Genomic DNA, 110004 nt, shown 5'->3' on the forward strand with positions numbered 1-110004 from the left:
TTGGGGTTGTTGTGTTGTAGAACTCATAAGCCCTAGCTTTTAATAATGCTTTTGGGCCTTTGCATATGATTGATGGAGTTAATACGCTTGTTTCCGAAGGTCTTACAATTGTTGAATACACAGAATCATCTGAGATTTTTTTTTCGTTCATTTGAGCGAGACTGCAAGATTTTACCCGATAGAATCAATGATTTGCAAAAGTCTTCTACCTCATAAGGATGATTCTTATGCTATTAGACCGTTTCAAGATGAGGAGATATCTTTTCTTCATAATAAAACCAACTATGATGTGTACTCTCTTGTAAAAGGAAAGAGACCTATAAACTTTGATCTTAGGGTTGAAACAGAACATTTCATCAAGGACATCCTTGAAAGTTTTAGCAAGTTGAGCAAGACATGATTTATGTATGCATTGACGGGCAAACGACAATTTCCCTTAGGTGAAAAAAAGTGTTTGAAGCTTCATATGAAATCGAAGAAGAGTTTGAGGTGCACTCTTGCTACTTTGTGCAACATCAATCTTGAAAAAGTGTTAGACGGATGGAAAATCAAGAGTGAACGTGGTACAATAGTCCGCGAAGTTTACAAGGAAATGGAAACAAAGGTTCGTAAGCTTCAGAAGGAAAAGAAAGTTCTTACTAAATATCAGGACCACGATAGATACACATGATTATTCTCTTTGCATGGAGTTATGTGCGAGATTAAGTAATATGTACTCTTAAATGTGTTGATTGCATAATGTGAATCAACCAATCGGTTGCATTTCATTGTCTTAAACTATATTTTGGTTGCATTGCTTTTCAAAAAAAAAAAATTGTTTCGTAGTTTAAACTTTTATGATCATGGTACCCTGAAGTTCCTTGTTAATGGTACATTTTCTATTTAAAAATAAATAAATAAATAAACAATAGCATATTTTTTTTTGTATTTTAAACAATAGCATTTTATTGTGTTTGTATGTATGTAGGTAGGTATGTATGTTATAAACAATGTTTAAAGGAAAAAGAGTGTAGAACATGATTATATCTTCCCCTTATAAGGACAATTATATCTAAGACGAAAAAGACCAATCAATGGTAATATAATAGAGAATAAATTAAATAAATATATTTAATATTAGGAAAATGATATATGTAGCAAATACAATTTTCATAACATCTTCATTTTTTATTGGTCGAATACGTCTTATTTTTAAATGATATTGTTGTATCTCTAAGATACAAATTATATACTTGACTTTGTTCAAATATTTTGAGTTTATTGATACCGTCACATACATAATTAGCAAAATGCAATAATGTTTTCAACGGAACTAAAATATGGTACTTCAAGACCAATTTAAGTAACTAATCATTTTCTCGAGACATTGAATTATCTTTGTTCAAACATAAATGACAAGAAAGACAAAAAGGAACGAAAATTCCCGGCTTTATGTTATGCGGACATGCCTCTCAATTTTAAGAAAAAGTTTTATATTAATGATAATTATGATAGCATGAAGAAATATATCTAGATAATTAGCTGGTTGAGATCAATAACATGTTTAGATGAGAGTGTATTTGAAGATATCTGTAATTTGAACGTAGCTAAAGGGGGTTATCCTTTGGTGGAGATTGAAGTTTTTACTCCACAACAAGTATCATCCAAATTCCTAATTTCTAGGGAATATCTGTATTTCGTAGCTTTTTATGCAGACGACAAATGGATGCAATATGACAAGTGTGATTTTTCGATTGATAATTGTCAAAGCCTAAAATCATATGATGGGTGGTACAAAAGTGAACCTTGGAAACGATGGGGCATTTGCATATGATTGATGCGGTTAATACGCTTGCTTCCGAAGGTCGTACGATTGTTGAATGAACGAAATCATCTGAGGTTTTTTTCGTTCATTTGAGCGAGGCTGCAAGACTTTACGAGATAGAATCAATGATTTGCAAAAGTCTTTTGCCTCATAAGGATGATTCTTATGCTATTAGACCGTTTCAAGATGAGGAGATGTCTTTTCTTCCTAACAAAAACAATTGTGATGTGCACATTCGTGTGAAAGGAAATGGGCCTATAAACTTCGATCTTAGGTTGAAATAGAACCTTTCATCGAGGACATCCTTAAAAGGTTTAGCAAGCTGAGCAAGACATGGTTTGTGTATGCATTGACGGCAAAAAACAATTTCCCTTGGGTGAAAAAGACCGTTATTTAGACTATATTTTGGTTGTATTGTTTTTTTTTAAAAAAATAAAAAATAAAAAAATTGTCGTGTAGTTTAAACTTGTATGATCACGTACGTTGAAGTTCCTTGTTAATAAACAATAGTATTTTTTTCTATTTTTTTTGTATTTTAAACAATAATATTTTATTGTGTTTGTATGTATGTTATAAACAATGTTTAACGTAAAAATAGTGCATAACATAATTATATCTTCCCCTCATAAGGACAATTATATCCGAGACGAAAAAGATTAATCAATCTTCTTTATAGTTGATCAAAAGTTTTACTTGATAATGACTCTGTAGAAATATCTAATTCTTCTCCTTTAATATATTTTTCTTTTCATTAGCCGTAGATGCGATACTATTTTCTTCAAATTTATTGTATGTATAGAATCACAAACCTCAACAAAACCACATTCTGAACTTTCTGGATTTAGTGCTAAAACTTTCACATAATTGGACGATATTGTTGTATCTCTAAGATACAAATTATATACTTGACTTTGTTCAAATATATTTAAATTTATTGATATCATCACATACATAATTAGTAAAATGCAATAGTGTTGTCAAAGGAACTAAAATATGGTACTTCAAGACCAATTCAAGTAACAGATCATTTTCTCGAGACATGAAATTATCTTTGTTCAGACATAAATGACAAAAAAGACAAAAAGGAACGAAAATCCTCGGCTTTATGTTATGCCGACATGCCTCTCAATTTTAAGAAAAAGTTTTATATTAATGATAATTATCATAGCATGAAGAAATATATCTAGATAATTAGCTAGTTGAGATCAATAACATGTTTGGATGAGAGTGTATTTTAAGATATCTGTAATTTGAACGTAGCTAAAGGGGTTATCCTTTGGTGGAGATTGAAGTTTTTACTCCACAACAAGTATCATCCACATTCCTAATTTATAGGGAAGATCTGTATTTCGTAGCTTTTTATGCAGACGACAAATGGATGCAATATGACAAGTGTGGTTTTTCGATTGATAATTGTCAAAGCCTAAAACCATACGATGGGTGGTACAAAAGTGAACCTTGGAAACGACGGGGCCTTTGCATATGATTGATGCGGTTAATACGCTTGCTTCCGAAGGTCGTACAATTGTTGAATGCACGAAATCATCTGAGGTTTTTTCGTTCATTTGAGCGAGGCTGCAAGACTTTACGAGATAGAATCAATGATTTGCAAAAGTCTTTTGCCTCATAAGGATGATTCTTATGCTATTAGACCGTTTCAAGATGAGGAGGTGTTTTTTCTTCCTAATAAAAACAAATATGATGTGCACACTCGTGTGAAATGAAATGGGCCTATAAACTTCGATCTTAGGGTTGAAACATAACCTTTCATCGAGGACATCCTTAAAAGGTTTAGCAAGCTGAGCAAGACATGGTTTGTGTATGCATTGACGGCAAACAACAATTTCCCTTGGGTGAAAAAGACCGTTTTTTAGACTATATTTTGGTTGTATTGTTTTTTTAAAAATAAAAAATAAAAAAAATGTCGTGTAGTTTAAACTTGTATGATCACGTACGTTGAAGTTCCTTGTTAATAAACAGTAGTATTTTTTTCTATTTTTTTTGTATTTTAAACAATAGCATTTTATTGTGTTTGTATATTTTCCCCTCATAAGGACAATTATATCCGAGACGAAAAAGATTAATCAATCTTCTTTATAGTTGATCAAAAGTTTTACTTGATAATGACTCTGTAGAAATATCTAATTCTTCTCCTTTAATATATTTTTCTTTTCATTAGCCGTAGATGCGATACTATTTTCTTCAAATTTATTGTATGTATAGAATCACAAACCTCAACAAAACCACATTCTGAACTTTCTGGATTTAGTGCTAAAACTTTCACATAATTGGACGATATTGTTGTATCTCTAAGATACAAATTATATACTTGACTTTGTTCAAATATATTTAAATTTATTGATATCATCACATACATAATTAGTAAAATGCAATAGTGTTGTCAAAGGAACTAAAATATGGTACTTCAAGACCAATTCAAGTAACAGATCATTTTCTCGAGACATGAAATTATCTTTGTTCAGACATAAATGACAAGAAAGACAAAAAGGAACGAAAATCCTCGGCTTTATGTTATGCCGACATGCCTCTCAATTTTAAGAAAAAGTTTTATATTAATGATAATTATCATATAGCATGAAGAAATATATCTAGATAATTAGCTAGTTGAGATTAATAACATGTTTGGATATTTGAAGATATCTGTAATTTGAACGTAGCTAAAGGGGTTATCCTTTGGTGGAGATTGAAGTTTTTATTCCACAACAAGTATTATCCAAATTCCTAATTTATAGGAAAGATCTGTATTTCGTAACTTTTTATGCAGACGACAAATGAATTCAATATGACAAGTGTGGTTTTTCGATTGATAATTGTCAAAGCCTAAAACCATATGATGGGTGGTACAAAAGTGAACCTTGGAAACGACGGGGCCTTTGCATATGATTGATGCGGTTAATAACGCTTGCTTCCGAAGGTCGTACAATTGTTGAATGCACGAAATCATCTGAGGTTTTTTTCGTTCATTTGAGCGAGGCTGCAAGACTTTACGAGATAGAATCAATGATTTGCAAAAATCTTTTGCCTCATAAGGATGATTCTTACGCTATTAGACCGTTTCAAGATGAGGAGGTGTCTTTTCTTCCTAATAAAAACAACTGTGACGTGCACACTCGTGTGAAATGAAATGGGCCTATAAACTTCGATCTTAGGGTTGAAACAGAACCTTTCATCGAGGACATCCTTAAAAGGTTTAGCAAGCTGAGCAAGACATGGTTTGTGTATGCATTGACGGCAAACAACAATTTCCCTTGGGTGAAAAAGACCGTTATTTAGACTATATTTTGGTTGTATTGTTTTTTTAAAAATAAAAAATAAAAAAATTGTCGTGTAGTTTAAACTTGTATGATCACGTATGTTGAAGTTCCTTGTTAATAAACAATAGTATTTTTTTTTATATTTTTTTTGTATTTTAAACAATAGCATTTTATTGTGTTTGTATGTATGTTATAAACAATGTTTAACGTAAAAATAGTGCAGAACATAATTATATTTTTCCCTCATAAGGACAATTATATCTGAGATGAAAAAGATTAATCAATCTTCTTTATAGTTGATCAAAAGTTTTACTTGATAATGACTCTGTAGAATCACAAACCTAGATGCGATACTATTTTCTTCAAATTATATTTGTTCATATCAAACTGATTTAGTACATTTTATATATAAGTTTCTTCAAGAACTATAACTTAAGAATAATGATCTTTTGTATAATCCTTTTATATATATATATATATATATATATATATATATATATATATATATATATATATATATATATATATATATATATATATATATATATATATATATATATATAGAGTTTTTTTTTTGGTTTACTATGTTAACAATGAGGATAATGAGTGATTTGAACTTTGCGTGGTGTTTGTCGATGCAGTGATGCTAGATGTTCAACCTACGGCGGTGACCGTCTTTGAAATCCAGATGCGATTATATCAATATTAATATTTTTTTAAATAATAAAGATGTTAAAAATGACTCAACTTATTGAGCTGGTAAACAAGTTACTGACTTTAAAAAAGAGTGACGTGGCTTAACACACAAGCGTGTGTTCCTTGGCGTGTGTGAGAGCATCGGTAGATAGTATTTCTCTCCAAATATATATCATAAATAAATAATCGATCAATATATTTACCGTGTAATATTGAATAATTAATATATTTGTTCTATATACATATCAATTTTTTTTTCTTCGTATTATTACCGTGCTATTGGTACAAAGTTTTCTACCACTATTAGCGATGATTAATCTCCATCGAAGAATCTTTAGAGCACATAAGGTGGCTTCTCCTCCTCTCAACTAAATTTTCTCGATAAGCAGCATAGTCAGGAATCAAACTTTTGATCACATACTTTAAGATGCTTTTTTTATTTTCATCTTAGATTCCCAGAAATAAGTTTTTAATCTCCGAATCAAACACTACCCTAATGGATTAAGACACTTATCGGTTGAACCAATTTGTTTGTAAGGGAGGGAGTATATGTTTCGGTTCGGGTACTTAAAATATAGGTACTTAAACCTTTGTTATTGTGTCCGCAAGGTTTGTGAGTTGAGTTGTGACTGTGTTTGTTCCGGCGTGAGTGAGAAAATGCAAGCTCTAATGAGGCACAAACTCAAACTCTGCAATTCAACCTTCAATTTTTTCTTCAAACTTTCTTCAACATCATCATCATCCTATTTTCATTCCTATTCCTCTCCGCTAAACTCATCACTACCTTCTTCCACTTCTGTTTCCGCTCATTCCTCCGCCATCAATTCGTTCACCACTCCATGGTCCACAATTCAACGACGTGGAAACAGAGTCCACGCTTCTGATGTACGATCTTCTAACTTTAACCGTTTTAAATCTAGATTAATTCTTACAGATTTTTCACTGTGTAGTTTTTCTTCTGGTGCAGATCAGAGTCGGAAATACTATCGGAAAACAAGGTTTCTTTGCTTTATTATGATTCAATTTGATATGCGTATTTAGTTGCATGAATGTTACTCACAAATTCGCTTTGTGTTCATATTGTGATGGATTGCTTCCAGGGCGAATATATGAGGTAATGATTAATTGCTTGAGCGATTTCAATTTGTTGTTAATTGTTGTGTATTCAATTCAATTTTGTTATTTAATGCTGTGTTTTTGTGCAATGTAATCTGCTTCAGGTTCTTAAAGTAGATCATTCTCATGAAGGAAGAGGAAAAGCCACAATCAAGGTTTTATTTTTCAAGATTACATGTTCATTATTATCATTATTTATCAGCCGATAGATGCTATTTAGTTTTACCTGGATTATTAATAGTTTTTGAAATGTAATGCTGTGATGTGTGTTTAGATGTACATTGGCTTTTATACAGAGTTGGCTTAGTGAATATTGAATAATAGTAACGTGCAATTTGTATTTTAAAAGAATTGTTGCGATTTTTTTTTTAGTTTAAGAAGGATTTTATTTGACTTATGGAGAGACCTTTTCGCCGTAACTTGAAGGAAAAATGTATTTGCTCATTTTCTGCATTATATTTTAGGTACCTACTTGCAGGGGAAGAGGGAGGGGGATTACTTTACCAAATTTTAAACTATTTCATTTTTCCATTGATATATTTGGTTATTGTGGGCAATTATTGTGTGTGTGGAATAACAATTTATTGACTTGGTATTTTGGCTATTGGCCCTCTAGTGAGTCTTTGACTTTGTGTTTTTGTTGATTGCTCCCACTAATGGTAAATCTATGCCTTCCACACAGACCAATTCCCTGTTGCAAAATATGGCTAGATTTTGTAATCCACATCTTCCTTTAGTAGGAAAGTTTTCATCACCCCCCACTCATCAGAAACGTGGTGAAGGAAGTGAGTTGAAAACAATTAGTTGTATATATATAAACGATAACAATGTACTTGTGTAGTCATAATTTTGCTCTCTCCATCTCTATCTCTTAGTATACATGCACACACTGACACATCTTGTTTTTGTTGTTATAAACCCTCAACAAATTATTGTTAATAATGAAACCATATGCGGAACCAGAGAGGTTTCTTTTAATTATCGTGTAGATTTGCTGGCTTGACCCAAATGTTAGAAATCAGAGATTATATCTGTGAACTTGTTTGCGAATAACACATAATTGATAAGAAAACAGTTTTCCATGAAGCAGTCTCATTGTTTGCTAATAACCGATGAATACACGATTTCTCGTACCTTTAACATGGATGTTAATACAGGATGTCAAAGGGTCATATTGTTTGATTTGATTAAGTAATGATGTTTGATTTAGGATTTATTTTAACCTACTATTCTTATTTTGTTTCGTTTAAAATGGTGTTATCCAAAAAGAAACCCTAGTTAAATGGCATTGCCGCATTCTGATATTTGGATGGTGGCATTTGTCAATCCATTTTAATTTGTCAACCGTGGAATGGGCAATGATTAAAGAAAATATCACTTTGCTTGGTTTGTTCAACTGCCTATTCTTATTTGCGCTATTGCAATAGGGTTATAGTTGTGTATTGTATGTTTTAACTTCTGGACTCTTACTTTTAACTCCATTCATAACTGACAATTGTAGCTGTTTCTGACAATAGGTGGAACTTCGTGACCTTATCCAGGGAACCAAGGTATCACAAAGATTGGGCCCTGATGAGGATGTTGAAAGTATGTCCCTGTACATGTAATATTTCATATGCAATTTTATGAGTAATATAATGATTATATATTTTGTTTATCTGTGTTGAGATTTTTTACTTAGTTGTGAATAATATGTCCAGGATTCTTTAATTTGTTTATGTTGACTTACTCCTCCAAGGGCAATAAAAAACAGAAGCATATATTATCGGGTCGCTAAGAGTAGTTATTAGTTAGAATTGTTATAAAGTGAAGTGGTTGGGCATTTAAGACTGCCAGGTTTAGAAAATTAGATTAAATAACAGGAGAGGGGTGTAAGAGAGGATGGTACATTTGTTAGTTTGTTAAACTGAGTATGGGATTGGTTGTAAATGGAAAACCTTTTGCTGACTGGGAAGCCCTCGAAAGTCCTTTATTCTTTGTTTTTGTGATTCAATCATTCAATACAATAGTGTTTTTTCTGTCTGTTTTATTTGGTATGCTCAAATCTTTTACAACAAAAAATTTGGACTTTGTTTTGGGGTTTGTAACAGCATGTCTCTGTTCCGTGGATCCAAATGAATTTGTATGAAGGGTATTCAGTTATACATATTCTACAATTACATCTTTTAAGTTGAATGATAAGATTTGGGACAATTTTTTGTCTTTCTGATTAATGATGTGCTAGACATTTCACACCTGCTGATAGTTGACTAGTATCCTTTTCCGTGCTTACAAATTCTCAAATTATTGCAGAGGCCTATCTTCATGAAAAGTCTTTCATGTACATGTGCACGGATCAAGATGGAACTGTAGTATTAATGGAGTGAGTTCCTACCTCTTTCATCCTGTTTCGCTGTCAGTATATCATTCTATGCTTTTGGTTGCAAGAAACTTTTGGGGAGCATAGTTATTTAATGTGGTTTCTCCATTTAATTTTGGTCAGCACTGATACGTTCGATCAAATTGAAGTTTCCAAAGACTTGTTTGGCAAGAATGGTTCATATATACGAGGTGGATTAAATTTTACCCATGATCACTGCTCTTTTATTATCAGCTATTATATATTATATATAAAACTTAGATGTTTTCAACCACGCTTAATGGTCATAATTAGCATCCTTGTCTCAATAAATTACTAGTGCACCACCAGTCATTTTCTGGTTTTGTCATCAATTCTGATATTGTTATTGCTACATGTTACCGTTAATTCCCCACATAATCAATGTCATGACTGGTGCCTGAGTGTTTCCCTGAATTTCCTTTTCTACTTAATCTTTCTCATTTGTGATTTACCCTAGCTGATTAAGTACTCAGTGTTATATCTCCTTCTCATATCTTCTTAAGTCTTAATTATCTCCTCTGTGGATCTCTTTATCTGATGCAACTTAGCTACTTAAGCCTCAAATATCTTCTCTGTGGGTTTCTTTATCTGATGCGTCCATGACTGATGATGCATAACATTTCAAGGTTTATTTTAGTCAGTATAGTGTTCTAAGTGATCACCATAATTACTTTTCTTTTTATTTCGCTCTTTATTGTTCTCTGCTGTATGTATACGGTGTCACTCTGCATTTGTAGCTTCTATCTGTTATTCTGCATTTATGGGATAAGTTTGTTTCCTGCCTTTTTTGTGTCTTCAAGGCTTGTCCTCCCTCCCCCTCTCCTTTATTCTCACTTAATGTTATTGTTTGAAGGAGCTTGTCTTACCTTCTCACTGTACTTTCTGCCATGTTCATAATTTTCTTTGCAAGGAAATTATTTTACCTTCTGATAATCAACTAGTAGCAAACTTTAGTTTCATGGATATAATTGGTAATAGAAGTATTAATAATTAATTATTATGTTGTTACCCGTTTGACAGATGAAATGAAAGTTAAGGTACAATTTTATGAAGACAAGCCTTTATCTGCATCAGTTCCAAAACGTGTAATATGTACTGTCAAGGAAGTGATTGCAGCCACTCCGAGGTACGTATTTTTCTCCTTATTGGATTTAGAAAAAGAACTTGATCTTGTACCGTTGCATTTTTTTTTTCTTTTCTTCCTCTTGTTCTGAGATGGAGTATTTCAGCTTCTCTATGATTTTCATTCAATTCAATTTTTTGTACTGATTTTCCCCCTCCTTGATTTAAGGAATAAAAAGGTAATACTGGACAATGGCCCTACGATTGAAGTAAGTCAAATGATTATTTCTTTTTCCTTCTTCGTTTATTTAGTAGCTTAAATAAGTGGTTAAAAATTATTCAGATGTGCAACTGACCATGGAAATCTAATTATCTTTTCATGCAAACGTTACGAGTGATATTTATTTGAGACCTTTTTTTAAAAAGTCGGAGGCTGTGTTTGTGTAGGAATTTCTTTCACAATACTTATTATACATGGGATCAGTTTGTTGTCCTCCTAATAGTGAGATGAATAATTTCAAGAGTTTGATATGAAAAGGCATAAAAATCCAATCCCTGAAATTTGACCCTCATTTCAGGGGGATACTAACTAAATCTTAGTGAAATATGATTAGTGTAAGATGTCTATATTTATTTCCTTTCAAACATATATATCGTGTCCATGATATAATTTTGGAAAAATTCAAAAATTTAGGCAATGAATAAGAATGTGCATTAGCTACTTATTAGCTACTTATAACTATATAATTATCCCCTCAATAATGCAATGAACAACATTGGACCATCATTGTTGAAGCCCAGGCGACTTCTGTATCCTACTACTACTAGTTACCTAACTATCTGATCCGAGGCCCAAAATGTCACCTGCCTAGACTTCAACGACATCATTATACTGATTAGACATGTTAGTTGGCGGTGTTGTTGACCAGATAATTGCCAAAGTGGCAGTGGCTAAAAAAATGCTAGATAGTGACCAGATAAGCTTCTCAAACTGTTGTAGGGAGAACACAACATTGGATCTAAGGGTTGGAGTAGAATTATGATTTTTGGGAAAAATATTCACCAAATGGTCGAGCCACCTGATATAGGCACAAAATATGGCTGGCTCACCTGGCTTTGATTGCTCATGTAAAGCGAAGTGAAAAAGGAGAGGCAGAACAAAATCCATGCCTCTGAGCTATATATATAGATCACTAGGAGTCTCTAATATACACATGAAATAATTATAAGAAACTCGAAATATCATAATCACTGTACTTACAAGATATTATTAACATATTTACAATATTCACACGTGTTTCAATATGACTAATGATTTGATTATTTGAAAAAACAATATGACGGTATCTCTTCTATAAATTCTTTCCATTTGAATTGAATTGATTCAATATCTGTTGCTGGTAATGCCAAGTGCTTATGTCTTAATTGTCCATATGATCAACACCTTCCAGGTTCCGCCTCACATTGTTGCCGGTGATGCCATTCTTGTTAATACAGAGGACGACTGTTACATTGAAAGGTTAGTTGGTCTGCTAAAAGTCCAAGCATTTGATGATAAAATATATGATACTTGCTATGTTGGTTTTGGTAAAATGATACTTGCTATTTTATTAAGCATCAGCCCCTCTTGTATTTATGAGATTGATTATTGTGCCCCTTCATTAAAGGGGATATTTGTCTCCCTCATCTGTTGTACTCTGTTTTTTTGTGGCTCTCTCTTTCTTGAAAAAAATAAAGGGTACCCTGCATATTGACTTTTTAATCTTTTTCTTGTGATTTGACATTGAATCATTATTGTCAATTTTACATAAGTTTGAAAGCAAATTATTAATTATAGCACTTGTGTAAGTTGTTTCCCGTGCTATTTCTTTCTCTTTAGGAATGTGGGAAGTTGTGAGGTGGAACACAATCTTTAACAGCCAATTGTTTTCTGGTGTTCAGTAACATCCCTATCAGTCATTAGTCATTACACACATTACAAACCATAAACCAAAGCCTATGAACTCTTCTCACTGGAACACCACTGTACATTTGCTTTTTATATTATGCAGATGGAAAATTTAACTATTGGAAATTGAAAGAAAATCTGTGAGGTTACTGAAAACATAATTAGCTACTGTATCGAATTCCCTGTTATAAAATTCTTTCCTTCTTCCTTTCTCATTTTGGTTCTGTATGTCGGGCACGGGCAAAGAATTGACCCTGTGGTCTCTGTTACCGTATCCTCTGGTGGCCATGTTGCTGGTTGATTTTTTAAAATTTATCAAATATATAAGTTAGTGTATTTTCATGTTAATACTTAATAGTATATGGTTGCCAATAAGCTGTTTTAATCTTTTTTTTGACAGTAAGCTGTTTTAACTTTTATCTCTTCATTCTCAGGGCTAAGGCATAGGGTGCGTTCAGCCAGAATATGAGCAAGACTGTATGACACAAACATCCATTTTATAACTCTCATAAATTTTAAATCAGATATAACCTATATTATCCTTTCCCCACCCCCCTATTTCTCTAGGTAATAAGCCCTTTCTTTATGTTTAGTTGATGACTTTAATTATCAGCGAGCAATGAATTTAGATGTATTTGTGATAGCCAAATTGTGGTGTGTATCTTAGTTCAGTTTATGTACGGTGTAGAGAAGCATTGGTAAATTATTTCAATTCTTGAATGAGTTTATTCATAATTGGGATCAGGCAAAAGATACTTAGATTTTTTGTTGTTGTTGTTGTTGACTGAAATGCTTAGATTTTTTTTTGTGGTTGACTGAAGATACTTTGATTCTTAACTGCAAGGGATAGTTTCAATTCAATCCGTCTCTTAAATTTTATTGAATTGGGAACTTCATTTTTTTATCAACTTATAGACTTTGTTTGGAGGTGATTGCAAGTTTTTTGTTTAAAATTTTCAAATGTTGGTATGAAAATAGATAATCATGCCTTACCACTTGCCAATAGTGCGCTAAAGCAGAGCAGTGAAGTGGTTTCACTAATAAGTGAGTCACTTTCACTATAGGCCAGAATAGTGGAACAATTTAGTGTAGCGGCCAGAATAGTGACTGCCTTTGGCAGCAGTGCCGTCCCTATTTCAATGGTGTTGGTGATGGATGGTGGTGGGATGATGCTGTAGGGTGTCATGCGGTGGGTTAGAGAGGTTGCTACGTGGTAATTGTTTTTAATAAGCAAAAACTATTCAAAAGAAGTACCTGAGGTATTCTAATCAGAGGACATGTATACCAACCACACAGTTTAGAGGACAAGTACACCTTAATAGGAAAGTTTGTACCCACCCTTCAACCTTCTTTACAAACAAACCATTCCACTTACATTAGCCTGCCAGACCACCCTTCAATATTTGTACTAGCATTACTAGACATAATAGAATAACAAGTCAAATTAGATGTCTCACCTTACAAATTCCTTTTCCTTCCAAAACTAATAAAATGCATCACATCATTATGGAATACGCCTTCACATCCTACACATGAATGTGATGAGTTCGTTGATTAATAGTAGTACTCCCTCTAGTCCTATATATAAGAAAATGTTGACTTTTTAGATATATTGTAAAATTGATGTATCTAGACTATAATATTGTCTACATACATTGATTTTACAATGAACCTAAAAAACAAACAGTTTCTTATATATAGACCGGAAGGAGTATTATAAGTACTTCTATATGTACATTTTTGTGGGTTGAGACTTTTCTTGACATTAGTGAGTTCCGGTGATTCAATTCTCCTAAAGTTCATGCGATGAAACCCACAAATTTAGAGCAATGAAATAATGTGTTTATTGAATAAAGCCGGAGGATGAAGGAAAATGACTATTATTGTAGTAAAGTGTATGGTGAGGTTATACGGTAAATAAAATGTGAGTTAAGATGCTTAGTTAGCAGACTTGGGACCTGAGAGTGTGCTTCTCTTGAGGTCTGAGGTTCGATTCTCTCTGGCGCCAATTTGGGTGGGCTAATTTAGTTTCTTAAAAAAAAAAAAAAATGCTTAGTTAGCAAGTTTATTATGCCTTAATAGTATATATACAGTGAGGTGATGAGGGAAGTGCGGAGATTATGGAAGATTTTAGTTGGAACCATTATGGTTAGGCAAAAAAAGAGTGCTCTCTTTCTTTGAGGACCCTAGCTCCAGGATAGATCATAAATCACTTTCTTCTACATTTTATCTTTCATTTTGCTATTGTAAGACTTTTACTCCATTTTCAGTCATAAACACAAGTATTTCATATATTTGCATTTTTGGGTTCCAACGGAAGTTGAGCAAAATAGAACACATATTTTTTAAAAAATCAACACATTTTTCAAGCAAGAAAATATAGAATGCAAAAGCATCACATACACCAAAGACATCCCATGATCCCAACTATGTTAATTGTTAACACCTAAAAATTATAATCTATCATTCGAATCACTCCAACACAATTCACCCACCTTACTTTTTAATTTTTATACTTCGTTCGCACAACAATCTTGCCAACTAACACCCAACCACTCTCTTTATTTTTGTACATACTATTTCAATTATAAAAAAATAAATGAAGGGTATGAATTACACAGAACACTCTCTAGAACTAGAGAGAATCCTTTCTTCATGTTTAGGTTCACTCTCTAATAATATTGAGAATCCTTTCTCTATGTTTAGGCTCACTAGCTCCCCTCTCAATAATACAGTGCCAAATTAATATGAACAACATCATGTCTACAAAATAATTCATACATTCAAGCAGTTCATATATGAACAACTTCATGTCTTGGAATGCTTCTTCTAGATGCTGGTAGAGCCAATGGTACGTCCGTATGTGCCACTTATTCTCTTCATTACGAGAAAAAAAGTTACCAGTATATATATTTTTTTAAAAATTCGGTATTCAGTCGAAACACCATCATGCGAGGAATTATTTAATTTTTGAGATATTATTTAAAAGTTAAAACACTACTCCGGTTGATTAGCTTTGCTCTAAATCCTGAAACCAAATCCAGCAAAATGCAGCGTGTAAGCCACCCAGATCTAACCACTCAATTTGCTTATTTATTAGTCAATGTTGGGTCATCACGAGGGGGCAGCCGGGGATCATCCACATTGGGCTTAAAAACAAGGGTTGTGTTAACTTGTGCCCTAAGGGCACATGTTAAGCTACCTAAAAATAGAAATATAGCATTTAATGATAGAAAACATTTAATGTTTAGATAATTGAATACACCACAAATTCAATAAATTTTTTCCACATTTATCTCCTTAACATGTGCCCTTAAGGGCACAAGTTAACATTCTCCTAAAAACAAACTCTACAAGTGAGTTGAACACCACACTCTTACCCAAAACCTTAAGGTGTTAGGTTTATGAGTTATCTCACTTATAAAGTGTTCAACCTCCACTTTTCTAAGCAATGTGGGACTTAACCACTCACACTTGCCACAACAGTCAAGCTAATTAAAAACTTTAAATCGTGTTGATACATTATTTTAAACAATCATATTGATCATACATAATGTACGTTGGAGTTTTTTCTAAGATACCCAATAGTATTTAATTTTTATTTCTTTTTTAAAAAAATTCACATTAAATTAAAAAAAGATTTCATATTTTATTAATTTTTTTATCAACATTTTAATCTAAATTTTTATAAGACTATTGATTCATATTTCATAAAATTTAAGGGTGACCTACCTTGGCCAAGATGTACTAAGTCAGTGTCAAGACTTTATAATAGGAATGGCAACGGGCGCCCACGGGTGCGGGTTTGAGTGATACCAAACCCACACCCGAAATCAACACCCAAACCCAAACCCAAACCCAAATCTGTTCGGGTGGCAAAACCACACCCACACCCATTGGGTTCGGGTTTTTTACACCCAAACCCACAACGCATTTTGTACTACTTTGCAAATTTAAGCAAAACAAGGTAAATTTAAGCAAAAACAATGGAATTTAAACATATTGTCAATCACTTAGCAAAAATATAGGTTTAAAATTACAAGGGAATTTAAAATTACAAAATAGTCTTTCAAAAAATTAAATTACAACTAAACCAAAATTAAGTTCTTCCAACTTTCAAGCAAAATTCAAACACAATTTTGGTTTGTGGTTTGTGAAAAACCTAATTTTACTTTTACACTTATATATATATGTGAGGGTATTTAGGTAATTTTAACATGTTTCGGGTGGGTGTATGGGTTTCGGGTGTGGGTTTGAGTGATACCAAACTCACACCCATATTTTCGGGTGTCACCCAAACCCAAACCCAAACCCAGTCAATTCGGGTTTCGCCCGTTGACTTGAGTTTGGGTTCGGGTGGGTCTCACAGGTTTGGGTTTTTCTGCCATCCCTACTTTATAACCTCCGATGTACTAAGTCAGTGATTGGATTGTTTGGCTGACACATGGTGCTTATACTATAGTACTATACTATGCAAGATAGAAGCTGACAAAACACATGCCTGTCATATTCTCCCTAAATAAGAACAAAAATGAAATCCTTGTGTATAATATTAAATTTAAATATTCATCCTTATAAAATTAACTTTATGTTAATATATTGTTGTTTTGAATTTAGAAAAAAATTGCACTATTTGAAATCAGTCACCAAAGAAATTACTGAATTAAGTCGTGGGTTGATACATTTTCTTTAAGACATTTCATAATATTGTTTAAAGTTGTGCAAGACAAACTATCAACTGCAATGTATCCAAAATAAAACAATACAGTTTATTGAATACCGATTTTCTACTACACTGTAGAAATCGGACAAAAAAACACCTTCTATGATTCGATGAAACCACTCTAATATTGATACGAAAATGAATTCAATATCGACACAAACTGAAACGGCCAACACACATTAAAAACATGTGCATTAATTAGTCATTAAACTGAACACATTAAATAATTAAAAATATTTAATTAATTTTGGTGTTAAAAAAATAATATATCACCAAAAACCAAGCACAACCCGAGCCAGAGGCAATGTACGCGTGTGTATGATAGTCAACATATTATGTATGGAGTTTCCATTTATAAAACACACCCGTAAAAATCACGCTCACATATATGAATGTTCCTTCCAATATTGTTCCTTCCAATATAAGATTAACTGAAAGTTTTTTGAATTCACACTATACACTTAATTCAACACATTGTTTATTTCTTTCCCAACTTCCCTCCAATTTTTTCCAATCACTTGTTCCAACATATAGCTTTATCTTTATCTTTATGTTTATAATTATAATTATAATTATTGAACTTGAGTTTTTTCAACAATTCATTCATAATTATATTTATAGACAATGACAAGAGTGAGAAGGAGAGATCTAATAAACAAATAATAACTGAGTTTTTTAAGAATCATGCACGAGAAGAAAAAGACTTGATAAAAAAAATAAAATATTATGTAAAAGAAAAAGACAAGAAAAAAAAAAACAAAGGAATAAAAAAGGTGCGGCTGACAGTAAGATACAATAGATAGATAGAGAGAGAGAGACGTGGATCTCAGGGTGGAGGGTTAGCGCGTGGATGTTAGATCATTTGTTTGTTGGCTGTGTTGTGTTGTGTTGTGTTGCATATAGAAATGAAAAAAGCAGAAGAGAGAGAGAGAGATTACACTACTAAGTTAGTTCTTCTTCTACTGATATTTTCGTAACTAACTATTAACCCTTCTTTCTTTGCGCTATCTAACTTTTTCTGTTTTTGCATTTTACACAAACCACTGCTACGTGTTCAGATCGATCCATCCATGAGGAATCCTAATTCATCATCAACAAATTCAAATAAGAAGAAGCAGAAAATCAACAACAATGGAAGCAGTAACAGCACAACAACTACACCTTGTTGCAGCAAGATTGGATTAAAGAGAGGACCATGGACATCTGAAGAAGACGAAGTGTTATCAGAATACATTAAGAAAGAAGGTGAAGGTCGTTGGAGAACTTTACCTAAACGAGCTGGTCTTCTTCGTTGTGGTAAAAGCTGTCGTCTCCGTTGGATGAATTATCTTCGTCCTTCTGTCAAACGTGGTCAGATCGCTCCTGATGAAGAAGATCTCATTCTCCGTCTTCACCGTCTTCTCGGCAACAGGTGATGATGATGCTATTTCAATTCTTGTTTCAAATTAGGGTTTCATTTCCTTCACTATTATTTATTTAGGGTTCATCAGTAAATTCAAATTCACAGATCTCAACAAAATTAATATCCAGGTGGTCATTGATAGCTGGGAGAATTCCAGGAAGAACTGATAATGAGATCAAGAATTATTGGAACACACATCTTAGTAAGAAACTCATTAATCAAGGGATTGATCCAAGAACACACAAGCCACTTAACAATATTAATCCATCTACTTCTTCAATAATCCCAAATATTAATCACCAAATCACTAATCATTTCACATCTTCACCCACTCCACACCATCATCCTATGCTTTACAATCAATCCAATCATCCTTCACATGATCATAATCATTATTATCCACAACAACAACAACAAGAAGCTAAGGAGGTTAATGATGATGATGCTAATTATGATTACTTAATTAATGATGTTTCTGCAATGGATAAAGCGGCAAACAATAACAGAGGGGATTGCGATAAAAGTAGTACCGATTATTGTTGCGATGATGGGTTTACTTCCTTCTTGGATTCATTGATCAATGATGATGCTTTTGCTGCACATCGATCGGAGAATGATCCGGCTGATCCTTTGATTTCATCTGCTGAACCATCAGCTTTTTGGGAATCACCACTTATGTCTACTAATTTCACCCAAAACAAAGACTCAACCAACACCGGCAAGCTTCATGATGCATGACAGCTTTTGATTTCATCTTTCTAATAATCTATATATATATATATATATATATATATATATATATATATATATATATATATATTATTGCATGCATCTTCAACATCTTGCTTCATAAAATCAGATTCTTTGTGTGTGTATTTTGTGTTCATGCATTGTAATACTTCAATCTCGGATATGTGTGTTCAATTGGGATTGTAATTTTATGCATCTGCAGCTTGCTGTAGTTAACTATAATTATTATATTTAGAAACCTATTAATAAGTATTTACTAATTATCATAATTTTCTTTGCACATTACACTTCATTTTATTTTTATTTATGCAAAGATTACTTGATTTAGATATTATAATATTGTCATGTATATGATTTTTTTTTTTTTTATAAGTAAAAATTGAATTATAAGAAATACAAGGAATAACCATTCCTTACAATTCAAGAACAAATATCTTAAGCTTACTGTGTATATGATGAAATATAATTAATTACTTAAAGTGCTACCTTAGTACGTAGTAAGAGCTTAGCCATGTAGCCTCAATGTAGGGGGTTTAAATTCTCTTGAGAACGATTGTAAAATGAATACTAGTGTCCTTTAATATATTATTATTAATAGATGATTATTTATTGGAAAAGAACAAATATATATTAGGGCTTCTAACATAGACCCAGTTCAAAGATGAATCTTACTAATTATAATTAATTTTAATAAGATATTATATACAATTTTTTTCAATTTTGATTGTTAAAAAAAAAAACTGTTTTTGTCAACAAAAAAAAACTGTTTTTACTTATAGATACAAACTTTTTTTTAACTAATTATACGATATTTGTCCGCTTTTGATTTTTAGAGGAAGGAGGTTTCGATAATTCACAGTTCGACAAAAAATTATTCCACCAAAAATTAAACTCGGATTCTCCCGAACATGTGTTATATTGAAATATATTTTTCCCAAGATATTTTAGATTGAGATAAATTTAAACAAATATCCACTCAAAGGATAAAGTTCCTTATAAATTTGCTGTTGAAAAATCTTATTTAGAGAAAGATATTATATGCATCATTCATCCTTTATAATATTGATTATAAAAAACGTGAATATTGATTATATTTGATAGAAGGTTAATGAAAATCATGTATATTTGAAAAAATTATTTATTGACGCACAATTGTTTTTTTTTTTATCCTAATTGTTTTTCTTCTTTATTATATGGATATCACTGTTTAACTATATAGTTAATTATATTTTGATTAATGAACTTAATAACAAAGTACTATTGTAATTTGTAACTCATTAACTTGCAATTCACAAGCGCATCATTAGATGCTTTGTAAACACTAACGGAGTATTGCACCAGTCAGAAAAAGCAAAAAAGGAGCTATTTCGGATAGTCCGATAAACCAAAACAAAAAAATATAAATTATATGATCCACAAATTAACCAAATCTCCTCATGATGTTGTTAAACATGTATATTTGAACTATATTATCAACCATATATAAAATGAATAAATAATGTTTGCTGTGTGTATTTTAATCGACGGCATCTCTTATATCGAAAAAAAATTAAGAAAATATCTTTGTTCAAAATTAAAACACATGGTGTATGGTTTGGATTTCTTTAATTATGGCCTATCCGGCCGGGTTGATCTTGTGTATGGATTCAAGTTTTTCTACTATATTTAGCCGTTATTGAATGTAATTATCCACTAACAGTATGTAATTAACCACTTAATTGCCTTAACCATATATGTAATAAATTAAGTTCATGTGCATATTTGTGAATAGTGGCATACATTATTTGTATGCTGCAAACCAATTTGTGTCAAAATAACACAAGTGTTTGTTTTTCCCCTCACAATTCAAACTTAAGATTTTTTTGGACAAACAGTATCATGGACACCACATGATACGACAGAATAGTGTGACATTTTTATAATAATGATGTGAGTATGTTTTAAGCTTACCTTAACCGAATCAGCAAACGTATATTATATTGTATTTGTGACAAAGTCTTAGTTACTCTCTCTTCAGTCTTTGTAGAGAATGATTGATTCCTCCTTGTCGCTTGTTTGGATCTCGCGCGTACATGAGACTCTTTTGTTTTGAAGCAGTCAATGGGAATTCTATAGCTGCACCTGCATGCACAAAATACAAAAATATTGTTGAAGAAGCACGTACAAAATAATTTTTTATTCATACATATACATATGATCGATAAATAATAGTTATAATCTAGTTGAGGAAAAATCATGTCATTAAGTGGGGTTACTAAAATAGTTAGAGAAAAGGGACATGAGTAGTCATATGAAGAATATTGATGAAAATTCTATTCCCCCTGTTAGAAGTCTCACATTGGCTAGAGATATGGCAAAGATAGCCTTTATAAGTGTAGTGCAAATCTCAACTCTCAAGCTAGCTTTTGTGGTTGAGTATAGGCCTCTCAAATTTTAATACCCCTTAGGTATATATATAATAGAGTGACCTCAAGTGCTTGTAACAAGTAAGCAACAATAATGGTCAGATGGGTATTGGGTTGGAGGTGGTGATAACAATCCCAAACGTGACACCTCCTTCAAGTATGAGGATTGTTAGGCATAGTGGAAATTCACAGGTTCCAGAGTCCTCTTTATCTGGACCGGAGGGGGACCGTGATAACGTGGTTGACAATAATGTTTTTTTGTTATAGTTTGTAGGGCTCTCAAGATTGTGATTGGGCCTTTCTTCCGTTAGAAGGGAGAAGTGGTGGTATCCTTTCTCTTCGGAGTAAGTTTAGCAACTCTCTCACCTTCTCGTTTAGAGGGGAAGGCTTGTTGGTGTATGTCTTGAATGGGGAGTCTTGAAATCTATTTGCATTGTGGTGAATGTGTACTCAAAATGTGAGTTGGCTTCAAAATGTTGGCTATGGAATAATTAGCTTTCGGCAAAAAGAGGTTTGGGTGAGGGGAGGTTTTGTGTGGTTGGATATTTTAACTCAGTTGGTAGGTAAGGCGAGAGAGAAAGGAGTTAATATGGAGGTTTGTCACTTTCAACAAAAATGGTGGAGTTTGGGGGAGTTTCTTGAGGATCTTGAGCTTGTGGATCTACCTCCGCTCGGTAGGTGTTTCACTTGGTATCATTCGAGTGGGCGATCAGTTAGTATAATTGACAGGATCCTTATTTCGGATGAGTGAGCACATTGTTGGGGAATTGACTCTATTTGGTCACCTAGAGATATTTCGGACCATTGTCAGTTGGTTCTTAAACACCTTGAGGCAGATTGGGAACCTAAACTGTTAGATTCAATAACTTTTGGCTTGAAAATAAGAGGTTCAAGAAACAAGTGGAAGTGGCATGGGGGAATCTTAGAGCGGAGGGGTGGATGGACTATGTGTTGAAAGAAAAATTGAAAGGGCTTAAAAATTCTCTCAAATCTTGGCATAAACAAGAATGTGGTGGTATGGAGTCCCATACTAAGGGGTTGGTTCCGGAAATAGAAGTTTTAGACTCTAGAGGTGAAGAATCTGACTTATCTAGTTCGAAAATTCAAAGTAGAAAAGGGAAGTTTGATTAATTGTTGAAGCTTTTGAAGAGTAAAGAGGCGCTTTTGTTTCAAAAGTCTAAATCTAAATCTAAATGTCTCAAGAAAGGAGATGCTAATTCAAAATTCTTCCATGGGTGTGTTGACAACGATACATATATATAGGCAGCTAATTGGATTCTCGAGGCATGTATGTTGTAGTAGACCTGTTATATCACTTAGTGTATATCACTTAGTGTTGGAATTGTAAGTAGATTTGTGGAATTCAAAGGCAATCATACATTGTGGCCGTGAAGAGGATTCTAAGATACTTCAACAGAACATCCAATTCTGGTGTGATATTTCCCAAACCATTGATTCAAGTGAAGTGGAGCTGGCACGATACACTGATTTGTGCGGAGCATCAATCTCCGAGTGTTCAAAGAAACAAACTGTTGTAGTCATCTCTTCATGTGAAGCCGAATACATTGCTGCTTGTTATGCAGCATGACAAACTCTACGGCTACAATTATCGTTGAATGAAATGAAGCCACAATCAAGATATGCAAAGTCTTTGAAGATAGAGAAATTCAAAGAGACGCGAACATTCTCAAGTGCATTTCAATTTATGTTAGAGCGACAGTTACAACACATTGTATAAATGTGTGATGCAAATAATAAAATTTAGTAGTGTGGTGAGAGCATTTTATTCTCACAACAGAACCTCTCGGAAATGTGTGTGTTCTAACATTGTCTCCATCCTATATTTATAAAAAAATTACATGTAATTTTAGAAATATACTTTCAACCGATATAATTTATCTGGATTCCAGATTGAATAAAATTTGTGGTTTTTATTCTGCATAAATTTGAAGTGGTAAAATTCCTCATTATAATGGTTTATATCTCAACACAGTTTATAATATAAATGTCATTTAAAGTAAATTCAAGATAATGTATTCTGTAAATGTCTAACTACTTCAATTAAGTACCTTTAACATTTCCTCAGAACAAAAGAATTTTTAACATTAATTCCCAAAAAAAAAACATTAAAATGGTATGTACCTTTGGTGCTTTTTGGCCTAACACATTCATTCTCAGGTCTCACACCAAACTCTGAAGTCCATAGTTTTTGAAAATTTCAAAAACAAAAAATATTTCACTCTCTCTAAGCAATTCCCAGGCAAAAGAAGTAGTTGTAACTCATAAGCAAATGCAACAACATACCATTGAAATGAAGAATAAAAAATGTATGCTTACCATAATTCTTAATCATGTAATTTTTTTCTTCAATTTCACCAATGTTTATGTTTTGGCTCCACCCTGTTACAAAATCAATGATTATTAGTTGTCTGTGGTATAGAACAAAATCTTTTTTATATTTTATACAATGATATAGAACAAAATTTAATTGCTTACACTTACACACGTTACATGTTTAATAAATAACCATATGTCAAAACATTAAACAATTTCTGTCAAGTAGTATCATAAGAAAAAAAAAAGATTATTCAATCACATATATATGTATATTTAGCATAAGGAAGAAATTGTACCTGTGATATATGTGTCTGGTTGAGAGCCATTTGTAGAGGCATGAAGCAAATGCCAAATCCTAATGTTCCAAGCAATAGTTTGAGTTGGTGTAGTATTAATCTCAAAAGCAAAGTGTGAGATTTGACCGTTAGATTTGATAGTGTCAAAGCAAACTAGGAATGTAAGATTGATTCATCACGGCAGTGACTATGACCAACCAAACGTTCTTGGACCAACTAACCCAACTTTCCTTGTGAGTCTATGGAATGAAATCAACAATAAAACCACACAAATACCAACATCCTTTCATACTAGTGAATTAGTCAAAAAAAAGTCCTTCATACTAGTAGTTATATCATATACAAGTCACATCATTTTATTGATTCTTAACTTTAATATTTAACTGTCTCGAAAGTACAACTCATCTGATAAAAGACTGTAGAAACATATGATATATTGTTCATATTTTAACACTTGGTGTGTGGAAATTTCGCGCTATTGAGAACCAAAACATTATTAACATTAATATTTGAAGCAATGCCAAACAACATGTCTCCACCAACTTTTCTAATATTTGACCTTTCTATGTAATGTGATCTTACCACTAACATTCTTACTGCTCCTAGGATGAGGTTGACCATGTGCTTTTAAAAAACTAAAATTACAGCAAGTGAATAAAAATTGGAAAAATGCATTTTACCCCTCTAATGGATAAGTTTAGTTTCATTTTTTACTCTCCAATTAATTATTTACATATTCAGGGCTCGCATTAAAACTTACAACCAAAATAAGTTTAAGTATATATATGCAACTTAGGGAAAAATAGATGTCCAATGAAATTTAGTTTAAGATGACATAACTCAAGGTATATTCACTTCAAACAATTAACTAGAGCCAATTTATTGAGAGTTTATTCTCACAGATTGTTGCTACACAGTATCAATGCTGTCAAATTCAAATAGAATGCAATGCAATTTTCACAACTTTTAGGAAGGCATCAGTGGAATAAGAAAAGAGGTCATGAGACCCAACACAGTTATTTTTGCTCCATAATAACGACAAAACAACAAACACACAACACAGGTTGAACAATTCCAGAAAATTCCATACAAATATTATCCTACTAAACTAGATGGAACATAGTATCAAATTTCAAATCAACATCCTGCTAGCACTAATACATCTTTTAATCCAACCAAAATACAACTCTGGTATATGAAACGATAAATTAAAATCCGAATACATTTTAACAGAGTGGAAAAAACAACAAAACAAGTGTTTGCTGAATATTCAAACAAAACCAAGCATCTAATTGTCTAATGATTCTCTTCCACTGTCACTGACTGGGGGACCTACTGCGGGGCGATTCCCTTACATCATGGTTCGGACTTGGACTTCTGCTCTGGACTGGGTCTTTCACTGGACTCTGACTACGGCTTCTCGCATCCACATTTTTGGGTGGAGAGCGTGAGTATGACCTCTCTCTGCTATGCTGTGATCTTTCTCGACTGTGTCTTCTATCTTCAGGTGATAGAGATCTACAAAAACAGGAAATGTATCAAAGGCCTTATAATTAAAGCTGTGAACACAGGCCCCAAAAACATCTATGGCAAGAAAAAACCCATCCTTAATCATATAGTTAAGTCACAAAGTAAAACATACTGCAAAACATATTGTATTGGCCTAAGCTACAACCAAATAACGGTATCTTCCAATCTAAAGCGCATTAAATATGAACCAAATTACAGAAATTACATTATTGCATTATTTGAAATAAATACAAATACATGCAATCAAAACTAATTTGCTATTAAGTGACAAAGGGACAATACCTCGAATATTCCCTTCGTTTAGGAGGGGAATAATAGTCACGACTTCCGCGAGAGCGGGATCTGTGACGAGGTGGTGGAGACCGGGAATAGCGGGGTGAACGAGAGTGGCGTGCGGGAGACCTTCTTCTATCAGAATACCTACCACTGTGAAATCATAAACATTAAAAATAAACGATCAGAATTTCACTGCACCTCTGAAGCTTAAAGCAGTATACTTCAGTATTGATAATAAAAAATATATTAAGGAATAAAAGAAATTATTTGAATATTGGAGAAAACAAGGAAATGTTAATGTTTCACCAAAACAATTTAGGACCCATAAATTGGCCTAGTATAATTTAGTTTCAGCCACTGATATTACTTGGGGGTGGAAAAGTCTCAATTACATAACATTTCAAACAACAAATTCAGGCTGAGCATTTCCCTTAAAAGTAGAAACAAAATAGGACCTTCACCGCTACATCACACAATTATCATTGAATTTCAAAGTGGAAACAATAGTATCTATAACTACTATACTAATCCTATAATGTGTATTTATGGAAAATGATCCTAAATGTAAGTTTCCCAAGATTTATGTTGTTAATCTCAGCTGTCGCAGCCGCAATAGTGGCAGGGAAAATTTATGGCATGGCGAAGCGGGGGTGATTTGGGTGAAGCGGCTGCCATTTGGTGTTGCTCAGTCGCAGGTTGGAGCAGCACACGGACTTATGCCCTTGAGGGTAATATTGGAATTTTGCCCTAAACCCTACTCCTTATTCCCGGTGTTCTTGATCCAGTTTCATGCGGCCTCTATTTCTCTTTATTCCATTCCATGGACCTCTCCATACGAATGGAATGGAACAGAGAGAAGAGAGGCGGCACGAAAATGGAACAAGGATCGGAAATAAAGATTAGAGTTTTAGAACAACTCACCACAACACCAAATCACGCCCGCTTCATGCAACCAACCCAAATAGATTTATTCAAATTCAAATCCAAATCGAGAAAGTACATGAAGAAGCAAATCGTACCTTCTCTCTCTGACCCTCATCTCAGTTGGCTTCTTTCTATTTTCTTCAGCAAAAACAACAGTCAGCTCCCTACCAAGAAGAACTTGACCATCCATATGATATTTAGCATCGGCAGCATCAGCAGGATCCACAAATTGGATAAAACCAAATCCACGCGGCTGTCTGTAAAAACACCAATAAAATCGAAAAATCCAACCAAAACAGCATCAACACATGATATAGACCAAATTCGGAACGAGAACCATGTACATCAGAGTAAAATCGGTGCTAAGAATTTTCCGAAACAGTCCGAACCATATGGACAGTATAAAAAACAAGCAAGCAAGCACTAGGCTGCTGACCTTTGTATGAATTTAAGATCAAATCTTCAAGACTTGGAAGATCTTCATAATGTAATCAAAGTCAAGTTGCTTGAAATCTTCATTACCAATAACATCTTCTACTTACTTCATACATGTCTTCAAAACTCTAAATCACTGATAAAACCTAAGAAACTTACTATTACATTATAGCAGTCTCAAAATTATAAAATTTAAAAAAAAAATAAAAAATTCCCAATAATATAACCCTAAATCAAATCAAATTTTATATATTTGAAATTAAAACCCTAAAAATCAAAAAGGAAAATTCACAACACCAAAAAACAATAATTTAATAAAAAAAAGATGATGTTTAGTAAATGCAATTACTCACCCAGTGTAATAATCTTTAGGGAGATAAATGTCCTTAAGAGGACCAAATTGACCGAAAGGTCTACGAAGATCTTCAGGTCTGAAAGATGAAAAAAACAATTGCGATTGTTAATTTTGAAGAAATTGAACGAAAAGATGAAAAGAGAATAGTTAATTGGTGGAAAAGGTGAAGAAACGTGCCTACAGTCATGGCGAAGGTTACGAACAAGAAGACTGGTAGGTAGATCGCTTTGACGGGGAGCGTAACGACGACGGGGACTTGGACTTCTTCCACCGCCTCTTCTGCTGTAACGTGGTGGTGGCGATGGAGTGTAGCTTCTTCCTCTCATCTTCGGTGACTCCGATAACGCCGGTGGCGGATAATGTAATGTAAGATCCTTTTGCTTCGAATTCTTTCTTTCTCCTAACTTAGGGTTGCCACCGATCAAGTAGTTGTATTATGGATCCGTTTTATGTTGCTCCGACCCGGCCCAATCATTCTCCATTTTGGCCCATTAACTTAGGTTATATATAAATGAAGTGTTTGAAGTTCGAATTTCGATCCTATGTATATAATAATGCAATGTTCTACGTAGAATATGACTTCTTTAGATTGAGTAATCTATTTTCAATAATCAATTGGAAATTGAGTCCTCTCTTAAACTTTAACATTTTCCTGACACTAATTTGATTCATTGAAGTCTCCATACAAGGTTGTCTAAATGCCATGTTATACATTGACTAAAGATTTATGTTTTAAAATTATTTACCATGTTATCCATAATAAGATAATGAATTTTTTCCTTTGTATAATATTACAAGAGCATAGACCTTAAAAATTGGTCTAATTTCATCTTGTACAATATATACATGAATGGAAAAATAAACAAAAAATTACCTACATGAATTAATGGAAAGATTGACAAAAATTCCTATACTTTTTCTATTTACACAAAAGAATAAAAGAACTTGACATCCTATACACTCATGACATAGGAATAAGTTGTATCAGTAAGTAAGCCATTTCTTGGAGACAGATTAACTTGTTCTAACTTTGTTCTCTTCCAAACTTCCAAAATTCTTGAATTTCCTTGTCTTAGGTGCAGACACACTCTCAATTTTAATCAAATTGGACTTCTTTGTAATTAAGTCTTCAACACTAGCCTCTTCTTCATCTTCCAAACCACTCATGTTCCCAGTTAAGTCCTCTTCAGATGAGTGGATTCCATCATTAACTGGAGCCATCTACATATATCCAATAGAATATGTTCTCACATCTTTTATGTTTTAAGCAAATACAAATTCTCAAACCACTAAAAGACAGGTACAATAAAGCTTTTGAATTTTATACCTTTACATTGGAAAGGTCCACATTGTTTTCCTCAAGAAATGAAACAAATTCTTTAAAATTCTCTTCGGTTGGACGATAATGACCACTGTGAGGCCAAACAGCCTGTCGAAGAAAAAAACCCGAAAAAATTAATTTTAACTAACCATAACATCAAATATTAGCCACCATAGTTTTAATCTGCGTTCGCAGCCACAATATAAAGTTTGCAGCATAACTGCGACGGTAATTAAAAACCATCTTAGCCACTAATGGCAAGAAAAGTAAAGCAAATGAGTAATAAATTTAGAAACCTACCTTTAAGACGCCATGTTCAACGACTAGTCTTCCAGCACAAGATGTGGCTCCTCCAGCTAAAAAGCTAGAATGTTGAAATGAACCTTTCTTCTTTTTACCAACATATAAATTCTTAGATGTGCTAAGAACAAAAATCCACTTGCCACGTGAACCTTCTTTTGTAGTGTTAAGTAGCTCTCTTGATTGCTTGTACAATAATCTTCCATCCTCCACAACAACTTCATAAGATTGTCTTTCCTTCTAAAAAAAGAAAATGAAAATAATGAGTACTATACTATAATTTTATTCAAAGATAGCCCAAAAGACGGAATTGGATTATGTGCAGTCACACTGCATGCAGTCAGGACATTTGAACCGTCCGAGATTTTAACCGTTTTAAATATAAAATTTAAGCTAAAAATCCGGACCGTCGGATCTTAATCAAACAATCCAGATATGACCGACTGCAGTGCAGTCACCTCTCTCTGACCGCACTGAATTCGGTTCCCAAAAGAAGAGAATGTTCACATAAATGGAGATGGAAACTTACAGGACCAAGATATTTGATACATTGTTGTTGAAGTTTAGTTCTAGGACACTTCTCAAGATTTATTTCCTTTCCTTCTCCTATATCTAGCCTACAATTTCAAAGAATAAGATTAATTTCATAACTTTGGCTATTTTAGAAGCATATTTTATATATGCATAATGAATAATATATTTTGCAAAGAGTATTACCAATAGAAAAAGGGTTCTCTGCTCTGAGACTTGAGCCATTTGTCATAATAGAAATGTAGATTATGTCCATATCGATGGCGCGGATCGATCTGTTTCACATAAAACAAAATCATTTCAGTAATTAATGATTGATGGATAACAAATAGTATATGATCAAAGATTAAGTGTTTGACTTACAGCTTCAAGCCAATGCAGCAAAGCAAGTTTCCTAGCTTTAACATTTTTTGATAAACCTTTACCAACTTTAGCAGCTCGAGTTCTAGCTCTAGACCAACGTGAAATCGCAGTTTCATGTTTCTCAATGTCAAAGAAAGATATCGAGCTGCGTTTTAATTCAGCAAAATCTAAAAGCTTCCACCTATATATGGTTAAAAAAGATCAAAATTAAAACACATGAAATTAAATTTGTGTACAATTAAGGACAAAAGTTCTAGTAAATATAATGTACCAGCTTTGTTCAATGAGAGTTGCATAATCTGCTAGCTTTCTTCGTGTGCGAAAACTCTTGTATACTTTCTGCAATTTAATTGCAGCCATGTGTTCAGGATCGTTCTCCTGAATCAACACTGTTGATTTACGGGACTGATCCTCCATGTCTTTGTTAACCACCGGCATTGTTTCTGTTATATCTTTTGTTTTGAAGCTCATACACCTTTGTATTGTCATCTTTGCAGAACCTACAGATTTTAGTATTTTTGGTTCTAAATCTTCTTCACCACAAGCAATGCTCAAAGATTTTGCAATAATTGAATCAAAATTATCTTCCACATGATTACATGTAGAAAATGGACATGACAAAGAAATCCCCATTTGATAACAAAATCAATGTATAGAAACTTGTGTATAGTCCAATGTCCTGAAAATTGCAAAAAGCATATCAGATTATGTATTTTTCATGTGTCTAATTCAATATAATTGATTTTGTTAAATTTTTTTACCTCTATAATTAAACACTAAATAGATAGATCATAGATGGAATGTCATCAAAATAATCTATTACTAGTATGGTTATTGAATTAAAATGAATAAATGAATGATCATAGAAACAAAGAGTAAAGTACCTGAAAGTTGAAGAAGACAGAAATGAGGTTGAAAATAAGTTATAAGAATGTTTATGTGATTTGAGGAAATTAAACTCAAGTAGTTGTGATTACATGATGAGATTACTCTGTCACTTAATTTATATTGGATGAAAGTGAAGAGAGAGAGAGTTGACAGAGAAAGACAACAATGTTCCTTCCTTTTTTCTCAACCATGAGGTGTTGACTTTTTGACTATAACAACATAACACCAAGTATTTAGGAGTAGGATTATTCTTTGTCTTTTTCTATTTTATTTTTGTAAAACACACAAATTCCACATACACACACCTTTTGTACGTATGTGATGACATAACCAACAAATTACAAATATTTTAAGTCGCGATTTTTCTTCTTATTTTTATAACTTAAATTTCTTCAAGTAATTCTATTTGAAGAAACACTCTTATATTTATTGGATATTAAATACGAATATTTCTTTCTGCATAATTTAAACTTTGATTTTCACTCCGTTGTAAAAGTCTAACCTCAGTTGATTTTAAGTTATATTTAGTTGAGGTTTTGGAACAAGATTAAGTATGATTATTGATGAACTATTTTGTCATTGCTTATGTCATGTCATCTAAGAAAATTATACTGTAGTAGTAAGCTCGTACCTCCGCGTAAGTAGTTACGTAGCTTAAGCTCCAAGCTTATTTATTACTTGGTCCAAGTTTAACAGTGACACACTTGATTGACTAAGATTAACCCCTCCAAATATAGTATACTGTTATATATGTTGTTAAGTTTCGTTAAGCGTATGCACCAAGACATATACCTGTGACTTTTTAAGCAGACTAATTTATAATTTTTTGCCACAATCAATATGTTTGCTATAGTGACTATTACAATTGTTGGTATTTCAAGGAGGAGTCGAGGTTTTGACATGTTATAAGTAAGAAGATTTTGAGTTAAGATGTCATGTTTAAAGTTGATAAATATTGCATAATAAATTGTCCATCCTAACATCCAAGTCTATTTTCGTCAGACTCCACAAATATAAAAATTAATCTTTTAAAATAATTTAAATTCACTTAAAAGATTAATCTCTCCTAATATTGGGACAAAAATTATTTCTCTTATATGCATGAGCTAAAGAAAATTGGGACAAAATCCCTGCACCCTTCCCGTTCTAATGCACTGGAAGACATTCTTGGAATCTATATATAGTATACTGACTTCCACCTTTGAGAAACTAACCCATTCGAATACTCCTCAAATTTTAGCAATAAATTAAGGCATCACAATCGCCAACACTTCTTGGCAAATCCTCCAATCCATAAATAAGGAAAGTAGAAACATGAATGTCAAAATGTGAAACTACACATCAGTTTGCTTAAAAGCATTAAGCGAAAGGTGTGACGAAAAATATTTAGGACCAAAAGTTGCTGAAAATACTTCTACGGTGCTTAAAAAAATGATTAATCATGCGATCAACTTAAAAAAATGGAATTGGAATCCTCTCCATTATCTCTCTATTAGATTATTACTATAGTTTTGAATAATTTTCAAATATATGTTAAATAATTGGACAAAAAAATGTCACGTTACTGCATTTAATTATATTTCCAAAACTTTAATAATAATAAAAAATGGGGAGTATATATAGTGACCAAAAAATGAATTTTGTTTAGGAGGGCACATGTTAAGGAAGCAAAAATAGAAATTATTAAATATTAATTTGTGCATTTTAACTTTTGAAGCATTTAATTTCTTGTATTATTAAATATTGAGTTTCTATATTAGGATATCTTAACATGTACTTTAGGGAACAAGACCCTTTTGTTTATACTTGTAGCATTAAAGAAAATCAAGATGACAAGATCCTCTCCATTTTATCTCACTGTTTATAAGTAGTAATACTAATAGTATTAAATAAAGAATAGTAGTGAACGACAAAATAAAATAAAATAAAGAGTAGTAGTACCACTACGGTAGTGGCACTACCACTCTACCGGTAGATAGCATCACTCAACTTAGACCATGTACAATGGTCATGTTGAAGATATGTTTCAACTGCACAAACCAGTTCAATGGAAGTAGTGTTGAAAATGACATGGAAGGGAGAGATGAAAAAACTCAACAGAGTTGAAACTGATAAAGGGGGACACGCGGCAGGCGTTTTGTGGTCTGTAGGAGGCGCGTGTACCACACGCGCTAAGGGTGAGAGTGAGGCAGTGCAAAACGCGGAGAGAGAGAGAGAGAGTGTGTGTTATTCAGCCATGTGGCTGGCTGTGATTGGTTGGTTGGATTTTTATCCATTTAATACTTTGAACTCAATTATTTCGTTGCAAATTAATTTTTTATTTTTTTATTTTTTCACCAAAATTCATGATTTTTTTTTGTCTATAAATAGAGACTTGGTTCATTTGATTTGGACACTGGAAAAAAATCGATTTTTTCACTATATTAATATTATTATTATCTTTCTATTAGTGTTAATCTTGAAGTATTAGTCTTTTTTTTTGTGAAATGGATCCCAATAATCATTTCAACGGCCAAAATTCTTCTAATTATCCCAACAATTATCAAAATTCCAACAATTTTCAAAATCCAAATCAATTTTCCAACCAACATCCTCAAAACATACCTAATTTTGGTTTTGCACCAAATTTCAATCAGTCACCCTCTGTTCCAAACTTTCATAAATTTTATTTTAATTTAATTTTAATCGATAATTGTAATTTTATGTAATCATAAAAACAAAAATCTACTATATAAGAAAAGAAGATACTAATGAAATTCCCAATTTGCCCCTTATTCATTTTTGACGTATAAATTAATTTTTTATAATTTTACGGGTTATAATAGATCATATATTAATACAGGGACCTAATTATTTTGTTGATTTTTACGAGACCTATGTTTTTTATTAATATATTAATAAGGTTGTCAATTCTTTCATAATTTCTACATGACATATATTTATACTCATATGTTAATACAATGACCTAATGTTTTGTGTAATGTTTGTGGGACCTATGTTTTTTACTCATATTAATAAGCTTGCATGTTCTTTTATAATATATGCGGAACCTATATTTATAATTAGTCTCAAATTCTGATTTACGGATCTATTTATACTAGGTAAAAAAAAAAAAATCATTTCTAGGCGACCAAGCTTTTTTGGGGTGTCTAGTATTTAGCTAGCATCTTCTACTATAAATATAAGAAAATAAGATGATACCAAAAACCTGATGTTGCCCTCTAGGTACTTTTTTTGTTTTTGTTTTTTTTACTTCTTCAAATAAGGGCAATCTTGGTATTAATTGATGAAAGTTCTCTTATCCATTCTGGCCCCACCTTTTGGCACATTGACCTCATTGCCCTTCACTTATTAAACTAAGGCATTTTTGTTTCAAAGGTAAGACATTGGCCTTGAATGGTATTTCACAATTTTGCTTCACATTGCCCAACCAAATTTTGAACTACTCTCTATGTTGTCACTTCCTTGACATCTATCACTCAACTTCCAACATCTCCTTTCATCTCCTTTCATCTCCCTCCAAAACGAAGAATTTGTGAAAAGAGAGTGTGAGAGATCAAAGTTGAACATCATCTTTCAACCGAAGATTTGTTGAACATTTGTTGCTATGGATCAGATAAAAAAGGTTATGTTGTCTTCATATCACTTCAAATTTTACTTTGTTTGATGAATGATGCTAAAAAATGTTTGTTTTCGTGTATTTTTTTTTTCTTTTTCTTTTTAGAAATCAAAGCTTGGATCTACTACATTGGAGGTTGAAAAAAAGGTAGAAAAAATCCACACTTACATGAACATACAGATTCTTCAAAATTTTTTTATTTTTTCACTTTTTGGTTGTGTATTGGAAGTATGGAAGATGGTCCTAGGATTTTGGTTATAAACATTAATCATACATGTGTGTAAGAACTTCAAGTTTTAGTTTATATGGTTTTTTTTTTCACTTTTGGTTGTGTATTTGAAGTATCAAATATGATGATACAATTTTGGTTTTATACATGAACAATACATGTGGGAATGAACACAAAGTTTATGTTTTTATGGTGTTTTTTTCAGTTATGGTGTTTTTTGTTATTGATGGATAATTTTCGCAAGTGAACGAATTATCACGTAGTAATAAAAATATCGATCCACAGGGATTGTGTGATTAAACTAGTCGAATAGTGCTCATAAACATTATGCAAGAAATACACATAAATTGGGGGTATGTTGAGTGATGAATTGTTAGAAAACGTGCTTTGATATAATGGAAAAGCGAGGTAGAATCATCGGAATCGCCTAGTCTATAGCTAAACCACATGCAATCTACTATATCATAGGAATCTACTCAAGTGTTCACAACTAGATCGACAAATTAGTGAATCGCAATCTCTTGTCAAAATCCACTCTATTCGTTGTCGATACTCCCCCGATCTCTCGGGTGGAAGCTACCTACAACGAATGATATTAACGCGCGTCAATCGTTCGCTACACTCTATGTCTCAATCTCTCGACCGGAAACACTCGAGCGCTCAATGCAATTCAGTTCAGAAATTAAATCAATACTCTCGCACGTGACTTAACTCGAAATCATTACAACACTAATGAAGGATTATAAAGCATTAGGCATCGAATTGCATTAAATCAACACTATGAACAGAGTAGATCCTTACACATATAGCAGATTACAACTGATCCATCTACATCCTAGACTATCCTAGATCCTACCTCCAAAGAAGCTTAGCTCCTCATCTCCCTTCGTTCGCGTCCTAGCTCCAATGTCATGGCTTGTGAATCCATGCTATCGATGTGCTTGGAGCTCTCCTCTGGAGTCTTGAATCCCAATCTTGAAGTTTCCAAACCCAGAATGTAGATCAAATTTGCAGAATTTTCCAACCCGAAAACAGAATTATGCAGAAACCATATATACTGAACGCAACCACGCCGCGCGCCAGATCTATCACGCCGCGCGTGGTTGCAGATCCATCAACTACGCCGCGCGTGATAACGGTATCACGCGGCGCGTGATCAAGTCAGAGAGCAATCTTCTTTTTGAACAAGGCTTCACGCCGCGCGTGGTCAGGTATCACGCCGCGCGTGATCAGAGTGAAAATCTTGGCTCCCTGTGAGCTCCATCACGCGGCGCGTGATGGGCTACGCCCCCAGCGTAGTGAAAAACATCCATTTCCTGCAATTTTTCCTGTTTTCTTGCAAAACAAGTAATCAAGCTTATGGTTAGATTTCTCTTATATTTATTGCTAAAAACCTACTAAAATGCATCCAATGTTGCTAAAATAGGCCTGGATTAGAGAGTGTGACGATTCGTCATCACAACCCCAAACTTAAACCTTTTGCTTGTCCTCAAGGAAACAACTTTTACCTCAAGCTTTTGTGTCAAGACCTTGGCATTTTCCTTAAATTCACTCGAATCATACATACGTGAGAATCACCTGATGATCAATGATCCACCTGCAAACAATGCTCAATTGCACAATCGTTCTCGCAAGACATTTTCAAGTAGTTCACACTTTTCGACCAAGGCTCTATGATTTCATCACACTACTCACATGCACTCTTCAGTTTTGGTAATTCACTCAAATCAACACATCAATGCAAGTCAACAATAATTTTGCAAGTAGTCTAAGAATTCATTCGGTTCACTTTGTGCACACACATTAGAGGTCTTTTAGGGTTATAACGTGGCTTGGCTAGGGTGGATGGTGACATTTTGGATAAGTAGTAGAAAAACTTGGAGTTAGATCCCCCTATTAGTCAAAGAACATTTTCATAAACCAACCCTTATTCTTTTGAAATATAGTGGACTAGAGAACTTTTTCAACTCATCAAACAAAGTTTTGCAATTCTTTTGAATTCAAGGCTATCACTTCTTTTCCATATTTTTTTGTTTTTGTTTCATATTCATTCATCGTGTTTGTTTTGTTTTTTTTTTTTTTCATTCTCTTCTTTTCTTTCTCTTCTTCTTTGCCTTGCAATTTTTGAAATTTTTCAATCAAAACTTTTATAAGTTCTCTAGTACCCTCACCCCAAACTTTATTTGTTGCTAATTCCAAAGAGCAACCCCAAACTTAGTGGTGAGCAATGCGCATCAAACACTAATTAGGTGCCTAACCTCCAAGAAAGTCATTCCTTTTTTTCTTTAAAATGTTCTTAAGGTTGTGCAAAATAACATATTATTTTTCAGCTCAAATTGGTTAAGCAAAGGATAATTATATGTAAGGGTGGATAGAAAGGCTCAAAGGTACCAAGGAACATGCCTCGTGTGTGCTACAAAAGTACCAATCAAATAAAAAGACGACAAGCAAAATCGAGAGACAATACATGAGTGGATATCACACATAGAAGAAAAAGGAGTGTTTGGCTCAATACCTCACGGTTGGGTCGAATCAAAGAACCGGTCAAAAAGTGTGCGTTCCCTTCCTTTGCCTCTTGATCACATGAGTGCAACAAGCTATTGCACTGCAGGTTTCACATATCACACACGGAGAAAATCAAGCAATTGATACTCAAGTAACAAGAAGGAACATGCCAAAGTATTGAATCAAACTCTAAAAGTAAAAACCATTCCACAATCAAACATGACAAAGTTCAAATTCACGGTTAAAATAGTACAATCCAGCCAAATCCAAGCAACATCAAATTATTATTACAAACCAACAAAAGTAAAGTAGTAGAAGGTAAAAGTAAAGATAGAGTAGTAGAGTAGTAGCAGCAGCAGAGATCATAACCAAAGACGTCAAACGGTGTCATCCGGCTGGCCAGTGAAATAGTTTGTGAACGGGCTATTCAAGTTCAGATTCAGCCCATCCACATCCAGCATCTCCCTCTCCATAGCGGCTGCCTCATCCTGCTCAACCCGGCGTCGCCTCTCGATCTCAGCCAACTCAGAAGTTCTCAAACCAGAATTGTAAGCTTGCCTGGCCTGGAATGATGTCAGCTCCCTCGCCTGATGTGCCCCCCAATCGGCATCATCCGGATACAAAGTCCCAAAAGTAGGAGGAGGGAAAGTAGACCGGTAAGTCATCGCCTCGGTGTACATGGAAGAGGCGGTATCAAAGTAGAGATTCGGCAGCCCGGAGTATTGAGAAATCTCCATCTGATGCAACATAGAAGCAAGCTGATTCATATCATGAGAGTAACGAGGAGGGTCCTGAGCTGGTATATCGTGATTCTCATGTACCGGATCCCCCTGTTGATCCGGATGATTACCCTCTTCAAACCGATTAATCTCTTCTTCTTCCCTCAAAGCTTCCTCCCTTGCAGCATTCCCCTCACCTCGGGGCACAATAGGACCTCTCTCAAATCTCTTCTCAAAGTATGATAAAGATAGTGGACGGACGGGATGTAAGTCACCTTCTTGCACATTCATTGGGACATTGCTTGCTCTACACAAAGCAGCAATTAAGTTGCAATGCCCCAAAGTAAAAGTCGGATTATTATTATTTGCCATTTCATATAAATCCTGTTGTAACCAAAGACCAAGGTCGACATAACGACCATCAGCTAATAATCGAACAGCAGCAACATTATCAATCTGGATTTCAGAGTTATTACCAACCACTCTAACATTCTTAAGCCAAAATTCACCCCAAGCACGGTGAATAGGGTTAAAACTCGTCAAACTCAACCTAGTAGGAAGGGAAGAGGCTGAGTGTGACAGCCATCTAGCTCCAGGCCTACAAACAATCGCCTTTAACTCTTCTCTCACCGCAAGGCCACCATTAGAAATTCGTTCCTTCTCGGATACCAACTCACAAGCACCTCTCACACGACAACCCAATAATGTATTAATGTGAGCTGCGGAATAGTACACTCTTATTCCCCTAACTGTCGAATAGAACTCCGGAACCGACGACTGGTCAGGCAAATAAGCGTTTGCGAGAAACTCCCTTACCCACATCTGATTACCCGGATTAGCTTCATCTTTAATCATCAACTTATTAAACTTCCCCCATTTTCTAGACTTAATCTCATTTCCTAACTCAGCAACACCCTTCAACAAGTCCTCTCCAAAACCTTTTTCTTGATTAATAGTAAAGGTTTGGATTTTTGTGTACCTTTTTTCATGAACTGTACTGATGAAGTGGGGGTGGACCTGTGGTTGAGTCACATTGCTCCGGCGAGGAGGAGATGCTTCCGCGGACCGAGAAGATTGGCCCTTGCTTGCACTCATCTTTGTTCTTGCTTTCTTTGGTGGCTCTTGTGTTGGATTAGCATCACTCTTCTTCTTTCCCTTTCCGGTTAGCCGTGTCAACATGGTGATAGTAGGGAGGTTGAAATGGGTCAATTTGGGAAAGTGGTGCAATGAGGAATTTGGAGTGAATTTGAAATGATTGAAATGGGTTGTATGTGAATGTGAAGGAATGAGATGATTGGAAGTGATTAGAGATGAAATTGGAGAGGTTTGGGAGATGAAAATGGGTTAACAATGGAGTTTTCCGTGTGAGAGGGCGTGTGGATTGATGATGGGATTGATGGATTGGTTGGGAAGATGAAGAAATTCAAATTTTACACGCTTTCCTGTGTAACCACGCCGCGCGTGACCCCTGCTACGCCGCGCGTAGTACCAATTGTAACGGTCAAGAACTTCTTTCAAACAGGCCACGCCGCGCGTAATCACCATCACGCGGCGCGTAAGCACTAGTCAGAGAGTCCATAATTCTCAAGGTTTCACGCAGCGCGTGATGCATCCCCACGCCGCGCGTAGTAGATTCTGAAAAACCCCTTCCTCTGTGTTGAAGGATCACGCCGCGCGTGATTGTACTGCGCCCCTGGCTTAGTAGAGCTCTGTTCTGCCCTGTTTTGCTTCCGTCCTTGCTTCTGCTGCATACCTACCTACATACTTCAAAAACAAAACAAACTAAATCATTAGAACCCGTTGGGTTGCCTCCCAACCAGCGCTTGTTTAACGTCCCGACGCTTGACGTTCCATGCCCCTAGGGGCTAAGGAAAGGTAGTGCCATCATATGGCAAGTAGTGTGCATTCCAAGGTAACTTAAGAGCATCTTTAACAATATGATCATAAACCTGGATTTTAAAACATTGTGGGTCTCCATCATCACACTCCATCTTATCAAAGACATTGAATGTGACCTGCTGATCATCGGTCCTTAGCATGAGCTCACCCATTTCCACATCGATCAACGCTCGGCTAGTTGCTAGAAAGGGTCTACCAAGGAGCAAGGGCTCCCAATCCCGAGTTTCTTCTATGTCTAAAACCACAAAATCTGCGGGAAAAACAAACCCAGCAACCTTAACCAGTACATCATGGAGAATCCCTTCCGGATGCACAATCGATCTATCCGCCAAAGAGAGACTCATCTTTGTCGGCTTTGCTACCGCTCCCGGTATTTTCTTCATCATTGATAACGACATCAAATTTATGCTAGCACCCAAATCACATAAAGCCTTTCCAATAGTGAGATTTCCAATAGAGCATGGAATTGTAAAGCTCCCCGGATCTTTCTTTTTCTGAGGTAACTTCCGTTGAATGAGGGCGCTGCATTCTTCCGTCATACTTACCATTTCATCATCTAACGGTTTTCTTTTCTTTGTGAGCAGTTCCTTCAAAAACTTTGCATAACTCGGCATTTGCTCCAATGCCTCAACCAATGGTATAGCCATCTCAAGCTTGTTCAACACCTTCATGAACTTCTTGAACTCCTTCTCTTGCTCTTGATTCTTAACTTTCTTTCTCCTAGGAAAAGGCATCCTAGCATATGGCGATTCATCAACTCCCTTACCTTTCTCAACCTTCTTACTCTCTTTTTCTTTTATCTCCCTCTGTTTTTCAACTCCTTCTTCCTCATCCTCACTAATCTCAACTTCCTTAGACATAATTTCATTTTCCACTTCTCCCTCATGTCTCTCATTTTCAACTACAACCTCTTGCTTATTTTCAATCTCTTCCTCAATGACCTTCTTTTTCAAAGGCTTCTCCACAGCTGGCCTTTCCGGTATCTCTCTACTCCTCAACGTGATTCCATTGCAAGTTTCATTTTTCAGATTATCATGAGTGTTTCCACCGAAACCTCCTTGATTTTGCAACATAGAAAACTGTCTTGACAGCTGACCCATTTGCACCTCAAGATTCTTTATAGAAGCTTCATGATTCTTGTTAGAGGTTGCTTGACTCGATTTCATCGCTTCAAAGTTGCTTTGGGTCATGAGCATGAACTGATTTAGAGTCTCTTCCATCCTTGATGGAGGCCTTTGCTGCTGTTGCGGTGCACCTTGACCTTGCATATCGTTCCCCCACCCGGAACCGTTGTTATTGTTGTTGTACGGCTTCCGGAAATTGGCTAAGTAGCGAGCCTCCTCTGAACCCTCCGGGAAGCATCCGCCATTTGGGTGGTCCTGCAAACAAAAATCACAGCGCACATTGTCAATTTTACCTATTGGAGAAGATTGAACTTGTGGATTGGACAGCAGCTTCATCATTGCTTCCATTTGGCTAGTCATGAGCTTTTGTTGTGCCAATAGTGCTGTTTGAGTATCCAATTCCAACACTCCGCCTTTCTTCTTGGCTCCTCTATCATTAGTAGCTCTATACTCGTTTTGAGCCATGCTTTCCACCAATTCTCTTGCTTCAGTTTCGTCACGGTTCTTCAACGAACCACCGGCTGATGCGTCAAGTATCATTCGCGTTTGAGCCCTCAAACCTTGGGTAAACATTTGCATCTGATTGTGGCCATCGAAACCGTGATTCGGACACCTCTTAAGACAAACTTTGAACCGCTCCCAAGCATCATACAACGTTTCCCCATCCGCTTGCTCGAAGTTGCTAATTTCAGCCCTTCTTTCTAGAAACTTGTGAATGGGAAAGTAACGATCTAAGAACTTCCGCTCCAGCTGTCTCCAAGTCTCAATCGTTCCGGCGGGTATCGTGTCCAACCAATCTTTAGCACGGCCGGTGAGAGAATGCTTGAATAACCTCAGTCTTTTGTCTGATTCGCTCACCCCCGGTGGATCGGTATAGTCGCAGGCTTCATAGAAGTGAGACAAGTGTAAGTTCGGGCATTGAGCTTCCGATCCTGAATAAGGATTCTCTTTTAGGGCGGAGAGGACCGTGTTCTTGATGTCAAATGAGACAGGATTCGCCGGCTGAAAGCCTTGATTTACCAACGCGTCATTGTCTCTTCTCCCATAATCACCGAGCGTACGCCTTTGTGGTTGAGGAACCGGTGGAACCTGCTCTTCTTCCATTGTGGCTGAAATCTGTCCTTGACAGTCCGGTGTACCACCTAGCAAAGCTGTTCCTCTTGAAGCTTGAGCTTCCCTTGTTGCCTTCCGAATTGCGCGAGCTGTCTTTTCAATTTCTGGATCGAATTGCAGCGCAATGGGACCTGTTCTCCGCATGCACAAGGAACACACAAGTAGAACGCTCCGGGAGAAAAAATATCAAACAGAAAAATAAAGAAAACACAGAAAATATGAACACTATCGCCTTGTCGAATCAATCACAATCCCCGGCAACGGCGCCAAAAACTTGATGGATAATTTTCGCAAGTGAACGAATTATCACGTAGTAATAAAAATGTCGATCCACAGGGATTGTGTGATTAAACTAGTCGAATAGTGCTCATAAACATTATGCAAGAAATACACATAAATTGGGGGTATGTTGAGTGATGAATTGTTAGAAAACGTGCTTTGATATAATGGAAAAGCGAGGTAGAATCATCGGAATCGCCTAGTCTATAGCTAAACCACATGCAATCTACTATATCATAGGAATCTACTCAAGTGTTCACAACTAGATCGACAAATTAGTGAATCGCAATCTCTTGTCAAAATCCACTCTATTCGTTGTCGATACTCCCCCGATCTCTCGGGTGGAAGCTACCTACAACGAATGATATTAACGCGCGTCAATCGTTCGCTACACTCTATGTCTCAATCTCTCGACCGGAAACACTCGAGCGCTCAATGCAATTCAGTTCAGAAATTAAATCAATACTCTCGCACGTGACTTAACTCGAAATCATTACAACACTAATGAAGGATTATAAAGCATTAGGCATCGAATTGCATTAAATCAACACTATGAACAGAGTAGATCCTTACACATATAGCAGATTACAACTGATCCATCTACATCCTAGACTATCCTAGATCCTACCTCCAAAGAAGCTTAGCTCCTCATCTCCCTTCGTTCGCGTCCTAGCTCCAATGTCATGGCTTGTGAATCCATGCTATCGATGTGCTTGGAGCTCTCCTCTGGAGTCTTGAATCCCAATCTTGAAGTTTCCAAACCCAGAATGTAGATCAAATTTGCAGAATTTTCCAACCCGAAAACAGAATTATGCAGAAACCATATATACTGAACGCAACCACGCCGCGCGCCAGATCTATCACGCCGCGCGTGGTTGCAGATCCATCAACTACGCCGCGCGTGATAACGGTATCACGCGGCGCGTGATCAAGTCAGAGAGCAATCTTCTTTTTGAACAAGGCTTCACGCCGCGCGTGGTCAGGTATCACGCCGCGCGTGATCAGAGTGAAAATCTTGGCTCCCTGTGAGCTCCATCACGCGGCGCGTGATGGGCTACGCCCCCAGCGTAGTGAAAAACATCCATTTCCTGCAATTTTTCCTGTTTTCTTGCAAAACAAGTAATCAAGCTTATGGTTAGATTTCTCTTATATTTATTGCTAAAAACCTACTAAAATGCATCCAATGTTGCTAAAATAGGCCTGGATTAGAGAGTGTGACGATTCGTCATCAGTTATAGACATAAACAATAAATGTGTGTATGAACATAAAGTTTAAGTTTTTATCTTTTTTTTCTTCAACTATTCGAAGATGATTTGAAGTATGAAAGATGATTCTACAATTTTGGGCATATACATGAACAATACAAGTTTGTATGAAAGGAAGTTTAAGTTTTTATGGTTTTATATGAGATTTTGGGTGAGTATTATTAACAATCTATGTCTCCATGAACTTCAACTTTTAGTTTTGATGGTTTTTCTTTGGACTTATTAGAAATTAAAACTTGGATCAACTACAATGGAGGTTGAAAAAAAGGTGAACATATTTAAAAATTTTGTTGTTTGGTTGTAAATTATTAACGCGCACGTTGTTGAAAATAAACATTGTTTGTTCTTAATTTTGTAATGTTGTGTTCGATTTGTTTAGAATTTTGTAATGTTGTGTTCGTTTGTTCGATTTGGAAGCTCTGTGTTTCAATAATCAAACCCTAACAAGCTTCCACCATTAATTACAGATCCAACAACAACAAACGCCGTTTTGAATTCGAATTCGCCGGAAATGGACCACGCAGAATTGAACGGCGGTGAATTAGGTTCTGTAATCGATCTCCATTTCTACCGAGTTTCCAGATCAGAATGTCTTCTCCATGCAGGTTGAGTGGTATTATTGTTATTTCTAATGCATCTCTTTATCTCTTGAATTAAACAACCGATGGAATTGAATTCTTACAGAAAACGCTGCAAAATCTTCTTGTTGATTTTTGTTTGTTTCATTAATTTTTAGAAAAATAACAGGTGGCATACTATGGGTCATTCGATTGATCAAAAGGACAGAATTTGTCCAAAGTTACATGACTTTCCCGGGTCAAAGTCATGTAATCCTTGTCCGTTTACCAAACAAACAATTTTGTCCCTTTGTTACTCGTCTCTCTCCCACGTGAAATTACTTCTACTTTGTAGAGAGAACACTGAAAATTTCTCAAAATGTATTTCTCACTTATTACTCTATGCCTTCATCACTATTTTTATTTTTCAGTATTTCTTTAAGTTCTTTAGGTTCTCTCTTTAAGTTATTGAGGATGAATAAGTGATGAATAAGTTCTTTAAGTTCTTTAGGTTCTCTCTTTAAGTTCTTTAGGTTTCAGTTTGTGAGATTTTTAATTTGAATCTGTAACTGTGTGTGAAATTGATGTGTAAAGGTGTAATGGATTGTTCAATTATTATGAATCATTGTTGGATTGTTGGATTTTGTATTTTAGTGTATGAAATTATTGATGTGTTTATGTTGAAAATAAACATTGTTTATGTTTACCTATGATTTTGTATACGGGAGTACGGGATCGCCGCCGTCTGCTATATATGATGAGTGTGTGGCTCCGCTTGTTGATGCGCTGTTTCATGGATACAATGCAACTGTTCTTACTTATGGCCAGGTATAGTTTTAAATTATGATATAGTTTTCACTTGTGTTGACTATGATTATTGTGAAAATTTTATTTTAGATGTTTTGTTTTGTAATGTTGGAGAAGCTTCCATTGGACTGTGAAGCTCTCACATGTCATAATTATACTCTAATAATATTTTTGTCGCGTTATATAGCAAGGCTCGTAAACAAAACTTAAGTTGTGCACCATAAACACACTCTATTTAATTATATAGTATGATTTGGTATCATGTCTCTATTCTCTAATAATATTTCACATTAACGTTTATCGTATTGGTTTTTATCCTCCTAAGCTCAGTTTAAAAATTAATTTATAACATGATAATGACTACGTGGTTCTTATGCTTTGTCTAGTCGTTCACATGCAATATTCACCATCACAATGGAGCAAAAGAATGGTGACGATGTCTTATGTGCGAAGCTACACCTAGTAGATCTTGCTGGTTCTGAACGAGCAAAAAGAACAGGTGCCGATGGAATGCGTTTGAAAGAAGGTATGCCGATTGTTTGTTATGCCCTACATGCATCTAATTTGTAATAGAACTATTAGAGGAATTGTTCTATAGTTGATCACACTTGTTACAATATACATTGATGAACATAGAATGTTTTATGTTGTTTTTTCAAAGTTGTTTGATGATAATTTGGTTTTTCATGGTTTAGGAATTCATATCAACAAGGGATTACTGACTCTTGGAAATGTAATAAGTGCATTGGGAGATGAAAGAAAGCGAAAAGAAGGAGAATGTAATAAGTGCATTTAGAGAGGTATTATGTTCTTTTATTTTACGCATGCATGTAAAAAGATCAAAAGAAAAAGAAGAATTTGTCAAAAAATAAAAATAAAAGAATAGATAAAAATAATGAGAAATAAAAAAAATTAACTTTAAATAATATCAAATTTCTATAATTTTTTTCGTAGGTCCCGAAATTCCAACTTTCCTATACATAGACACACACATATAAAATTGTATTCGAATATTTAAAAACAAATCTATTATTTGATAGATAATAGATACATAATACATAAATATAATAAGGGTTTGAATTTATAATTTTTTTTTCCTATTTCTATTATATAATACTATATATCATAAAATATGATTAGGCCTAATCATATGTTAATTAGTGTCGGCCTAATCATATGTTAATTAGTGTCGGCCTAATCATATGTTAAATTAAGAATACTAAAAGTAGAATAACAATCTTGGAACTTATGCGGTCAAAATGTTTAAAATATAAACAATGTTGTTTTCAATGCAAAATTTACCTTTTCATTAAGTCTATATCACCTTATATACATTCTCAAATTGTGAGACTCAATATTTCAAATTTCCAACTTCCTTTGGGAATTAATAACACAAATTATTGGATTGAAGAATCTTCTGGCTCTTCAATACATATCCAATAATATAATAATTATTTTTCGCATCATAAAAGATCCGGGATAACTCAACCGGTCTTGCCAAAGATAAATTTAATATGACTTGTAAACTTCTGGTTTACCATAATTTGTGCTTCAATTGCACTAATAAATTAAATTTTAAAGTTCTTCAAGAACTTTATGATGTACAAATAATTATTTGTGCAATCCTTCAGGGATGTGTAGACTATTGAATTCTTTTAGAATTAATAGAGAATAAAAAAAAAAACAAAAGCTTATCATCAACCATTGAGTTCTTCAAGAACTAGATAATAAATCATTATCAATTTACAATCCTTCAAGGATGTAGGAATATTGAATTCATTTGGAATTCGTTGAAGAGAACAAGAATAAATTTTATTAGTTCTTCAAAAACTATACAATAAATAAAATCATATCTATGTGCAATCCATCGGGGATGCATGATTATTGAAATTCTTTCGGAATTCATAATATGGTGACACTTCATAAGTTCTTCAGGAACTAGATTAGTAAATTCTTTCGGAATTCACGAGGGAAAAAATTGAGTTTTCTAAGTTCTTGAGGAACTAGATTAGTGAATTCTGCCGGAATTCATAGATTAAATTTATAAGTTTTTGAATTCTTCTAGAATTCATAATAAAATTGAGATTTTGTAAACTAAGAGTATTGAATTCTCCGAGAATTCATAGATTATATTTCTAAGTTCTTCAGGAACTAAAATTATTGAATTCTTCATAAATTCATGGATTAAATTTGAAGTTCTTCAGGAACTAATTTTGTTGAATTCTTCTGGAATTCATAGATTAATTTTCTTAATTCTTCAAGAACTATATAATAACAATATCTTTTGTGATCCTTCAAGGGTGCATAAATATATTCTTCTAGAATATATATAAGGAATAAATAAATTACAAAAATAAAAACGTAATTTAAAAGATCGCAAGTAAATAGATCCTTGTTATGATTAAGGGATCTTTCTCATTGATTACTAATGATCACCACACATACTTTATATAGGCAATGTGCCATATACAAGCATTGGGCTTAAAGTACAAACACTTGATATTGGGCTTGCATAATTCTAGGCCCAATATACAATATCCAACATATCCTCCCCTAATTGTATAACCCTACAATTACAAAACAAACAGCAAACTATACAAAAACTAGAAGAGATTGCTAGGCCAAGCTAAGGCAAACACACTAGCAAGCCAAAACAAGAAAACTGCGCGCGCGCCTAGGCCAACAGGCAGGCCTGCAAGCTGGTTAGGCCAGTCAAGCACACAGCTAACTGCTGCAGGCTACACAGACAACCTGACCAATCCACAAGCATACTTCACACTATCATTTCACTGCATTCTTCATCCCTAAACCAGCCTTCAATTTGTAGAATGCATCAATCTTTAATGGTTTTGTCATTATATCTGCAAGCTGCTCCTGAGATGGACAGTGCTTGAGCTCAATTGTGCCTTCCTTTGCAAGATTCCTCAAGAAGTGAAATCTAACATCAATATGTTTGCATCTACCATGCATAATTGGATTCTTGGACAACTTAATGGATGAACTATTATCACAGTAGACAACAGTTACCTCTCTTTGTTCAACCTTCAAATGACTCATGACATTTCTTAACCATAATCCTTGGCAAGCACATAGTGAAGCTGCAACATACTCAGCTTCAGTGGTGGACAAAGTTACAATGGGCTGCTTCTTTGAAGACCAAGAGACTGCACCAGTTCCAATCATGAACACATATCCAGAAGTACTCTTCCTATCATCTAAATCTCCAGCATAATCAGAGTCAGACCATCCAACCAATTTGGCTTCATCTGAGTTATGACTGTACATTATTCCATCAGCAAGAGTACCCTTCAAATACCTCATTATTCTTTTAACAGCTGTGACATGAAGCTCAGTAGGTCTATCCATAAATCTAGCAACCAAGCACACAGAGAAAGCTAAGTCAGGCCTGGTAGCTAGCAGATACATCAAGCTGCCCACCATCTGCTTGTATTCTCTAGCATCTGCAGCACTTTCATTTTCATTTTTGACAAGTTTGGATCCAGGCACTATAGGACTGCAAACCTCATTACAATGTTCCATGCCAAACCTCTTCAATATCTCAACTGCATATTTGTGCTGATTTATGAATATTCCTTCCTTAGATTGAATAACTTCCACTCCAAGAAAGTACTTCATCTTTCCTAAGTCAGTCATTGCAAACCTCTTTTTCATAGATTCTTTGAATGCTTGTATCATGTGCAAGTCATTTCCAGTGCATATCAAATCATCAACATATAAGCTAACAATAAGAATCTTACTAGTTCTATCATATTTCACAAATAAAGTATGTTCATGAGGACATTTTTCAAACTTCTCATCATTGAAGTACCCTTCAATTTTGTTGTACCATGCTCTTGGAGCCTGTTTCAAACCATAGAGGGCCTTCTTCAATTTATACACACTATTCTTATTTCCCATCTGATATCCAAGAGGTTGCTCAACATAGATGTCTTCAGCTAAATCACCATGTAAAAAAGCACTTTTTACATCCAATTGAAACACATTTCAGCTCTCTTTTGCAGCAAGAGCAAGAATTGTTCTTATAGTATCCCATCTAGCTACAGGAGCAAAAACCTCATTGTAATCTATTCCATGTTTCTGAGTATATCCCTTAGCAACCAGTCTAGCTTTATGCTTCTCAATTTCACCCTTTTCATTGTACTTAGTCTTGAAAATCCATTTGACTCCAATTGCATTGGATCCTGCAGGTAGGGTTGTCAATTCCCAAGTGTTATTACTTTTAATGGACTCCATCTCCTGATCCATTGCAGTTCTCCACACATCTTGTTTCTCAGCTTCTGCATATGTCTTTGGATCTTCAGCTTGTGTATAAGTAGCCAAGTTGTGCAGATCATCATTATCTAACTCACTACCAGATACATAGTCATTGTGACTAACTGGTGGTCTTCTATTTCTTGGACCCAATGAAGTTGAGGCTTGCACATCAAGATCATCATCTTCAGAGTCATTTGGAGTTTGAATAGGGTTTGAAGGGAGACTTGCATCTGAATCACTTCCACCATCTTCTACATTGTTGTCTAAATCATTGACTGATTCACTATTCTCTTCTTCAGGCTCATCAACAAAATCACTATGTCTCTTGTCTTCTAATTTGTTCCAATCCCACCCTTTCTTTTCTTCAAAAATTACATCTCTGCTGACTAGAATTTTCTTTTTCTCTGGATCATACAGTTTGTAGGCTTTGGATTCATCACTTATTCCAAGATGTATGCATTTAACACTCTTGTTATCCAACTTAATCCTCTGACTGTCTGGTACATGAACAAATGCCAAGCACCCAAAAACCCTAAAGTGCTGCACATTAGGCTTCTTCCCACTCCAAGCTTCCTGAGGAGTCATGTTTTTAACAGATAGGGTAGGGCTTCTATTCATGACATAAGTAGCCCATTTCACAGCTTCAGGCCAAAAAACTTTAGGTACTTTCTTACCAGCTAGCATGCTTCTAACCATATTCATCAATGTTCTATTTTTTCTTTCAGAAACTCCATTTTGCTGTGGAGTGTAAGCAGCAGTTAATTGTCTTTTGATGCCTTGATTGCTACAAAAATCATTGAAAGCAGTGGAGACATATTCACCACCTCTATCAGTTCTCAGACATTGGATAGCACAACCTGATTCTTTTTCAACTAGCACTTTAAATGTTTTGAAAGTATCTAATGCACTAGACTTTTCTTTCAAAAAATAAATCCAAGTCTTCCTTGAGAAATCATCTGTGAAAGTAATGAAGTACCTGTTGCCTCCATTGCTTGTAGGGTTTATGGGACCACATATGTCAGAGTGTACCAGCTCCAACCTCTCATTTGCCCTCCACACAGCTTGCTTAGGAATGACTTCTCTGTGTTGCTTGCCAGTCAAGCAATCTTCACACTTGTACTCAATTTCTTTCAATACTGGTAATCCATCTACCATATTCTTTTTAGCTAGCACATTTAGGCCTTTAACACTCAAATGTGCATATCTATCATGCCATAACTGTGACCAATCCTCTTTTGAAACTGTTAAGCATTTGGGTGAGATAACTGTAGCAGTCAAAGTGTACATCCTGTTACCTGACATCTGTGAGGTGAACAGCAGACCCTTGTCATCATGAAAGATCTTGCAGGTATCATTCTTGAAGATGATTGTGACATTCTTCTGTTGAATTTGACCAATGCTTAGAAGGTTGGTCTTTAGGCCTGGAATATAGTATACTTCAGTTATAACATGTACCCTACCATTGATTCTTAGCTTGATATTTCCCTTGCCTACAACATTCATCTTTGAATCATCTCCAAGTTTCACAGTGTCTCTATAATTTTCATCAAATTCATAGAGCCAATTCTTGTTGCCAACCATATGGTTGCTGCAACCTGAATCAAGATACCATCTTTCAGTCTCAAATTCCTCACAATCTTTGCCTGTCATAAGAAGAAACTCTTCTTCATAGTCTGCTTCAGCATATTTTGCTTCCTCCCAAGTAGGACATTCATTCTTGTAGTGGCCTAACTGATGACACTTGTAACATTCAACAGTTTCTTTGCTTATTCTTCCTCTGCCACGTCCTCTTGATGAACCATTCCTTCCTCTCCCTCTCCCTGCACCAGAGACTGTGAGAGCTTGTTCATCATGGTTCACCACTTTCTTGCTCTTCATCTTTTGCTCATGCACTATCAGGCTGGATTGAAGTGCATCTAGAGACATTGTAGTCACATCATTGGACTCTTCTATTGAACAAGTGACATAGTTGAACTTCTCTGGCATAGACCTCAAGATTTTATCAACAATGGTTGCTTGCTCCATTCTTTCACCTTGAGAAGTCATCTTGTTTGCAATTGCCATGATTCTTGCAAAATACTCAGTCACAGTTTCACTTTCACCCATCTCAATTACCTCAAATTCTCTGCGAGAAACTTGAAGCTGAGCTCTCTTCACCTTTGTTGATCCCTTATACTTCAATCTCATTGACTCCCAAATATCCTTTGCAGTATCTTTGGCAAGAATTGTTTCTAAAATGGCACGATCAATAGATTGAAACAGGTAATTCTTTACCTTCATATCAGTAATCTTGCTTGCAGCTGCAGCTTTGACTTGCTCTTCTGTTGCATTTGCAGGCGCAATTGTAACTCCATTCTCTATCAATGACCAATACTCCTTTGATCTCAGCAGGTTTTCCATCAACATTGCCCAGTGATCGTAAAATCCATCAAACCTAGGGATTGAAGGTTTCAGAAATTCTGAATTCTCTGTCATGCTTGATGCGCAAGAAAGATAAAGAACTGATGAATTTGCAAAAAAGATGCAGATTGAGGCTGCAAGAACGGTAAAAAACTGAAGAAGAAAGAAGTTTGTTGAAGAAGAAACACTTTGAAAACGGTTGTAACAAACTTTTTGATGGTGGTTTTGCAAAACCACCACTAGGTCCTTGGATCTTTGGTGATGATACCACTTGTTATGATTAAGGGATCTTTCTCATTGATTACTAATGATCACCACACATACTTTATATAGGCAATGTGCCATATACAAGCATTGGGCTTAAAGTACAAACACTTGATATTGGGCTTGCATAATTCTAGGCCCAATATACAATATCCAACAATCGTGAACATTGTCTTGCATTCACACAAGCAAGAAAAATGGGTTAGGTTCATATTGGATACCGGCCATATATTAAACCTTAGGCAACCAAATATCGATTTGCAGTGTAGTTCATAAAATTTTATCAGAAGAGGCTAAACCACATCAGAAAATAATTATAGTAAAATTGATTATATACTACATCAAAAGCCATAAAACATAATTGTATCACATGATGAACCAAAAAAAACTTGTGCATATTATGCAGAGAAGCCGAAAATATTACCACAATGAATAAATAAGTCTTTGTTATACGATAGGTATTATCTCATATGACAATAAAGCATGAAAACTAATCGTTGCTCGATGATATAATATAAATAGTGGCTATGATGCAACAAAACTGAAATGCAAAGATGTTTCGGTTTACATACCTTGGCAATAATAATTCAGTTTACAAAAATATAAGGCATAATTAAAAGGAAATGCTTTTCAGTTTTCACGGCACTTGTTTTAATCGAAATCAAGCTATTAAATGTTTACACCATGTATTTCAAAATTGCATCTCAACTTTTTAATTTATTTTAACAAAGTTCTTCTGAACTTGTAGATAAATAGAGAATGAATCTTCAGGATTTATAGAAAACTTTAGTATTTCAAAGGCTAAAATCATGGTAAAAGATAAATATTAACAATTAAGCCACAAATATAACCGATAAGTAGTGAGTGAGTGACTCAAAATAATTTAATATATCTTTCAAAATTCAATAGAATCCCAAAAAAAAAATAAAAAAATCTTAACTAAATGCATAAGTGATATCAATCCAATATATTTAAAATGAATATTTTTCATAAGACATGATTGATATAAAATAAAATTAGATCTATTATTTTACTACAAATTTGATATATCACACGTATAATCAATTAACGAATCGTATAAGGAATGAAATCTTTTTTTTTTTTTTTTAACAATATAAGGAATGAAATCATAAATATAAGAATAAATCTTAATCATGGCCATAAAAAATAAATATGATCAAACTATATTTGCCAAGTATTTGTTATATCCAATCCAATAAATAATAACAAACCACAACAAAATTAAATTGACCGTAATATTAGGTTGTTTATTTGTATAATACCACAATATTAGGTTATTTGGTTTGATTAGATAACAAACTTACATGATTCAAATAGGGATTTGCCTTAAAGAAAATCACAACAACAATTAAACTTTTCGTTAATTCTACTGTTCAGAATTAAAAATAAGAGTTCTAAATTATAGCCAAAAAATGTTTATGTTCTTTTGGATGATCGAAGTGTCGATGTTTCACCATACAGGTGTCGGTCACGAAACTCAAACAATATCAAACATCCAAGATACATATTATAAATAAATAAATAATTGATCAACATTTTATATAATATTAATGATCAAAGTGTTATGCTTCACCATACAAATGTCGGATATCACGAAGCGTAAACAACATTGAATCAATTAAATACATAAAGGAATGATGCTTATTTATTTATTTAATTTTAATTTTAATTATTATTATTATTTGATTTTTATAAGTATATGAGGTTCGAATGATTCATAATTATATAATAATCAAAAATAAAAACTACTTGTGATTTCATAAAAATAGAATAACAATTGCGTACCTCAGTTGGTAAGCTCGTGCTGATAACGTGTTATAAACTAATGTAAATATGGGCAATTATATAGATTGAGAAGAGAGAAAAGAGAGAAAGAATAGTGTATGTTATTCACCACTAGGATTAGGGTTACAATATAGTGATACATAGTATCTATATATAGGTAAACATAATGGACCAATTACATGGGCCAGGACATCCACTAATAATATTCATAACAATACTCATATATTAACATGGAAACTTATTTTTTATGTTGTCTATTTTTTTTTACAATTTTACGGGTTATACTCATATTTAATATTTAATACGGTGACCTAATTATTTTGATGATTTTTGTGAGACCTATATTTTCACTAACATATTAATAAGGTTGCCTATTTTCTAATAATTTTTACGAGACTATATTTATACTCATATATTGAATACACAGACATAAGTTTTTGGTTATTTTTACAAGACGATGTTTTTACTAATATATTAATAAGGTAGCCTATTTTTTCATGAGTTCTCTATTATCTATATTTATATATTTTTTTTGAACAAAATTCATATTATACTACTCCCTCCGGTCCTTTTTATAAGGAACACTTTGAAAAAATCACACAGACCAATGAAGCACATTTAACATAGTTATTTTCATTTAATACTCTTATAAATTTAAATTTATTCCATGTATACCCTTATTTAATTATTCTTTATTCAACTAACTTACTTATTTTTAAATTATCTCTCATAATAAATAAGGGTATAAGTGAAATTAAACATTTAAAACATTTGAAAATTGGTCAAAGTTTCTTATAAAAAGGACCAAATTTTTTACCCTAACTGTTCCTTATAAAAAGGACCGGAGGGAGTAATACGGATATCTGAGGTTTTTTTGTGATGGTTTTACCATTGTTCTTTTTCTATTTTTTTTACCAAATATTATATCCTTTCTTATTTATTTTTTTATCTTTTGAATTACAGTACTTTCCAGTAAATTATTATTTCATGTTAGCAAGTGAGGAGCGGCAACGCCGCGACTCCCGTGCGGACGCCCGCACGGGTGTCCAGCTAGTATAAATTTAAATAAGAATATGAAATAAAAAGTGGTGGGGTAGAGAAAGTGGTGAGGTAGATTGTTGAATGAAAAAACTATTGGAGAGGGTAAAAGTTGAAGGAGTGTTGAATGAGTAGGTTGAAAAATGTGGTATTAGAGTTATTTTACCATTGTAAATGGTCTTATATGTATTCAGGATTCACTGAACTTGGAGTTGGAGGCAATGTTTTAAGAACCGGACCGGAGGTCGAACCGTTATGACAACTGGTTCAAGGGTCAACCGGTCGGATCGGTTCAACCGTTATTGAACCGTTTATATTGAACCGTTCATATAATTTTTTCACGTGTTTGAGTCTATGGTTGGAAAGGAAAGATTTTTGATTTTTTAACCTTTCAATTTCAATCCATCGTTTTTTTTAATTAAAAAATCAGTTTTTTTTTTTTTTTTAAGTGAGAGAAAAACCGGCCGGTTTTTCCGGTTCACCGGTTCACCGGTTCACACCGGTTCACACCGGTTCATACCGGTTCACACCGGTTTTTGACCGGTTCCACTGACTAGCGGTTCTTGCTAGTCGTCTGGACCGCCGAGGGCACCGGTTCGCGGTCGGACCGGCCGGTCCGGTTTTTAAAACATTGGTTGGAGGCACCCCAAAAGAAATAGCAGAAAACGAGGAACAGTAGTACATATAATAATGGTATTGTAACGCGTGTTTGACCTTTTGGCTCCGTTTTCACTTTTGGTTTTGAGCACTGTGATATGTAATGACAGAAAGTAATAAAAAAGAAAACAAAATGAATGACTTTTTGGTTTCATTTTAGGATTGGAGGGAAAATCATAGGAACAGGGTTCAGGAATGACACAAAAGTCTCCATTCTCGAAGACAAAACAACCCACAATTAAACTCAACTCAAGCTGCCATTGCTGCTATTCTTGGGATTGGATGCTATGAAGATTCAAAACTGCCACACAAGTGTTTTGTTGCTCACTTTTGCTACTTTCAACATTGTATTAGGTAAGTCATGTCAATCACCATTTCTCAACTTATTAGGTTATTTATGCATTCAGCTGAAAATACTCTTACTAGTACTAATGTCATTCTCAGCTTTATATTGATATGTTTTTTCATTTGTAAAGATTTTATTGCTGGTTAATTTTTTTTCTTTTCTTTACAATTACAATCTATGAAATGAATCACATACACATTAGAAAATAATTAATTGACTGTAATTACATGTGTTGATGTCAGACTCGAACACGTCTTTCATAAGAAGTGTTTGTGCTATAGAGATTAGAGTAACTAGTTCTAAATCATTTTGTAGTTAATATAAGTTTTTTCAAAGTCTAGGCATGTATTCTTGTTATCGTTTCCTTCATATAATCATATGCTGCCTAATTGTTTTAACCGTTTTTTTAAACGACCAAAGTTAGTACTAGTATTGTTAGTTCTGCTGAGGGTGAAAATCAAACCTGGCCTCTTTGTCACTCCACTTCCTTCCTGAGTCTAGTCATGTACTCTTCATAGTTAGAATCAAGAATTTTAAGTCAAATCCAAAAGTTTGCTTCTCCTACATAAGTTTTTTTGTTTTTGTTTTTGATATTACATGTTTTTCTAGTTGATATTGGACCACATTCTTGATAATGTACTATGATGTAGGTGCATTTGTGGGGGTAAACATTGGCACTGATGTCACTGATCTACCATCAGCTTCAAATATTGTTGCTACACTAAAATCTCATCAAATTACTCATGTGCGTCTCTACGACGCCAATGCTCACATGCTACAAGCCCTTTCAAACACCAGCATTGAAGTACTCGTTGGTGTCACTGACAAAGAGATACTAAGAATCGGAGAATCTCCATCAGTTGCAGCATCATGGATTAGCAAAAATGTAGCAGCTTACATGCCTCACACAAATATCACAACAATAGCAGTCGGTAGTGAAGTTATTACCTCAATCCCAAATATTGCTCCTGTTCTTGTTCCTGCCATGAATCATCTTCACAGTGCTTTGGTTGCTTCAAACCTTCATTTTCGCGTCAAAGTTTCAACTCCTCAGTCCATGGATTTAATTCCTAAGTCTTTTCCTCCTTCTACAGCCACCTTTAACTCATCATGGAACTCAACAATTCACCAAATCCTTCAGTTTTTGAAGAACACAAACTCTTCTTACATGTTAAATGCTTACCCTTATTATGGTTATACTAAAGGAGACGGCATTTTCCCTATCGAATATGCTCTACTTCGTTCCCTTCCTGCAGTGAAGAAAATTGTTGATCCGAACACGCTGTTTCATTATGATAGTATGTTTGATGCTATGGTTGATGCTACTTATTATTCTATAAAAGCTTTAAATTTCAATGATATACCAATTGTTGTCACAGAAACTGGTTGGCCGCGTTTAGGTGGATCGCACGAACCGGATGCTAATTTAGAAAATGCCGAGACTTACAATAATAATTTGATTAGGAGAGTACTTAATGATTCAGGCCCCCCTAGTCAACCTAAGGTAGCAATTAATACTTACATATATGAATTGTTTGATGAAGACAAGAGAATAGGACCTATATCTGAAAAGCATTGGGGACTTTTTTATACTACTAATGGAAGTAATCTTTACCCTTTGAGTTTTAGTGGTTCTAATCAGATATTTGGAAATTCTTCGGCGTCTTTTTGTGTGGCTAAAGATGGTGCGGACGCTGATAAGATGGAAGCTGGTTTGGATTGGGCTTGCGGACAAGGCCGGGCAAACTGTGGTTCTATTCAAGCAGGAAAACCTTGCTATTTCCCTAATGATGTGAAAAGCCATGCTTCTTATGCTTATAACGATTATTATCAAAAAATGCGTAGTGTTGGAGGAACGTGTGACTTCGATGATACGGCTATAATAACTACCCAGGATCCAAGTAAGTTAATGTTGTTAGAATTAGTTGCAGTTGGTTACAAGTTAGTTTACTATTAATTGCAAGTTAGTTAAAATTTGATAGCTTGTTTAGGATCATTATATAAAGTTTATCATTGAAATGTTTAATATAAATGTGTCATAGTATATTTCAAGGTACTAATAAACAAGTTCAGTATTTTGTGTTTTTATCACTAAAATGTTTGTTTTTGAATAATGACATGGTTGAATTAAGCAACTAATAATGAGTACTTTGTTATACAGGTTATGGATCATGTATATATGCAGGAAGGTGAGAATGTGACTCTATCTTACATTCATTTTATGAGATAGAATTTACAAGTAAATTTTAGGCTAAATTGTTCTTTTGGTACCGTAACTTTCACAAACTTGTGATTTTGGTCCATAAATTTTCATAATAGCATTTTTTGCCCCTTAACTTTAGCATATTTTGCAAAAGGCTGGTCCCTCACTAATTTTGGCCAAGTCAATGCCTACATGTACAATGACTCACACATGCCACATCAGCAAGGTAACACACATGTAGGCAGTGACTCACATGACAAGCTAACGTGACTTGGTCAAAACCAGTGGAAGGTCAGCCTTTTGCAAAAGGGCTAAGGGGGACAAATATGTTATTATGAAAGTTAGAGAGCCAAAATCACAAGTTTGTGAAAGATAGGGGTCAAAAGTCCAATTTAGTATAAATTTTATATTGTTATAAAACTAATATTGGCATTGAATATTTTGATATCAGTTCTAACATGAGCATTGGTGGTGATGGGAGCTTTTCTTCTATGGCACTTGGACCTGTAGGACCTGTTGGTGCTGGATTAAAGCTGCAAGTGTTGAGTCTTCACTATGTATTCTCTTGTACTAGTTTACTTTTGCCTCTGATGTTGTTATGACCAGAGAGTTTATTTCCTTTTAGCTTGTAATTCAATGGTTATTGTGTTCCATCTTTTATTGTATGGTGTAAGAAGATAACAAACGGGGTATAGCAATTTTTATTTTTGCTACTTATTTTGAGGTAATGGGGAATTTATTGTGCAATTTTTTATTTTGCTACGTATTGTGCAATATTTTATCAAACTGCATCCTCAATATTTTAATAAACGGGGTATAACAATATAAAAAATAATATGCGCCGACAATCAATTACAACCATGTTTTCCGCCATTACACTCCAACTTAACACTCCACCTTCTTGATATGACATGAAAGATTAAATCATTCTAATTAATTATCCGTGTAAAATTAAACTACACTAACGGCGCATATTTATTAAACTCGTATAACAATATGTTTGCACTTGTTCTCTAGTTTCAAGAGTGGTTCAAGAGACATATAAGACCATCTCCAATGGTGGTACTTATATTTTTAAGTACTAATACCTAATAGGTACTCCCATTGGAGCAAAAACAAAATTGTACCTAATAGGTACTAGATCTACAATAAGACATAATACCTAAATAATTTTTGCGGGACCCATTTAAAATGATGTTGAGTTATTGGATAGATGTGCTACTAGTGGGACCAATTTAGAACTTTTGAAGAAGTTTTGGGTTGGAGGGATTGAGTACTTATTATGTACCATTATTAAAAAAATTATAAATGAATTATGTGTACATGTGAAACCCACTTAAGTACTCAAAAATGAGTAACTCCATTGTGGATGCTCTAATGGACTTCATATATATGGATGACGTTGGTCGAATGAAATTGATTTTGTCTTTGCAATTTTATTTTTTTTAAAATTTTGAGTTAGTTGTAATTTTTTATTTATTTCAAACGCAATTATTTTACTTATTGTGACCGCTAAGTTTGCTAAGCTCTTTCTAATCAAAAAGGTCGGGTCAACATTAGTCTTGTATCAGTCTCGATTGATTGGTCAACTTTCTTTTGCATGAATGTATCAAACATAAATCATCTTACATTAGATCCCGTGAGTTTAACTTAATTGGTACGGACATCACATTTTATATGTAGGGGTCGGTATTCGAACCTCAAACACTCCATTTATTCATCTTAAGGATGAAATTACTAGTCACTAACTACCCGACAAAAAAAATTGAAAATAAATCATCTACTTTTAATTTTTTTTTAACTAAAATCAATTTATTCAAAATTAATTTTTAAAGGGGAAAAACAAAACACAATTAATTGCATTGAAGCTCAATCAATAATTTATTTCATCTATATATCAACAAATTTTTCGAACTTTTTTTTCTTCTTATATTTGCCCTCTGATTTTCAAGAAAATGGAGTCGAAAGCGCCTAACCACTTGTGTCAACTTGAATTATTCTCAAATCTATATTCATCTATCTTTTATTTTATAAGCTAATGCAAATTAACTTTCTATTTCTAAATTAAACTAATTACTTTGACATGATTCTTGTGGCGACGAACTTATTATAAGTATTATTACTTGGCGACAAAATTTATGCACTTGCCAAAGGGTCAATCGTGGCACCGTGACTGGAAATTGTGTTCAACAAGACAATTAGTGTAATTTATGAATTTTTATCAAAAATCACAAGAAAAATAAAATAAAATTAGAAATCCAAAAAGATATATATTTTTTTTAATTATTTTTTATTATACTGATGAGGGCAAATAGCCCTAAAAAGATCTTTTTTTTCCATTGAGTGGGAATCCAACCCATGACCTATAACATACTGCCCAAATTTCTCACCACTAGACCAAACCTAGTGGCTTGATCTTATGGTACTTTTTTTTACGGTAAAATTTTGTTATTATTAGTGCCAGAAGATTTTGTTTTATTTTATTGTGACTTTATTTTTATTGTTAAGATTTTATTTAGGTTTTATTTTTATTTTATTCCTTCATCCATTATTACAAGAAAAAGAAAAGTATATTTACAAATTTTATTTTTTTTATTACCATTATATTATTACAAAGTTTCTACCGTCATTAGCGATGATTAATCTCCATTGTAGAATATGTGGGAGACAGAAATCGAACTCTGACCACAAGCTTAAGAGATCGTACCAATTCATTGTTCGTAATTTATTTTATTTTATCCTGTTTAGATTTTATTACTACTACCATTAGTAGTAATTTTCTAATAAAGTTCTGTATTATTAAGTAGATGTAGTATGTACCAAAAAAATAAAAGGGTCTTGTTAACATGTGTCCTTAGGGCACATGTTAAGATATGCAAAAATAGAAATTTAACATTTAATGATACAAGAAATTTAATGCTTCAAAAATCAAAATACACAAATTAGCATTTAATAATTTCTATTTTTGCTTCCTTAACATGTGCCTTAAGGGCACAAGTTAACATTCTCCAAAATAAAATTAGATGTAGTGATTATTGTGAAGAGAGAGAGAGAGAGACAGAGAGAGAAGGTAATTACTAATTAGGGTATAATAAGAGTGGAAAGAAGGGGGTGGATCGGGCAGTGACCCGACTGGACTGGTAAACAAACCTTGCACGTCTCTCTCTTTCTCTCCCACCGGTGGGAGAGACACAGACACACAGATACAGAAACCGCCTTTCATCCACCGCCCACTCCTCCTCACACAGGTACTTATCACTCACTTTATTCATCAATTGTCGATCTGATTCTGATGCTATCAATATCAACTTCAAATCTCTACATTATTCACTCACCGCTTATCGCTTTGCTTTATTAGTTATTTATTAACAAATTAAGTTAGGGAAACACACGCTTCAATATATTTCAATTCATATTTGTTTCTTTCTATCTTAAACAGATTGCCAATTTACATATCATCAGCAAAACTTATTTGTCTTTGCTTCCACATTTCCAAACCAAAGCATTTGCATTACATTATTTAGTTTGATAGGTTAAGAGTCGATGAAATATGTCTTACATGTGTTTATAAGTGGGCGAAAGTCCTCACCTTTCGACCTGGTAGTTGTTTTGTAAGGATGAGTTAGACCCGATATAAAACCCTAATATGCTATGCTATCTATTTAATGTAAGAGAAACTTAATATCTGATTTCCTTGCTGTTGTATACTGGCATAGTTCATTCATTTGTTTTCGATTATTAGGAACAATGGCGAAGAAAGTAAAAAAGAAGAGTCGAAGTTTTGTTAAGGAGAAGGAGGTTGCTGCTACTGTTACTGAATTGGACAACCCAACTATTGAGTCTGTTGATGAAGGGGTTTCAGTTGCAAAAGAGACAAATCCTTGCCCTCATCTTGCTAAAGGTGTTAATTTAGAACAATTGTCTCGTAAGATTGAGTCTTCTAGGTCCACAAGTTGTGAAGATTGTAGGGAAGGGGCGGCTGATAGGAGGGGCAGTAAAGGAAAAGGTAAACATGGAAAGAAGAAAGGCGGTGCATCATCAGAATCCAAATCTGATTCGAAGTCTATATGGGTTTGTTTGGAATGTGCACACTATACCTGTGGAGGTGTGGGGCTACCAACAACCCCTAATTTTCATGCTGTTGGGCATGCAAGGAAAACACGACACCCATTAACTGTTAATATTGACAAACCTCAACTTTGTTGGTGTTTTCGTTGCGATATGCTTATTCAAGTTGATAAAATTGAAAAAACTGATGAAACAAGTCATCCTATATCTGATGTTGTGAAATTGCTCAAAGGACGATCTTCGGCAAAATCGTTAGTGGATACTGAAGATGTTTTCATTGGGGGTGGCAGTGTTACTGCAGAAATTAAGTCAGGATCTCTGTCTGTAAGTGGTTCATACGGACAGCGTGGTTACGTAGTTCGAGGCATGGTTAATCTTGGGAATACTTGTTTCTTTAATTCAATCATGCAAAATCTGCTTGCTATGAATAAATTGCGGGACAATTTTCTGAAGACCGATGCTCCTGTCGGGCCACTGATTAGTTCGTTGAAGAAGCTGTTCACTGAAACAAACCCAGAATCAGGATTGAAAAATAGTATAAATCCGAGATCCTTTTTTGGCAATGTATGTTCTAAGTCTCCCCAATTTCGAGGATATCAGCAACATGACAGTCATGAATTGCTCCGTTGTTTACTGGATGGGTTGAGTACTGAAGAGCTGGCTGGAAGGAAGCAGAATGGTTCTCTTGAGACAGACGGAACCTCTTCCAATACTTTGGTCGATGCTTTATTTGGGGGTCAGATATCTAGTACTGTATGTTGCAACGAATGTAAGCATTCCTCAACAGTGTATGAGCCTTTTTTAGATCTTTCCCTCCCCGTTCCAACTAAGAAACCTCCGCCTCGGAAGGCTCCACAAGTGTCCAGAACCAAAAAGACAAAACTTCCACCCAAAAAAGGAGGAAAGACTCAGACTCGAGTCAAAGTTAACAGGGATGCTGACCCCTTACCCGTTCAAAATGTACCAGGCCAATCATTCAGCCATGAATCATCCTGCCCTGACCAGTCTGTCATATCAGTTTCTGGAGAAAGGGCTGCTTCTTCTGGTGATTCTACGGTATTAGATTCTGAAGAAATAAGCAGCGTGGCCAATAAAGAGGATATCTCTCCACCTAATTTGGTTACTGTTGAAGAGTCTCAACAAATGCAAGTGGTTGACAGTGTTGCAAATAAAATATCAGAATCATCGGATGATTTTGCTTGGTTGGATTATGTGGGAGCTGAAACCATGATAGACGAAGATGCTTCCGTATCCCAGAAGGAAGATGCACCGGAGGTACAAAATTCTGATCCCTTACCCGTTCAAAATGTACCAGGCCAATCATTCAGCCATGAATCATCCTGCCCTGACCAGTCTGTCATATCAGCTTCTGGAGAAAGGGCTGCTTCTTCTGGTGATTCTACGGTATTAGATTCTGAAGAAATAAGCAGCGTGGCCAATAAAGAGGATATCTCTCCACCTAATTTGGTTACTGTTGAAGAGTCTCAACAAATGCAAGTGGTTGACAGTGTTGCAAATAAAATATCAGATTCATCAGATGTGGGAGCTGAAACCATGATAGACGAAGATGCTTCTGTATCCCAGAAGGAAGATGCACCGGAGGTACAAAATTCTGAGATCAAGGATGAACGTTTGACTGTTTTCACTGAACAAGCTAGTTGTGAAACCAGCGGTCCTGATTCTTTCCTTCGGGAGGATCAAAACCTAAGACCTGATTTTTCTTCAGCAAATGGGTTGGAAGATGAGGTTCCTTTACAAGTTCAAAATTCAGAAGTGCTTTTACTTCCATACAAACAAGTTCAAAATTCAGAAGTGCTGTTACTTCCATACAAAGAAGAAAGTTCCTCGGCCGGGGTTATCATTGAAAGAGATAACGAGGCCTCCTCGTCTGTTTTGGGTGGTGGTCCAGAAGAATCGGAGTTTGATGGCTTTGGTGGCTTATTTAATGAGCCTGAAATTTTTGCTGGGCCTGCTCCCAGGCCTTCTTCATCTGGTGATGTGGATGCTGGCATTATCATAAGAAACAACAGTGAATCTGATCCAGATGAAGTAGATGATACAGATTCTCCGGTTTCTGTGGAGAGTTGCTTGGCTCATTTTATAAAACCTGAGCTTCTTTCAGATGACAATGCTTGGCATTGTGAGAACTGTTCAAAAATCCTCCGACGTCAAAAGAAGAAAGCAAAACAGCAGGCAAGAACTCTATCTGATGGAAATGCGAGTGGTAGTCATGATGAATCACAGAATACATCTAACTCGTGTTCTTTTGAAGTCAGTAGTACAGGAAATGGAGATATTAAAAATGACAAGAGTATAGAAAGTTCAGTTTCACATGTTCAACATGGCACAGAGCTTGAAAACAGTCAAACAGATGAGCTGCAGAATGATGAATTACAGTCTTCATGTTCACAACAAGCTTGCAATGAAGAAAGCCGCAATAATTCAGCTTCTTCTTGTATTACTGGAAATGTCCAACAAGATGCTCCAATGTTAGATAATGATGACAATGACTCGGAAGAATGCAGCGATAAAGAGACCGACTTAGAAAGCATGAGAGTGAATAGGGATGCAACTAAGAGGGTCCTCATTTATAAAGCTCCGCCTGTCTTGACCATTCATCTGAAGAGATTCAGCCAAGATGCTCGTGGCCGCTTAAGTAAATTAAACGGTCATGTCAACTTCAGAGAAACAATGGATTTTAGACCATATATGGATCCCAGGTACATTGTTAATTGCTAGATCCTGTTTGAAGTTTCATATATCCACCCAATTATATTCTCTAATTTGCTTTTGTTTTTTCTCAAGTGTTATTAAAAACTATCATTTTAGTTTAATCATAGGGAAATATTTTGGAAATAATTGAAAATCACTGCGTACAATTTAGATTTCTGAATTCAATTTTTACCCTTTTACTTTGTACATTTGTTTTGGTCAACTGGCATTTGATTCACTTACTATTCTGTTCAAAAAGGTGTATAAATGAAGAGAAGTATGAATACCAGTTGGTTGGTGTAGTGGAGCATTCGGGAACCATGCGAGGTGGTCACTATGTTGCCTATGTGAGAGGGGGCCAGAGGAACAGAGAGAAGGTTGCTAATAAAGAAAACGAGAGTTCCACATGGTATCATGCGAGTGATGCATATGTGCGTGAAGTTTCCCTTGATGAAGTTCTTCGCTGCGAGGCATACATTTTGTTTTACGAAAGAAAATGAGTAAACCATCTACTTTCTAGGCATTTATACTTGAGGTAGAGATAAAGGTTTACCAAATTTAGAAGAGTGAGAGATATACATCATTGCAGGTGAGTGTAAAAGCAATTGCTACATATTGTATACCATTTTTCCTACATGTAATGAGGTATTGAATGTACAATGCGGATACAATCAAATTTCATTTTTTCATCTTTACATTATTTTGGTGCCAACTTTAAGTCCAGTTCAGGTATTGTTCGTTTAAATTTGTGGGACATGATTGTCCATTTTTGCATTCATTCAATTTTTTTTGGTTATAAAAGTTGTTGTGAACTTTTAAAATGGCAATGTTTGTGTTATGGATTTCTTTTTTCATTATGTTTCTAAAAGTATTATGAGCTCCGTCCTAAAATATAAGCAAAAATGAGTCAAACAAATTTGATGTGTTTGGTTCAAAATTTGGACTAAATACATTCACTTTTATTGACCAATTTTTACTTATATTTTGGGACGGAGGGAGTATTTCTTCTTTTGTTGACCTAATTTGTGTACAGTGAGTGTTTTAGTGTTTTATATATATATATGCATTCAGATTCAATCAAATTTTTTTATTGGTTGAGTAACACTTCTCAAAGATGAATTAAAAAGAGTGTAAGAGATGACATAATATTTGGCACCGGAGTTGGACAAAAAGAGAAAGATTTCCATAAAAAATAAATAGGTGATTTTCATTTTGAATTAACTTTTTGAGTAAATTATAAATTACACTACACTCCCCCTCTTATGTTAAAAAGCTTGAAAGAAGCTTGAATTTCATTCCCCTCCTCTTAATATTAAAACCTACATTTCATTCTTTTAATAAAACTTCATTTTAATATAATCAAATTTCTAATACAAATATTTTTGTTATCATCTTTTACGCACATAAAATAATAAAAATTCTGAAACTATACAAAATAAAATAAAATATAAATCTCGGATAAATTACTAAACTCAATTAAACAATTATTATGTATTAAATTTATATTATAAAATAATAAAAATTTCAAAGAAAGAAAAATTAATTTCTTCAATGATAACTTAAATTTTTTTGACATAAAAAATAGTGGTTTAAAGTTAATTGTTATCACAAAAATATTTATTTATGTTAAAATTGATTAAAGTGTATATTTTAAGGAGTGGAGTGTAATTTAAGCTTCTTTTAAGGGATGGGAGCGTAATTTATTCTATTTTTTTTTTATGCTAATGAAGGGATTCAAAGGGATCACCTGTTATAGTGCTTGAATAATAATATATAAATGGAAAGAATAAAGTACAAAAAAGAGGGGGGACAAAAAACCAAAATCCTACAAAAAAATAAAGCGAAAATGATATGCAAAAATAAAAAGAACCACTTAAAAGCAAAAGGGACATCACTGAGGTGAACTGTTGGAAGCACATACCTTGAACCCTTTGCTAGCATCAATAAGTTGTTTCTTAAACTTGTTCTTCTTTTTTCTTGGTGACACAAACTGAGATTATTGATTAGTGTTTTCAACTAAATAAACAATCTATTCCTTTTGAGCCATGTTAGCCCAAAAAATACTCTAGAAATCCATAGTTTGTTGGACCACAGTAGGAGCAAGCCCCAAAACTTGCATGTCACGATTCTTAGCAATTTTTACTTGATCCGAGGAAGAAAAGTTATTTGCTTCATATCTCAACAATGAGAATGTGATCAACAACCTAAACATCTTTTGCAATTGTTACTAATGAGGGTAACGAGACCATAATGTCTTTAGGAACCTAAGCTATTTCATTTTTCTCACCCTGATTTGAAGCTTCAGGGAGACTAGAAGTTTGTTTTCTCCAATTCTTATTCAAAAATTTTTATTGTCAATGCCTCTTGAGTTTTAGGTTTATCTTGTTTATTGGATGAAACGTTTTACCCATGATTCCACTTGTTACAAAGAGATTATGATGGCCAATTGTCTAACAATTATTACAAAAAAATCAGGTAGTTTTGTTGGGAATAATGCCTAAATATCTTTTTTGGAAGATTTTATATTTAAATATAGTTTAGATTTATATTTGAAATAATATAATATTAGGGTTTATGATTTATATTTCTGTTTAGAATATTTAAGATTTGTTTAGAATTTATTATAGGATTAGTTTTGTTTTAAAAATATATGTGATTTGTTTTTTATGTAGCTCTATATATAGAGCCATAAGCATAATGAATAAAAGAAGAACTTTAGTATTCTTCATATAACCCTATATTTGAGGAGAGTTTTCTCCCTAAATTTATATCTCACCAAATTCCGCAATACAAAAACACAAAAAACCATATCAGTGGCATCAGAGCGCCGTCGTTCAAAAGGACCCGTGAAGATGGAAGAAGAAGATGATGAAGACGAAAAAAAAAAGAAGAAACCATGAAATCAACAACCCATAACCTTGATTGCATCTTTATTATGAAGATGTGAAAAAGAAGAGAAAAACAATCCATAGCCAAAAACCATAACATACACCTTTCATACGTTATATGCGAGATGGTTTCATGTATTATATAACCCATAACCATAACAAATACATGAAAAAAGCTCAAGTCTCATATGAAGTTGTAGAAAAACCATAACCATAACCTGCATCTTTCATATGTTATATGCGAGATAGTTTCATGTATTATATAACCCATAACCATAACAAATACATGAAAAAAGCTCAAGTCTCATATGAAGATGTAGAAAATAACAACATCCATGGGTAACATCTTATTGTTACAAGAAACATACTCATTCGGAAAGAATGTAGATGAATAAAAGAAGACAACAACAACAAAAACAAAAATCAACATGAATCTCGGACTGGATACAACACAAAGATATTCAGTCTGGGAGGAGTGTTAAACAAAAACAGCAACAAAGAATGTGGATGAACAACAACAACAACAACAACAAAAATCAACATGAATCTCACGCTGGATACAACACAAAGATATTCAGTCGAGGAGGAGTGTTCAAAAAGGTTTTTTCAACTCAAATCTCATGTCGGATACAACACAAAGATATTCGGTCAAAGAGGAGAGGCTTGAAAAACAAAAAATACAATAAAATTTCAGCGCAAATCTCAGATTGGATACAACAAAAAGATATTCAGTCAAGGAGGAGTGTTGGGAATAATGCCTAAATATCTTTTTTGGAAGATTTTATATTTAAATATAGTTTAGATTTATATTTGAAATAATATAATATTAGGGTTTATGATTTATATTTCTGTTTAGAATATTTAAGATTTGTTTAGAATTTATTATAGGATTAGTTTTGTTTTAAAAATATATGTGATTTGTTTTTTATGTAGCTCTATATATAGAGCCATAAGCATAATGAATAAAAGAAGAACTTTAGTATTCTTCATATAACCCTATATTTGAGGAGAGTTTTCTCCCTAAATTTATATCTCACCAAATTCCGCAATACAAAAACACAAAAAACCATATCAAGTTTTTCATACACAACTCCAACCCCTTCCCTCTCGACTAGGATATTGTCATGAATAGGTTTCGATAAATCAATGTCTACAAGGAGTCTTGCAAAATGACCAAACACTCTATTTCTAGTAGGTTCATCTAAAGAAATAGACATTCCAATAACACAAGCAATCTCAAATAAAGTTGTAGGATGCTAATATTTTTGAGGAAGATAGTTAAGCGAATCAAAACATGTGCGTTTTATTGTTTTTGATAATTTGGACAAAACAAACCCATTTAACATACGAAGAATTCCAAAGTTGAGATTCCATGAGTCGGCAGACCAAACGAGGTGCATATCATCGGGAGTTGAGAAAGCAAATTCAAAATAATCTTTTCCAAGATACCAATTTCCAATTTTTGTTGAATTTTTAAACATAGCTTAGAGTTTCATGAAACTCTCTAAAAGTGAGTGGCTTCTGATTAGAAATAAATAGGAATTTTTGTTGAGGCAAATGTAACTTATTGATTTCATTAGTAGTGTTATGCCAGGCCTTATATAGCCAAAGCACAAGTGTACAAAATAGTTACAACAAACTAATCACATAACCACGATAGCTTAGGCCTAAAGCAACAGACGCGCGCTAGTCCTCAAGCTTGCCAAGCCAAACACATGCACTAGGCCTAAGTAATGCAGGAATGTACACTTATTACTAACACATATCTAACATAGTCTCTCCTAAACTAAACTATATTGGGGTGATGATTCAAAGATGGTTGTTGAACTATATCAGTAATTCAGTTTACATCTTCAAGCTTACTCAAATAGCCAATTTTACTGAATCTTTGAAGGTGTCATCATATTCAAATAGCCAATTTTTATTTCCAACCATGTGATTGTTGCAACCTGAATCTAGAAACCACAATTCTTTCTTTGCATCAGACTCTTGAGGATCTTTGAATTTTTTTTCTTGAGCCATAAGTAAAATTTCTTCTTCTTCATCAAACTGAGCATAATTTGCATTATCTTCCTCCCAACTATGACAATCTGCTTGAAAGTGACCTAGCTTATGACACTTATAACATTCAACAGAGTCTTTGTTGAATTTTGCCACAGCCTCTTCCATAGGAAGTCTCTCCTCTACCACCATACCCTCTTACACCATAGAGACCTTGAGAATATGCTCTTTTTCATCCTTTTGATGTTTCATTCGTTGTTCTTGAACAAGCAAACTACTCTGCAGTTGATCAATTGTCATTGTTGTTGCATCATTGGACTCTTCAATAGAGCAAACCACATAGTTGAATCTTGATGTCAATGAACGCAAGATCTTTTCAACTCTTGTGCTCTGAGTGGCAACTTCACCATGACTGGTCATCTTGTTTGCAATTCCCAATGTTCTTGAGAAGTATTCATCAATGGATTCACCAATCTTCATGTTCAAGATCTCAAATTCTTTTCCCAGTGCCTGCAATTGTGCTCTCTTGACCTTTATTGAACCCTGATACTTTTGACGCATAGAGTCCCATATCTCTTTGGTTGTGCCTCGATTAAGAATGGTTTCAAGAATTGATCTATCAATTTCTTGAAACAAGTAATTTTTGGCCTTCAAATCTTTCAATTTGCTTTCATTCGCAGCTTGAATTTGATCTTGTGTTGCTCCTGCAGGAGCCACGATAACTCCATCTTCTATGAAACTCCAATACTCTTTGGATCTCAACAAGTTTTCCATAAGCATGGACCAGTGATCGTAATGACCATCAAATTTGGGAATTGATGGTTGCAGGTAATTGCTTGATTCCGCCATGGAAGCTTCAAGCAAGAAAGACGATGAATCTTTGTGTAACTAACTTCGGTTAAGGACAAAGAACTGGATCGGTTTCAACCGATAACTGATACCAATTGTTGAGGCAAATGGAACTTATTGATTTCATTAGTGTTATGTCAGGCCTTATATAGCCAAAGCACAAGTGTACAAAACGGTTACACAAACTAATCACATAACCACGATAGCTTAGGCCTAAAGCAACACGAGCGCACTAGTCCTCAAGCTTGCCAAACCAAACGCACACGCACTAGGCCTAAGTAATGCAGGAATGTACACTTATTACTAACACATATCTAACAATTTTAGTGCTCAACAAATACTCCCTCCGGTCATTTTTATAAGAAACACTTTGAGAAAAAAATTGGTTTTTTTTATAGTAAACTTTGACAAATTTTCAAATATTTTAAATGTTCAATTTTACTTATGTCCTCATTTATTATGAGGAAGAATTTAAAAATAAGTAAGTTAGTTGAATAAAGAGTACTTAAATAAATGTATATATGAAATAAATTTAAATTTATAAGAGTATTAAATAAAAATAACTATGTTAAATGTGCTTCCTTGGTCTGTGTAATTTTTTTAAAATGTTCCTTATAAGAAAGAACCGAATGGAGTATTGTATATATGGACCCAAACGCAAATATTTCCAAAAATCGTGAATATTAGTAATTGAGTGAGGAAATTAAATGATGGGTTAATTGGAATGCCAAACCAAATGTGATGAGTTTTCGATAGTTTAGAGGCTAAATTGAAATAAAGATGATAATTTAGAGACAAAATTGATGAATCATTCATTTGCAAAACAATATTGCATTAATACTTATATAATATTTAATCAATATATAATATTTTACTTTGTCCAACAACTGATTAAAGTTTCAAATAAATCAATATTGCATTGATACTTATTTTGGGAAAAAGATTACTGTTTATATTTAACTATGATTAAAAAGTGTACAAAAAGAATGATTAAAAAGAAATTATTATTATTATTATTATTATTATTATTATTATTATTATTATTTGTCAAAAAACATAGAAATTATTATTGTTTAGTTTGTCCATCTCAACTAGTGAACTTTATTAACATGCATATCACGCTACATTATATTATTACTTTCTTTTTAAGCAACATTATATTATAAATTGGCAGACAATAGAAAGTGCATAATAATTTTTCACCTGATTCATGTTTGTTTATTAGTATCATCCAATTCAATTGTTTATTAGTTTCTAATACATGCTATTCAACTAAACTCTTAACTCTCAAGTATACTAGAACTTTGACCCATGCGGTGCATGAGTCTAATTAGGTGTAATATGTAACAATAAAAAATAAAATACAAAAATTCTAAGAACATTTTCAATAAGATCGTAGTATAGGGAATTTCATGGACTAATTATTCTATATTTGTTTATGTGCTTATTTTATATTTTATATATTTTTTAAATAATTCCGCCGTTCAAATTTATTGAAAACAAGGTTAACATATTAGGATTCCTAAATTCTTTCATAATTGATGCACATGTTTTAGCGGTTGAAAGGTTTTATTGTAAGTAAGGGATGCAGGTTCGATGACAAATCTGTATATTTTTAATATAAAGCTGCAATAAAAAGAAAGAGAAAATGAGAGGGGGAAAAAATTGGTTTAGGGTTAGCTTATGTTAGCAAGCTTATAATATAAGAGATTATCGGTTTTTAATTGTTTAAATTGTGCAATGAAAATTGATGGTGCTTAATTGTCGTATGAAATCTTTCCTATGAAAGTTGATGGAGCTTAACACTTTGTGGACATAATTTAAATCACAATTGGTCTGCTAGTGCATATTATATCAATTGATCATCGGTTAATATTAAATCTGCAATATTAAAAACAAAATAATAAATGTGATTAGTGACATGACTACGGTTGTGTTTGGTTGTATTGCAAAAAAAATTGATTTAGCAGAATTGAGTTTGATAATAACTTTTCAAATTACACGTGATAATAACTTTCCAAATCTCACATGATAATTATTCTCTAAATTTATGATCCGGTAGAAAAAAAAAATCATCGATCAGGAAAGACATAAAAATATTTCGTGATGAATAATATTGTCAACAATAATTTTGATATGATATACTTTTAAAATTGATGGTGCTTATCAATTATTATACATAATTTTAATCACAATTGGTATACTTGCCATAATGATTGGAAAACAAATTAGGGTTTAGAGTTTTCTTGTATATATAAGCTTATAATATAAAAGATAAGAGTTTGACCATAGAACAAAGTACAAACATTGATCCGTCAACAAAATAAAAGTACAAACATGAATCATGACCGACATATAGTATATGTAATGAGCCATCATGCATGTTTTTTATTTTTACCACATTAATAATGCATTTTTATAACAACCCACCAAAGTCTTCAATCAATCTATTATTGATTTTCAGTGTGTTTGTTGTTTTCTCATAATTTTAGCATGAGGCTAAAATTACACATTGTACAGCATTAATATATTTCACAGTGAATTCCTTGAATCCAGCCATTTTGATAACATAGTCCCATTCTTTAAGTGTCCTTTCTTTCCCAATATTAGTATGTGCCATCATAACCATATCTAACATTAACCCTACATCTTTGTAGTTGTTGTGTTTTCCTCCTTCTTCTTCAATAAGTGCTTCCACAATAATAACTTTTCCTTTTTCTTTTGGAATAGCTTCCCTACATTTCTTCAAGATTTGGATGCACTCATCATCACCCCAATCATGTAAAACCCACTGCAATTGATAAATCAATCAAATCATTATCAAATCTACTTTTTTAATCAAACTAATACCACTTACTTACTAGTGGATCCCTTAATAATAAAAAAACTAGCAATTATCCATACTACTTCTTATTATAATTAATAGAAATTCTACGTTTTAGATTTATTAAAAAATTAATGTATTTGAACTATATTATAGTTCAATAGAGTCTAGGTACGTATATTAATTTTCAATGAAACTAAAATGTAAAATTTCTCCTACAATGGATCGAAGGGAGTATTAAAGTTTTTAATAAAATTAACAATCTTGAAGTTGTACTTCTTTAATCTTACATTTTCATCGGATTTTTATATTATAATACTTAATGTTCTACATGCGAATATTTTAATTTATTTTTTGTCAAAATTTATTTATTTGAAGAGGAAAACAAAATAACAAGACAGAAATAACTAATTTAATTAAGACAAGTACAAAAAAATGAGCATAAAAATCTTAATGTGATGATCTCATTCAATTAGACTAAAAGTAATCCAACCCAAATATAATTTTTAAAACAATATAAAATTTAGAGGTGGTGAGTGACAAATTAAAATAAAAACTTGTTCTAATATGTTCCAAAATTTTAACCATGTACGTCAATTATATAAGCTCTAATTTTTAAACAATAAAAAAAACCCTATATTAGGCAAGTTAAATGAGTTATAAATGACTAAGAGATTGAACTCAAGTGGTTGATGAACTTCCTCTAAAATGAATTGTAAATGAATTCGAGTTTGATTTCTGGTAGAAATACCAAAGTGTTAAAAACAAAACAAAAAATGAGATATATAAATGAAATAGATTTGGTTGAGGTGTACACCGCTAACCCTAGTAATTTACAAATATGTTGAAGAGCAAAAAAAAAAAAAAGGAATCAGGAGCAAGCAACAAGGAGGTAATAATTTTGAACTATTAAGAAATTTGGATATCATATTTTTTATTTTATTTTTTTGCATTGAATGGAGTTGAAGATCGAACCTAAAACCTCTAACATATTATACAAATTCCTCATCACTAAACCAAACCTAATGACTTAAATTTAGATATTATATCCCAATCTAAAATTTCAAAACATTATATAATCATGCTCGTTGAAGGCCATCATATCTAAATTTAAAATTTTTATAATCAGTTTTTTAATCCTCTTATTTTTAAAGTTAACACAATTAAACATTTGGTCACATGTTACGGTCAAGGTGTAGTAAACATCTCAGAAATGGTCATTTAAAACTAGACAAATTAAAATATAGTACAGTTGTAATTTTAAAAATAAAAATTCCAATATTAAAATTTAAATCGTCCAAACTTAATCGAACATTCTAAATCTCACTAACCAGATACACTCAAGTGTATCGACCGCACCCAATTCAGATGTCAAGAACATACCTTAATAATTACGGCATCAGCTTTGGGAACACTCATAAACATGTCACCTGCCACATGTTCCACCCCATCACACTTTGGAGCCACATCAATGACATGGGGAAGATCAAAGTTAATTCCATGAATCCAAGGAAAAGCCTTAGCAAGAATACTCATGGTGGTTCCATTCCCTCCACCAACATCCACCAAGGATTCAACACCATCAAAAATCTCACCACAACCTTCAACAATTGCTGGCACAACAACTTTAGCATCACAAGCCATAGCATCATTAATAAGATTACTATGATCAAGATTTGAAGCAGCATAACGCCACACATCTTCACCATGAACCTTCTCAAAAGAAGGATTTCCATTAACCAAAACACGACCGCTTAAACTAAGCCAAGGTGCTACCATTACAGGACTACTCTCCAGTAAAAGAAGAGCAGTCATGCTTTTCTCGCCGTTTTTAATCAAACGGCGAGAAAGTGGTGTTTGGACATAACTAGGATAGGTATCATGGCTGGTATATATGGTTTTGAATATTTTTCTATGTACCAGGAATCTCATGATGCGGTTAAGATATGAAGGGTCACATTTTAGAGTGGTTGATAACTCTATTAGTGACATGGGTTTTTTGTGTTTTTCAATGGCATCAGCTATGCCAAGTTCAATTGCACATTTCACCACTGAAAGTTCTACAAAACCAAATATGTATTTCCATATATCAACTTGAGCTTGTTCTTCTTCTTCTTTTTCTTCCTCCTCCTTCTCCCATGTTACCTCACTATGTATTTCTCCCATTTTTAGCTAAATCTCTCTTAATTAATATATAGTAGTGAACTAGTGATGATTTTGGTTGAAACTAAAAGCTTCATTTATAGAAGTTAGCAACATATCATGGATCACGTTTTCATTTTTTAATATTATTATTAATAAATTACTTATGACCTACTTGACCAAAAAAAATTACTTATGACCCATCACTTCTAAAATGTGGGCCTCTTTTAATTGTTTAAATATAATTTTTCCTTCTTTCTATTTTTATCTCATTATAAAATTTTGATTCTATATTCATGATGTGGAGAATGCATCTTAAAATCATGGCTTTTTATTTTTTAAATTTAAATATGGTAATTTGAATTATGGTTTTCTTCGGATTAGGGTGGTTTGATTTCCAATGTTTTTCCGTGTTTCCTATTTTCTGAAAAGTTGAGATGATTTGAATCATATTAAGGTAATTTAAATTAGGAAAATGCTAACTAGTGCCCCCGGGGCACTACTTAAGGATACTAACTATAGTAAAATTATATTGAAACTTGTGTAGTCAATGTTTCACTACAAGAAAATACGGGATTTGCTACGACGGCCTTTGTAGCTAATCCGTAGCTAATCTCTAGTAAAACAGAGTTAGCTACGGATTTGTTGTGAATTAGCTGTCGTACAGGGCATAGCATGGATTGGGTGGCAAATCACCTATCAAAAACTTTCCTAGCTAATTTGCAACTAATATATTGAATATCCTAGCTAGTTCCCAATTAATGTCTAGTTAAATAATGTTCAAACGTTTATGTTTCCTAACTAAATCGCTAGGATATTTCACACCAATTTCGCAATAAATCTCTAGCTACACATTCCTAGCGATTTCGCAGCCAAATCCAAGCTTTTAAAAAAAAATATATAATTATAAAATGCTGATTATAAATTCATGCCCAAAATTAAAGCTACTTATAAATTATTTATCATCTATTAAAAAATCGAAATAAGCCTAATTAAATGAACATGATTTACAACTACAAGACTAAATTTTAAGCATAACAAAGTAACTAAACACATGTTAGCATTATATAAGTAATCAAGTATATCTTCCAACTTTGTCAAAACTAAAAAACCTAAAGAAAATGAAGACATAATATTCTCAACTTTACAAATGAAATCAAAGTACAAAAACCTTTAAAAGCTTTTATTAGCAAAACTGTACCTAGAACCATAGCTCCATCATTTGGTCTTTCATATCTCTCTCCTTCCTTCAAGATCTTCTTAAGGACCTTCCTATCCTTAGTAATGTCAGATACAATCCTCCACGAGACTAACCCAATATCCATTTGGAGCGAAGCATTGAGAGGCACAACACCAAAAATAAAATTCAAAGGTACTAGTTGGTGAGGCACTAGTAGGATCATCAAAAATAAAAAAAGAATAGCTTCATCAAAGATTCGAAAACAAAAAAAAGCAGTTTGGTAGAATAAAAGATTCCTACTTCTACACATAAATCTCAAACTGATTTGGTAAAAGCAAACTGAATAATTTTCATTTCTAGCTTTGAATCAGTACCTGTTATAAAAGCTTTTTGCAACTGTCCACAATGTTAGATTATTTTAGCTTTTTGTGGCATCAAGAAGCTGACAATGAAAGCCCAAGGCATGGAAACTGCAAGGCCAATAACAGAAGAAACTAAAAAATCTGGAAGAACAACAGGGGCAAAAGTTGCTACCAACCAATCACTAATATCTTAGACACTCCCACTAATACACTCTCAGCAACATACTTAGCTAGATTTGCAATTAAAATGCTTTGACATCAATAAATACATGAATTTAGAAGCTCATAATCTCATGATAACTTACATCATGAAAACTTAGAGCAAATAATTATAAGGTAAGAATGTATGCCCTGATCCAACAGTTACTCCCATACACAACTGCATTAAGGCTAGGGAAAAAAAAAGTGTTAGATTCAATGATGCAGGGAAGAATAAGTTAAATCATTTGGTAGATTGAATTACACAAGTTATTGATGCATCACTTTCAATTTGTCCATATACAGTTTCTTCAATTCATCCAAAAGCAAGATAACACAAACTCATATATGTTCATTGAATCTTAAAATTCTAAAAATTTTGAACTAATTACTCATTCAAAAGGGAACTAGTAGCTATAACAATATCAAGAGAGCCTTAACCATAAAAGACAAACTTAACTCAATAATAAAATTCAATAATATACTAAATTGCATTACCATTTGAACCAATGAACTAAAATACAATAATAAATCAATTGAACCACATACCTGCATTGCATTACCATTTGAACCAATGAACTAAAATTAGTCACTATGCTTCACACACTCCAGCCACCAAAGTGACTCTGATGCTATTTCTTATATATGCTTCGACCACGTCTGAAAGTACCATATGGAAGCAATAACCCAGTGAATGATGTTATGTTTCTATATATGAACCATATGACCAATCTAAGATGTGGCAAGTTTTGATTAATTAACATGAAACTATAATGCACTTTTACATTTGACTTTTACAAGAAAGTGAACTTACCAATTCCCAATCCACAGAGTTGGCAACTGGTCAATCCAAATTATTTGTGATGCACTCCTGTAACATTTAACATGGGAACATCAATATAATGAATATCTGACCAATCAACAACTATTACACAAAAGATACTATCTAAAGGGAACATATCAACTGTATAACACGCTATTCCCTTTTAGGATTTGGATTAAACCATATTTGTTTTCATATTTCTAGAACAAATGCACTCGAAAGCAGTCATCTAGCTATAAATCAGTATGTATCTAATACCTTAAAAGCGTAGCCATTTCCTTCAGACTTGGTGTATTTGCTTTTCTTTTGATCTCCATAAGTTCTGGATCATCAAGCATGTGTTTTTTCGAATAAACACAGATCAGATTCCTGCATAAATGAAAAATGTTATTAAAGGAATTTCAGTCAACCTCATTTAAATTAGGAAATGTGCCAGCATAAACTTCAAATTTCATAAAAATAAGAATAACATGAACGTGCCAATACTGAAGGGCTTGCATAGAGGATCTGTTATAACATCATCCCATCTCACCCCGGGAGAGGTTTCTAACACATCCCTTTCTAGCATTTCGGCCAATTCAGGGACATGACCTTCATATTGTACCCTATTTGACTTCCCGTTTTCAGCATCACCATTCTACCAATAACATTCAAAATTGAAGACATACCTGCTAAGGTTTATATGAATAATCTAGGAAAAAAGAAGTTGCATTTGTTAACTTACTAAATCATATCACAAATCACCTACACTAGAAAAAAGGCGATCATTATGAACACACATAAAGATAGTGGCAATCAATATACAGAAGGATTATTGTCTTAACACAAAGTTTTTCTGTAAGAATAAGAATTATCATCTAAATACATGCCACTGCAAATGTGAATTATAGAATCAATCCAATAAGTATAATCTGATTCTATCGCATACAGTAAAGTGAATTTGGTAAACAAATTCAGTAACCTGAATTCAATTTTTGCAAAACCTAATGAATTCAATTTTTGCAAAACGTAATTGGTGAACAAATTCAGTAACCGAAATTCAAAATCGTGAGTATTTACTCATCATTCTCTCAAAATCCACTATCTCAATTTACATTTCCTCCCTTCCCCCCAAAGCCCTCCTCCCCTTCTCTACTCCAAACTCCCAATCAGAGCCTAAAAATTCTTATCATTTCGTTATAACGCCATTACCGAAAACAAAACTTAACTCATTATCGTCATTATCATGTTCCTACGTGAATACATACGCACAGAGTAAAATGGCAAAACAAAACAAAAAATGGACTTACAATATGTTTCCATTAGGAAGGCATCTCCTGAAAATTCAAAAAAAAATCGAAAAAGAATAATCAGCAAATCAAAATCAAGGAACCTAAATAATTATATCTGAAATTTCTCCCAATAATGCACACAAAATTTGCGTCAATTAAACCAAAAAATTGAAATCAACAAGGAGCTGTAAAATCAAATCAAAGTTTCATTTCAACTACTAACAAAATTCAATTTTCCAGATAAATAAGAAGAATATAATAATAGTAAAATAAACACATTCTTGAGCTGAATAATCATCATTATGGATTAATAATCCCTAAAATTAAAGGTACTACGATTTGTGAAATTGAATAATTGAAAAGAGAAATTGTAAAGGAAAAGGAACAAACAGGTATCCTTCATTCTTGAGGTGTCTGAAGAAGCCGCCGAGACCTTTCTCCTTAACTCCATCTATGATGCTCTTCACCACCGACGCCATGATTTCACTACCACGTTCTGTTCTCTCGATTTCGTTCGTTTGTATCTAAGGCTGCGTTTGGCAATGTAATACCGAAGGGGAGTCAAAAATAATTTCTCACAAATTTCATTTCGCTAATTGAATTCAATTTGTGCAAAACCTAAATTAGAGTAATCCTAAATTCAATTTTTGCAAAACCTAATGAATTCAATTTTTGCAAAACGTAATTGGTGAACAAATTCAGTAACCGAAATTCAAATCAAATCCAAAGCACAATTAGTGAAAAGGAACTAAATTAGAGTGTTGAAATTTAAGTTACACTGCAATCGGAGAAGAAACAGAAGACATCATCAAATTTCAACGAAGAATAGCAACCGCAGCGAGATGTATTGAGGAGAGTGAGATCGAAGCGAGATCGTGAACGGAGCAAGACCAGAGCGGAGGAAGATCGTGAACGAGCGAGATCGAGAGCGGTTTCGCCGTAGAGTAAAAGCGGTGGCGTGTTCTTACCTCTGAGATAGATAATAATAAAGCATTAAAATATAAATAAATAAATAAATAAGAATAAGAATAGTAATAATTTGTTAAAAAAATAATATAAAATTAATTTTAGTCAATTGGTGGCTAATATACTTGAAATTAACTAGTAAAACGTTTTGTAGCAAACTTTTGGTAGCAAATCACGTATTTTCTTGTAGTGTTTGTAAAGTATAAAATGTGTCATTTCCAATGCAAAAATTGCTTTTTTTGTATCCTTAACTAGTGCCCCGGGGGCACTAGTTAGCATGACCCTTTAAATTATGATGTGATTAGAATTTCTGTAAAATTTATTTTATGTTGATCTAAATCATACATGATATTTTGCCTATAAATAACTAATTTTGACAATTTTTTCACTAGAGACACAAAATAGAACCTAGATAAAGGGAACACGATATAAACTAGGGTTTTGAGTGCTTAGGGATTTTGTGGGAAGTTCTAAGGTTGGAAAATACATTGCAAACACCTTAGTTAGCTAGAAATCATTAGAAAAATGATTCGGAGTTTTCTCTAATGGATTCTTGAGAGAAATTTAGTTGATTAATGTGCTGATTTTATGCTAGTAAAATATGATAAATTAGTGGAAATTATCTAGTATAAGTGAATAATTACATGAGTAAATTGTCATTGTTGTTAGTGGAAGCACTTAGTGCTTAATGAAGTGTTTAATTATAAATTAAGCATCTAATCTGCTGAGGAAAAAAAAAAAGAATTAAGCACCTAGTAATGATGACTCTTTGATCAGTAACGGAACTAGGTACACTTGATTTGGGGCGGTCGCCACCCCCCACTTATTAAAATACTTGAACCCCTATATACCAGTAAACATATTCGCCCCCCAATGTAATAATGTGTTCGCCCCTCTTTCAAAACTTGCTGAGTTTTTTAACACGCAAAAGCATAGTAGTAACCAGTAACAATTTTGTTTACGATCACGTCACTTTTATAGACAATGATTAAGTTGAATAAAAAATAGAAAACTATTTTTTTAATTCAAATCACATTTTAAGGTAATATATATAATATGATATTTCTGTTAGAATATTTTCTAATATTCTGTGGGCTACAATCAATTGTGGGTTTTGGTTTTAATAAAAACGGGTTGATGTTGTTGTGATCCATTTGATGATGTTTAAGCCCGATAATTGTGATCAGTAATAATGGGCTTGAACACTAATTCTGATTTGTGTAGAAACAAAGTGTAGGCCCAACTCTAGAGTCCATGATGGGTGGTACTAGGGTTGTGATCTTATATAAGATTGGCTAGGTCCCCTTTGCCGTCACGCACAAACACAATAAGCTCATTTGTGATTTTACCCATCAAAGACCTCAAAGACCGGAGCATGTGATAGGCAAAGGAAGACCTTGTCTAGTATATTGGTGATTCCGATATCGGCTATTTTGGTAAACATGATTGTCGATTCAAGTAAGTGTGTTCTAATTTCATATAATATGTCGATCTCTAAATTGTTAATTATTACATGTGGTATCAGAGCTCCTAATATTATATGATTTAGAACCCTAATTCTTATACGTGAATCATAGCCAATTCCTCTATGTGAATTGAAAATAATCATACTTTGGTTTTATAACATGTTTGATATGTGCTAGTGTGCGGCGACTGTGTTTGAAATTAAGCATAGTTTCGGTTGTCATATCTATTGAGAATGAATCATGGTTTGGAAATTACAGCCAATAAAACTTTGTTATTTTCATGATTCCGTTTTCAATTCTATATCAGTGGGTTGAAGTTTTGGTTTCAATTTAGCATGAAAGAATTAAGGTTTTACTTAATTGGTCATGTGCTTAATTCGAATTTATATTTTATTTGAAACCAATTAATTAAGATCAGGACATGGATCACATAGTTAAAAGCCTTGGACATGTTATTACGTTTTTTCTTTAAAAGAATCATATGAGAACTCATCAACACGGAAAAGATATTTTCAATTGTGAATATGTTTGATAGGCTACATTTGTTTTCTCAAATTAAAAATATACAATTGATTGCAGCCCACATAATATTGGAAAATATTCTAACATTCTCCCACTTGGGCAAAATCAATTGTATTGAGGAAAATTGCCAAAGTTCAATTTTATTAATTATGACACCAAATATTTTAAGTTACTTGTATTTTGTATACGTGCTCAATTGTAAAATGTTATTGATTATTGATAATATTTTGAGCAATTGAAAATTGAATCATCTTTGCCTTGATTTATTATTAGAGTCCCTTTAATATTATGATTATCATATAACGGTTTGTCCTTGATTTGTGACTGTTTGAGATGATACCGTCAAAGATCTTATGGTAAAGTCATTGATGCTTATTGACTCTATTTGCAAGGATGTGAATCACACTTTGGAGGTTAGTGATGTAATTATTTATTCTCTTGTGACTTGTTATATAATTGCACATGAGAAGAAATTCTTTTAAGATATTATCAATTGACTTCTTGTTTTATACTCCAATTTTTTTCAAATTTTACTCTATTGAGTGGGAGTATTTCAAATTTAATATATTGAGAGTTCTATTCTGAAAAGTATAAATTTAGTGTGACATTGTTTGACATGTCCATTGTGTGATAGAGAAAATAGTTGAATATTTGTTTAAATATTTTAACACTTTTGGATTGGTAATTCAACTATAATTCTCTATCAAGTGGGAGAGTTCTACATGTTAACTATTTATAAATGTTTATAGAGACTTATATTGAGGAGTCCTATGTTATTTATAAAAGTTCGGGACTATTTGATTTATATCCTCAATAATATTCAAATAAAGTCTCATATTATTCTGCTGCATAAATTATTTATTTATTATATTGAGTTGACTGTTTCACAGTAATGATCTCTTATGAGTTGACTGTTTCATAGTAATGATCTCTCTCCCAAACTAAAGACATATAATTATATGTGAAAACTTTTAATTATTGATTCCTATGCAAGAGATTTCGTGTGTTGGTATAGGCCGTTACCATCAAAGTGGGACCGTTTATATCAATTGATGGAATTTTCTTTGTAATTTGAGGAATGTTTTTAATTGTGACATGTGATTTTCTGCCTAAAGGTGATAATTATATGTTGTAGTTAAAAAAATTAATTTGAGATGAAGTTATTGGAGGATGTATTGATCAGAGGAATTTGTCTGCCTAAAGGTGACAACTTTCAAAGTTCAATGTATACTCATTGATTAACTCATCTGAGGTTTTGACTAAGATTTTGACCTTAGTTGGTGCATTTTGCCCAAAGGTGATTGTACTATTATATTGGCCTCTTTTGATAATACTAATCCAATTTGGTTTTGATTCAAAAGAATTTCTCCAGTTATGTTTCCATTGAAATGTTGAACATCATAGATCACTTGATTAGTGGGAGATAACTTATATTCTTTTGATATACTTGATTAGTGGGAGTTTAAAATTTTATATTAACTCCTTCATAATGTTGAAATTATTTTAATCAAATATAAATAAATATTATAGCTCAGTGTTGTTGGGATCACTATGCCGGTGATCAACACTATTTTGGAGCTGATGCATTATATAAATAAATATTATAGCTCAGTGTTGTTGGGATCACTATGCCGGTGATCAACACTATTTTGGAGCTGAGGCATTATGTGTAAACATAAATAAATAAATTAAGCTCAGTGTTGTCGGGATCACTTAGCCGGTGATCAACACTATTTTGGAGCTGAGGCATTATGGTATCTTAAGAACCATGTAATTTCTCTGGCTTTGAGGCATTTGAGAGAAATTATGTCTAAAATATTGGAGCTCGATGTTGATTAGATCATTATACCGCGGTAGTCAACATTGTTTTGGAGCTTGGACTTGTGGTATCTTATGGACTATAGAATTTCTCTGGCTTTAAGGCATTTGAGAGAAATTGAGGACTGACGAAGAAAATGATAGTATGGTTGAGATCACAGACATATCATTTTCTCGCTACACTCTACATAAATGACTAGTCGACGGAGTTTGGTGGTATTTGTAACCATGGAAGGTGTTGTATCGATAATGATATAATTACCGCTATGATTCGATATCATTTAACTTTTGTTGGACGGAGTCTTAATTAGATGTTGCATCTTGGGATCAATGTGGCCACGTTAAAATATGTTATCAACCCGAGAGTCGTTTTTCAAAATGTTTCTTCAAATTAAATATACACAATTGATTTTGCCCAAGTGGGAGAATGTTAGAATATTTTCTAATATTCTGTGGGCTGCAATCAATTGTGGGTTTTGGTTTTAATAAAAACGGGTTGATGTTGTTGTGATCCATTTGATGATGCTTAAGCCCGATAATTGTGATCAGTAATAATGGGCTTGAACACTAATTCTGATTTGTGTAGAAACAAAGTGTAGGCCCAACTCTAGAGTCCATGATGGGTGGTACTAGGGTTGTGATCTTATATAAGATTGGCTAGGTCCCCTTTGCCGTCACGCACAAACACAATAAGCTCATTTGTGGTTTTACCCATCAAAGACCTCAAAGACCGGAGCATGTGATAGGCAAAGGAAGACCTTGTCTAGTATATTGGTGATTCCGATATCGGCTATTTCGGTAAACATGATTGTCGATTCAAGTAAGTGTGTTCTAATTTCATATAATATGTCGATCTCTAAATTGTTAATTATTACAATTTCTACCAACTAAGTTAAGTTCATGGGGTCTTAGCCGATGTGTTGTTTGATAAGGTAAAATCTCTTGCTTGGTGGTGGTAAGAGTCGGCAGAATAATTTTAATTATGCTTTGAATAGTTGGTGGGTTCATCCTCTAGCTTGTTTAGGGATTTGTTATGGTTAATGGGTTGCTTTGCCCCCCATAGTCATTTTTTCTGGTTCCATCCCTTTCTTTGATAGTTGTAACTATCACTTTATGCTATATATATTCATGTGTATGAGTTGCAATATAGTTTATCATATTATCATTGAGTGAATTAGTGCCAATTACGTACCACCTCTAGAATACCACAAACAGAGTGGTATCAAAGCTGCAGATCCTTGTAGTTGCAACAAAAACAACAAAAAAAATATGGCTTCCACAAGCAATGTTAAAATTCATTTGTTTGAAGGAGAAACTTATGGTTTTTGGGCCGTTAAAATGGAGACTCTATTCACCTCTAAATTATTATTGTTTTCCTTTTGTTTTTATTCAAATAAGTGATTGTCACATATATAGTTTTTCCTTTATGATTTTGTTGTCTTAGTGTAACGTGTTGGTCGTCGTCTTAGTGTGGTGTTGTTTTGTTTTTCGATCTTGGTGCAATTTTTGTTGACTTCAAATTGATAAATTAGATTCGATGAAGTGCATATCCAATCAATGACTTTGACCTAATTAACATTATTAAATTAAATTTTTATTGTTCGATATATTCTACCAATTTGAATTAGGTGATGCATACTTTACTCCTTGATAATTTGGGGTATTTGTCTAACAACCAATAAGAACGAGACACGTAAGTAAATTTGCATGTGGTACCCACAACTAACTTGTAACAAACTTTTATTTCACATATATATATATATAGCTTGAAATTGAATCATCTACGGCACTATCTGTGTTGCTTCCTATCCTGCCTCTAATAGTGATTTTAAAGGAAATAAATAAAATTAATAAATTTGTCTTCAATAGAGAGTAATGGCTGTGAATTGACCAGTACAAACTGCAATAGAAAAACTATAGTAGAGGATCCATATCCATATAGCTTCTTCTTATTAATATACTTCTAACCTCTGAAGCCCCCGATACTCTAAAAATGACGAAGTATTGTGTCCGGTACGTACTTGATATCGATACTCGTCTGATACTTTCCGATACACGTATCAGAGAAGTATCGACAATTAGTATTATTTTTTAAAAAAATATAACTTATATGTGTCAGATACTTCTCTAATACGTGTATCGAAAACATATCAGACAATTAATGTTCTTTGATGATGAAAACGTAGGAAAGGAGACTGATACAATTCGTGTTTTCTCTTAAGTATTGAATGTTAGAGTGATGTTACCCATATGTCTTTTTTGGGTAGTACGTATTTTTCTTTATGAGCAAATTGTTAGTATACTATATTGTTATGTTAGTTTTTCTCCTTTCCATAACTTGAACCCTGGATCTCCAACTCCTTAACTCTTAGCTCAACTAGCTTAATCAGTTAAGTCATCAATCTCATCCCCTTTTTGGGTAGTACTTAACTTAAGATATGTAATATATTGTCACTTGTTTGTTCAATTTGAGTAATTTGAATGTTAATTTTTTTTTTTTATCATAATCAATTTTAGTTATGTTTATATATTGTGCATTTATATATATTTAATTTTAAATTTAATTTTTAAATAACGTATCGCGGCAGTATCGTATCGGGAATTTTGAAAATTTTCTCGTATCGTCATATCGGTATCGTGTCAGGTATCGAGACTTCATAGTTTCTAACTTATCAAGAGAAAAAACCTTTGAATTAATATTTTTTTTAGTATAAAACAAAAATAGTAGATTAATGTCAGTGTTCTAGTTCTAGAGCTAAAAAAAGAATGTGATGCAACGAAGAAACATTTTATATTAGAGGTGTGTTATTCAAACACAAATTTGAGACACAAAATTGACACATCTTTCTTTTCACTCACAAAGCACACAAAACGACGAATGCAAAAAATATTAAAAAATAAATAAATAAATATATTTGTTGTATTTTTATCAAATAAACGTGTTTACCTAACATTTTCCTTTATATTAATGATCACGATTGAAACAGCATCTTTGCCCTTTTAAATTTTAGTAATGGTTAAAAATCGAATCACGTTTTACATTCTTTATTGGTTACATAAAAAATCAAATCACGTTTTACATTCTTTATTGGTTACATCACGTTTTACATTCATTAACACCAACTTGACTTTTTATTTATTTATTAGAGTTAAATTCTTTTTGTTAATAGAGTTTTTTTTTTGACGAATTGTTAATAGAGTTAAATATGTTTTGACACTACAAGATAATAACATTTTAAGATTAGTTTTTGCTTCTGAATTAAGGTCTGACAACAGTAACGCTTCTGAATTAAGGTCTATTGACAGGTCGGTACAAGCTCCTATTCGATGGAGGAAACCGGCAACAGGGAGATATAAGTGTAACATTGATGCGTCATTTTCATCTCACAGCAATCAGGTGGGTATTGGAATCTGTATTCGTGACGACGAAGGCCGGTATGTGCTTGCTAAGTCTATGTGGTTATCACCTATATGTAATGTGGATATTGGAGAAGCTTTGGGTTTGTTTCATGCAATCAAATGGGTTAGTGAGCTACAACTTGATGCAGTAGACTTTGCTCTAGATTCAATGTTAGTAGTGGACTATTTCAATAAAGGGGGATGTGATATCACGGAATTTGGAGACATTATAGGTGAATGTAAACGCTGTTTTTCATTATTTTTTACAAACTCTCATGTTGAGTTTAATAGGAGACAAGCAAATGAGGTAGCTCATGCTTTGGCAAGGGTAGCCACATCTCTAGCTAGCTCCAATATTTTTATTGATGTACCGACATGTATAAGTCAATTGATTATGAATGAAATGCTATAAGCATCTTTTTCTCAAAAAAAAAAAAAGATTAGTTTTTGCTTATTGTAAAAAAAAAAAAATTAGTTTTTACTTGATTGTCAAAAAAATATTAGTTTTTACTTTAGTAAAAAAAAATTATTTTTTACTTAATTTTAATAATTTATTTCCGTGCCTATTAAATTTTTCTTCAAATAATTTTAGTACTTTGAATAATTATTAACAATCATATGACTCCAACGTCTAATATTAAGTGTCTTGTTTGTAATATTTTTTTATTAAGTAGTTTAGTGATTAGAAATTTCATCTTAAAGGTAAATAAGTTAAGTGTCCGTAGTTCGAACTCTGGTTCATGCACATATATATAATATGATGTCCTACCAATTTAGTTAAGCTCACGGGAACTTTATTTGTAATATTTATATCTTAAATTATTTGTCTTATTATATTTTTAATACAGTAATATACTAGTATTTGTTGTATTTCAATTCATTCACATGAAAATGTTAACGGTGTCTTAAGACATAAGGAGTTAAAAGTACGTAGTATATTTGTTTGAAATTTGTATTTTCCACATTTTAAATATTAATTTTTTTATATCCTTTAATATAAAATTCCTATTTTAATATGTACTCTTAAGACAATTTGCTTACATTTTAGAATAGAGTTTGGAGTATATTTATTTTTGACAATAAATTATCAAATGGTTTTAAAACTCCAAAAAATTTCCCCTCACCTCTCTCCTATTAAAATGTATCATCAGCAAAATGAATGATAAATATGGAAATTCAGCCATTCTATAATCTTATAACCAACTAACTCCCTAGTTTTTACCGTCGTATGAGATATTCGAACAAGGTCTTCAACAACAATTAACAGCAAAAGGGGGTGGATGATAATTTCATATTTTTTTATAGCAAAATTGAAATATATTATTAAATGGAATTCAAAATGGATTGAAGTAGTACAATAAGGGGTGTATTAATCTCTATCCGAATAGAGTTTGGGTTGTCAAGAGCATGATGGGCCATTAAATGGGCCACCTTGTTACCATTCCTACCCACATGAATTAAAGACATAGAGTTAAAGAAAATTGCTTTTTAGCCCCCTTGGATGCTTTTAGGCCCCCCAATAATCCCAAAATACCCTCAATTCAATTTCGTATTCTAGAATCCGAAATTGACCAATTTCTTACGGAATCTACGTTCCGAAATTTTGATTAATGAACAAAAGAAAAGTTAAAAAATTAAAAATTAAAAATTGACATTCGGATCCTAGGATCCAAAATATAAAAGTTTATATTGTTAATGAAATTGACAAAATATAAAAAGTTTACATTGTTGATGAAACTGACAAGTAACCATCTCTCTTTTGTGCCTCATTCAATTCAACAACACATGGCAAATCACCAAATATAATCACTTTTTTATTATTACATCTATGAAGAAGCTAACACCAACTTCCAAACTCCTATGTTTTTCACTTTTTTCATCTCTTCACCACACTTTTTTTCTTGCACTTCACACCACTATCTTTCAATCCAAGTGCTTCTTTAGATAATCACCTTCAGATCTCATTCTGAATTGCCTTTACGATGGAACCAAACCAACGTAAGTGAGTTGTTGCTTCTCTCCCCAATTCAAATCCCTAATCACAATTTGACAATCAGTTTCAACTATAAATATAAATAAGGATGTCAATTTGGGGCAGCCCTATTATGGTCCTCAAATTTTTAGGTCCACCAGTGAACCTCTTAATTTGACCTGCTATAACAGGTTTTACTATTTTATTGGTTTGTGGGTTCCACAAAAGCTGAAAATTTTTTGAAAAAACATAACTTTTAAGTGAGGGTGGATGTTACAATTATGTCCTTGTAACTAAATCTTAAATCCAATTCATCTCCATCCTTTGAAGAACCACCACCGTATGCTTCTCAACTGGAAATTTTTATTTCTTCTTTTTTTAAATTTTGCTATTGAATAATCAATTGTACTTATTAATTTAATTCTTTTTGCAATCTAGCATATTTAAATCAAACAAGGCAAATAACATGTATATTTTGATTTCATTTGTTTTTTGCCTTTAATCTCTTCCCCTTCCTCCAGCCACGAGATCTGTGGACAATTTTATTTTGGCTTAATTAATCTTTTGGTCCCTTAAAGATATTTTAGGTTTCACAATGGTCCCTTAAAGAAAAAAAGGTTCGGATTGGTCCCTTAAAGACACACTTGTTTCTCAATTGGTCATTTCCGTCAATTTTTTACAAAAAAACGTTAGTTTAGTTGACTGAATTGTGGATGTCATTAAGTGTAAGTTGTTCACCAAAAACCTTATTAATTTTTAAAATTTTAACCATTTGAATTTTTTGTTATATTTGGAGTTAAAATTTAACGGAAAGGACCAATATGGCAAACATATATGTCTTTAAGGGACCAATCCATGTCTTTTTTTCTTTAAGGGACCAATCCAGACATTTTTTTCTTTAAGGGACCATTGTGAAACCTAAAATGTCTTTAAGGGACTAATTAACTAATTAAGCCTTTTATTTTTCTTCTTCAACAACTTAAGAAAGCCTTTTGTTTCAAATCTTTGCTGATCCTATTGAGAAAACTATTGATTTGGATTTTATGTTAATATTTGTTCAAATTAAAAACCTAAACCCCCAAATTTCTATATTTATCAAAGAATCACAAAACCAGTGATTTGGAGATTGGCCCGAAGAAGAGGTGCGAGCATGCCAAGATGAAAGACTATGGGTGGAGTAGATTTCAAGAAGTTTGCTATGTGGTTCAACTAGCTTACTCTATAATTTCTTTGTTCCATATGTTTATTTTAATGAATATCACTTGAATAGATATCTGTCAAAGTAAATAACCAAACCAAATTGAAAACAGATTACTCTATGGTGTAGCCGTGTATCAGTCTAGTAGTAGTAAAACATAAAACATACTCCGTAGTAGTATAAAGTATTACTCTTTGGTGATAGCATTTATTTGATAGAAAAAGAATACTTGCTAATTGGACCGACAAACGAAGGAGAAAAAGAATTTTGATTATTGAACTCCGAATGAATAGGTGGAATTTAATAAAATTCGAATTGGAAACGTGGCTTTAATGAAATGGTCATAGAGTTTCACAAAAATTATAAATTTTTACCGGAGATTTTGAATTTAATTAATCTGGCCGTTCAATATCACCTAATTGAACTAATAAACGATGGGAAAAAGAATTTCGATCATCGGACTCCGAAGGAATAAGTGGATTGTAATAACAGTCGAATTGAAAAGGTAGTTTTAATGAAAGGGTCATATAGTTCGACTATCACCCCTTTTTAATATGCACCCCTTTTTATCATTGAGAATTACATATCAGTATATCACAAATGTTTAATTAACCCCAACTATCATGACAAGCTTCCTGTCACATGTTTAAAGGGAAAAAAAATAAAAATTTGTACAAAAGACAAAACAAAAAAAATAAATTAAAATAACAAAAAATGCTTCATCTTCATCTTGCTCAATCAACGCTCCGCTTCTTCTCGCCAATATCCAAATCGCCGGCTTTGTGATTCTTTGATAAACATAGAAATTTGGGGGTTTAGGTTTTTAATTTGAACTCAGATTAGTAGAATAAGCCAAATCAAATGTTTTCTCAATAAGATCAGCAAATATTTGAAACAAAAACTTTCTTAAGTTGTTGAAGAAGAAAAAAAAATTGTTCTTAGATCCAGTGGCTGGATGAAGGAGAAGAGATTAAAGGAAAAAAAAAAATCAAAATATACATGTTCTTGCAAAATCGACACCACAATCCTTCACCATCACTACCCAAAACAACCAAAATCAAAACAGTAAGAGGCAGAATCGGAACAAGAAGGAGAAGAAGAAACTCGAAATCGCCGCCGCTTCACCGTTTCAGAATCATACGGTCCTTTCTTCAAAGGATGGAGATGAATTTGATTTTAGATCTAAGATTTAGTTATAAGGATATAATTGTAACATCCACTCTCACTTAAAAATATGTTTTTTTTTTATTATTCTGCTGCTTTTGCAGGACCCACAACCAATAAAATAGTGAAACCTGCTATATCAAGTCAAATTAAGAGGTCCACCGGTGGACTCAAAAATTGGGGGACCATATTAAGGCTGCCCGTCAATTTGATCCATAAATAAAAAATTTCATGAGAATTGTCAGGTTTATTCTTCCATTTATATATTATTTTTAATTGTATTATTTTCACACAATGTGTATAAATTTGTTTATGTTGGATATTTGAATTGGTCTCATTTTGCTAAAACAAATATACAAGCAAGATGTTGGACCAAATGTTTCAACATTAGTTACAACAAGGTGTTTGCTAAAGAAATCTCGCGCATTTAATACAAGCATCTGCTATATCTGGAAATCCACATAGGAGCGCGTTTTGATAAAGATTTGATCTGATCAGATGTCCTTGAAATAAGTCAGACTTAATGGAACAACTGTATGAGTTATCTTATCTTCTAAGCCATTCAAACACTTTTGGAATGTTTTGATCTACCTTTGATGATGATTGAAAATGGATCAAATTATCTTTATGATTGGAGGAGGAAGAGCGTCCTATTTTTCTTGAGGAAAGTGGAGCGTGCTAGTTGACTATTTATATGAAGACCAAGACCAAGACATCTTATTGAATTGAATTGAAAAAAAATACATTTGAGTTTTATATATTGATCAGTCAGAGTGTCTGTATTTGTTAATTGTGATTCTTTCTTGTGGATTCTATAACACAAGTTAAGAACTGAGTTTGTTGTGTGTGTTTTAATGTTACTCCTAAACTTTGAAGTACGGAGTTAACTGTGTGTGATTTACTCGAAGCTTTTAAGCAAGAGTAAAATATTGTGTAGGTGATTGTCACCACATCGTATTCAACATTGTATGAACAACACAAGTTGTGTTGGTTGAGTGGAGGTGAGATGAGATCTCATGTCTAGGAGTTCCTTGGCAGAAGTTGCATGAGTAGTGTCAAGGTTATAAGACGTAAACCGAGGGTTTGTTGAGGTCTTAGTAACTAGAGTTATTAGTGGATTTCCTTCCTGGATTGGTATCCCCCAGAGTAGGCAGTTGGCTGAACTGGGTTAACAATTTTCTGTGCAGTTTATTTACTTGCTGTCATTTTATTCATGTGTTATCAGATGTGCCAACAATAAGTACAACATTATTCGTAAAGTAATTGTTGGGACATCTGAGGGAACATCATTCCAGTGATACCATAATTTCAAGTTTATGTATGATGTTTATTATTGTCAAGTGTCACAATAATGTGTTCATTTTGTTTATTTGTTTTATGGTTAAATTTTATTTATTTTTTTACAACTTATTTTAAGGTTAGTGGATTCCCGTAGAAACTATGTGGATCCACAAAGATCAAGATGAGGGAAAAAAAAATTTGAAGCAAATGAGGGAAGAATATTCCCGAACGGGGAATGCGGATGGGATGAGCAACATTTTAGATGATAAGAAAGAGAGTGGTAAAATAAATTTTTGCCCTGTCACAAAAGCAGCCTTCATATGCAAAACCAATCGCCTTCAACAATGCAAAAGCCTCTACAGTGGTCGTGTCTGCAAATCCCTTTGGCTTCCAAGTTGCATAGGTACCAATGTTTACTCTTAAAATTTGAGTTAAACATAACTTAACTTTATATAATTAATTTACAATGTGATGATTGTTTCAGACAGATTATTTTTGCCGCGTGTATATAAATTATTGTTGGTTTGATAGTGAAAATCTGGGAACAAGTGATCCAACGAATTTTACGGAGATTCTGATATCAATTTAAAATTTTGGATTTGATTGAACTCAATTTTATAAAATCCATTTGTATGGTGAGGAACTCAATTTTATAAACAATTCTTCATATCATCTTATTCCAAATGTTAAATTTTTAACACTAAGAATGTCATAATAATGCTTAGGGAGCAATACATTAAAATGTAACTCATGAAAAAATGCTACAATATACTCCTTGAGTCCGACAATCCTTCAATAAATGAAAGAGTTAAATATATTTTATGTCCCTACAAAATAGTGACCTCTACGAAAAACGAGTTCAAAATTTGACTTTTATGGGCATGCTTTTTGTTACTTTTATTTTAAATTTTTTTCGTGTAAAAAATTATTTAATTCATTTCATGTCAACAATATTTAATTTTTTTCGTCAAAATAAAACAACATTTAAATTTTATTAAATGAATTTTATATGATATTTTAAATATGCATACAAAAAATTATTCAAAAATTTAAGAGTTTAATGTGTTATGTGTCACCCCGATTTTTTTTTCTCTAGAACTCGATGTATCACACCAATTTTTCTCTACATCTCTTTCTTTCCTTTGTATCTCTCTCTTACTTTCAGTCTCTCTCATCTATAAAAAATAATAAACAAATCAAGAGAGGGTGAAATTAAGAGAGATAGAGAGGAATGAGAGAGATGTAAAGAATTAAGAAGGAGAGAATCCAATTTAAAATAAATTAAGTAGGAAACAGAGCCATTGAGAGAAAAATAAGAAAAGTGAGAGAAAAATAATTAATAAAATATTTATTTTGGGGTGGGGGTGGATCGTGACCCATCTCAGCCCACCCCTGGTACTGCCACTGAGAGGGAAGATGAAGATCTTTATCACGTGTAAGTTTGCGTTGAAGCTTTTTTATAGTATATATAGTTGGATTCACTTGGTAATTTTATGCCGAATGACCGCTTATTTTGGGTTCAAATGTTTTGTGCTCATTCTAATCAACGGAAAGGGAAAACGGATTGTTAATTTGACATACAACCTATGAGTTATTTGGAAAGATAGAAATGACTTTATTTTGTTGTCAAAAATCCCGGTTTAGGAGATGTGGATGTGATAAAGAAATGGTCATGGGAGTGATTTTTGGTGACAATGGAAGGAGAAGCATGGAAGCAGAGGAACCAACCATCAAGACAATGGTCACAAAATTAATATAGTCCAATAAAATCTCATAAAATCATTAAAAAAAAATTTGACAAAATTGTCTCATAAAATCTCAATTCAATACACCCTTAAAACTCAAAAATCACATTATGATATTCAAGCATAGCCATAATTAAATTATGTTAATCATTTAATAAATTGTAAAGACTAAATACAGTGTCTGAATCAAACTTGGTATCAAAACAACACTTTTCTGTAGTCTTTCTCCTAAATAGTGTTCTGATGTGCAGTTCTGATAGTGCACAACATGTGTAAGAATTGTTAGAAATAATATAAAACCATTGATGTGGCCCTATCCTAACAGCTTAAGCTTTTGGGATAATCGGTTATTTGACATGGTATCAGAGCCTCTCCAAGATCCGTTGGGCCACCCGATATCGGGCCACCTACCATTTATATCCGCGTACCAAGCCCAATAGCGCTGGACGCGAGGGGGTGTGTTAAGAAGTCCCACATCGGTTGAGAGATGGCCTGACTAAGTGTTTATAAACTAGAGGCAATCCTCACCTTACAAGCCGGTTTTGTAAGGATGAGTTAGGCCCAATACTCAATTCTAAGATGGTATCAGAGCCTCTATGACTAAGTGGTCTAGAGTTCGATCCTCGCTCCCCTCACTTTCTAATTAAAAAGTGGAATTTAAGCATATGGTAGGTGGGCCTATGCATTATCCACGCTTCAAGCCCAAGTGGGCTCTTGCGTGAGGGGGCGTGTTAGAAATAATATAAAACCATTGATGTGGCCCTATCCTAACAGCTTAAGCTTTTGGGATAATCGGTTATTTGACAAGAATTACAGGAGAATGAGAACTGATCAAGGTAGGCGGAACTGTACTAAAAGACAAGCAATAAAAAGACAAACAAGGTAAGGATTGTGAATCTCACCGAACCAAAGATATAATCGAACAACATAATACTCCCTCCGTCCCAAAAAGAATGACCCATTTTGAATATATGCACTATTCATATATATTGTTTTGACCATATTTTTCTACTAATAAATAAAAATAAATATTAACATATAAGATGTTGTTAGATTCGTCTCGATGAGTATTTTCAAAATATCAATTTTTTATAATTTTTACTATTATACAATTAAAGATATTAGTCGTCAAAGTTATGCATTGGCATGCGTGTTTCGGTCAACTGGGTCATTCTTTTTGGGACGGAGGGAGTAGTTAATACATAAGTGTGGGTTAGGACTTAGGAAAGGTATCAAAATAACTATGATTCTCTACAATTAACTCAACAAAAAGACACAATGAGCACAAGACAAAATTTAGGTGACCTTCTAAAAGACAAAACAGGCATCTTTGTAATTGTAAACCTCGTCCTTTCTCAACCAAACTATGTCCTATGTGTTATTTCTTTATCATATTATTAGTAGGAAGTTTTTATTATGTTTAGTAACGATTAATTTTTATCATCGTGAAATTTGTGAATGTATAAGTGCTGTTGCGATCAATATTTTTTTGTTGTACCCTATTTGATTTGAAACAGGTTATGAAACTGGACAAATTAGGCAGCAAGGGACATGACAAAAACAAAGTTTTTTGTCCCTCACTGAACCACATGACAACTTTTTGTCCACAGTACAACTATAAAAAATAAGAAAATACCCATTTTATTTTTGAATATAAAAATATTATCGTCCTATATCTCTCTGGTAGAGTTTTGTCATGTATTATCTTGTTCTGTCCTGTACCGTTCTGTCTAATTCTTACTGTTTTACGAATCAAACGCACCCTAAGAGCTTTATTGTCGATCAAACTCATGACTGCTTATTTAAATGACCCAAATTTTTTACTACATTAATGACTTTATTGTTGGTGTAATTTTGTTCTTTAATATATTGCATAAACTTTCATATTTTAATTTTGGAAACGAAACCGTGAGAAATTAAGATCTAAAGCACATAAGCAAGCAATTGGAATTTGTGTATACTATTGTTAAATACGCCAATGCTTAATAATTTTTATGTAAGGTGATGATTTGGCTTCGGGTGCAAATATAAATGGTGGATAGTCCGATCAGAAACTTGATAGCATGCGATCCAACGGGTTGTGGAGGAGGTTATGATAGCATTTTAGAATTGAGTATTGGTTCTAACTCAATCCTACAAAATTGGTTTGTGAGATAAGGATTGCCTCTTTTTTATAAACATATATTCAAATCATCTCGCAACTGATGTGAGACTTCTTAACATTCATTGTTATCCGAGATAAGAAATATGAAAAGTGGATTTGTAAGATATAGTTCAACCGAAAATATAAATATTGTTAAGATAGACATTTTTTGTAGTACTTTTCAGTTCGAATAAAGGACTTTACAGTTGTGTGTGTGAATGTCGAGTAATATTTGTCACTTGTCAACATATACATAAAGAAAAAATAACCACACACTTAATTCCAAAATTACACTTTAGCTAAAGAATAAAATGCAGTTTGAGAAAATATTTTATGTCACCTTGGCAAGTGTTCTTTCTTTTCTTTTCTTTTTTAAATAAATCAAGAAAAAAGCATATATATTGAAGTAAATCAAATGATCTACCATTGGTCATTTAACTTCTATCTATCTACTATATAACCATATATCTTAGTCTAATGATTGATACAACACAATTCAGAGTGCAAAAGAATCATATAGTTGAAATATCTTCCTCCACACTCACTTGACAGCAATACCTTAAAAGTCCTACTCAAATAAGCCACTTATTTGGTGTCTGCTGATTGAGTGATTCCTCTCAATTCATCTGTTAAAGCTTCAGATTAGAAATAGTTTTAATGAGTATACCATTTTCTGTGGCAGCTAAGCCTTCCACTATTAGGACTAATAGGAAACCATGTTGTAGAAAGTATGATGTTATTGTAAGATCAGAATTAACCATGGCTCCAAAACATAGAACAACCACCTTGTTTCCTCAGTTGTCAAATCAAGGAGTTTCTGTTGCTGATTTACATGTACAAGAAGTTGTTGAAAAACAGTCTCAAACAACCAATTTTGACACTCTATGTTCTAATTTTAAGCCACAGTTTGAGCCTAGTTTTCTCAAGGATGCCTATGAAATGTGTAGAAACATTTGTGCAGAATATGCCAAGACATTCTATCTAGGTAACAAATCCTAAGTATTTACTTTCTAAACACGTATTTGGAATCACAGCGAGTTTAACAAAATCACGGTTGAACTGTGATTTTGTTGAAACTTCCAAGTGTTGCTTTTGGCAAAATCGTGGTGTCATGCTGGATTCTGTCAAACTCACTTTCAATCCAAAATATGCCCTCAGTTAGCCCAGCTTTCATGTCAATGTCATAGGATGATTCTTTATATTTATATTTGATTGATTTTTCTTAGAAATTTCATTGGTAAACTAAATTGGTACCTTGCACTATTTTTCATACCATAAGTTTGACAATTTTCATCTTCATTCCTTAAACAGGAACTTTGCTTATGACTGAAGAAAGACAGAAGGCTATATGGGCTATATATGGTAAGAAATTACGAAAAATAAAGATAGAAACCAAAATATGGTGATTTCAAACTTGTTTTGCAAGCCAAAATATAAATCTTATTCATTGAAACCTTTTTTTGCAGTTTGGTGCAGAAGGACAGATGAGCTAGTTGATGGTCCTAATGCCGACTATATGAGCTCTGCTGTTCTTGATCGGTGGGAAGATAGATTGGATGACATTTTCAATGGACAACCCTATGATATGCTTGATGCTGCTCTTACTGATACAGTTTCCAAATTTCCCTTAGATATTAAGGTAAGCACTAAAACTCCTTAGCATCAATTCTCATACTATCAGAATCAGATATTAATACTACTCGAAAAAGTTGAATTACCATATGAAAAATCATGAAATTCTAAGTGTTTTTTTGGTCTCTAATTTCTGTCGGTAAGTCAATTGCTTATGTTTCATTGCAGCCTTTTCGGGACATGATAGAAGGTATGAGAATGGATACAAGGAAAACGCGATACAAAAATTTCGAAGAATTATATCTATACTGCTACTATGTGGCCGGAACCGTTGGGTTGATGAGTGTTCCGGTAATGGGAATTGCCCCGGAGTCCCTCATCCCTGCTCAAAGTGTTTATAACTCAGCATTATATCTTGGTATTGGAAATCAACTCACAAACATTCTTAGAGATGTTGGCGAAGAGTAAGTTACTAAGTCTATAAAGATTCACTTTTCTGCTTAATTATTATATGATATACGGTGATCTAAACTAAAGAATTATATGATTTTGTTTGACTGTAGTGCTTTGAGAGGTAGAGTGTACCTTCCACAAGATGAACTTGGTGAGTTTGGTTTATGTGACAAAGATGTTTTCTCAGGAAAAGTGAGTGAAAGATGGAAAGAGTTTATGAAACAGCAGATTGCAAGGGCAAGATTCTACTTCAACTCTGCAGAAGAAGGAGCTTCTCACCTTGACAAGGCCAGCCGCTGGCCGGTATGTAAATTTTCTGAATCTATTTCTTGTTTTTTTGGTTCCATGGAGTTTACAAACGCACACACATAGCGCATCAACCATTTTTGCTAGAGCCTAATGTTTTTTTTAAGGTTAATAGTTTGGTTTATGTGTGATTTGCAGGTTTGGTCGTCATTAATATTGTATCGAAAGATCTTAGATGCAATTGAAGACAACGATTATGATAATTTAACAAAACGAGCGTATGTAGGACGAACTGAGAAGTTTGTGTCTTTGCCTGCAGCTTATTCTAAATCTCTCTCAATTCCCAAAACGGAGTCGCATCCTTCCTTCACGAGGCTTATGTAGCAAGCTTGTACACAAAAGCTAGCGTTATTTGTTTATTGTGCAAAATGCATACGACAAATTAATAACGAGAAGAACAATTTGCTGATTACAGACCAGTTTGGTATTGAACAGTTTTACTATTCATCAATGGTATCAAAGTTAGAAATTCAAGCCATATGGAAGCAAAGATGTATGACAGAATATATTTATTCTGTAATTAAATAATAAAATTGATGACAGTGTTGTATTAACCGGCGGAATTGACAGGTGAACCTGTCTCAACTACTGGTTATGAGTGATAATACAAATTATACAAATATATAAATAAAATACCTTCTTCACTGCATAGTATTATAGACAAAGCTTACATTACAGAAGTCTTATATTTATTTAGTGTTTGGTTTCAAGGAATGAAAGTTTATCCCCCGAGACGCGATATGCATTAACTAATTTTAAGCAATAACATGAACTATTCAAGGACTAGGACTAGGCCAATCTCAAAAGTTGATCATCCTCAGAAATATATAAAGCTTTGTTATAGACATGTAAACCCTCGTCTGCCATATAAGGAACACTACAATTTAGTTCACGACTCTTTCATTCCATATTCCTTCATAATCCAAACGTCGAAAAACATTTTAGTATTTGCAAAAATCGACAAACAATCCCTCATCACCCTCAAGGTCCACAAATCAGTTCCTAAATCAGGCTGCAAAAGCGTTTGATACAACTCATTCTTCAAATCTAGAGAAACAATGTGATGAAAAGACTTTTCCCCACCAATCGCCAACCAATTAACAGTGCCACCCACAAATATTCCTGAATCACGAATAGTGCTACAATATGGAAAGTTTTGAATTCTTCTCCAAGAATCCGTACCCAGAGTATGAACACTAACTTGATTTTCATTTTCACAAAAGAAAACAACAAAAACCTTATAATTATCGACAAAAGGATCATACCCGAAGCTAGATAACGGATATCATATTTTCTTCTTCTTTACATATTTCAAATGTGGCAACATCTTGAATTTATTAATAGTAGGGTTCCACAAAAGAACGGAACTATAGTTAATGGTGAAACAAAGTATACCGTCGCAAGAACATATCTTAAGAGGAAATCCATGTACCATTATGGGACTATTAAAGTAACTGAAATGTGACTGCGTGACGATAAAAGTTGAAAAACAGACGGCATTGGGGAAACAAAGAGAGGGAACTGGTGTACATTGTCGGTAGAGATTACCATGAGGTTGTGGCGCGTGGTTGACAAGCAGCGAAGGTGTTTCTTTGCATATTTTCGATCGGAGATTAGAGAATTGAAGGACTTACAGACACAGCAGAATTGTAAGAGTAATTTTAGAGGGAGCTTGCACAGAATTTCTGCCACCAACTCGAAGGGAAGAGTAGTTGTGATGCGCGAAGTGAAGGTAATGTTCGGGTTTTTGTGAGTAGCTGCATCTTAGTGAGTTTAACTGTTTAAGTGAATAATGTAGCAGTTGTTCGTTGAGAAACAGAATTTATCTCATGTAGTAACTTTCATGGACCATGGCAGAGGGGTTGAGATCGATGGTAATTTACTGACATTGTTTGTGAAGCAAGTTTTAATTTATTGTGTAAGAAATACAATCAGTGGTGAGCGGTTGGGTTGTATCACGTGTGGCAAAATACTAAGTCAATATTACATGATATTACAAATTTACAACTCTTGTAAAATTCATCACATCCCTCTTAGACATTACCCATCTTGTTAGTTTCTTGCAACAACCTCATCAAATTTAAGGCAACCAGTGTGTTATTTCAAACCAGAGTAAAATGTGCAGACATTGGGGTTGAATTAAAATAACTACCATTCGCTACTTAACAGCGAACTCAGTTCGCTGCCTATGTAGAGAGGGAGGTATTTTGGTCATTTTAGGAGGCGTATGATAAATAGTGAGGGGCGCTAAAAAAAAATACTCATGTATTGTTGTGCTTGTCCAAGATCCTAATTATAGGATATGATCATTGGCTTTGTCTAATGAAAGACCTCATTAGTTCTTTCATGGTGCATCAGTGGCGAATAACATCATAACGAATAAGAATTTTATAAAATTCACAGTTGGATTGAAAGTTTATATTATATAGATCTATAAAATAATTTAAAAAAATTAAAAATCATTTGATATGTTATTGAGACTCATACGATTAACGGTATTTAATAAAAATTCATAAACCGTTAATTTTGACGGGTCTTAATAACATATCAAATGATTTTTAATTTTTTAAATTTTTTTTATGAATGATCTATATAATATAAACTTTCAATCCAACGATGGATTTTGTAAAATTCGTATTCGTTATAATTAAATCGCTGGCTTGTTCACCATGCACCATATGGTACACTTATTCATGTTAGAACTCGTCTATATATGATCATTATATGCAACATGCTATTTGCTATTTGCATGTAGTCATTCCATGTATTTTGCCACTTTACGATTCATGCAACACACTATGCGTCCAATATATCACTTATCGTTTGCGTCTTGTTTGTATTTTGTCAAACATGTTACTTGTCATTTGCATCTCATGCAACATACCAAGTCTTTAACATCTGCATCTGCATCTGCATCTCATGCAACACATCAAGTATATATAATCATATAAAATGCAATTTAGTTTCACATGCACTATGGTCAAATGACAATGGTTTGACCCCACATAATTTTTAGGGAGATTATCATAGACAATCTGACTCTCTATTGTTCACAAGAATTCTAATGTGGGACTAATATACACGCTCAACTTCAATTTAAGAGTGAGTCATGATCATGCCGATCAAATCACACTGGTGTAATATTTAAGTAATATTACACTACTTAATAATGCTTTAATGAATTCAAATTTTACAAAACTTACAGCTGAATTGAAAGTTTATATCATATATGTTAACTTTTACAGAAATATAAAAAGCGTTTGATATGTTATTGAGATCAATCAAGATTAATGGTTTATGTGTTTTTATTGAATACAGTTAATCTCGATCCATCTCAATAACATATCAAACGATTTTATATTTTGGTAAAACTTAATATAGATGATGTATATGATATAAACTTTCAATTGTGGGCTCATGAACCAAATGAATCAAACTATTCGTAGCTCAAGCCCGATTCATTGTGAGCCTTAATCAAACCAAACCAGCTTGTTGTAAAAACTTTGATCGACCACTGGAGTGAGTATGACATAACATCGACCAATCACACGCACCCTACAAAAAAAGCGATACGATCACATATTCTCTTATCTAAGCTTCTTCCCTGCGCATTCGCTCCCCCCATCGTAGATGGTTCAGCCACGCCCGGTGCCACGAAATGATTGAGAATTTCTATAAATTTAAAACCCTTTTTTCATTTTTCAATCACTCTCTCGTACGATATTTCATTCAAAATATTTTCTTGGGAGGTGAGGGAAAAGTTCGCATTTTAATTTGCAACCGATGTTCTATTCAAAATATCTTCATGAGGGATGAAAGAAGAGTGAATGCAACAAAATGATTAGATTTTTTCAAAGTTCGATAATCAAAATACGAATAAATAGCAAACTATATTTTTTCAAATGTTACATCTATCTACTATATAAGAAAAGAACATACATGTGAAATTCCCAATTTGCCCCTTTTTCATTTTTTGACACATAATCAATTCAGAGTTATTTTGTGTCTTTATTAAAAAAAATTAGTAGAAAAATGTTAAAAAATTTCTTAGTAGGATTCGAACCATTAACCTTTTAGTTACACTTCTTATTACATTTACCACTAAGCCATATGAATTAATTTGTTATATTTTTGGAACCAAAGGAGAAGTGTTTATTTTTTTTTCTTTTTTATAATAAGAGAGTAAAATTCATGTACAAATAAACGGAGAGATTCAATGGAATTCTTTATTTCAACGCCATAAGTGCATTATACCAAATAAGACAACAAATGTATGGTTTTTTTTTTTACAATATAGAGGTATATGGTGTTGTTTCCATTTATTTATGAAATTTTATTTGAGTCCAACCCTTTCTTCAGTGTAATTTTTTCATTTATTGTTTATGTTTTGTTATTTTAGATTCACTCAACTTGATTTATGGAACAACCCAATATTTAATTAAGTTAATTTTCAATTTGTAGTTCAACTCAATAAATTTAATTAATTTAATATAAGAATATGGTGGGAGAAAAACTGAAAAACTCCCGTAAAAAAATGGTGAGACAAAAACAATAAAAATAATCAGTTACCTCAAGAGGATTATTCTCTACAGTTGCGCGCGAATGAGACATTTAGTTAAAAAAAACCGTAAAAATTAACTACAAAGTTGAAAATAGTTGAAAAATAAATGACATTTTTTAGAAGTTTTTTTTTTAAGATTTTTTGTTGTTGATATAAGGACTAATATTTTTTTTAACAAACCAAAATGAGATATATTAACATAGACAACCTCGCCAACACAAGACGTACTGAGGTAGACTACAAAAGTTTACAAAGAGTCAGAGAAACAAAACCATAAACAAATCACACAAGAAAGATATAACTTTCGTTCTTATGAGATTTTTCTATGCGGAACAAAATTATTGGAGAAAAAATCTACTATATAAGAAAAGAACATACATGTGAAATTTCCAATTTGCCCCTTTTTCATTTTTTGACACATAATCAATTCAGGGTTAACTACTATATAAGAAAAGAACATACATGTGAAATTCCCAATTTGCCCCTTTTTCATTTTTTGACACATAATCAATTCAGGGTTATTTTGTGTCTTTATTAAAAAAAATTAGTAGAAAAATGTTAAAAAATTTCTTAGTCTACTATATAAGAAAAGAACATACATGTGAATGGTCCAGATATATAGAAGATTTAATTAGATTGTATGACTGCGTTATATTTGGACCATTTGATCTTATTCAGACGGCGCCCAGATATTCTCTAACTACATGACTGCTTGTAGCGGCAGGCAATCCAAAACCCTTTAAAACTCTTCTTTCTTACCTGCTTTTAATTGTGGATATTGTGATTTTAGTCCTTATAATATTTCAAAACATCTACTATATAAGAAAAGAAGATACTAATGAAATTCCCAATTTGCCCCTTTTACATATTTTGACACATAATCAATCCAGGGTTAATTTTTGTCTTTATCAAAAAAAGTTAGTAGAAAAATGCTAAAAAAAAATTTCAGTAGGATTCGAACCCTTAACCTTTTAATTACACTTCTTATTACATTTATCACTAAGCCATATGAATTAATTTTTTATATTTTTGGAACCAACATATAATCAATATGAGTTAAATGGCCAGTTATAACCACAAAACTTCACTTTATTTGTTACTTCTTTCACGCTTTTTTTCTTTTTATCTAAAAATTCAATTTTTTGTATGTAACCCAAATTCAAATACCTCACTTTATACAAATTCAATTGTTTAGTAAATAAAAACCAATTATTAACTGGGCATCGATATATCCTATACATATTTATTAAATGGGCATCGACCATCTTGCCACGTTTTTGTTAATATAGGTAGATTACACTTTTTTTTCTTATTACCTACAAATCCAATTTTTTGTATGTAACCCAAATTAAATTACATCACTTTATTTTTATGTATTTTTTAATCTAAATTACCTCTTCTCCCACATTTTTTTTTCTTTTTATCTACAAATCCATTTTTTTAATTACGTAAAAAAATAAAATATTAATGCTATATTTGTCTACACATATTTTTTTTTAATCTTACTTAAAACAAAAATAGTTGTCCTTTTATTTTATGTTTTCGTTTTTTTATTTTTTGAAAAGTTTTATATGGAAAGTTTTCATCAATAAGCCAGCAATACTAATTACTTAAAAAGAATAAAATATTAATGTTATATTTGTCCGTTTATTTTATATTTGTCTACACATATATTTTTGAATTTTTTTTTAATACCAAATTCATTTATGGACTTCAAGCCAATATTCAATTAAGTTAATTTTTAATTCAACTAAATATATTTAAGAACAAAACTTATAAACAGTTCCATAGAAACTGTTTTTTTTTTGTACAACCATAGAAATGGTTTTTACCGTGACCAATTGAAAACATGACACATGGATTAATTTATTCCATATCACTAATTTCAATTTTAATAAAATTCACGTTGTCAATTCGAATTTCGTCGAGCAAGTGGAAGAGAAGAGTAAAGCGATGGAGATCACCACTACTCTTTCCTTCAATTCATCCGTTCCTTTTTCACCTTCCCAACTTATGGCTTAACAATGGGAGGACTCAAACGATTTTTTAACTTTGTTGGCCTTTTATCAAAGTCTCTCCATGGTTGGGGGTTATTGGCATGTTTATACTGTTGTTATTGTTAATTTCACTTTCAATGATACAATCAATGTTGATAACAACTGTGAAAATTAAAAACCCAGTTTCACTTTTAGATTTTTAGATAATGGTGAACTGACGGAGTTTAATAAATTATTAATGACGAATAAATTAATTCAGGTGTCGCATTTTAATTGGTGAACAGTATCAACAGTACCTATGGAACTGTTTCTAAGTTTTGTCCTATATTTAATTAATTTAATATGAGAATATGGTGGGAGAAAAATGGAACCGTTTCTAAGTTTTGTCCTATATTTAATTAATTTAATATCAGAATATGGTGGGAGAAAATTTGAAAAACTCCCGAAAAAATATTTAGACTAAAACAATAAGAATTCTTAGTCATCTCGAGGGGATTGGTCTCTGCAGGGTTGTGCGGATGATACTTTTAGTTTAAAAAAAAAATTAAAAACAAAGTTAAAAAATAAATGACATTTTTTTAGAAGTTTTTTTTTGGAAGATATTTTGTTGTTGATATAAGGACAAATTAATTTTTTGAGAAATAAATTACCTTTTATTTTACCAGAACAAAAAATTCACTTGTCATCAATATATTGGTCATTCTTTTGAAATAGATTGACCAATACATTATGCAGAATTTATATTTAGTCTCACAGAACTTGTGTTTTACTAATATAATTGAAAAACTCCCAAAAAAATGTTGAGACTAAAACAATAAGAATTCTTAGTCATCTCGAGGGGATTGGTCTCTGCAGGGTTGTGTGCATGATACTTTTAGTTTAAAAAAAAAAGAATTAAATACAAAGTTAAAAAATAAGGTGGATTCTAAGGTGAGGGCTCTATCAAGTCTCTTATCGGTGTACCACTTAATATCACCGTTGGATTAAATTAACCTATTTGATCTAATATTTCGTTACCACACCAGATCCAATTTCTTTCTCTCTTCCTTGTAGATCTGATCAATCTCTTTCCATGGCCTGCACTTTTTTTCCTCTCTTTGTTCTTTTTCCTTCCATTGTCTGTATTTAATTAAAAGAACTGTCAAACAAAAGAAGTTCCTAGTTTATATTCTTAATAATGATGCTTCTCAACTTACTAAAATTGCTTTAAGTGTGAAGCATAATCAATAATGTTATCCATATTTCATTGTATACCTTTCTGAAGCTTGCCACCGTTATTGTTCTATCAATTTTTTTGTTCTTCGTTTCTTTAATGCAAGATTTAATTAATTTTGATGTCTTTTTTGCTGATCAATTTTTCTGGACTATGTTTCGATGATAAAATAAATTTCAATTCTAAACCTATAGTAGATTATATGGGGCGGTTGACAGAGAGAAAACACAAAAACTTCTGGTGAGAGAACTGCCAAACACTATGAGGAAGAAACTGGATCTGATGTGATGATGAAATATTAGATCAAGTAGGTTAATTTAATCCAACGGTGAAATTAAGTGGTACACCGATGAGGGACTTGATAGAGCCCTCACCCTAGAATCCACCAAAAAATAAATGACATTTTTTTAGAAGTTTTGTTTTGGAAGATATTTTGTTGTTGATATAAGGACAAATTAATTTTTTGAGAAATAAATTACCTTTTATTTTACCGGAACAAAAAATTCACTTGTCATCAATACATTGGTCATTCTTTTGAAATAAATTGACCAATACATTATGCAGAATTTATATTTAGTCTCACGGAACTTGTGTTTTACTAATATATTATGTTGTCTATTTTTTTTTAATAATTTACAGGTTATATTCATATTAATATGGGAACATAATATTTTTGGTTATATCTACGGGCCTTATATTTTTACTCATATATTAATAAAGTTGTATATATTTTTATTAATTTAAGTTATACTCATATATTAATACGAGGACATCATCTTTTGTGTAAATTCTGAGGGACCTATATTTTTCTTCTTATTAATAAGGTTTCCCGTTCTTTAATAATTTATGTAGCACGTATATTTATACTCATATATTAATACCAGAACATTTTTTGTTTTTAATTTCTACAAGATTTATATTTTTAATCATAATTTAATAAAAAAAATTAATTTTTTATAATTTTACGGATTATAATAGATCATATATTAATACAGGGACCTAATTATTTTGTTGATTTTTACGAGACCTATGTTTTTTATTAATATATTAATAAGGTTGTCAATTCTTTCATAATTTCTATATGACATATATTTATACTCATATATTAACACAATGATATAATCTTTTGTTTGATTTCTGCAGGGCTATATGCTTTTACTCTTATTAATAAAGTTTCCAATTTTTTACTATTTTTTGTGAGATCTATATTTATACTCATATGTTAATACAATGACCTAATGTTTTGTGTAATGTTTGTGGGACCTATGTTTTTTACTCATATTAATAAGCTTGCATGTTCTTTATAATATATGCGGAACCTATATTTATACTCATATATTAACATGGAAACTTATTTTTTATGTTGTCTATTTTTTTTTTTACAATTTTAAGGGTTATACTCATATTTAATATTTAATACGGTGACCTAATTATTTTGATGATTTTTGTGAGACCTATATTTTCACTAACATATTAATAAGGTTGCCTATTTTCTAATAATTTTTACGGGACTATATTTATACTCATATATTGAATACACAGACATAAGTTTTTGGTTATTTTTACAAGACGATATTTTTACTAATATATTAATAAGGTAGCCTATTTTTCCATGATTTCTCCATTATCTATATTTATATATTTTTTTTGAACAAAATTCATATTATACTAATACGGATATCTGAGGTTTTTTTGTAATGGTTTTACCATTGTTCTTTTTCTATTTTTTTTTACCAAATATTATATCATTTCTTATTTATTTTTTTATCTTCTAAATTACTTTCCGGTAAATTATTATTTCATGTTAGCAAGTGAGGAGCGGCAACGCCGCGACTCCCGTGCGGACGCACGGGTGTCCAGCTAGTTTAATACATAAAACATAAGAATATTGACAATTTAGTTACACTTCTTAGTAGGATTCGAACCATTAACCTTTTAGTTACACTTCTTATTACATTTACCACTAAACCATATGAATTAATTTGTTATATTTTTGGAACCAAAGGAGAAGTGTTTATTTTTTTTCTTTTTTATAATAAGAGAGTAAAATTCATGTACAAATAAACGGAGAGATTCAATGGAATTCTTTATTTCAACGCCATAAGTGCATTATACCAAATAAGACAACAAATGTATGGTTTTTTTTTTTTTACAATATAGAGGTATATGGTGTTGTTTCCATTTATTTATGAAATTTTATTTGAGTCCAACCCTTTCTTTAGTGTAATTTTTTCATTTATTGTTTATGTTTTGTTATTTTAGATTCACTCAACTTGATTTATGGAACAACCCAATATTTAATTAAGTTAATTTTCAATTTGTAGTTCAACTCAATAAATTTAATTAATTTAATACAAGAATATGGTGGGAGAAAAACTGAAAAACTCCCGTAAAAAATGGTGAGACAAAAACAATAAAAATTATCAGTTACCTCAAGAGGATTATTCTCTACAGTTGCGCGCGAATGATACATTTAGTTAAAAAAAACCGTAAAAATTAAATACAAAGTTGAAAATAGTTGAAAAATAAATGACATTTTTTAGAAGTTTTTTTTTTAAGATTTTTTGTTGTTGATATAAGGACTAATATTTTTTTTAACAAACCAAAATGAGATATATTAACATAGACAACCTCCCCAACACAAGACGTACTGAGGTAGACTACAAAAGTTTACAAAGAGTCAGAGA

The 110004-nt window shown here is 33.1% G+C and overlaps 9 protein-coding genes and 2 long non-coding RNA genes across 14 annotated transcripts; 6 read left to right on the plus strand and 5 right to left on the minus strand.

Moving 5' to 3' along the window:
* Positions 1-6336: 6336 nt before the first annotated feature.
* On the plus strand, positions 6337-13040 carry LOC123909839 (elongation factor P). The gene is made up of 11 exons (XM_045960763.1): positions 6337-6660; positions 6743-6773; positions 6876-6889; positions 6996-7046; positions 8409-8478; positions 9184-9253; positions 9374-9441; positions 10292-10397; positions 10563-10602; positions 11785-11852; positions 12716-13040. The coding sequence occupies exons 1-11, from the start codon at positions 6433-6435 to the stop codon at positions 12726-12728; spliced, it is 759 nt and encodes a 252-aa protein (XP_045816719.1). The 5' UTR covers positions 6337-6432; the 3' UTR covers positions 12729-13040.
* Positions 13041-17884: 4844 nt separating this feature from the next.
* LOC123908632 (transcription repressor MYB5-like) lies at positions 17885-19440 on the plus strand. The gene is made up of 2 exons (XM_045959327.1): positions 17885-18415; positions 18535-19440. The coding sequence occupies exons 1-2, from the start codon at positions 18075-18077 to the stop codon at positions 19142-19144; spliced, it is 951 nt and encodes a 316-aa protein (XP_045815283.1). The 5' UTR covers positions 17885-18074; the 3' UTR covers positions 19145-19440.
* Positions 19441-25227: 5787 nt separating this feature from the next.
* Positions 25228-28130, minus strand: LOC123908757 (serine/arginine-rich SC35-like splicing factor SCL33). Its single transcript, XM_045959477.1, has 5 exons — positions 27892-28130; positions 27713-27790; positions 27020-27181; positions 26007-26150; positions 25228-25712 (listed from the first exon to the last, which is right to left on the minus strand). Exons 1-5 carry the CDS (start codon positions 28038-28040, stop codon positions 25511-25513), a joined length of 735 nt encoding a protein of 244 aa, XP_045815433.1. The 5' UTR covers positions 28041-28130; the 3' UTR covers positions 25228-25510.
* A 223-nt stretch (positions 28131-28353) lies between these two features.
* On the minus strand, positions 28354-31268 carry LOC123908756 (IQ domain-containing protein IQM2-like). Its single transcript, XM_045959476.1, has 8 exons — positions 31114-31268; positions 30501-30908; positions 30230-30410; positions 30053-30141; positions 29865-29952; positions 29336-29575; positions 29042-29143; positions 28354-28935 (listed from the first exon to the last, which is right to left on the minus strand). The coding sequence occupies exons 2-8, from the start codon at positions 30860-30862 to the stop codon at positions 28729-28731; spliced, it is 1269 nt and encodes a 422-aa protein (XP_045815432.1). The 5' UTR covers positions 30863-30908; positions 31114-31268; the 3' UTR covers positions 28354-28728.
* A 13728-nt stretch (positions 31269-44996) lies between these two features.
* On the plus strand, positions 44997-46030 carry LOC123904890 (kinesin-like protein KIN-4C). Its single transcript, XM_045954496.1, has 3 exons — positions 44997-45255; positions 45621-45760; positions 45930-46030. The coding sequence occupies exons 1-3, from the start codon at positions 45137-45139 to the stop codon at positions 46028-46030; spliced, it is 360 nt and encodes a 119-aa protein (XP_045810452.1). The 5' UTR covers positions 44997-45136.
* A 9621-nt stretch (positions 46031-55651) lies between these two features.
* On the plus strand, positions 55652-58985 carry LOC123911255 (glucan endo-1,3-beta-glucosidase 4-like). Of its 2 annotated transcripts, XM_045962633.1 has the most exons (5): positions 55652-55710; positions 55835-56028; positions 56671-57921; positions 58182-58209; positions 58675-58985. In XM_045962633.1, the coding sequence occupies exons 2-5, from the start codon at positions 55962-55964 to the stop codon at positions 58823-58825; spliced, it is 1497 nt and encodes a 498-aa protein (XP_045818589.1). In that variant the 5' UTR covers positions 55652-55710; positions 55835-55961; the 3' UTR covers positions 58826-58985. The 2 variants fall into 2 exon arrangements, with proteins under 2 accessions (XP_045818589.1, XP_045818588.1); XM_045962632.1 differs by lacking the exon at positions 55652-55710 and having other exon boundaries at positions 55747-56028.
* A 2253-nt stretch (positions 58986-61238) lies between these two features.
* Positions 61239-65703, plus strand: LOC123907785 (ubiquitin carboxyl-terminal hydrolase 2). Of its 2 annotated transcripts, XM_045958167.1 has the most exons (4): positions 61292-61471; positions 61966-63249; positions 63598-65011; positions 65263-65703. In XM_045958167.1, exons 2-4 carry the CDS (start codon positions 61971-61973, stop codon positions 65501-65503), a joined length of 2934 nt encoding a protein of 977 aa, XP_045814123.1. In that variant the 5' UTR covers positions 61292-61471; positions 61966-61970; the 3' UTR covers positions 65504-65703. The 2 variants fall into 2 exon arrangements, with proteins under 2 accessions (XP_045814122.1, XP_045814123.1); XM_045958166.1 differs by having other exon boundaries at positions 61239-61471; positions 61966-65011.
* Positions 65704-72969: 7266 nt separating this feature from the next.
* On the minus strand, positions 72970-75784 carry LOC123910996 (acetylserotonin O-methyltransferase-like). Its single transcript, XM_045962309.1, has 2 exons — positions 74949-75784; positions 72970-73532 (listed from the first exon to the last, which is right to left on the minus strand). Exons 1-2 carry the CDS (start codon positions 75729-75731, stop codon positions 73230-73232), a joined length of 1086 nt encoding a protein of 361 aa, XP_045818265.1. The 5' UTR covers positions 75732-75784; the 3' UTR covers positions 72970-73229.
* A 755-nt stretch (positions 75785-76539) lies between these two features.
* LOC123909079 lies at positions 76540-78639 on the minus strand. 2 transcript variants are annotated; one of them, XR_006809815.1, is made up of 6 exons: positions 78529-78639; positions 78262-78318; positions 77997-78107; positions 77555-77639; positions 77262-77357; positions 76540-77097 (listed from the first exon to the last, which is right to left on the minus strand). It is a non-coding gene; the product is annotated as an uncharacterized LOC123909079 (long non-coding RNA). The 2 variants fall into 2 exon arrangements; XR_006809816.1 differs by having other exon boundaries at positions 76544-77016.
* Positions 78640-79069: 430 nt separating this feature from the next.
* LOC123909515 lies at positions 79070-80702 on the minus strand. The gene is made up of 3 exons (XR_006809939.1): positions 80633-80702; positions 79932-80511; positions 79070-79586 (listed from the first exon to the last, which is right to left on the minus strand). It is a non-coding gene; the product is annotated as an uncharacterized LOC123909515 (long non-coding RNA).
* Positions 80703-97647: 16945 nt separating this feature from the next.
* LOC123908676 (phytoene synthase 2, chloroplastic-like) lies at positions 97648-100195 on the plus strand. Its single transcript, XM_045959390.1, has 6 exons — positions 97648-98200; positions 98527-98577; positions 98682-98854; positions 99016-99251; positions 99351-99543; positions 99685-100195. Exons 1-6 carry the CDS (start codon positions 97873-97875, stop codon positions 99868-99870), a joined length of 1167 nt encoding a protein of 388 aa, XP_045815346.1. The 5' UTR covers positions 97648-97872; the 3' UTR covers positions 99871-100195.
* Positions 100196-110004: the final 9809 nt, after the last annotated feature.

This window comes from Trifolium pratense, linkage group LG2 (assembly GCF_020283565.1).
Source record: "Trifolium pratense cultivar HEN17-A07 linkage group LG2, ARS_RC_1.1, whole genome shotgun sequence".
Lineage (NCBI taxonomy): Eukaryota > Viridiplantae > Streptophyta > Magnoliopsida > Fabales > Fabaceae > Trifolium > Trifolium pratense.

Coding starts and splice junctions, on each gene's coding strand:
- LOC123909839 (XM_045960763.1), top strand. CDS start 6,433: ATGCAAGCTCTAATGAGGCACAAACTCAAACTCTGCAATTCAACCTTC. Junction 7,047..8,408: donor GAGGAAAAGCCACAATCAAG/GTTTTATTTTTC, acceptor TTCTGACAATAG/GTGGAACTTCGTGACCTTAT. Junction 8,479..9,183: donor CCCTGATGAGGATGTTGAAA/GTATGTCCCTGT, acceptor AAATTATTGCAG/AGGCCTATCTTCATGAAAAG.
- LOC123908632 (XM_045959327.1), top strand. CDS start 18,075: ATGAGGAATCCTAATTCATCATCAACAAATTCAAATAAGAAGAAGCAG. Junction 18,416..18,534: donor CACCGTCTTCTCGGCAACAG/GTGATGATGATG, acceptor ATTAATATCCAG/GTGGTCATTGATAGCTGGGA.
- LOC123908757 (XM_045959477.1), bottom strand. CDS start 28,040: ATGAGAGGAAGAAGCTACACTCCATCGCCACCACCACGTTACAGCAGA. Junction 27,791..27,891: donor AACCTTCGCCATGACTGTAG/GCACGTTTCTTC, acceptor TTCATCTTTCAG/ACCTGAAGATCTTCGTAGAC. Junction 26,151..27,019: donor ATGAGGGTCAGAGAGAGAAG/GTACGATTTGCT, acceptor ATGATTTCACAG/TGGTAGGTATTCTGATAGAA.
- LOC123908756 (XM_045959476.1), bottom strand. CDS start 30,862: ATGGGGATTTCTTTGTCATGTCCATTTTCTACATGTAATCATGTGGAA. Junction 30,411..30,500: donor ACTCTCATTGAACAAAGCTG/GTACATTATATT, acceptor AACCATATATAG/GTGGAAGCTTTTAGATTTTG. Junction 28,936..29,041: donor TGGACCTTTCCAATGTAAAG/GTATAAAATTCA, acceptor GGATATATGTAG/ATGGCTCCAGTTAATGATGG.
- LOC123904890 (XM_045954496.1), top strand. CDS start 45,137: ATGATTTTGTATACGGGAGTACGGGATCGCCGCCGTCTGCTATATATG. Junction 45,256..45,620: donor CTGTTCTTACTTATGGCCAG/GTATAGTTTTAA, acceptor TGCTTTGTCTAG/TCGTTCACATGCAATATTCA. Junction 45,761..45,929: donor TGGAATGCGTTTGAAAGAAG/GTATGCCGATTG, acceptor TTCATGGTTTAG/GAATTCATATCAACAAGGGA.
- LOC123911255 (XM_045962633.1), top strand. CDS start 55,962: ATGAAGATTCAAAACTGCCACACAAGTGTTTTGTTGCTCACTTTTGCT. Junction 56,029..56,670: donor TACTTTCAACATTGTATTAG/GTAAGTCATGTC, acceptor ACTATGATGTAG/GTGCATTTGTGGGGGTAAAC. Junction 58,210..58,674: donor TCATGTATATATGCAGGAAG/GTGAGAATGTGA, acceptor TTTTGATATCAG/TTCTAACATGAGCATTGGTG.
- LOC123907785 (XM_045958166.1), top strand. CDS start 61,971: ATGGCGAAGAAAGTAAAAAAGAAGAGTCGAAGTTTTGTTAAGGAGAAG. Junction 65,012..65,262: donor AGACCATATATGGATCCCAG/GTACATTGTTAA, acceptor CTGTTCAAAAAG/GTGTATAAATGAAGAGAAGT.
- LOC123910996 (XM_045962309.1), bottom strand. CDS start 75,731: ATGGGAGAAATACATAGTGAGGTAACATGGGAGAAGGAGGAGGAAGAA. Junction 73,533..74,948: donor CTGATGCCGTAATTATTAAG/GTATGTTCTTGA, acceptor TATCAATTGCAG/TGGGTTTTACATGATTGGGG.
- LOC123908676 (XM_045959390.1), top strand. CDS start 97,873: ATGAGTATACCATTTTCTGTGGCAGCTAAGCCTTCCACTATTAGGACT. Junction 98,201..98,526: donor TGCCAAGACATTCTATCTAG/GTAACAAATCCT, acceptor TTCCTTAAACAG/GAACTTTGCTTATGACTGAA. Junction 99,544..99,684: donor ACAAGGCCAGCCGCTGGCCG/GTATGTAAATTT, acceptor TGTGATTTGCAG/GTTTGGTCGTCATTAATATT.